Below are 144,179 nucleotides of genomic sequence, written 5' to 3'. Positions count from 1 at the left end.
CAGAATCTGACCCATGCATTCCTGACTCTAGGCACAAAAGTGACATATTGATCCCATGCATTCCTGACTCTAGGCACAAATGTGACGTTAGGTCTGCCTACGTCACAATCTGACCCATGTATTCCTGACTCTAGGCACAAATGTGACGTTAGGTCTGCATACGTCAGAATCTTACCCATGCATTTCTGACTCTAGGCACAAAAGTGACGTTAGGTCTGCGTACGTCAGAATCTGACCTATGCATTCCTGACTCTAGGCACAAAAGTGACGTATTGATCCCATGCATTCCTGACTCTAGGCACAAATGTGACGTTAGGTCTTCATATGTCAGAATCTGACCCATGCATTCCTGACTCTAGGCACAAAAGTGACGTTAGGTCTGCATACGTCAGAATCTGACCCATGCATTCCTGACTCTAGGCACAAAAGTGACGTATTGATCCCATGCATTCCTGACTCTAGGCACAAATGTGACGTTAGGTCTGCATACGTCAGAATCTGACACATGTATTCCCGACTCTAGGCACAAATGTGACGTTAGGTCTGTATACGTCAGAATCTGACCCATGCATTCCTGACTCTAGGCACAAAAGTGACATATTACTCCCATGCATTCCTGACTCTAGGCACAAATGTGATGTTAGGTCTGCATACGTCAGAATCTGACCCATGCATTCCTGACTCTAGGCACAAAAGTGACGTATTGATCCCATGCATTCCTGACTCTAGGCACAAATGTAACGTTAGGTCTGCATACGTTAGAATCTGACCCATGTATTCCTGACTCTAGGCACAAATGTGACGTTAGGTCTGCATACGTCAGAATCTGACCCATGCATTCCTGACTCTAGGCACAAAAGTGACGTATTGATCCCATGCATTCCTGACTCTAGGCACAAATGTGACGTTAGGTCTGCATACGTCAGAATCTGACCCATGTATTCCTGACTCTAGGCACAAATGTGACGTTAGGTCAGCATACGTCAGAATCTGACCCATGCATTCCTAACTCTAGGCACAAAAGTGACGTTAGGTCTGCATACGTCAGAATCTGACCTATGCATTCCTGACTCTAGGCACAAAAGTGACGTATTGATCCCATGCATTCCTGACTCTAGGCACAAATGTGACGTTAGGTCTGCATACGTCACAATCTGACCCATGTATTCCTGACTCTAGGCACAAATGTAACGTTAGGTCTGCATACGTCCGAATCTGACCCATGCATTCCTGACTCTAGGCACAAAAGTGACATATTGATCCCATGCATTGCTGACTCTAGGCACAAATGTGACGTTAGGTCTGCATACGTCAGAATCTGAACCATGCATTCCTGACTCTAGGCACAAAAGTGACGTTAGGTCTGCATACGTCAGAATCTGACCCATGCATTCCTGACTCTAGGCACAAAAGTGACGTATTGATCCCATGCATTGCTGACTCTAGGCACAAATGTGACGTTAGGTCTGCATACGTCAGAATCTGACCCATGCATTCCTGACTCTAGGCACAAAAGTGACGTTAGGTCTGCATGCGTCAGAATCTGAACCATGCATTCCTGACTCTAGGCACAAAAGTGACGTTAGGTCTGCATACGTCACAATCTGACCCATGCATTCCTGACTCTAGGCACAAAAGTGACGTATTGATCCCATGCATTCCTGACTCTAGGCACAAATGTAACGTTAGGTCTGCATACGTCAGAATCTGACCAATGTATTCCTGACTCTAGGCACAAATGTGACGTTAGGTCTGCATACGTCAGAATCTGACCCATGCATTCCTGACTCTAGACACAAAAGTGACATATTGATCCCATGCATTCCTGACTCTAGGCCCAAATGTGACGTTAGGTCTGCATACGTCAGTATCTGACCCATGTATTCCTGACTCTAGGCACAAATGTGACGTTAGGTCTGCATACGTCAGAATCTGACCCATGCATTCCTGACTCTAGGCACAAAAGTGACGTATTGATCCCATACATTCCTGACTCTAGGCCCAAATGTGACGTTAGGTTTGCATACGTCAGAATCTGACCCATGTATTCCTGACTCTTGGCCCAAAAGTTACGTTAGGTCTGCATACGTCAGAATCTGACCCATGCATTCCTGACTCTAGGCACAAAAGTGAGGTATTGATCCCATGCATTCCTGACTCTAGGCACAAAAGTGACGTTAGGTCTGCATACGTCAGAATCTGACCCATACATTCCTGACTCTAGGCACAAAAGTGATGTATTGATCCCATGCATTCCTGACTCGAGGCACAAATGTAACGTTAGGTCTGCATACGTCAGAATCTGACCCATGTATTCCTGACTCTAGGCACAAATGTGACGTTAGGTCTGCATACGTCAGAATCTGACCCATGCATTCTTGACTCTAGGCACAAAAGTGACGTATTGATCCCATGCATTTCTGACTCTAGGCACAAATGTGACGTTAGGTCTGCATACGTCAGAATCTGACCGAGGTATTCCTGACTCTAGGCACAAATGTGACCTTAGGTCTGCATACATCAGAATCTGATCCATGCATTCCTGACTCTAGGCACAAAAATGACGTATTGATCCCATGCATTCCTGACTCTAGGCACAAATGTAACGTTAGGTCTGCATACGTCAGAATCTGACCCATGTATTCCTGACTCTAGGCACAAATGTGACTTTAGGTCTGCATGCGTCAGAATCTGACCATGCATTCCCGACTCTAGGCACAAAAGTGACGTTAGGTCTGCATACATCAGAATCTGACCCATGCATTCTTGACTCTAGGCACAAAAGTGACGTATTGATCCCATGCATTCCTGACTCTAGGCACAAATGTGACGTTAGGTCTGCATACGTCAGAATCTGACCCATGTATTCCTGACTCTAGGCACAAATGTGACGTTAGGTCTGCATACGTCAGAATCTGACCCATGCATTCCTGTCTCTAGGCACAAAAATGACGTATTGATCCCATGCATTCCTGACTCTAGGCACAAATGTGACGTTAGGTCTGCATACGTCAGAATCTGACCCATGTATTCCTGACTCTAGGCACAAATGTGACTTTAGGTCTGCATACGTCAGAATCTGACCATGCATTCCTGACTCTAGGCACAAATGTGACGTTAGGTCTGCATACGTCAGAATCTGAACCATGCATTCCCGACTCTAGGCACAAAAGTGACGTTAGGTCTGCATACGTCAGAATCTGACCCATGCATTCCTGACTCTAGGCACAAAAGTGACATATTGATCCCATGCATTCCTGACTCTAGGCACAAATGTGACGTTAGGTCTGCCTACGTCACAATCTGACCCATGTATTCCTGACTCTAGGCACAAATGTGACGTTAGGTCTGCATACGTCAGAATCTTACCCATGCATTTCTGACTCTAGGCACAAAAGTGACGTTAGGTCTGCGTACGTCAGAATCTGACCTATGCATTCCTGACTCTAGGCACAAAAGTGACGTATTGATCCCATGCATTCCTGACTCTAGGCACAAATGTGACGTTAGGTCTTCATACGTCAGAATCTGACCCATGCATTCCTGACTCTAGGCACAAAAGTGACGTTAGGTCTGCATACGTCTTAATCTGACCCATGCATTTCTGACTCTAGGCACAAAAGTGACGTATTGATCCCATGCATTCCTGACTCTAGGCACAAATGTGACGTTAGGTCTGCATACGTCAGAATCTGACCCATGTATTCCCGACTCTAGGCACAAATGTGACGTTAGGTCGGTATACGTCAGAATCTGACCCATGCATTCCTGACTCTAGGCACAAAAGTGACATATTACTCCCATGCATTCCTGACTCTAGGCACAAATGTGATGTTAGGTCTGCATACGTCAGAATCTGACCCATGCATTCCTGACTCTAGGCACAAAAGTGACGTATTGATCCCATGCATTCCTGACTCTAGGCACAAATGTAACGTTAGGTCTGCATACGTTAGAATCTGACCCATATATTCCTGACTCTAGGCACAAATGTGACGTTAGGTCTGCATACGTCAGAATCTGACCCATGCATTCCTGACTCTAGGCACAAAAGTGACGTATTGATCCCATGCATTCCTGACTCTAGGCACACATGTGACGTTAGGTCTGCATACGTCAGAATCTGACCCATGTATTCCTGACTCTAGGCACAAATGTGACGTTAGGTCAGCATACGTCAGAATCTGACCCATGCATTCCTGACTCTAGGCACAAAAGTGACGTTAGGTCTGCATACGTCAGAATCTGACCTATGCATTCCTGACTCTAGGCACAAAAGTGACGTATTGATCCCATGCATTCCTGACCCTAGGCACAAATGTGACGTTAGGTCTGCATACGTCACAATCTGACCCATGTATTCCTGACTCTAGGCACAAATGTAACGTTAGGTCTGCATACGTCCGAATCTGACCCATGCATTCCTGACTCTAGGCACAAAAGTGACATATTGATCCCATGCATTGCTGACTCTAGGCACAAATGTGACGTTAGGTCTGCATACGTCAGAATCTGACCCATGCATTCCTGACTCTAGGCACAAAAGTGACGTTAGGTCTGCATACGTCAGAATCTGACCCATGCATTCCTGACTCTAGGCACAAAAGTGACGTATTGATCCCATGCATTGCTGACTCTAGGCACAAATGTGACGTTAGGTCTGCATACGTCAGAATCTGACCCATGCATTCCTGACTCTAGGCACAAAAGTGACGTTAGGTCTGCATGCGTCAGAATCTGACCCATGCTTTCCTGACTCTAGGCACAAAAGTGACGTTATGTCTGCATACGTCAGAATCTGACCCATGCATTCCTGACTCTAGGCACAAAAGTGACGTATTGATCCCATGCATTCCTGACTCTAGGCACAAATGTAACGTTAGGTCTGCATACGTCAGAATCTGACCAATGTATTCCTGACTCTAGGCACAAATGTGACGTTAGGTCTGCATACGTCAGAATCTGACCCATGCATTCCTGACTCTTGACACAAAAGTGACATATTGATCCCATGCATTCCTGACTCTAGGCACAAATGTGACGTTAGGTCTGCATACGTCAGAATCTGACCCATGTATTCCCGACTCTAGGCACAAATGTGACGTTAGGTCTGTATACGTCAGAATCTGACCCATGCATTCCTGACTCTAGGCACAAAAGTGACATATTACTCCCATGCATTCCTGACTCTAGGCACAAATGTGATGTTAGGTCTGCATACGTCAGAATCTGACCCATGTATTCCTGACTCTAGGCACAAATGTGACGTTAGGTCTGCATACGTCAGAATCTGACCCATGCATTCTTGACTCTAGGCACAAAAGTGACGTATTGATCCCATGCATTTCTGACTCTAGGCACAAATGTGACGTTTGGTCTGCATACGTCAGAATCTGACCGAGGTATTCCTGACTCTAGGCACAAATGTGACGTTAGGTCTGCATACATCAGAATCTGACCCATGCATTCCTGACTCTAGGCACAAAAATGACGTATTGATCCCATGCATTCCTGACTCTAGGCACAAATGTGACGTTAGGTCTGCATACATCAGAATCTGACCCATGTATTCCTGACTCTAGGCACAAATGTGACTTTAGGTCTGCATACGTCAGAATCTGACCATGCATTCCTGACTCTAGGCACAAATGTGACGTTAGGTCTGCATACGTCAGAATCTGACCCATGCATTCCCGACTCTAGGCACAAAAGTGACGTTAGGTCTGCTTACGTCAGAATCTGACCCATGCATTCCTGACTCTAGGCACAAAAGTGACGTATTGATCCCATGCATTCCTGACTCTAGGCACAAATGTGACGTTAGGTCTGCCTACGTCACAATCTGACCCATGTATTCCTGACTCTAGGCACAAATGCGACGTTAGGTCTGCATACGTCAGAATCTTACCCATGCATTCCTGACTCTAGGCACAAAAGTGATGTTAGGTTTGCGTACGTCAGAATCTGACCTATGCATTCCTGACTCTAGGCACAAAAGTGACGTATTGATCCCATGCATTCCTGACTCTAGGCACAAATGTGACGTTAGGTCTGCATACGTCACAATCTGACCCATGTATTCCTGACTCTAGGCACAAATGTAACGTTAGGTCTGCATACGTCAGAATCTGACCCATGCATTCCTGACTCTAGGCACAAAAGTGACGTATTGATCCCATGCATTGCTGACTCTAGGCACAAAAGTGACGCTAGGTCTGCATACGTCAGAATCTGACCCATGCATTCCTGACTCTAGGCACAAAAGTGACGTATTGATCCCATGCATTCCTGACTCTAGGCACAATTGTGACGTTAGGTCTGCATACGTCAGAATCTGACCCATGTATTCCTGACTCTAGGCACAAATGTGACGTTAGGTCTGCATACGTCAGAATCTGACCCATGCATTCCTGACTCTAGGCACAAAAATGACGTATTGATCCCATGCATTCCTGACTCTAGGCACAAATGTGACGTTAGGTCTGCATACGTCAGAATCTGACCCATGTATTCCTGACTCTAGGCACAAATGTGACTTTAGGTCTGCATACGTCAGAATCTGACCATGCATTCCTGACTCTAGGCACAAATGTGATGTTAGGTCTGCATACGTCAGAATCTGACCCATGCATTCCCGACTCTAGGCACAAAAGTGATGTTAGGTCTGCATACGTCAGAATCTGACCCATGCATTCCTGACTCTAGGCACAAAAGTGACATATTGATCCCATGCATTCCTGACTCTAGGCACAAATGTGACGTTAGGTCTGCCTACGTCACAATCTGACCCATGTATTCCTGACTCTAGGCACAAATGTGACGTTAGGTCTGCATACGTCAGAATCTTACCCATGCATTTCTGACTCTAGGCACAAAAGTGACGTTAGGTCTGCGTACGTCAGAATCTGACCTATGCATTCCTGACTCTAGGCACAAAAGTGACGTATTGATCCCATGCATTCCTGACTCTAGGCACAAATGTGACGTTAGGTCTTCATACGTCAGAATCTGACCCATGCATTCCTGACTCTAGGCACAAAAGTGACGTTAGGTCTGCATACGTCAGAATCTGACCCATGCATTCCTGACTCTAGGCACAAAAGTGACGTATTGATCCCATGCATTCCTGACTCTAGGCACAAATGTGACGTTAGGTCTGCATACGTCAGAATCTGACCCATGTATTCCCGACTCTAGGCACAAATGTGACGTTAGGTCTGTATACGTCAGAATCTGACCCATGCATTCCTGACTCTAGGCACAAAAGTGACATATTACTCCCATGCATTCCTGACTCTAGGCACAAATGTGATGTTAGGTCTGCATACGTCAGAATCTGACCCATGCATTCCTGACTCTAGGCACAAAAGTGACGTATTGATCCCATGCATTCCTGACTCTAGGCACAAATGTAACGTTAGGTCTGCATACGTTAGAATCTGACCCATGTATTCCTGACTCTAGGCACAAATGTGACGTTAGGTCTGCATACGTCAGAATCTGACCCATGCATTCCTGACTCTAGGCACAAAAGTGACGTATTGATCCCATGCATTCCTGACTCTAGGCACAAATGTGACGTTAGGTCTGCATACGTCAGAATCTGACCCATGTATTCTTGACTCTAGGCACAAATCTGACGTTAGGTCAGCATACGTCAGAATCTGACCCATGCATTCCTAACTCTAGGCACAAAAGTGACGTTAGGTCTGCATATGTCAGAATCTGACCTATGCATTCCTGACTCTAGGCACAAAAATGACGTATTGATCCCATGCATTCCTGACTCTAGGCACAAATGTGACGTTAGGTCTGCATACTTCACAATCTGACCCATGTATTCCTGACTCTAGGCACAAATGTAACGTTAGGTCTGCATACGTCCGAATCTGACCCATGCATTCCTGACTCTAGGCACAAAAGTGACATATTGATCCCATGCATTGCTGACTCTAGGCACAAATGTGACGTTAGGTCTGCATACGTCAGAATCTGAACCATGCATTGCTGACTCTAGGCACAAAAGTGACGTTAGGTCTGCATACGTCAGAATCTGACCCATGCATTCCTGACTCTAGGCACAAAAGTGACGTATTGATCCCATGCATTGCTGACTCTAGGCACAAATGTGACGTTAGGTCTGCATACGTCAGAATCTGACCCATGCATTCCTGACTCTAGGCACAAAAGTGACGTTAGGTCTGCATGGGTCAGAATCTGAACCATGCATTCCTGACTCTAGGCACAAAAGTGACGTTAGGTCTGCATACGTCAGAATCTGACCCATGCATTCCTGACTCTAGGCACAAAAGTGACGTATTGGTCCCATGCATTCCTGACTCTAGGCACAAATGTAACGTTAGGTCTGCATACGTCAGAATCTGACCAATGTATTCCTGACTCTAGGCACAAATGTGACGTTAGGTCTGCATACGTCAGAATCTGACCCATGCATTCCTGACTCTAGACACAAAAGTGACGTATTGATCCCATGCATTCCTGACTCTAGGCCCAAATGTGACGTTAGGTCTGCATACGTCAGAATCTGACCCATGTATTCCTGACTCTAGGCACAAATGAGACGTTAGGTCTGTATACGTCAGAATCTGACCCATGCATTCCTGACTCTAGGCACAAAAGTGACATATTACTCCCATGCATTCCTGACTCTAGGCACAAATGTGATGTTAGGTCTGCATACGTCAGAATCTGACCCATGCATTCCTGACTCTAGGCACAAATGTAACGTTAGGTCTGCATACGTTAGAATCTGACCCATGTATTCCTGACTCTAGGCACAAATGTGACGTTAGGTCTGCATACGTCAGAATCTGACCCATGCATTCCTGACTCTAGGCACAAAAGTGACGTATTGATCCCATGCATTCCTGACTCTAGGCACAAATGTGACGTTAGGTCTGCATACGTCAGAATCTGACCCATGTATTCCTGACTCAAGGCACAAATGTGACGTTAGGTCAGCATACGTCAGAATCTGACCCATGCATTCCTGACTCTAGGCACAAAAGTGACGTTAGGTCTGCATACGTCAGAATCTGACCTATGCATTCCTGACTCTAGGCACAAAAGTGACGTATTGATCCCATGCATTCCTGACTCTAGGCACAAATGTGACGTTAGGTCTGCATACGTCACAATCTGACCCATGTATTCCTGACTCTAGGCACAAATGTAACGTTAGGTCTGCATACGTCCGAATCTGACCCATGCATTCCTGACTCTAGGCACAAAAGTGACATATTGATCCCATGCATTGCTGACTCTAGGCACAAATGTGACGTTAGGTCTGCATACGTCAGAATCTGACCCATGCATTCCTGACTCTAGGCACAAAAGTGACGTTAGGTCTGCATACGTCAGAATCTGACCCATGCATTCTTGACTCTAGGCACAAAAGTGACGTATTGATCCCATGCATTGCTGACTCTAGGCACAAATGTGACGTTAGGTCTGCATACGTCAGAATCTGACCCATGCATTCCTGACTCTAGGCACAAAAGTGACGTTAGGTCTGCATACGTCAGAATCTGACCCATGCATTCCTGACTCTAGGCACAAAAGTGACGTATTGATCCCATGCAAGCTGACTCTAGGCACAAATGTGACGTTAGGTCTGCATACGTCAGAATCTGACCCATGCATTCCTGACTCTAGGCACAAAAGTGACGTTAGGTCTGCATGCGTCAGAATCTGACCCATGCATTCCTGACTCTAGGCACAAAAGTGACGTATTGATCCCATGCATTCCTGACTCTAGGCACAAATGTGATGTTAGGTCTGCATACGTCATAATCTGACCCATGTATTCCTGACTCTAGGCACAAATGTGACATTAGGTCTGTATACGTCAGAATCTGACCCATGCATTCCTGACTCTAGGCACAAAAGTGTGATATTAATCCCATAAATTCCTGACTCTAGGCACAAATGTGACATTAGGTCTGCGTACGTCAGAATCTGACCCATGCATTCCTGACTCTAGGCACAAAAGTGACGTATTGATCCCATGCATTCCTGACTCTAGGCACAAATGTAACGTTAGGTCTGCATACGTCAGAATCTGACCCATGTATTCCTGACTCTAGGCAAAAATGTGACGTTAGGTCTGCATACGTCAGAATCTGACCCATGCATTCCTGACTCTAGGCACAAATGTAACGTTAGGTCTGCATACGTCAGAATCTGACCCATGCATTCCTGACTCTAGGCACAAATGTGACATTAGGTCTGCATACGTCAGAATCTGACCCATGCATTCCTGACTCTAGGCACAAAAGTGACATATTAATCCCATGCATTCCTGACTCTAGGCACAAATGTGACGTTAGGTCTGCATGCGTAAGAATCTGACCCATGTATTCCTGACTCTAGGCACAAATGTGATGTTAGGTCTGCATACGTCAGAATCTGACCCATGCATTCCTGACTCTAGGCACAAAAGTGACGTATTGATCCCATGCATTCCTGACTCTAGGCACAAATGTAACGTTAGGTCTGCATACGTCAGAATCTGACCAATGTATTCCTGACTCTAGGCACAAATGTGACGTTAGGTCTGCATACGTCAGAATCTGACCCATGCATTCCTGACTCTAGACACAAAAGTGACGTATTGATCCCATGCATTCCTGACTCTAGGCCCAAATGTGACGTTAGGTCTGCATACGTCAGAATCTGACCCATGTATTCCTGACTCTAGGCACAAATGTGACGTTAGGTCTGCATACGTCAGAATCTGACCCATGCATTCCTGACTCTAGGCACAAAAGTGACTTATTGATCCCATACATTCCTGACTCTAGGCCCAAATGTGACGTTAGGTTTGCATACGTCAGAATCTGACCCATGTATTCCTGACTCTTGGCCCAAAAGTTACGTTAGGTCTGCATACGTCAGAATCTGACCCATGCATTCCTGACTCTAGGCACAAAAGTGAGGTATTGATCCCATGCATTCCTGACTCTAGGCACAAAAGTGAGGTTAGGTCTGCATACGTCAGAATCTGACCCATACATTCCTGACTCTAGGCACAAAAGTGAGGTATTGATCCCATGCATTCCTGACTCTAGGCACAAATGTAACGTTAGGTCTGCATACCTCAGAATCTGACCCATGTATTCCTGACTCTAGGCACAAATGTGGCGTTAGGTCTGCATACGTCAGAATCTGACCCATGCATTCTTGACTCTAGGCACAAAAGTGACGTATTGATCCCATGCATTTCTGACTCTAGGCACAAATGTGACGTTTGGTCTGCATACGTCAGAATCTGACCGAGGTATTCCTGACTCTAGGCACAAATGTGACGTTAGGTCTGCATACATCAGAATCTGACCCATGCATTCCTGACTCTAGGCACAAAAATGACGTATTGATCCCATGCATTCCTGACTCTAGGCACAAATGTGACGTTAGGTCTGCATACATCAGAATCTGACCCATGTATTCCTGACTCTAGGCACAAATGTGACTTTAGGTCTGCATACGTCAGAATCTGACCATGCATTCCTGACTCTAGGCACAAATGTGACGTTAGGTCTGCATACGTCAGAATCTGACCCATGCATTCCCGACTCTAGGCACAAAAGTGACATTAGGTCTGCTTACGTCAGAATCTGACCCATGCATTCCTGACTCTAGGCACAAAAGTGACGTATTGATCCCATGCATTCCTGACTCTAGGCACAAATGTGACGTTAGGTCTGCCTACGTCACAATCTGACCCATGTATTCCTGACTCTAGGCACAAATGCGACGTTAGGTCTGCATACGTCAGAATCTTACCCATGCATTCCTGACTCTAGGCACAAAAGTGATGTTAGGTTTGCGTACGTCAGAATCTGACCTATGCATTCCTGACTCTAGGCACAAAAGTGACGTATTGATCCCATGCATTCCTGACTCTAGGCACAAATGTGACGTTAGGTCTGCATACGTCACAATCTGACCCATGTATTCCTGACTCTAGGCACAAATGTAACGTTAGGTCTGCATACGTCAGAATCTGACCCATGCATTCCTGACTCTAGGCACAAAAGTGACGTATTGATCCCATGCATTGCTGACTCTAGGCACAAATGTGACGTTAGGTCTTCATACGTCAGAATCTGACCCATGCATTCCTGACTCTAGGCACAAAAGTGACGCTAGGTCTGCATACGTCAGAATCTGACCCATGCATTCCTGACTCTAGGCACAAAAGTGACGTATTGATCCCATGCATTCCTGACTCTAGGCACAAATGTAACGTTAGGTCTGCATACCTCAGAATCTGACCCATGTATTCCTGACTCTAGGCACAAATGTGACGTTAGGTCTGCATACGTCAGAATCTGACCCATGCATTCCTGACTCTAGGCACAAAAATGACGTATTGATCCCATGCATTCCTGACTCTAGGCACAAATGTGACGTTAGGTCTGCATACGTCAGAATCTGACCCATGTATTCCTGACTCTAGGCACAAATGTGACTTTAGGTCTGCATACGTCAGAATCTGACCCATGCATTCCCGACTCTAGGCACAAAAGTGACGTTAGGTCTGCATACGTCAGAATCTGACCCATGCATTCCTGACTCTAGGCACAAAAGTGACATATTGATCCCATGCATTCCTGACTCTAGGCACAAATGTGACGTTAGGTCTGCCTACGTCACAATCTGACCCATGTATTCCTGACTCTAGGCACAAATGTGACGTTAGGTCTGCATACGTCAGAATCTTACCCATGCATTTCTGACTCTAGGCACAAAAGTGACGTTAGGTCTGCGTACGTCAGAATCTGACCTATGCATTCCTGACTCTAGGCACAAAAGTGACGTATTGATCCCATGCATTCCTGACTCTAGGCACAAATGTGACGTTAGGTCTTCATATGTCAGAATCTGACCCATGCATTCCTGACTCTAGGCACAAAAGTGACGTTAGGTCTGCATACGTCAGAATCTGACCCATGCATTCCTGACTCTAGGCACAAAAGTGACGTATTGATCCCATGCATTCCTGACTCTAGGCACAAATGTGACGTTAGGTCTGCATACATCAGAATCTGACACATGTATTCCCGACTCTAGGCACAAATGTGACGTTAGGTCTGTATACGTCAGAATCTGACCCATGCATTCCTGACTCTAGGCACAAAAGTGACATATTACTCCCATGCATTCCTGACTCTAGGCACAAATGTGATGTTAGGTCTGCATACGTCAGAATCTGACCCATGCATTCCTGACTCTAGGCACAAAAGTGACGTATTGATCCCATGCATTCCTGACTCTAGGCACAAATGTAACGTTAGGTCTGCATACGTTAGAATCTGACCCATGTATTCCTGACTCTAGGCACAAATGTGACGTTAGGTCTGCATACGTCAGAATCTGACCCATGCATTCCTGACTCTAGGCACAAAAGTGACGTATTGATCCCATGCATTCCTGACTCTAGGCACAAATGTGACGTTAGGTCTGCATACGTCAGAATCTGACCCATGTATTCCTGACTCTAGGCACAAATGTGACGTTAGGTCAGCATACGTCAGAATCTGACCCATGCATTCCTAACTCTAGGCACAAAAGTGACGTTAGGTCTGCATACGTCAGAATCTGACCTATGCATTCCTGACTCTAGGCACAAAAGTGACGTATTGATCCCATGCATTCCTGACTCTAGGCACAAATGTGACGTTAGGTCTGCATACGTCACAATCTGACCCATGTATTCCTGACTCTAGGCACAAATGTAACGTTAGGTCTGCATACGTCCGAATCTGACCCATGCATTCCTGACTCTAGGCACAAAAGTGACATATTGATCCCATGCATTGCTGACTCTAGGCACAAATGTGACGTTAGGTCTGCATACGTCAGAATCTGAACCATGCATTCCTGACTCTAGGCACAAAAGTGACGTTAGGTCTGCATACGTCAGAATCTGACCCATGCATTCCTGACTCTAGGCACAAAAGTGACGTATTGATCCCATGCATTGCTGACTCTAGGCACAAATGTGACGTTAGGTCTGCATACGTCAGAATCTGACCCATGCATTCCTGACTCTAGGCACAAAAGTGACGTTAGGTCTGCATGCGTCAGAATCTGAACCATGCATTCCTGACTCTAGGCACAAAAGTGACGTTAGGTCTGCATACGTCACAATCTGACCCATGCATTCCTGACTCTAGGCACAAAAGTGACGTATTGATCCCATGCATTCCTGACTCTAGGCACAAATGTAACGTTAGGTCTGCATACGTCAGAATCTGACCAATGTATTCCTGACTCTAGGCACAAATGTGACGTTAGGTCTGCATACGTCAGAATCTGACCCATGCATTCCTGACTCTAGACACAAAAGTGACATATTGATCCCTTGCATTCCTGACTCTAGGCCCAAATGTGACGTTAGGTCTGCATACGTCAGTATCTGACCCATGTATTCCTGACTCTAGGCACAAATGTGACGTTAGGTCTGCATACGTCAGAATCTGACCCATGCATTCCTGACTGTAGGCACAAAAGTGACGTATTGATCCCATACATTCCTGACTCTAGGCCCAAATGTGACGTTAGGTTTGCATACGTCAGAATCTGACCCATGTATTCCTGACTCTTGGCCCAAAAGTTACGTTAGGTCTGCATACGTCAGAATCTGACCCATGCATTCCTGACTCTAGGCACAAAAGTGAGGTATTGATCCCATGCATTCCTGACTCTAGGCACAAAAGTGACGTTAGGTCTGCATACGTCAGAATCTGACCCATACATTCCTGACTCTAGGCACAAAAGTGATGTATTGATCCCATGCATTCCTGACTCGAGGCACAAATGTAACGTTAGGTCTGCATACGTCAGAATCTGACCCATGTATTCCTGACTCTAGGCACAAATGTGACGTTAGGTCTGCATACGTCAGAATCTGACCCATGCATTCTTGACTCTAGGCACAAAAGTGACGTATTGATCCCATGCATTTCTGACTCTAGGCACAAATGTGACGTTAGGTCTGCATACGTCAGAATCTGACCGAGGTATTCCTGACTCTAGGCACAAATGTGACCTTAGGTCTGCATACATCAGAATCTGATCCATGCATTCCTGACTCTAGGCACAAAAATGACGTATTGATCCCATGCATTCCTGACTCTAGGCACAAATGTAACGTTAGGTCTGCATACGTCAGAATCTGACCCATGTATTCCTGACTCTAGGCACAAATGTGACTTTAGGTCTGCATGCGTCAGAATCTGACCATGCATTCCCGACTCTAGGCACAAAAGTGACGTTAGGTCTGCATACATCAGAATCTGACCCATGCATTCTTGACTATAGGCACAAAAGTGACGTATTGATCCCATGCATTCCTGACTCTAGGCACAAATGTGACGTTAGGTCTGCATACGTCAGAATCTGACCCATGTATTCCTGACTCTAGGCACAAATGTGACGTTAGGTCTGCATACGTCAGAATCTGACCCATGCATTCCTGTCTCTAGGCACAAAAATGACGTATTGATCCCATGCATTCCTGACTCTAGGCACAAATGTGACGTTAGGTCTGCATACGTCAGAATCTGACCCATGTATTCCTGACTCTAGGCACAAATGTGACTTTAGGTCTGCATACGTCAGAATCTGACCATGCATTCCTGACTCTAGGCACAAATGTGACGTTAGGTCTGCATACGTCAGAATCTGAACCATGCATTCCCGACTCTAGGCACAAAAGTGACGTTAGGTCTGCATACGTCAGAATCTGACCCATGCATTCCTGACTCTAGGCACAAAAGTGACATATTGATCCCATGCATTCCTGACTCTAGGCACAAATGTGACGTTAGGTCTGCCTACGTCACAATCTGACCCATGTATTCCTGACTCTAGGCACAAATGTGACGTTAGGTCTGCATACGTCAGAATCTTACCCATGCATTTCTGACTCTAGGCACAAAAGTGACGTTAGGTCTGCGTACGTCAGAATCTGACCTATGCATTCCTGACTCTAGGCACAAAAGTGACGTATTGATCCCATGCATTCCTGACTCTAGGCACAAATGTGACGTTAGGTCTTCATACGTCAGAATCTGACCCATGCATTCCTGACTCTAGGCACAAAAGTGACGTTAGGTCTGCATACGTCTTAATCTGACCCATGCATTTCTGACTCTAGGCACAAAAGTGACGTATTGATCCCATGCATTCCTGACTCTAGGCACAAATGTGACGTTAGGTCTGCATACGTCAGAATCTGACCCATGTATTCCCGACTCTAGGCACAAATGTGACGTTAGGTCGGTATACGTCAGAATCTGACCCATGCATTCCTGACTCTAGGCACAAAAGTGACATATTACTCCCATGCATTCCTGACTCTAGGCACAAATGTGATGTTAGGTCTGCATACGTCAGAATCTGACCCATGCATTCCTGACTCTAGGCACAAAAGTGACGTATTGATCCCATGCATTCCTGACTCTAGGCACAAATGTAACGTTAGGTCTGCATACGTTAGAATCTGACCCATATATTCCTGACTCTAGGCACAAATGTGACGTTAGGTCTGCATACGTCAGAATCTGACCCATGCATTCCTGACTCTAGGCACAAAAGTGACGTATTGATCCCATGCATTCCTGACTCTAGGCACACATGTGACGTTAGGTCTGCATACGTCAGAATCTGACCCATGTATTCCTGACTCTAGGCACAAATGTGACGTTAGGTCAGCATACGTCAGAATCTGACCCATGCATTCCTGACTCTAGGCACAAAAGTGACGTTAGGTCTGCATACGTCAGAATCTGACCTATGCATTCCTGACTCTAGGCACAAAAGTGACGTATTGATCCCATGCATTCCTGACCCTAGGCACAAATGTGACGTTAGGTCTGCATACGTCACAATCTGACCCATGTATTCCTGACTCTAGGCACAAATGTAACGTTAGGTCTGCATACGTCCGAATCTGACCCATGCATTCCTGACTCTAGGCACAAAAGTGACATATTGATCCCATGCATTGCTGACTCTAGGCACAAATGTGACGTTAGGTCTGCATACGTCAGAATCTGACCCATGCATTCCTGACTCTAGGCACAAAAGTGACGTTAGGTCTGCATACGTCAGAATCTGACCCATGCATTCCTGACTCTAGGCACAAAAGTGACGTATTGATCCCATGCATTGCTGACTCTAGGCACAAATGTGACGTTAGGTCTGCATACGTCAGAATCTGACCCATGCATTCCTGACTCTAGGCACAAAAGTGACGTTAGGTCTGCATGCGTCAGAATCTGACCCATGCATTCCTGACTCTAGGCACAAAAGTGACGTTATGTCTGCATACGTCAGAATCTGACCCATGCATTCCTGACTCTAGGCACAAAAGTGACGTATTGATCCCATGCATTCCTGACTCTAGGCACAAATGTAACGTTAGGTCTGCATACGTCAGAATCTGACCAATGTATTCCTGACTCTAGGCACAAATGTGACGTTAGGTCTGCATACGTCAGAATCTGACCCATGCATTCCTGACTCTTGACACAAAAGTGACATATTGATCCCATGCATTCCTGACTCTAGGCACAAATGTGACGTTAGGTCTGCATACGTCAGAATCTGACCCATGTATTCCCGACTCTAGGCACAAATGTGACGTTAGGTCTGTATACGTCAGAATCTGACCCATGCATTCCTGACTCTAGGCACAAAAGTGACATATTACTCCCATGCATTCCTGACTCTAGGCACAAATGTGATGTTAGGTCTGCATACGTCAGAATCTGACCCATGTATTCCTGACTCTAGGCACAAATGTGACGTTAGGTCTGCATACGTCAGAATCTGACCCATGCATTCTTGACTCTAGGCACAAAAGTGACGTATTGATCCCATGCATTTCTGACTCTAGGCACAAATGTGACGTTTGGTCTGCATACGTCAGAATCTGACCGAGGTATTCCTGACTCTAGGCACAAATGTGACGTTAGGTCTGCATACATCAGAATCTGACCCATGCATTCCTGACTCTAGGCACAAAAATGACGTATTGATCCCATGCATTCCTGACTCTAGGCACAAATGTGACGTTAGGTCTGCATACATCAGAATCTGACCCATGTATTCCTGACTCTAGGCACAAATGTGACTTTAGGTCTGCATACGTCAGAATCTGACCATGCATTCCTGACTCTAGGCACAAATGTGACGTTAGGTCTGCATACGTCAGAATCTGACCCATGCATTCCCGACTCTAGGCACAAAAGTGACGTTAGGTCTGCTTACGTCAGAATCTGACCCATGCATTCCTGACTCTAGGCACAAAAGTGACGTATTGATCCCATGCATTCCTGACTCTAGGCACAAATGTGACGTTAGGTCTGCCTACGTCACAATCTGACCCATGTATTCCTGACTCTAGGCACAAATGCGACGTTAGGTCTGCATACGTCAGAATCTTACCCATGCATTCCTGACTCTAGGCACAAAAGTGATGTTAGGTTTGCGTACGTCAGAATCTGACCTATGCATTCCTGACTCTAGGCACAAAAGTGACGTATTGATCCCATGCATTCCTGACTCTAGGCACAAATGTGACGTTAGGTCTGCATACGTCACAATCTGACCCATGTATTCCTGACTCTAGGCACAAATGTAACGTTAGGTCTGCATACGTCAGAATCTGACCCATGCATTCCTGACTCTAGGCACAAAAGTGACGTATTGATCCCATGCATTGCTGACTCTAGGCACAAATGTGACGTTAGGTCTTCATACGTCAGAATCTGACCCATGCATTCCTGACTCTAGGCACAAAAGTGACGCTAGGTCTGCATACGTCAGAATCTGACCCATGCATTCCTGACTCTAGGCACAAAAGTGACGTATTGATCCCATGCATTCCTGACTCTAGGCACAAATGTGACGTTAGGTCTGCATACGTCAGAATCTGACCCATGTATTCCTGACTCTAGGCACAAATGTGACGTTAGGTCTGCATACGTCAGAATCTGACCCATGCATTCCTGACTCTAGGCACAAAAATGACGTATTGATCCCATGCATTCCTGACTCTAGGCACAAATGTGACGTTAGGTCTGCATACGTCAGAATCTGACCCATGTATTCCTGACTCTAGGCACAAATGTGACTTTAGGTCTGCATACGTCAGAATCTGACCATGCATTCCTGACTCTAGGCACAAATGTGATGTTAGGTCTGCATACGTCAGAATCTGACCCATGCATTCCCGACTCTAGGCACAAAAGTGACGTTAGGTCTGCATACGTCAGAATCTGACCCATGCATTCCTGACTCTAGGCACAAAAGTGACATATTGATCCCATGCATTCCTGACTCTAGGCACAAATGTGACGTTAGGTCTGCCTACGTCACAATCTGACCCAAGTATTCCTGACTCTAGGCACAAATGTGACGTTAGGTCTGCATACGTCAGAATCTTACCCATGCATTTCTGACTCTAGGCACAAAAGTGACGTTAGGTCTGCGTACGTCAGAATCTGACCTATGCATTCCTGACTCTAGGCACAAAAGTGACGTATTGATCCCATGCATTCCTGACTCTAGGCACAAATGTGACGTTAGGTCTTCATACGTCAGAATCTGACCCATGCATTCCTGACTCTAGGCACAAAAGTGACGTTAGGTCTGCATACGTCAGAATCTGACCCATGCATTCCTGACTCTAGGCACAAAAGTGACGTATTGATCCCATGCATTCCTGACTCTAGGCACAAATGTGACGTTAGGTCTGCATACGTCAGAATCTGACCCATGTATTCCCGACTCTAGGCACAAATGTGACGTTAGGTCTGTATACGTCAGAATCTGACCCATGCATTCCTGACTCTAGGCACAAAAGTGACATATTACTCCCATGCATTCCTGACTCTAGGCACAAATGTGATGTTAGGTCTGCATACGTCAGAATCTGACCCATGCATTCCTGACTCTAGGCACAAAAGTGACGTATTGATCCCATGCATTCCTGACTCTAGGCACAAATGTAACGTTAGGTCTGCATACGTTAGAATCTGACCCATGTATTCCTGACTCTAGGCACAAATGTGACGTTAGGTCTGCATACGTCAGAATCTGACCCATGCATTCCTGACTCTAGGCACAAAAGTGACGTATTGATCCCATGCATTCCTGACTCTAGGCACAAATGTGACGTTAGGTCTGCATACGTCAGAATCTGACCCATGTATTCTTGACTCTAGGCACAAATCTGACGTTAGGTCAGCATACGTCAGAATCTGACCCATGCATTCCTAACTCTAGGCACAAAAGTGACGTTAGGTCTGCATATGTCAGAATCTGACCTATGCATTCCTGACTCTAGGCACAAAAATGACGTATTGATCCCATGCATTCCTGACTCTAGGCACAAATGTGACGTTAGGTCTGCATACTTCACAATCTGACCCATGTATTCCTGACTCTAGGCACAAATGTAACGTTAGGTCTGCATACGTCCGAATCTGACCCATGCATTCCTGACTCTAGGCACAAAAGTGACATATTGATCCCATGCATTGCTGACTCTAGGCACAAATGTGACGTTAGGTCTGCATACGTCAGAATCTGAACCATGCATTGCTGACTCTAGGCACAAAAGTGACGTTAGGTCTGCATACGTCAGAATCTGACCCATGCATTCCTGACTCTAGGCACAAAAGTGACGTATTGATCCCATGCATTGCTGACTCTAGGCACAAATGTGACGTTAGGTCTGCATACGTCAGAATCTGACCCATGCATTCCTGACTCTAGGCACAAAAGTGACGTTAGGTCTGCATGGGTCAGAATCTGAACCATGCATTCCTGACTCTAGGCACAAAAGTGACGTTAGGTCTGCATACGTCAGAATCTGACCCATGCATTCCTGACTCTAGGCACAAAAGTGACGTATTGGTCCCATGCATTCCTGACTCTAGGCACAAATGTAACGTTAGGTCTGCATACGTCAGAATCTGACCAATGTATTCCTGACTCTAGGCACAAATGTGACGTTAGGTCTGCATACGTCAGAATCTGACCCATGCATTCCTGACTCTAGACACAAAAGTGACGTATTGATCCCATGCATTCCTGACTCTAGGCCCAAATGTGACGTTAGGTCTGCATACGTCAGAATCTGACCCATGTATTCCTGACTCTAGGCACAAATGAGACGTTAGGTCTGCATACGTCAGAATCTGACCCATGCATTCCTGACTCTAGGCACAAAAGTGACGTATTGATCCCATACATTCCTGACTCTAGGCCCAAATGTGACGTTAGGTTTGCATACGTCAGAATCTGACCCATGTATTCCTGACTCTTGGCCCAAAAGTTACGTTAGGTCTGCATACGTCAGAATCTGACCCATGCATTCCTGACTCTAGGCACAAAAGTGAGGTATTGATCCCATGCATTCCTGACTCTAGGCACAAAAGTGACGTTAGGTCTGCATACGTCAGAATCTGACCCATACATTCCTGACTCTAGGCAAAAAAGTGATGTATTGATCCCATGCATTCCTGACTCTAGGCACAAATGTAACGTTAGGTCTGCATACGTCAGAATCTGACCCATGTATTCCTGACTCTAGGCACAAATGTGATGTTAGGTCTGCATACGTCAGAATCTGACCCATGTATTCCTGACTCTAGGCACAAATGTGACTTTAGGTCTGCATACGTCAGAATCTGACCATGCATTCCTGACTCTAGGCACAAATGTGACGTTAGGTCTGCATACGTCAGAATCTGACCCATGCATTCCTGACTCTAGGCACAAAAGTGACATATTGATCCCATGCATTCCTGACTCTAGGCACAAATGTGACGTTAGGTCTGCCTACGTCACAATCTGACCCATGTATTCCTGACTCTAGGCACAAATGTGACGTTAGGTCTGCATACGTCAGAATCTTACCCATGCATTTCTGACTCTAGGCACAAAAGTGACGTTAGGTCTGCGTACGTTAGAATCTGACCTATGCATTCCTGACTCTAGGCACAAAAGTGACGTATTGATCCCATGCATTCCTGACTCTAGGCACAAATGTGACGTTAGGTCTTCATACGTCAGAATCTGACCCATGCATTCCGGACTCTAGGCACAAAAGTGACGTTAGGTCTGCATACGTCTTAATCTGACCCATGCATTTCTGACTCTAGGCACAAAAGTGACGTATTGATCCCATGCATTCCTGACTCTAGGCACAAATGTGACGTTAGGTCTGCATACGTCAGAATCTGACCCATGTATTCCCGACTCTAGGCACAAATGTGACGTTAGGTCGGTATACGTCAGAATCTGACCCATGCATTCCTGACTCTAGGCACAAAAGTGACATATTACTCCCATGCATTCCTGACTCTAGGCACAAATGTGACGTTAGGTCTTCATACGTCAGAATCTGACCCATGCATTCCGGACTCTAGGCACAAAAGTGACGTTAGGTCTGCATACGTCTTAATCTGACCCATGCATTCCTGACTCTAGGCACAAAAGTGACGTATTGTTCCCATGCATTCCGGACTCTAGGCACAAATGTGACGTTAGGTCTGCATACGTCAAAATCTGACCCATGTATTCCTGACTCTAGGCACAAATGTGACGTTAGGTCAGCATACGTCAGAATCTGACCCATGCATTCCTGACTCTAGGCACAAAAGTGACGTTAGGTCTGCATACGTCAGAATCTGACCTATGCATTCCTGACTCTAGGCACAAAAGTGACGTATTGATCCCATGCATTCCTGACTCTAGGCACAAATGTGACGTTAGGTCTGCATACGTCACAATCTGACCCATGTATTCCTGACTCTAGGCACAAATGTAACGTTAGGTCTGCATACGTCCGAATCTGACCCATGCATTCCTGACTCTAGGCACAAAAGTGACATATTGATCCCATGCATTGCTGACTCTAGGCACAAATGTGACGTTAGGTCTGCATACGTCAGAATCTGACCCATGCATTCCTGACTCTAGGCACAAAAGTGACGTTAGGTCTGCATACGTCAGAATCTGACCCATGTATTCCTGACTCTAGGCACAAAAGTGACATATTGATCCCATGCATTGCTGACTCTAGGCACAAATGTGACGTTAGGTCTGCATACGTCAGAATCTGACCCATGCATTCCTGACTCTAGGCACAAAAGTGACGTTAGGTCTGCATGCGTCAGAATCTGACCCATGCATTCCTGACTCTAGGCACAAAAGTGACGTTATGTCTGCATACGTCAGAATCTGACCCATGCATTCCTGACTCTAGGCACAAAAGTGACGTATTGATCCCATGCATTCCTGACTCTAGGCACAAATGTAACGTTAGGTCTGCATACGTCAGAATCTGACCAATGTATTCCTGACTCTAGGCACAAATGTGACGTTAGGTCTGCATACGTCAGAATCTGACCCATGCATTCCTGACTCTTGACACAAAAGTGACATATTGATCCCATGCATTCCTGACTCTAGGCACAAAAGTGACGTATTGATCCCATGCATTCCTGACTCTAGGCACAAATGTAACGTTAGGTCTGCATACGTTAGAATCTGACCCATGTATTCCTGACTCTAGGCACAAATGTGACGTTAGGTCTGCATACGTCAGAATCTGACCCATGCATTCCTGACTCTAGGCACAAAAGTGACGTATGGATCCCATGCATTCCTGACTCTAGGCACAAATGTGACGTTAGGTCTGCATACGTCAGAATCTGACCCATGTATTCCTGACTCTAGGCACAAATGTGACGTTAGGTCAGCATACGTCAGAATCTGACCCATGCATTCCTGACTCTAGGCACAAAAGTGACGTTAGGTCTGCATACGTCAGAATCTGACCTATGCATTCCTGACTCTAGGCACAAAAGTGACGTATTGATCCCATGCATTCCTGACTCTAGGCACAAATGTGACGTTAGGTCTGCATACGTCACAATCTGACCCATGTATTCCTGACTCTAGGCACAAATGTAACGTTAGGTCTGCATACGTCCGAATCTGACCCATGCATTCCTGACTCTAGGCACAAAAGTGACATATTGATCCCATGCATTGCTGACTCTAGGCACAAATGTGACGTTAGGTCTGCATACGTCAGAATCTGACCCATGCATTCCTGACTCCAGGCACAAAAGTGACGTTAGGTCTGCATACGTCAGAATCTGACCCATGCATTTCTGACTCTAGGCACAAAAGTGACGTATTGATCCCATGCATTGCTGACTCTAGGCACAAATGTGACGTTAGGTCTGCATACGTCAGAATCTGACCCATGCATTCCTGACTCTAGGCACAAAAATGACGTATTGATCCCATGCATTCCTGACTCTAGGCACAAATGTGACGTTAGGTCTGCATACGTCAGAATCTGACCCATGTATTCCTGACTCTAGGCACAAATGTGACTTTAGGTCTGCATACGTCAGAATCTGACCATGCATTCCCGACTCTAGGCACAAAAGTGACGTTAGGTCTGCATACGTCAGAATCTGACCCATGCATTCTTGACTCTAGGCACAAAAGTGACGTATTGATCCCATGCATTCCTGACTCTAGGCACAAATGTGACGTTAGGTCTGCATACGTCAGAATCTGACCCATGTATTCCTGACTCTAGGCACAAATGTGACGTTAGGTCTGCATACGTCAGAATCTGACCCATGCATTCCTGACTCTAGGCACAAAAATGACGTATTGATCCCATGCATTCCTGACTCTAGGCACAAATGTGACGTTAGGTCTGCATACGTCAGAATCTGACCCATGTATTCCTGACTCTAGGCACAAATGTGACTTTAGGTCTGCATACGTCAGAATCTGACCATGCATTCCTGACTCTAGGCACAAATGTGACGTTAGGTCTGCATATGTCAGAATCTGAACCATGCATTCCCGACTCTAGGCACAAAAGTGACGTTAGGTCTGCATACGTCAGAATCTGACCCATGCATTCCTGACTCTAGGCACAAAAGTGACATATTGATCCCATGCATTCCTGACTCTAGGCACAAATGTGACGTTAGGTCTGCCTACGTCACAATCTGACCCATGTATTCCTGACTCTAGGCACAAATGTGACGTTAGGTCTGCATACGTCAGAATCTTACCCATGCATTTCTGACTCTAGGCACAAAAGTGACGTTAGGTCTGCGTACGTCAGAATCTGACCTATGCATTCCTGACTCTAGGCACAAAAGTGACGTATTGATCCCATGCATTCCTGACTCTAGGCACAAATGTGACGTTAGGTCTTCATACGTCAGAATCTGACCCATGCATTCCTGACTCTAGGCACAAAAGTGACGTTAGGTCTGCATACGTCTTAATCTGACCCATGCATTTCTGACTCTAGGCACAAAAGTGACGTATTGATCCCATGCATTCCTGACTCTAGGCACAAATGTGACGTTAGGTCTGCATACGTCAGAATCTGACCCATGTATTCCCGACTCTAGGCACAAATGTGACGTTAGGTCGGTATACGTCAGAATCTGACCCATGCATTCCTGACTCTAGGCACAAAAGTGACATATTACTCCCATGCATTCCTGACTCTAGGCACAAATGTGATGTTAGGTCTGCATACGTCAGAATCTGACCCATGCATTCCTGACTCTAGGCACAAAAGTGACGTATTGATCCCATGCATTCCTGACTCTAGGCACAAATGTAACGTTAGGTCTGCATACGTTAGAATCTGACCCATATATTCCTGACTCTAGGCACAAATGTGACGTTAGGTCTGCATACGTCAGAATCTGACCCATGCATTCCTGACTCTAGGCACAAAAGTGACGTATTGATCCCATGCATTCCTGACTCTAGGCACAAATGTGACGTTAGGTCTGCATACGTCAGAATCTGACCCATGTATTCCTGACTCTAGGCACAAATGTGACGTTAGGTCAGCATACGTCAGAATCTGACCCATGCATTCCTGACTCTAGGCACAAAAGTGACGTTAGGTCTGCATACGTCAGAATCTGACCTATGCATTCCTGACTCTAGGCACAAAAGTGACGTATTGATCCCATGCATTCCTGACTCTAGGCACAAATGTGACGTTAGGTCTGCATACGTCACAATCTGACCCATGTATTCCTGACTCTAGGCACAAATGTAACGTTAGGTCTGCATACGTCCGAATCTGACCCATGCATTCCTGACTCTAGGCACAAAAGTGACATATTGATCCCATGCATTGCTGACTCTAGGCACAAATGTGACGTTAGGTCTGCATACGTCAGAATCTGACCCATGCATTCCTGACTCTAGGCACAAAAGTGACGTTAGGTCTGCATACGTCAGAATCTGACCCATGCATTCCTGACTCTAGGCACAAAAGTGACGTATTGATCCCATGCATTGCTGACTCTAGGCACAAATGTGACGTTAGGTCTGCATACGTCAGAATCTGACCCATGCATTCCTGACTCTAGGCACAAAAGTGACGTTAGGTCTGCATGCGTCAGAATCTGACCCATGCATTCCTGACTCTAGGCACAAAAGTGACGTTATGTCTGCATACGTCAGAATCTGACCCATGCATTCCTGACTCTAGGCACAAAAGTGACGTATTGATCCCATGCATTCCTGACTCTAGGCACAAATGTAACGTTAGGTCTGCATACGTCAGAATCTGACCAATGTATTCCTGACTCTAGGCACAAATGTGACGTTAGGTCTGCATACGTCAGAATCTGACCCATGCATTCCTGACTCTTGACACAAAAGTGACATATTGATCCCATGCATTCCTGACTCTAGGCACAAATGTGACGTTAGGTCTGCATACGTCAGAATCTGACCCATGTATTCCCGACTCTAGGCACAAATGTGACGTTAGGTCTGTATACGTCAGAATCTGACCCATGCATTCCTGACTCTAGGCACAAAAGTGACATATTACTCCCATGCATTCCTGACTCTAGGCACAAATGTGATGTTAGGTCTGCATACGTCAGAATCTGACCCATGCATTCCTGACTCTAGGCACAAAAGTGACGTATTGATCCCATGCATTCCTGACTCTAGGCACAAATGTAACGTTAGGTCTGCATACGTTAGAATCTGACCCATGTATTCCTGACTCTAGGCACAAATGTGACGTTAGGTCTGCATACGTCAGAATCTGACCCATGCATTCCTGACTCTAGGCACAAAAGTGACGTATTGATCCCATGCATTCCTGACTCTAGGCACAAATGTGACGTTAGGTCTGCATACGTCAGAATCTGACCCATGTATTCCTGACTCTAGGCACAAATGTGACGTTAGGTCAGCATACGTCAGAATCTGACCCATGCATTCCTGACTCTAGGCACAAAAGTGACGTTAGGTCTGCATACGTCAGAATCTGACCTATGCATTCCTGACTCTAGGCACAAAAGTGACGTATTGATCCCATGCATTCCTGACTCTAGGCACAAATGTGACGTTAGGTCTGCATACGTCACAATCTGACCAATGTATTCCTGACTCTAGGCACAAATGTAACGTTAGGTCTGCATACGTCCGAATCTGACCCATGCATTCCTGACTCTAGGCACAAAAGTGACATATTGATCCCATGCATTGCTGACTCTAGGCACAAATGTGACGTTAGGTCTGCATACGTCAGAATCTGACCCATGCATTCCTGACTCCAGGCACAAAAGTGACGTTAGGTCTGCATACGTCAGAATCTGACCCATGTATTCCTGACTCTAGGCACAAATGTGACGTTAGGTCAGCATACGTCAGAATCTGACCCATGCATTCCTGACTCTAGGCACAAAAGTGACGTTAGGTCTGCATACGTCAGAATCTGACCTATGCATTCCTGACTCTAGGCACAAAAGTGACGTATTGATCCCATGCATTCCTGACTCTAGGCACAAATGTGACGTTAGGTCTGCATACGTCACAATCTGACCCATGTATTCCTGACTCTAGGCACAAATGTAACGTTAGGTCTGCATACGTCCGAATCTGACCCATGCATTCCTGACTCTAGGCACAAAAGTGACATATTGATCCCATGCATTGCTGACTCTAGGCACAAATGTGACGTTAGGTCTGCATACGTCAGAATCTGACCCATGCATTCCTGACTCTAGGCACAAAAGTGACGTTAGGTCTGCATACGTCAGAATCTGACCCATGCATTCCTGACTCTAGGCACAAAAGTGACGTATTGATCCCATGCATTGCTGACTCTAGGCACAAATGTGACGTTAGGTCTGCATACGTCAGAATCTGACCCATGCATTCCTGACTCTAGGCACAAAAGTGACGTTAGGTCTGCATGCGTCAGAATCTGACCCATGCATTCCTGACTCTAGGCACAAAAGTGACGTTATGTCTGCATACGTCAGAATCTGACCCATGCATTCCTGACTCTAGGCACAAAAGTGACGTATTGATCCCATGCATTCCTGACTCTAGGCACAAATGTAACGTTAGGTCTGCATACGTCAGAATCTGACCAATGTATTCCTGACTCTAGGCACAAATGTGACGTTAGGTCTGCATACGTCAGAATCTGACCCATGCATTCCTGACTCTTGACACAAAAGTGACATATTGATCCCATGCATTCCTGACTCTAGGCACAAATGTGACGTTAGGTCTGCATACGTCAGAATCTGACCCATGTATTCCCGACTCTAGGCACAAATGTGACGTTAGGTCTGTATACGTCAGAATCTGACCCATGCATTCCTGACTCTAGGCACAAAAGTGACATATTACTCCCATGCATTCCTGACTCTAGGCACAAATGTGATGTTAGGTCTGCATACGTCAGAATCTGACCCATGCATTCCTGACTCTAGGCACAAAAGTGACGTATTGATCCCATGCATTCCTGACTCTAGGCACAAATGTAACGTTAGGTCTGCATACGTTAGAATCTGACCCATGTATTCCTGACTCTAGGCACAAATGTGACGTTAGGTCTGCATACGTCAGAATCTGACCCATGCATTCCTGACTCTAGGCACAAAAGTGACGTATTGATCCCATGCATTCCTGACTCTAGGCACAAATGTGACGTTAGGTCTGCATACGTCAGAATCTGACCCATGTATTCCTGACTCTAGGCACAAATGTGACGTTAGGTCAGCATACGTCAGAATCTGACCCATGCATTCCTGACTCTAGGCACAAAAGTGACGTTAGGTCTGCATACGTCAGAATCTGACCTATGCATTCCTGACTCTAGGCACAAAAGTGACGTATTGATCCCATGCATTCCTGACTCTAGGCACAAATGTGACGTTAGGTCTGCATACGTCACAATCTGACCCATGTATTCCTGACTCTAGGCACAAATGTAACGTTAGGTCTGCATACGTCCGAATCTGACCCATGCATTCCTGACTCTAGGCACAAAAGTGACATATTGATCCCATGCATTGCTGACTCTAGGCACAAATGTGACGTTAGGTCTGCATACGTCAGAATCTGACCCATGCATTCCTGACTCCAGGCACAAAAGTGACGTTAGGTCTGCATACGTCAGAATCTGACCCATGCATTCCTGACTCTAGGCACAAAAGTGACGTATTGATCCCATGCATTGCTGACTCTAGGCACAAATGTGACGTTAGGTCTGCATACGTCAGAATCTGACCCATGCATTCCTGACTCTAGGCACAAAAGTGACGATAGGTCTGCATGCGTCAGAATCTGACCCATGCATTCCTGACTCTAGGCACAAAAGTGACGTATTGATCCCATGCAAGCTGACTCTAGGCACAAATGTGACGTTAGGTCTGCATACGTCAGAATCTGACCCATGCATTCCTGACTCTAGGCACAAAAGTGACGTTAGGTGTGCATGCGTCAGAATCTGACCCATGCATTCCTGACTCTAGGCACAAAAGTGACGTATTGATCCCATGCATTCCTGACTCTAGGCACAAATGTGACGTTAGGTCTGCATACGTCAGAATCTGACCCATGTATTCCTGACTCTAGGCACAAATGTGACATTAGGTCTGTATACGTCAGAATCTGACCCATGCATTCCTGACTCTAGGCATAAAAGTGTGATATTAATCCCATGCATTCCTGACTCTAGGCACAAATGTGACGTTAGGTCTGCATACGTCAGAATCTGACCCATGCATTCCTGACTCTAGGCACAAAAGTGACGTATTGATCCCATGCATTCCTGACTCTAGGCACAAATGTAACGTTAGGTCTGCATACGTCAGAATCTGACCCATATATTCCTGACTCTAGGCAAAAATGTGACGTTAGGTCTGCATACGTCAGAATCTGACCCATGCATTCCTGATTCTAGGCACAAATGTAACGTTAGGTCTGCATACGTCAGAATCTGACCCATGCATTCCTGACTCTAGGCACAAATGTGACGTTAGGTCTGCATACATCAGAATCTGACCCATGCATTCCTGACTCTAGGCACAAAAGTGACATATTAATCCCATGCATTCCTGACTCTAGGCACAAATGTGACGTTAGGTCTGCATACGTCAGAATCTGACCCATGTATTCCTGACTGTAGGCACAAATGTGACGTTAGGTCTGCATACGTTAGAATCTGACCCATGCATTCCTGACTCTATGCACAAAAGTGACGTATTGATCCCATGCATTCCTGACTCTAGGCACAAATGTAACGTTAGGTCTGCATACGTCAGAATCTGACCAATGTATTCCTGACTCTAGGCACAAATGTGACGTTAGGTCTGCATACGTCAGAATCTGACCCATGCATTCCTGACTCTAGACACAAAAGTGACGTATTGATCCCATGCATTCCTGACTCTAGGCCCAAATGTGACGTTAGGTCTGCATACGTCAGAATCTGACCCATGTATTCCTGACTCTAGGCACAAATGTGACGTTAGGTCTGCATACGTCAGAATCTGACCCATGCATTCCTGACTCTAGGCACAAAAGTGACGTATTGATCCCATACATTCCTGACTCTAGGCCCAAATGTGACGTTAGGTTTGCATACGTCAGAATCTGACCCATGTATTCCTGACTCTTGGCCCAAAAGTTACGTTAGGTCTGCATACGTCAGAATCTGACCCATGCATTCCTGACTCTCGGCACAAAAGTGAGGTATTGATCCCATGCATTCCTGACTCTAGGCACGAAAGTGACGTTAGATCTGCATACGTCAGAATCTGACCCATGCATTCCTGTCTCTAGGCACAAAAGTGACGTATTGATCCCATGCATTCCTGACTCTAGGCACAAATGTGACGTTAGGTCTGCATACGTCAGAATCTGACCCATGTATTCCTGACTCTAGGCACAAATGTGACGTTAGGTCTGCATACGTCAAAATCTGACCCATGCATTCCTGACTCTAGGCACAAAAGTGACATACTAATCCCATGCATTCCTGACTGTAGGCACAAATGTGACGTTAGGTCTGCATACGTCAGAATCTGACCCATGCATTCCTGACTCTAGGCACAAAAGTGACGTTAGGTCTGCATACGTCAGAATCTGACCCATGCATTCCTGACTCTAGGCACAAAAGTGACGTATTGATCCCATGCAAGCTAACTCTAGGCACAAATGTGACGTTAGGTCTGCATACGTCAGAATCTGACCCATGCATTCCTGACTCTAGGCACAAAAGTGACGTTAGGTCTGCATACGTCAGAATCTGACCAATGCATTCCTGACTCTAGGCACAAAAGTGACGTATTGATCCCATGCATTCGTGACTCTAGGCACAAATGTGACGTTAGGTCTGCATACATCAGAATCTGACCCATGTATTCCTGACTCTAGGCACAAATGTGACGTTAGGTCTGTATACGTCAGAATCTGACCCATGCATTCCTGACTCTTGGCACAAAAGTGACATATTAATCCCATGCATTCCTGACTCTAGGCACAAATGTGACGTTAGGTCTGCATACGTCAGAATCTGACCCATGCATTCCTGACTCTAGGCACAAAAGTGACGTATTGATCCCATGCATTCCTGACTCTAGGCACGAATGTAACGTTAGGTCTGCATACGTCAGAATCTGACCCATGTATTCCTGACTCTAGGCACAAATGTGATGTTAGGTCTGCATACGTCAGAATCTGACCCATGCATTCCTGACTCTAGGCACAAATGTAACGTTAGGTCTGCATACGTCAGAATCTGACCCATGCATTCCTGACTCCAGGCACAAAAGTGACGTTAGGTCTGCATACGTCAGAATCTGACCCATGTATTCCTGACTCTAGGCACAAATGTGACGTTAGGTCAGCATACGTCAGAATCTGACCCATGCATTCCTGACTCTAGGCACAAAAGTGACGTTAGGTCTGCATACGTCAGAATCTGACCTATGCATTCCTGACTCTAGGCACAAAAGTGACGTATTGATCCCATGCATTCCTGACTCTAGGCACAAATGTGACGTTAGGTCTGCATACGTCACAATCTGACCCATGTATTCCTGACTCTAGGCACAAATGTAACGTTAGGTCTGCATACGTCCGAATCTGACCCATGCATTCCTGACTCTAGGCACAAAAGTGACATATTGATCCCATGCATTGCTGACTCTAGGCACAAATGTGACGTTAGGTCTGCATACGTCAGAATCTGACCCATGCATTCCTGACTCTAGGCACAAAAGTGACGTTAGGTCTGCATACGTCAGAATCTGACCCATGCATTCCTGACTCTAGGCACAAAAGTGACGTATTGATCCCATGCATTGCTGACTCTAGGCACAAATGTGACGTTAGGTCTGCATACGTCAGAATCTGACCCATGCATTCCTGACTCTAGGCACAAAAGTGACGTTAGGTCTGCATGCGTCAGAATCTGACCCATGCATTCCTGACTCTAGGCACAAAAGTGACGTTATGTCTGCATACGTCAGAATCTGACCCATGCATTCCTGACTCTAGGCACAAAAGTGACGTATTGATCCCATGCATTCCTGACTCTAGGCACAAATGTAACGTTAGGTCTGCATACGTCAGAATCTGACCAATGTATTCCTGACTCTAGGCACAAATGTGACGTTAGGTCTGCATACGTCAGAATCTGACCCATGCATTCCTGACTCTTGACACAAAAGTGACATATTGATCCCATGCATTCCTGACTCTAGGCACAAATGTGACGTTAGGTCTGCATACGTCAGAATCTGACCCATGTATTCCCGACTCTAGGCACAAATGTGACGTTAGGTCTGTATACGTCAGAATCTGACCCATGCATTCCTGACTCTAGGCACAAAAGTGACATATTACTCCCATGCATTCCTGACTCTAGGCACAAATGTGATGTTAGGTCTGCATACGTCAGAATCTGACCCATGCATTCCTGACTCTAGGCACAAAAGTGACGTATTGATCCCATGCATTCCTGACTCTAGGCACAAATGTAACGTTAGGTCTGCATACGTTAGAATCTGACCCATGTATTCCTGACTCTAGGCACAAATGTGACGTTAGGTCTGCATACGTCAGAATCTGACCCATGCATTCCTGACTCTAGGCACAAAAGTGACGTATTGATCCCATGCATTCCTGACTCTAGGCACAAATGTGACGTTAGGTCTGCATACGTCAGAATCTGACCCATGTATTCCTGACTCTAGGCACAAATGTGACGTTAGGTCAGCATACGTCAGAATCTGACCCATGCATTCCTGACTCTAGGCACAAAAGTGACGTTAGGTCTGCATACGTCAGAATCTGACCCATGTATTCCCGACTCTAGGCACAAATGTGACGTTAGGTCTGTATACGTCAGAATCTGACCCATGCATTCCTGACTCTAGGCACAAAAGTGACATATTACTCCCATGCATTCCTGACTCTAGGCACAAATGTGATGTTAGGTCTGCATACGTCAGAATCTGACCCATGCATTCCTGACTCTAGGCACAAAAGTGACGTATTGATCCCATGCATTCCTGACTCTAGGCACAAATGTAACGTTAGGTCTGCATACGTTAGAATCTGACCCATGTATTCCTGACTCTAGGCACAAATGTGACGTTAGGTCTGCATACGTCAGAATCTGACCCATGCATTCCTGACTCTAGGCACAAAAGTGACGTATTGATCCCATGCATTCCTGACTCTAGGCACAAATGTGACGTTAGGTCTGCATACGTCAGAATCTGACCCATGTATTCCTGACTCTAGGCACAAATGTGACGTTAGGTCAGCATACGTCAGAATCTGACCCATGCATTCCTGACTCTAGGCACAAAAGTGACGTTAGGTCTGCATACGTCAGAATCTGACCTATGCATTCCTGACTCTAGGCACAAAAGTGACGTATTGATCCCATGCATTCCTGACTCTAGGCACAAATGTGACGTTAGGTCTGCATACGTCACAATCTGACCCATGTATTCCTGACTCTAGGCACAAATGTAACGTTAGGTCTGCATACGTCCGAATCTGACCCATGCATTCCTGACTCTAGGCACAAAAGTGACATATTGATCCCATGCATTGCTGACTCTAGGCACAAATGTGACGTTAGGTCTGCATACGTCAGAATCTGACCCATGCATTCCTGACTCCAGGCACAAAAGTGACGTTAGGTCTGCATACGTCAGAATCTGACCCATGTATTCCTGACTCTAGGCACAAATGTGACGTTAGGTCAGCATACGTCAGAATCTGACCCATGCATTCCTGACTCTAGGCACAAAAGTGACGTTAGGTCTGCATACGTCAGAATCTGACCTATGCATTCCTGACTCTAGGCACAAAAGTGACGTATTGATCCCATGCATTCCTGACTCTAGGCACAAATGTGACGTTAGGTCTGCATACGTCACAATCTGACCCATGTATTCCTGACTCTAGGCACAAATGTAACGTTAGGTCTGCATACGTCCGAATCTGACCCATGCATTCCTGACTCTAGGCACAAAAGTGACATATTGATCCCATGCATTGCTGACTCTAGGCACAAATGTGACGTTAGGTCTGCATACGTCAGAATCTGACCCATGCATTCCTGACTCTAGGCACAAAAGTGACGTTAGGTCTGCATACGTCAGAATCTGACCCATGCATTCCTGACTCTAGGCACAAAAGTGACGTATTGATCCCATGAATTGCTGACTCTAGGCACAAATGTGACGTTAGGTCTGCATACGTCAGAATCTGACCCATGCATTCCTGACTCTAGGCACAAAAGTGACGTTAGGTCTGCATGCGTCAGAATCTGACCCATGCATTCCTGACTCTAGGCACAAAATTGACGTTATGTCTGCATACGTCAGAATCTGACCCATGCATTCCTGACTCTAGGCACAAAAGTGACGTATTGATCCCATGCATTCCTGACTCTAGGCACAAATGTAACGTTAGGTCTGCATACGTCAGAATCTGACCAATGTATTCCTGACTCTAGGCACAAATGTGACGTTAGGTCTGCATACGTCAGAATCTGACCCATGCATTCCTGACTCTTGACACAAAAGTGACATATTGATCCCATGCATTCCTGACTCTAGGCACAAATGTGACGTTAGGTCTGCATACGTCAGAATCTGACCCATGTATTCCCGACTCTAGGCACAAATGTGACGTTAGGTCTGTATACGTCAGAATCTGACCCATGCATTCCTGACTCTAGGCACAAAAGTGACATATTACTCCCATGCATTCCTGACTCTAGGCACAAATGTGATGTTAGGTCTGCATACGTCAGAATCTGACCCATGCATTCCTGACTCTAGGCACAAAAGTGACGTATTGATCCCATGCATTCCTGACTCTAGGCACAAATGTAACGTTAGGTCTGCATACGTTAGAATCTGACCCATGTATTCCTGACTCTAGGCACAAATGTGACGTTAGGTCTGCATACGTCAGAATCTGACCCATGCATTCCTGACTCTAGGCACAAAAGTGACGTATTGATCCCATGCATTCCTGACTCTAGGCACAAATGTGACGTTAGGTCTGCATACGTCAGAATCTGACCCATGTATTCCTGACTCTAGGCACAAATGTGACGTTAGGTCAGCATACGTCAGAATCTGACCCATGCATTCCTGACTCTAGGCACAAAAGTGACGTTAGGTCTGCATACGTCAGAATCTGACCTATGCATTCCTGACTCTAGGCACAAAAGTGACGTATTGATCCCATGCATTCCTGACTCTAGGCACAAATGTGACGTTAGGTCTGCATACGTCACAATCTGACCCATGTATTCCTGACTCTAGGCACAAATGTAACGTTAGGTCTGCATACGTCCGAATCTGACCCATGCATTCCTGACTCTAGGCACAAAAGTGACATATTGATCCCATGCATTGCTGACTCTAGGCACAAATGTGACGTTAGGTCTGCATACGTCAGAATCTGACCCATGCATTCCTGACTCCAGGCACAAAAGTGACGTTAGGTCTGCATACGTCAGAATCTGACCCATGCATTCCTGACTCTAGGCACAAAAGTGACGTATTGATCCCATGCATTGCTGACTCTAGGCACAAATGTGACGTTAGGTCTGCATACGTCAGAATCTGACCCATGCATTCCTGACTCTAGGCACAAAAGTGACGATAGGTCTGCATGCGTCAGAATCTGACCCATGCATTCCTGACTCTAGGCACAAAAGTGACGTATTGATCCCATGCAAGCTGACTCTAGGCACAAATGTGACGTTAGGTCTGCATACGTCAGAATCTGACCCATGCATTCCTGACTCTAGGCACAAAAGTGACGTTAGGTGTGCATGCGTCAGAATCTGACCCATGCATTCCTGACTCTAGGCACAAAAGTGACGTATTGATCCCATGCATTCCTGACTCTAGGCACAAATGTGACGTTAGGTCTGCATACGTCAGAATCTGACCCATGTATTCCTGACTCTAGGCACAAATGTGACATTAGGTCTGTATACGTCAGAATCTGACCCATGCATTCCTGACTCTAGGCACAAAAGTGTGATATTAATCCCATGCATTCCTGACTCTAGGCACAAATGTGACGTTAGGTCTGCATACGTCAGAATCTGACCCATGCATTCCTGACTCTAGGCACAAAAGTGACGTATTGATCCCATGCATTCCTGACTCTAGGCACAAATGTAACGTTAGGTCTGCATACGTCAGAATCTGACCCATATATTCCTGACTCTAGGCAAAAATGTGACGTTAGGTCTGCATACGTCAGAATCTGACCCATGCATTCCTGATTCTAGGCACAAATGTAACGTTAGGTCTGCATACGTCAGAATCTGACCCATGCATTCCTGACTCTAGGCACAAATGTGACGTTAGGTCTGCATACATCAAAGTCTGACCCATGCATTCCTGACTCTAGGCACAAAAGTGACATATTAATCCCATGCATTCCTGACTCTAGGCACAAATGTGACGTTAGGTCTGCATACGTCAGAATCTGACCCATGTATTCCTGACTGTAGGCACAAATGTGACGTTAGGTCTGCATACGTTAGAATCTGACCCATGCATTCCTGACTCTATGCACAAAAGTGACGTATTGATCCCATGCATTCCTGACTCTAGGCACAAATGTAACGTTAGGTCTGCATACGTCAGAATCTGACCAATGTATTCCTGACTCTAGGCACAAATGTGACGTTAGGTCTGCATACGTCAGAATCTGACCCATGCATTCATGACTCTAGACACAAAAGTGACGTATTGATCCCATGCATTCCTGACTCTAGGCCCAAATGTGACGTTAGGTCTGCATACGTCAGAATCTGACCCATGTATTCCTGACTCTAGGCACAAATGTGACGTTAGGTCTGCATACGTTAGAATCTGACCCATGCATTCCTGACTCTAGGCACAAAAGTGACGTATTGATCCCATACATTCCTGACTCTAGGCCCAAATGTGACGTTAGGTTTGCATACGTCAGAATCTGACCCATGTATTCCTGACTCTTGGCCCAAAAGTTACGTTAGGTCTGCATACGTCAGAATCTGACCCATGCATTCCTGACTCTCGGCACAAAAGTGAGGTATTGATCCCATGCATTCCTGACTCTAGGCACGAAAGTGACGTTAGATCTGCATACGTCAGAATCTGACCCATGCATTCCTGTCTCTAGGCACAAAAGTGACGTATTGATCCCATGCATTCCTGACTCTAGGCACAAATGTGACGTTAGGTCTGCATACGTCAGAATCTGACCCATGTATTCCTGACTCTAGGCACAAATGTGACGTTAGGTCTGCATACGTCAAAATCTGACCCATGCATTCCTGACTCTAGGCACAAAAGTGACATACTAATCCCATGCATTCCTGACTGTAGGCACAAATGTGACGTTAGGTCTGCATACGTCAGAATCTGACCCATGCATTCCTGACTCTAGGCACAAAAGTGACGTTAGGTCTGCATACGTCAGAATCTGACCCATGCATTCCTGACTCTAGGCACAAAAGTGACGTATTGATCCCATGCAAGCTAACTCTAGGCACAAATGTGACGTTAGGTCTGCATACGTCAGAATCTGACCCATGCATTCCTGACTCTAGGCACAAAAGTGACGTTAGGTCTGCATACGTCAGAATCTGACCAATGCATTCCTGACTCTAGGCACAAAAGTGACGTATTGATCCCATGCATTCGTGACTCTAGGCACAAATGTGACGTTAGGTCTGCATACATCAGAATCTGACCCATGTATTCCTGACTCTAGGCACAAATGTGACGTTAGGTCTGTATACGTCAGAATCTGACCCATGCATTCCTGACTCTTGGCACAAAAGTGACATATTAATCCCATGCATTCCTGACTCTAGGCACAAATGTGACGTTAGGTCTGCATACGTCAGAATCTGACCCATGCATTCCTGACTCTAGGCACAAAAGTGACGTATTGATCCCATGCATTCCTGACTCTAGGCACAAATGTAACGTTAGGTCTGCATACGTCAGAATCTGACCCATGTATTCCTGACTCTAGGCACAAATGTGATGTTAGGTCTGCATACGTCAGAATCTGACCCATGCATTCCTGACTCTAGGCACAAATGTAACGTTAGGTCTGCATACGTCAGAATCTGACCCATGCATTCCTGACTCCAGGCACAAAAGTGACGTTAGGTCTGCATACGTCAGAATCTGACCCATGTATTCCTGACTCTAGGCACAAATGTGACGTTAGGTCAGCATACGTCAGAATCTGACCCATGCATTCCTGACTCTAGGCACAAAAGTGACGTTAGGTCTGCATACGTCAGAATCTGACCTATGCATTCCTGACTCTAGGCACAAAAGTGACGTATTGATCCCATGCATTCCTGACTCTAGGCACAAATGTGACGTTAGGTCTGCATACGTCACAATCTGACCCATGTATTCCTGACTCTAGGCACAAATGTAACGTTAGGTCTGCATACGTCCGAATCTGACCCATGCATTCCTGACTCTAGGCACAAAAGTGACATATTGATCCCATGCATTGCTGACTCTAGGCACAAATGTGACGTTAGGTCTGCATACGTTAGAATCTGACCCATGTATTCCTGACTCTAGGCACAAATGTGACGTTAGGTCTGCATACGTCAGAATCTGACCCATGCATTCCTGACTCTAGGCACAAAAGTGACGTATTGATCCCATGCATTCCTGACTCTAGGCACAAATGTGACGTTAGGTCTGCATACGTCAGAATCTGACCCATGTATTCCTGACTCTAGGCACAAATGTGACGTTAGGTCAGCATACGTCAGAATCTGACCCATGCATTCCTGACTCTAGGCACAAAAGTGACGTTAGGTCTGCATACGTCAGAATCTGACCTATGCATTCCTGACTCTAGGCACAAAAGTGACGTATTGATCCCATGCATTCCTGACTCTAGGCACAAATGTGACGTTAGGTCTGCATACGTCACAATCTGACCCATGTATTCCTGACTCTAGGCACAAATGTAACGTTAGGTCTGCATACGTCCGAATCTGACCCATGCATTCCTGACTCTAGGCACAAAAGTGACATATTGATCCCATGCATTGCTGACTCTAGGCACAAATGTGACGTTAGGTCTGCATACGTCAGAATCTGACCCATGCATTCCTGACTCCAGGCACAAAAGTGACGTTAGGTCTGCATACGTCAGAATCTGACCCATGTATTCCTGACTCTAGGCACAAATGTGACGTTAGGTCAGCATACGTCAGAATCTGACCCATGCATTCCTGACTCTAGGCACAAAAGTGACGTTAGGTCTGCATACGTCAGAATCTGACCTATGCATTCCTGACTCTAGGCACAAAAGTGACGTATTGATCCCATGCATTCCTGACTCTAGGCACAAATGTGACGTTAGGTCTGCATACGTCACAATCTGACCCATGTATTCCTGACTCTAGGCACAAATGTAACGTTAGGTCTGCATACGTCCGAATCTGACCCATGCATTCCTGACTCTAGGCACAAAAGTGACATATTGATCCCATGCATTGCTGACTCTAGGCACAAATGTGACGTTAGGTCTGCATACGTCAGAATCTGACCCATGCATTCCTGACTCTAGGCACAAAAGTGACGTTAGGTCTGCATACGTCAGAATCTGACCCATGCATTCCTGACTCTAGGCACAAAAGTGACGTATTGATCCCATGCATTGCTGACTCTAGGCACAAATGTGACGTTAGGTCTGCATACGTCAGAATCTGACCCATGCATTCCTGACTCTAGGCACAAAAGTGACGTTAGGTCTGCATGCGTCAGAATCTGACCCATGCATTCCTGACTCTAGGCACAAAAGTGACGTTATGTCTGCATACGTCAGAATCTGACCCATGCATTCCTGACTCTAGGCACAAAAGTGACGTATTGATCCCATGCATTCCTGACTCTAGGCACAAATGTAACGTTAGGTCTGCATACGTCAGAATCTGACCAATGTATTCCTGACTCTAGGCACAAATGTGACGTTAGGTCTGCATACGTCAGAATCTGACCCATGCATTCCTGACTCTTGACACAAAAGTGACATATTGATCCCATGCATTCCTGACTCTAGGCACAAATGTGACGTTAGGTCTGCATACGTCAGAATCTGACCCATGTATTCCCGACTCTAGGCACAAATGTGACGTTAGGTCTGTATACGTCAGAATCTGACCCATGCATTCCTGACTCTAGGCACAAAAGTGACATATTACTCCCATGCATTCCTGACTCTAGGCACAAATGTGATGTTAGGTCTGCATACGTCAGAATCTGACCCATGCATTCCTGACTCTAGGCACAAAAGTGACGTATTGATCCCATGCATTCCTGACTCTAGGCACAAATGTAACGTTAGGTCTGCATACGTTAGAATCTGACCCATGTATTCCTGACTCTAGGCACAAATGTGACGTTAGGTCTGCATACGTCAGAATCTGACCCATGCATTCCTGACTCTAGGCACAAAAGTGACGTATTGATCCCATGCATTCCTGACTCTAGGCACAAATGTGACGTTAGGTCTGCATACGTCAGAATCTGACCCATGTATTCCTGACTCTAGGCACAAATGTGACGTTAGGTCAGCATACGTCAGAATCTGACCCATGCATTCCTGACTCTAGGCACAAAAGTGACGTTAGGTCTGCATACGTCAGAATCTGACCTATGCATTCCTGACTCTAGGCACAAAAGTGACGTATTGATCCCATGCATTCCTGACTCTAGGCACAAATGTGACGTTAGGTCTGCATACGTCACAATCTGACCCATGTATTCCTGACTCTAGGCACAAATGTAACGTTAGGTCTGCATACGTCCGAATCTGACCCATGCATTCCTGACTCTAGGCACAAAAGTGACATATTGATCCCATGCATTGCTGACTCTAGGCACAAATGTGACGTTAGGTCTGCATACGTCAGAATCTGACCCATGCATTCCTGACTCCAGGCACAAAAGTGACGTTAGGTCTGCATACGTCAGAATCTGACCCATGCATTCCTGACTCTAGGCACAAAAGTGACGTATTGATCCCATGCATTGCTGACTCTAGGCACAAATGTGACGTTAGGTCTGCATACGTCAGAATCTGACCCATGCATTCCTGACTCTAGGCACAAAAGTGACGATAGGTCTGCATGCGTCAGAATCTGACCCATGCATTCCTGACTCTAGGCACAAAAGTGACGTATTGATCCCATGCAAGCTGACTCTAGGCACAAATGTGACGTTAGGTCTGCATACGTCAGAATCTGACCCATGCATTCCTGACTCTAGGCACAAAAGTGACGTTAGGTGTGCATGCGTCAGAATCTGACCCATGCATTCCTGACTCTAGGCACAAAAGTGACGTATTGATCCCATGCATTCCTGACTCTAGGCACAAATGTGACGTTAGGTCTGCATACGTCAGAATCTGACCCATGTATTCCTGACTCTAGGCACAAATGTGACATTAGGTCTGTATACGTCAGAATCTGACCCATGCATTCCTGACTCTAGGCACAAAAGTGTGATATTAATCCCATGCATTCCTGACTCTAGGCACAAATGTGACGTTAGGTCTGCATACGTCAGAATCTGACCCATGCATTCCTGACTCTAGGCACAAAAGTGACGTATTGATCCCATGCATTCCTGACTCTAGGCACAAATGTAACGTTAGGTCTGCATACGTCAGAATCTGACCCATATATTCCTGACTCTAGGCAAAAATGTGACGTTAGGTCTGCATACGTCAGAATCTGACCCATGCATTCCTGATTCTAGGCACAAATGTAACGTTAGGTCTGCATACGTCAGAATCTGACCCATGCATTCCTGACTCTAGGCACAAATGTGACGTTAGGTCTGCATACATCAGAATCTGACCCATGCATTCCTGACTCTAGGCACAAAAGTGACATATTAATCCCATGCATTCCTGACTCTAGGCACAAATGTGACGTTAGGTCTGCATACGTCAGAATCTGACCCATGTATTCCTGACTGTAGGCACAAATGTGACGTTAGGTCTGCATACGTTAGAATCTGACCCATGCATTCCTGACTCTATGCACAAAAGTGACGTATTGATCCCATGCATTCCTGACTCTAGGCACAAATGTAACGTTAGGTCTGCATACGTCAGAATCTGACCAATGTATTCCTGACTCTAGGCACAAATGTGACGTTAGGTCTGCATACGTCAGAATCTGACCCATGCATTCCTGACTCTAGACACAAAAGTGACGTATTGATCCCATGCATTCCTGACTCTAGGCCCAAATGTGACGTTAGGTCTGCATACGTCAGAATCTGACCCATGTATTCCTGACTCTAGGCACAAATGTGACGTTAGGTCTGCATACGTCAGAATCTGACCCATGCATTCCTGACTCTAGGCACAAAAGTGACGTATTGATCCCATACATTCCTGACTCTAGGCCCAAATGTGACGTTAGGTTTGCATACGTCAGAATCTGACCCATGTATTCCTGACTCTTGGCCCAAAAGTTACGTTAGGTCTGCATACGTCAGAATCTGACCCATGCATTCCTGACTCTCGGCACAAAAGTGAGGTATTGATCCCATGCATTCCTGACTCTAGGCACGAAAGTGACGTTAGATCTGCATACGTCAGAATCTGACCCATGCATTCCTGTCTCTAGGCACAAAAGTGACGTATTGATCCCATGCATTCCTGACTCTAGGCACAAATGTGACGTTAGGTCTGCATACGTCAGAATCTGACCCATGTATTCCTGACTCTAGGCACAAATGTGACGTTAGGTCTGCATACGTCAAAATCTGACCCATGCATTCCTGACTCTAGGCACAAAAGTGACATACTAATCCCATGCATTCCTGACTGTAGGCACAAATGTGACGTTAGGTCTGCATACGTCAGAATCTGACCCATGCATTCCTGACTCTAGGCACAAAAGTGACGTTAGGTCTGCATACGTCAGAATCTGACCCATGCATTCCTGACTCTAGGCACAAAAGTGACGTATTGATCCCATGCAAGCTAACTCTAGGCACAAATGTGACGTTAGGTCTGCATACGTCAGAATCTGACCCATGCATTCCTGACTCTAGGCACAAAAGTGACGTTAGGTCTGCATACGTCAGAATCTGACCAATGCATTCCTGACTCTAGGCACAAAAGTGACGTATTGATCCCATGCATTCGTGACTCTAGGCACAAATGTGACGTTAGGTCTGCATACATCAGAATCTGACCCATGTATTCCTGACTCTAGGCACAAATGTGACGTTAGGTCTGTATACGTCAGAATCTGACCCATGCATTCCTGACTCTTGGCACAAAAGTGACATATTAATCCCATGCATTCCTGACTCTAGGCACAAATGTGACGTTAGGTCTGCATACGTCAGAATCTGACCCATGCATTCCTGACTCTAGGCACAAAAGTGACGTATTGATCCCATGCATTCCTGACTCTAGGCACAAATGTAACGTTAGGTCTGCATACGTCAGAATCTGACCCATGTATTCCTGACTCTAGGCACAAATGTGATGTTAGGTCTGCATACGTCAGAATCTGACCCATGCATTCCTGACTCTAGGCACAAATGTAACGTTAGGTCTGCATACGTCAGAATCTGACCCATGCATTCCTGACTCCAGGCACAAAAGTGACGTTAGGTCTGCATACGTCAGAATCTGACCCATGTATTCCTGACTCTAGGCACACATGTGACGTTAGGTCAGCATACGTCAGAATCTGACCCATGCATTCCTGACTCTAGGCACAAAAGTGACGTTAGGTCTGCATACGTCAGAATCTGACCTATGCATTCCTGACTCTAGGCACAAAAGTGACGTATTGATCCCATGCATTCCTGACTCTAGGCACAAATGTGACGTTAGGTCTGCATACGTCACAATCTGACCCATGTATTCCTGACTCTAGGCACAAATGTAACGTTAGGTCTGCATACGTCCGAATCTGACCCATGCATTCCTGACTCTAGGCACAAAAGTGACATATTGATCCCATGCATTGCTGACTCTAGGCACAAATGTGACGTTAGGTCTGCATACGTCAGAATCTGACCCATGCATTCCTGACTCTAGGCACAAAAGTGACGTTAGGTCTGCATACGTCAGAATCTGACCCATGCATTCCTGACTCTAGGCACAAAAGTGACGTATTGATCCCATGCATTGCTGACTCTAGGCACAAATGTGACGTTAGGTCTGCATACGTCAGAATCTGACCCATGCATTCCTGACTCTAGGCACAAAAGTGACGTTAGGTCTGCATGCGTCAGAATCTGACCCATGCATTCCTGACTCTAGGCACAAAAGTGACGTTATGTCTGCATACGTCAGAATCTGACCCATGCATTCCTGACTCTAGGCACAAAAGTGACGTATTGATCCCATGCATTCCTGACTCTAGGCACAAATGTAACGTTAGGTCTGCATACGTCAGAATCTGACCAATGTATTCCTGACTCTAGGCACAAATGTGACGTTAGGTCTGCATACGTCAGAATCTGACCCATGCATTCCTGACTCTTGACACAAAAGTGACATATTGATCCCATGCATTCCTGACTCTAGGCACAAATGTGACGTTAGGTCTGCATACGTCAGAATCTGACCCATGTATTCCCGACTCTAGGCACAAATGTGACGTTAGGTCTGTATACGTCAGAATCTGACCCATGCATTCCTGACTCTAGGCACAAAAGTGACATATTACTCCCATGCATTCCTGACTCTAGGCACAAATGTGATGTTAGGTCTGCATACGTCAGAATCTGATCCATGCATTCCTGACTCTAGGCACAAAAGTGACGTATTGATCCCATGCATTCCTGACTCTAGGCACAAATGTAACGTTAGGTCTGCATACGTTAGAATCTGACCCATGTATTCCTGACTCTAGGCACAAATGTGACGTTAGGTCTGCATACGTCAGAATCTGACCCATGCATTCCTGACTCTAGGCACAAAAGTGACGTATTGATCCCATGCATTCCTGACTCTAGGCACAAATGTGACGTTAGGTCTGCATACGTCAGAATCTGACCCATGTATTCCTGACTCTAGGCACAAATGTGACGTTAGGTCAGCATACGTCAGAATCTGACCCATGCATTCCTGACTCTAGGCACAAAAGTGACGTTAGGTCTGCATACGTCAGAATCTGACCTATGCATTCCTGACTCTAGGCACAAAAGTGACGTATTGATCCCATGCATTCCTGACTCTAGGCACAAATGTGACGTTAGGTCTGCATACGTCACAATCTGACCCATGTATTCCTGACTCTAGGCACAAATGTAACGTTAGGTCTGCATACGTCCGAATCTGACCCATGCATTCCTGACTCTAGGCACAAAAGTGACATATTGATCCCATGCATTGCTGACTCTAGGCACAAATGTGACGTTAGGTCTGCATACGTCAGAATCTGACCCATGCATTCCTGACTCCAGGCACAAAAGTGACGTTAGGTCTGCATACGTCAGAATCTGACCCATGCATTCCTGACTCTAGGCACAAAAGTGACGTATTGATCCCATGCATTGCTGACTCTAGGCACAAATGTGACGTTAGGTCTGCATACGTCAGAATCTGACCCATGCATTCCTGACTCTAGGCACAAAAGTGACGATAGGTCTGCATGCGTCAGAATCTGACCCATGCATTCCTGACTCTAGGCACAAAAGTGACGTATTGATCCCATGCAAGCTGACTCTAGGCACAAATGTGACGTTAGGTCTGCATACGTCAGAATCTGACCCATGCATTCCTGACTCTAGGCACAAAAGTGACGTTAGGTGTGCATGCGTCAGAATCTGACCCATGCATTCCTGACTCTAGGCACAAAAGTGACGTATTGATCCCATGCATTCCTGACTCTAGGCACAAATGTGACGTTAGGTCTGCATACGTCAGAATCTGACCCATGTATTCCTGACTCTAGGCACAAATGTGACATTAGGTCTGTATACGTCAGAATCTGACCCATGCATTCCTGACTCTAGGCACAAAAGTGTGATATTAATCCCATGCATTCCTGACTCTAGGCACAAATGTGACGTTAGGTCTGCATACGTCAGAATCTGACCCATGCATTCCTGACTCTAGGCACAAAAGTGACGTATTGATCCCATGCATTCCTGACTCTAGGCACAAATGTAACGTTAGGTCTGCATACGTCAGAATCTGACCCATATATTCCTGACTCTAGGCAAAAATGTGACGTTAGGTCTGCATACGTCAGAATCTGACCCATGCATTCCTGATTCTAGGCACAAATGTAACGTTAGGTCTGCATACGTCAGAATCTGACCCATGCATTCCTGACTCTAGGCACAAATGTGACGTTAGGTCTGCATACATCAGAATCTGACCCATGCATTCCTGACTCTAGGCACAAAAGTGACATATTAATCCCATGCATTCCTGACTCTAGGCACAAATGTGACGTTAGGTCTGCATACGTCAGAATCTGACCCATGTATTCCTGACTGTAGGCACAAATGTGACGTTAGGTCTGCATACGTTAGAATCTGACCCATGCATTCCTGACTCTATGCACAAAAGTGACGTATTGATCCCATGCATTCCTGACTCTAGGCACAAATGTAACGTTAGGTCTGCATACGTCAGAATCTGACCAATGTATTCCTGACTCTAGGCACAAATGTGACGTTAGGTCTGCATACGTCAGAATCTGACCCATGCATTCCTGACTCTAGACACAAAAGTGACGTATTGATCCCATGCATTCCTGACTCTAGGCCCAAATGTGACGTTAGGTCTGCATACGTCAGAATCTGACCCATGTATTCCTGACTCTAGGCACAAATGTGACGTTAGGTCTGCATACGTCAGAATCTGACCCATGCATTCCTGACTCTAGGCACAAAAGTGACGTATTGATCCCATACATTCCTGACTCTAGGCCCAAATGTGACGTTAGGTTTGCATACGTCAGAATCTGACCCATGTATTCCTGACTCTTGGCCCAAAAGTTACGTTAGGTCTGCATACGTCAGAATCTGACCCATGCATTCCTGACTCTCGGCACAAAAGTGAGGTATTGATCCCATGCATTCCTGACTCTAGGCACGAAAGTGACGTTAGATCTGCATACGTCAGAATCTGACCCATGCATTCCTGTCTCTAGGCACAAAAGTGACGTATTGATCCCATGCATTCCTGACTCTAGGCACAAATGTGACGTTAGGTCTGCATACGTCAGAATCTGACCCATGTATTCCTGACTCTAGGCACAAATGTGACGTTAGGTCTGCATACGTCAAAATCTGACCCATGCATTCCTGACTCTAGGCACAAAAGTGACATACTAATCCCATGCATTCCTGACTGTAGGCACAAATGTGACGTTAGGTCTGCATACGTCAGAATCTGACCCATGCATTCCTGACTCTAGGCACAAAAGTGACGTTAGGTCTGCATACGTCAGAATCTGACCCATGCATTCCTGACTCTAGGCACAAAAGTGACGTATTGATCCCATGCAAGCTAACTCTAGGCACAAATGTGACGTTAGGTCTGCATACGTCAGAATCTGACCCATGCATTCCTGACTCTAGGCACAAAAGTGACATTAGGTCTGTATACGTCAGAATCTGACCCATGCATTCCTGACTCTAGGCACAAAAGTGTGATATTAATCCCATGCATTCCTGACTCTAGGCACAAATGTGACGTTAGGTCTGCATACGTCAGAATCTGACCCATGCATTCCTGACTCTAGGCACAAAAGTGACGTATTGATCCCATGCATTCCTGACTCTAGGCACAAATGTAACGTTAGGTCTGCATACGTCAGAATCTGACCCATATATTCCTGACTCTAGGCAAAAATGTGACGTTAGGTCTGCATACGTCAGAATCTGACCCATGCATTCCTGATTCTAGGCACAAATGTAACGTTAGGTCTGCATACGTCAGAATCTGACCCATGCATTCCTGACTCTATTCACAAATGTGACGTTAGGTCTGCATACATCAGAATCTGACCCATGCATTCCTGACTCTAGGCACAAAAGTGACATATTAATCCCATGCATTCCTGACTCTAGGCACAAATGTGACGTTAGGTCTGCATACGTCAGAATCTGACCCATGTATTCCTGACTGTAGGCACAAATGTGACGTTAGGTCTGCATACGTTAGAATCTGACCCATGCATTCCTGACTCTATGCACAAAAGTGACGTATTGATCCCATGCATTCCTGACTCTAGGCACAAATGTAACGTTAGGTCTGCATACGTCAGAATCTGACCAATGTATTCCTGACTCTAGGCACAAATGTGACGTTAGGTCTGCATACGTCAGAATCTGACCCATGCATTCCTGACTCTAGACACAAAAGTGACGTATTGATCCCATGCATTCCTGACTCTAGGCCCAAATGTGACGTTAGGTCTGCATACGTCAGAATCTGACCCATGTATTCCTGACTCTAGGCACAAATGTGACGTTAGGTCTGCATACGTCAGAATCTGACCCATGCATTCCTGACTCTAGGCACAAAAGTGACGTATTGATCCCATACATTCCTGACTCTAGGCCCAAATGTGACGTTAGGTTTGCATACGTCAGAATCTGACCCATGTATTCCTGACTCTTGGCCCAAAAGTTACGTTAGGTCTGCATACGTCAGAATCTGACCCATGCATTCCTGACTCTCGGCACAAAAGTGAGGTATTGATCCCATGCATTCCTGACTCTAGGCACGAAAGTGACGTTAGATCTGCATACGTCAGAATCTGACCCATGCATTCCTGTCTCTAGGCACAAAAGTGACGTATTGATCCCATGCATTCCTGACTCTAGGCACAAATGTGACGTTAGGTCTGCATACGTCAGAATCTGACCCATGTATTCCTGACTCTAGGCACAAATGTGACGTTAGGTCTGCATACGTCAAAATCTGACCCATGCATTCCTGACTCTAGGCACAAAAGTGACATACTAATCCCATGCATTCCTGACTGTAGGCACAAATGTGACGTTAGGTCTGCATACGTCAGAATCTGACCCATGCATTCCTGACTCTAGGCACAAAAGTGACGTTAGGTCTGCATACGTCAGAATCTGACCCATGCATTCCTGACTCTAGGCACAAAAGTGACGTATTGATCCCATGCAAGCTAACTCTAGGCACAAATGTGACGTTAGGTCTGCATACGTCAGAATCTGACCCATGCATTCCTGACTCTAGGCACAAAAGTGACGTTAGGTCTGCATACGTCAGAATCTGACCAATGCATTCCTGACTCTAGGCACAAAAGTGACGTATTGATCCCATGCATTCGTGACTCTAGGCACAAATGTGACGTTAGGTCTGCATACATCAGAATCTGACCCATGTATTCCTGACTCTAGGCACAAATGTGACGTTAGGTCTGTATACGTCAGAATCTGACCCATGCATTCCTGACTCTTGGCACAAAAGTGACATATTAATCCCATGCATTCCTGACTCTAGGCACAAATGTGACGTTAGGTCTGCATACGTCAGAATCTGACCCATGCATTCCTGACTCTAGGCACAAAAGTGACGTATTGATCCCATGCATTCCTGACTCTAGGCACAAATGTAACGTTAGGTCTGCATACGTCAGAATCTGACCCATGTATTCCTGACTCTAGGCACAAATGTGATGTTAGGTCTGCATACGTCAGAATCTGACCCATGCATTCCTGACTCTAGGCACAAATGTAACGTTAGGTCTGCATACGTCAGAATCTGACCCATGCATTCCTGACTCTAGGCACAAATGTGACGTTAGGTCTGCATACGTCAGAATCTGACCCACGCATTCCTGACTCTAGGCACAAAAGTGACATATTAATCCCATGCATTCCTGACTCTAGGCACAAATGTGATGTTAGGTCTGCATACGTCAGAATCTGACCCATGTATTCCTGACTCTAGGCACAAATGCGACGTTAGGTCTGCATACGTCAGAATCTGACCCATGCATTCCTGACTCTAGGCACAAAAGTGACGTATTGATCCCATGCATTCCTGACTCTAGGCACAAATGTAACGTTAGGTCTGCATACGTCAGAATCTGACCGATGTATTCCTGACTCTAGGCACAAATGTGACGCTAGGTCTGCATACGTCAGAATCTGACCCATGCATTCCTGACTCTAGGCACAAAAGTGACATAGTAATCCCATGCATTCCTGACTGTAGGCACAAATGTGACGTTAGGGCTGCATACGTCAGAATCTGACCCATGTATTCCTGAATCTAGGCACAAATGTGACGTTTGGTCTGCCTAAGTCACAATCTGACCCATGTATTCCTGACTCTAGGCACAAATGTGACGTTACGTCTGCATACGTCAGAATCTGACCCATGCATTCCTGACTCTAGGCACAAAAGTGACGTTAGGTCTGCATACGTCAGAATCTGACCTATGCATTCCTGACTCTAGGCACAAAAGTGACGTATTGATCCCATGCATTCCTGACTCTAGGCACAAATGTGACGTTAGGTCTGCATGAGTCACAATCTGACCCATATATTCCTGACTCTAGGCACAAATGTAACATTAGGTCTGCATACGTCAGAATCTGACCCATGCATTCCTGACTCTAGGCACAAAAGTGACGTATTGATCCCATGCAAGCTGACTCTAGGCACAAATGTGACGTTAGGTCTGCATACGTCAGAATCTGACCCATGCATTCCTGACTCTAGGCACAAAAGTGACGTTAGGTCTGCATACGTCAGAATCTGACCCATGCATTCCTGACTCTAGGCACAAATGTGACGTTAGGTCTGCATACGTCAGAATCTGACCCATGTATTCCTGACTCTAGGCACAAATGTGACGTTAGGTCTGTATACGTCAGAATCTGACCCATGCATTCCTGACTCTTGGCACAAAAGTGACATATTAATCCCATGCATTCCTGACTCTAGGCACAAATGTGACGTTAGGTCTGCATACGTCAGAATCTGACCCATGTATTCCTGACTCTTGGCCCAAAAGTTACGTTAGGTCTGCATACGTCAGAATCTGACCCATGCATTCCTGACTCTCGGCACAAAAGTGAGGTATTGATCCCATGCATTCCTGACTCTAGGCACGAAAGTGACGTTAGATCTGCATATGTCAGAATCTGACCCATGCATTCCTGTCTCTAGGCACAAAAGTGACGTATTGATCCCATGCATTCCTGACTCTAGGCACAAATGTGACGTTAGGTCTGCATACGTCAGAATCTGACCCATGTATTCCTGACTCTAGGCACAAATGTGACGTTAGGTCTGCATACGTCAGAATCTTACCCATGCATTTCTGACTCTAGGCACAAAAGTGACGTTAGGTCTGCGTACGTCAGAATCTGACCTATGCATTCCTGACTCTAGGCACAAAAGTGACGTATTGATCCCATGCATTCCTGACGCTAGGCACAAATGTGACGTTAGGTCTTCATACGTCAGAATCTGACCCATGCATTCCTGACTCTAGGCACAAAAGTGACGTTAGGTCTGCATACGTCTTAATCTGACCCATGCATTTCTGACTCTAGGCACAAAAGTGACGTATTGATCCCATGCATTCCTGACTCTAGGCACAAATGTGACGTTAGGTCTGCATACGTCAGAATCTGACCCATGTATTCCCGACTCTAGGCACAAATGTGACGTTAGGTCGGTATACGTCAGAATCTGACCCATGCATTCCTGACTCTAGGCACAAAAGTGACATATTACTCCCATGCATTCCTGACTCTAGGCACAAATGTGATGTTAGGTCTGCATACGTCAGAATCTGACCCATGCATTCCTGACTCTAGGCACAAAAGTGACGTATTGATCCCATGCATTCCTGACTCTAGGCACAAATGTAACGTTAGGTCTGCATACGTTAGAATCTGACCCATATATTCCTGACTCTAGGCACAAATGTGACGTTAGGTCTGCATACGTCAGAATCTGACCCATGCATTCCTGACTCTAGGCACAAAAGTGACGTATTGATCCCATGCATTCCTGACTCTAGGCACAAATGTGACGTTAGGTCTGCATACGTCAGAATCTGACCCATGTATTCCTGACTCTAGGCACAAATGTGACGTTAGGTCAGCATACGTCAGAATCTGACCCATGCATTCCTGACTCTAGGCACAAAAGTGACGTTAGGTCTGCATACGTCAGAATCTGACCTATGCATTCCTGACTCTAGGCACAAAAGTGACGTATTGATCCCATGCATTCCTGACTCTAGGCACAAATGTGACGTTAGGTCTGCATACGTCACAATCTGACCCATGTATTCCTGACTCTAGGCACAAATGTAACGTTAGGTCTGCATACGTCCGAATCTGACCCATGCATTCCTGACTCTAGGCACAAAAGTGACATATTGATCCCATGCATTGCTGACTCTAGGCACAAATGTGACGTTAGGTCTGCATACGTCAGAATCTGACCCATGCATTCCTGACTCTAGGCACAAAAGTGACGTTAGGTCTGCATACGTCAGAATCTGACCCATGCATTCCTGACTCTAGGCACAAAAGTGACGTATTGATCCCATGCATTGCTGACTCTAGGCACAAATGTGACGTTAGGTCTGCATACGTCAGAATCTGACCCATGCATTCCTGACTCTAGGCACAAAAGTGACGTTAGGTCTGCATGCGTCAGAATCTGACCCATGCATTCCTGACTCTAGGCACAAAAGTGACGTTATGTCTGCATACGTCAGAATCTGACCCATGCATTCCTGACTCTAGGCACAAAAGTGACGTATTGATCCCATGCATTCCTGACTCTAGGCACAAATGTGATGTTAGGTCTGCATACGTCAGAATCTGACCCATGCATTCCTGACTCTAGGCACAAAAGTGACATATTGATCCCATGCATTCCCGACTCTAGGCACAAATGTGACGTTAGGTCTGTATACGTCAGAATCTGACCCATGCATTCCTGACTCTAGGCACAAAAGTGACATATTACTCCCATGCATTCCTGACTCTAGGCACAAATGTAACGTTAGGTCTGCATACGTTAGAATCTGACCCATGTATTCCTGACTCTAGGCACAAATGTGACGTTAGGTCTGCATACGTCAGAATCTGACCCATGCATTCCTGACTCTAGGCACAAAAGTGACGTATTGATCCCATGCATTCCTGACTCTAGGCACAAATGTGACGTTAGGTCTGCATACGTCAGAATCTGACCCATGTATTCCTGACTCTAGGCACAAATGTGACGTTAGGTCAGCATACGTCAGAATCTGACCCATGCATTCCTGACTCTAGCACAAAAGTGACGTTAGGTCTGCATACGTCAGAATCTGACCTATGCATTCCTGACTCTAGGCACAAAAGTGACGTATTGATCCCATGCATTCCTGACTCTAGGCACAAATGTGACGTTAGGTCTGCATACGTCACAATCTGACCCATGTATTCCTGACTCTAGGCACAAATGTAACGTTAGGTCTGCATACGTCCGAATCTGACCCATGCATTCCTGACTCTAGGCACAAAAGTGACATATTGATCCCATGCATTGCTGACTCTAGGCACAAATGTGACGTTAGGTCTGCATACGTCAGAATCTGACCCATGCATTCCTGACTCCAGGCACAAAAGTGACGTTAGGTCTGCATACGTCAGAATCTGACCCATGCATTCCTGACTCTAGGCACAAAAGTGACGTATTGATCCCATGCATTGCTGACTCTAGGCACAAATGTGACGTTAGGTCTGCATACGTCAGAATCTGACCCATGCATTCCTGACTCTAGGCACAAAAGTGACGATAGGTCTGCATGCGTCAGAATCTGACCCATGCATTCCTGACTCTAGGCACAAAAGTGACGTATTGATCCCATGCAAGCTGACTCTAGGCACAAATGTGACGTTAGGTCTGCATACGTCAGAATCTGACCCATGCATTCCTGACTCTAGGCACAAAAGTGACGTTAGGTGTGCATGCGTCAGAATCTGACCCATGCATTCCTGACTCTAGGCACAAAAGTGACGTATTGATCCCATGCATTCCTGACTCTAGGCACAAATGTGACGTTAGGTCTGCATACGTCAGAATCTGACCCATGTATTCCTGACTCTAGGCACAAATGTGACATTAGGTCTGTATACGTCAGAATCTGACCCATGCATTCCTGACTCTAGGCACAAAAGTGTGATATTAATCCCATGCATTCCTGACTCTAGGCACAAATGTGACGTTAGGTCTGCATACGTCAGAATCTGACCCATGCATTCCTGACTCTAGGCACAAAAGTGACGTATTGATCCCATGCATTCCTGACTCTAGGCACAAATGTAACGTTAGGTCTGCATACGTCAGAATCTGACCCATATATTCCTGACTCTAGGCAAAAATGTGACGTTAGGTCTGCATACGTCAGAATCTGACCCATGCATTCCTGATTCTAGGCACAAATGTAACGTTAGGTCTGCATACGTCAGAATCTGACCCATGCATTCCTGACTCTAGGCACAAATGTGACGTTAGGTCTGCATACGTCAGAATCTGATCCATGCATTCCTGACTCTAGGCACAAAAGTGACATATTAATCCCATGCATTCCTGACTCTAGGCACAAATGTGACGTTAGGTCTGCATACGTCAGAATCTGACCCATGTATTCCTGACTGTAGGCACAAATGTGACGTTAGGTCTGCATACGTTAGAATCTGACCCATGCATTCCTGACTCTATGCACAAAAGTGACGTATTGTTCCCATGCATTCCTGACTCTAGGCACAAATGTAACGTTAGGTCTGCATACGTCAGAATCTGACCAATGTATTCCTGACTCTAGGCACAAATGTGACGTTAGGTCTGCATACGTCAGAATCTGACCCATGCATTCCTGACTCTAGACACAAAAGTGACGTATTGATCCCATGCATTCCTGACTCTAGGCCCAAATGTGACGTTAGGTCTGCATACGTCAGAATCTGACCCATGTATTCCTGACTCTAGGCACAAATGTGACGTTAGGTCTGCATACGTCAGAATCTGACCCATGCATTCCTGACTCTAGGCACAAAAGTGACGTATTGATCCCATACATTCCTGACTCTAGGCCCAAATGTGACGTTAGGTTTGCATACGTCAGAATCTGACCCATGTATTCCTGACTCTTGGCCCAAAAGTTACGTTAGGTCTGCATACGTCAGAATCTGACCCATGCATTCCTGACTCTCGGCACAAAAGTGAGGTATTGATCCCATGCATTCCTGACTCTAGGCACGAAAGTGACGTTAGATCTGCATACGTCAGAATCTGACCCATGCATTCCTGACTCTAGGCACAAATGTGACGTTAGGTCTGCATACGTCAGAATCTGACCCATGCATTCCTGACTCTAGGCACAAAAGTGACGTATTGATCCCATGCATTCCTGACTCTAGGCACAAATGTGACGTTAGGTCTGCATACGTCAGAATCTGACCCATGTATTCCTGACTCTAGGCACAAATGTGACGTTAGGTCAGCATACGTCAGAATCTGACCCATGCATTCCTGACTCTAGGCACAAAAGTGACGTTAGGTCTGCATACGTCAGAATCTGACCTATGCATTCCTGACTCTAGGCACAAAAGTGACGTATTGATCCCATGCATTCCTGACTCTAGGCACAAATGTGACGTTAGGTCTGCATACGTCACAATCTGACCCATGTATTCCTGACTCTAGGCACAAATGTAACGTTAGGTCTGCATACGTCCGAATCTGACCCATGCATTCCTGACTCTAGGCACAAAAGTGACATATTGATCCCATGCATTGCTGACTCTAGGCACAAATGTGACGTTAGGTCTGCATACGTCAGAATCTGACCCATGCATTCCTGACTCTAGGCACAAAAGTGACGTTAGGTCTGCATACGTCAGAATCTGACCCATGCATTCCTGACTCTAGGCACAAAAGTGACGTATTGATCCCATGCATTGCTGACTCTAGGCACAAATGTGACGTTAGGTCTGCATACGTCAGAATCTGACCCATGCATTCCTGACTCTAGGCACAAAAGTGACGTTAGGTCTGCATGCGTCAGAATCTGACCCATGCATTCCTGACTCTAGGCACAAAAGTGACGTTATGTCTGCATACGTCAGAATCTGACCCATGCATTCCTGACTCTAGGCACAAAAGTGACGTATTGATCCCATGCATTCCTGACTCTAGGCACAAATGTGATGTTAGGTCTGCATACGTCAGAATCTGACCCATGCATTCCTGACTCTAGGCACAAAAGTGACATATTGATCCCATGCATTCCCGACTCTAGGCACAAATGTGACGTTAGGTCTGTATACGTCAGAATCTGACCCATGCATTCCTGACTCTAGGCACAAAAGTGACATATTACTCCCATGCATTCCTGACTCTAGGCACAAATGTAACGTTAGGTCTGCATACGTTAGAATCTGACCCATGTATTCCTGACTCTAGGCACAAATGTGACGTTAGGTCTGCATACGTCAGAATCTGACCCATGCATTCCTGACTCTAGGCACAAAAGTGACGTATTGATCCCATGCATTCCTGACTCTAGGCACAAATGTGACGTTAGGTCTGCATACGTCAGAATCTGACCCATGTATTCCTGACTCTAGGCACAAATGTGACGTTAGGTCAGCATACGTCAGAATCTGACCCATGCATTCCTGACTCTAGCACAAAAGTGACGTTAGGTCTGCATACGTCAGAATCTGACCTATGCATTCCTGACTCTAGGCACAAAAGTGACGTATTGATCCCATGCATTCCTGACTCTAGGCACAAATGTGACGTTAGGTCTGCATACGTCACAATCTGACCCATGTATTCCTGACTCTAGGCACAAATGTAACGTTAGGTCTGCATACGTCCGAATCTGACCCATGCATTCCTGACTCTAGGCACAAAAGTGACATATTGATCCCATGCATTGCTGACTCTAGGCACAAATGTGACGTTAGGTCTGCATACGTCAGAATCTGACCCATGCATTCCTGACTCCAGGCACAAAAGTGACGTTAGGTCTGCATACGTCAGAATCTGACCCATGCATTCCTGACTCTAGGCACAAAAGTGACGTATTGATCCCATGCATTGCTGACTCTAGGCACAAATGTGACGTTAGGTCTGCATACGTCAGAATCTGACCCATGCATTCCTGACTCTAGGCACAAAAGTGACGATAGGTCTGCATGCGTCAGAATCTGACCCATGCATTCCTGACTCTAGGCACAAAAGTGACGTATTGATCCCATGCAAGCTGACTCTAGGCACAAATGTGACGTTAGGTCTGCATACGTCAGAATCTGACCCATGCATTCCTGACTCTAGGCACAAAAGTGACGTTAGGTGTGCATGCGTCAGAATCTGACCCATGCATTCCTGACTCTAGGCACAAAAGTGACGTATTGATCCCATGCATTCCTGACTCTAGGCACAAATGTGACGTTAGGTCTGCATACGTCAGAATCTGACCCATGTATTCCTGACTCTAGGCACAAATGTGACATTAGGTCTGTATACGTCAGAATCTGACCCATGCATTCCTGACTCTAGGCACAAAAGTGTGATATTAATCCCATGCATTCCTGACTCTAGGCACAAATGTGACGTTAGGTCTGCATACGTCAGAATCTGACCCATGCATTCCTGACTCTAGGCACAAAAGTGACGTATTGATCCCATGCATTCCTGACTCTAGGCACAAATGTAACGTTAGGTCTGCATATGTCAGAATCTGACCCATATATTCCTGACTCTAGGCAAAAATGTGACGTTAGGTCTGCATACGTCAGAATCTGACCCATGCATTCCTGATTCTAGGCACAAATGTAACGTTAGGTCTGCATACGTCATAATCTGACCCATGCATTCCTGACTCTAGGCACAAATGTGACGTTAGGTCTGCATACGTCAGAATCTGATCCATGCATTCCTGACTCTAGGCACAAAAGTGACATATTAATCCCATGCATTCCTGACTCTAGGCACAAATGTGACGTTAGGTCTGCATACGTCAGAATCTGACCCATGTATTCCTGACTGTAGGCACAAATGTGACGTTAGGTCTGCATACGTTAGAATCTGACCCATGCATTCCTGACTCTATGCACAAAAGTGACGTATTGTTCCCATGCATTCCTGACTCTAGGCACAAATGTAACGTTAGGTCTGCATACGTCAGAATCTGACCAATGTATTCCTGACTCTAGGCACAAATGTGACGTTAGGTCTGCATACGTCAGAATCTGACCCATGCATTCCTGACTCTAGACACAAAAGTGACGTATTGATCCCATGCATTCCTGACTCTAGGCCCAAATGTGACGTTAGGTCTGCATACGTCAGAATCTGACCCATGTATTCCTGACTCTAGGCACAAATGTGACGTTAGGTCTGCATACGTCAGAATCTGACCCATGCATTCCTGACTCTAGGCACAAAAGTGACGTATTGATCCCATACATTCCTGACTCTAGGCCCAAATGTGACGTTAGGTTTGCATACGTCAGAATCTGACCCATGTATTCCTGACTCTTGGCCCAAAAGTTACGTTAGGTCTGCATACGTCAGAATCTGACCCATGCATTCCTGACTCTCGGCACAAAAGTGAGGTATTGATCCCATGCATTCCTGACTCTAGGCACGAAAGTGACGTTAGATCTGCATACGTCAGAATCTGACCCATGCATTCCTGTCTCTAGGCACAAAAGTGACGTATTGATCCCATGCATTCCTGACTCTAGGCACAAATGTGACGTTAGGTCTGCATACGTCAGTATCTGACCCATGTATTCCTGACTCTAGGCACAAATGTGACGTTAGGTCTGCATACGTCAAAATCTGACCCATGCATTCCTGACTCTAGGCACAAAAGTGACATACTAATCCCATGCATTCCTGACTGTAGGCACAAATGTGACGTTAGGTCTGCATACGTCAGAATCTGACCCATGCATTCCTGACTCTAGGCACAAAAGTGACGTTAGGTCTGCATACGTCAGAATCTGACCCATGCATTCCTGACTCTAGGCACAAAAGTGACGTATTGATCCCATGCAAGCTAACTCTAGGCACAAATGTGACGTTAGGTCTGCATACGTCAGAATCTGACCCATGCATTCCTGACTCTAGGCACAAAAGTGACGTTAGGTCTGCATACGTCAGAATCTGAGCAATGCATTCCTGACTCTAGGCACAAAAGTGACGTATTGATCCCATGCATTCGTGACTCTAGGCACAAATGTGACGTTAGGTCTGCATACATCAGAATCTGACCCATGTATTCCTGACTCTAGGCACAAATGTGACGTTAGGTCTGTATACGTCAGAATCTGACCCATGCATTCCTGACTCTTGGCACAAAAGTGACATATTAATCCCATGCATTCCTGACTCTAGGCACAAATGTGACGTTAGGTCTGCATACGTCAGAATCTGACCCATGCATTCCTGACTCTAGGCACAAAAGTGACGTATTGATCCCATGCATTCCTGACTCTAGGCACAAATGTAACGTTAGGTCTGCATACGTCAGAATCTGACCCATGTATTCCTGACTCTAGGCACAAATGTGATGTTAGGTCTGCATACGTCAGAATCTGACCCATGCATTCCTGACTCTAGGCACAAATGTAACGTTAGGTCTGCATACGTCAGAATCTGACCCATGCATTCCTGACTCTAGGCACAAATGTGACGTTAGGTCTGCATACGTCAGAATCTGACCCATGCATTCCTGACTCTAGGCACAAAAGTGACATATTAATCCCATGCATTCCTGACTCTAGGCACAAATGTGATGTTAGGTCTGCATACGTCAGAATCTGACCCATGTATTCCTGACTCTAGGCACAAATGCGACGTTAGGTCTGCATACGTCAGAATCTGACCCATGCATTCCTGACTCTAGGCAAAAAAGTGACGTATTGATCCCATGCATTCCTGACTCTAGGCACAAATGTAACGTTAGGTCTGCATACGTCAGAATCTGACCCATGTATTCCTGACTCTAGGCACAAATGTGACGCTAGGTCTGCATACGTCAGAATCTGACCCATGCATTCCTGACTCTAGGCACAAAAGTGACATAGTAATCCCATGCATTCCTGACTGTAGGCACAAATGTGACGTTAGGTCTGCATACGTCAGAATCTGACCCATGTATTCCTGAATCTAGGCACAAATGTGACGTTAGGTCTGCCTACGTCACAATCTGACCCATGTATTCCTGACTCTAGGCACAAATGTGACGTTACGTCTGCATACGTCAGAATCTGACCCATGCATTCCTGACTCTAGGCACAAAAGTGACGTTAGGTCTGCATACGTCAGAATCTGACCTATGCATTCCTGACTCTAGGCACAAAAGTGACGTATTGATCCCATGCATTCCTGACTCTAGGCACAAATGTGACGTTAGGTCTGCATGAGTCACAATCTGACCCATATATTCCTGACTCTAGGCACAAATGTAACATTAGGTCTGCATACGTCAGAATCTGACCCATGCATTCCTGACTCTAGGCACAAAAGTGACGTATTGATCCCATGCAAGCTGACTCTAGGCACAAATGTGACGTTAGGTCTGCATACGTCAGAATCTGACCCATGCATTCCTGACTCTAGGCACAAAAGTGACGTTAGGTCTGCATACGTCAGAATCTGACCCATGCATTCCTGACTCTAGGCACAAATGTGACGTTAGGTCTGCATACGTCAGAATCTGACCCATGTATTCCTGACTCTAGGCACAAATGTGACGTTAGGTCTGTATACGTCAGAATCTGACCCATGCATTCCTGACTCTTGGCACAAAAGTGACATATTAATCCCATGCATTCCTGACTCTAGGCACAAATGTGACGTTAGGTCTGCATACGTCAGAATCTGACCCATGTATTCCTGACTCTAGGCACAAATGTGACGTTAGGTCTGCATACGTCAGAATCTGACCCATGCATTCCTGACTCTAGGCACAAAAGTAACGTATTGATCCCATGCATTCCTGACTCTAGGCACAAATGTAACGTTAAGTCTGCATACGTCAGAATCTGACCCATGTATTCCTGACTCTAGGCACAAATGTGACGTTAGGTCTGCATACGTCAGAATCTGACCCATGCATTCCTGACTCTAGACACAAAAGTGACGTATTGATCCCATGCATTCCTGACTCTAGGCACAAATGTGACGTTAGGTCTGCCTACGTCACAATCTGACCCATGTATTCCTGACTCTAGGCACAAATGTGACGTTAGGTCTGCATACGTCAGAATCTGACCCATGCATTCCGGACTCTAGGCACAAAAGTGACGTTAGGTCTGCATACGTCAGAATCTGACCTATGCATTCCTGACTCTAGGCACAAAAGTGACGTATTGATCCCATGCATTCCTGACTCTAGGCCCAAATGTGACGTTAGGTCAGCATACGTCAGAATCTGACCCATGTATTCCTGACTCTAGGCACAAATGTGACGTTAGGTCTGCATACGTCAGAATCTGACCCATGCATTCCTGACTCTAGGCACAAAAGTGACGTATTGATCCCATACATTCCTGACTCTAGGCCCAAATGTGACGTTAGGTCTGCCTACGTCAGAATCTGAACCATGTATTCCTGACTCTAGGCACAAAAGTTATGTTAGGTCTGCATACGTCAGAATCTGACCCATGCATTCCTGACTCTAGGCACAAAAGTGAGGTATTGATCCCATGCATTCCTGACTCTAGGCACAAAAGTGACGTTAGGTCTGCATACGTCAGAATCTGACCCATGCATTCCTGACTCTAGGCACAAAAGTGACGTATTGATCCCATGCATTCCTGACTCTAGGCACAAATGTGACGTTAGGTCTGCATACGTCAGAATCTGACCCATGTATTCCTGACTCTAGGCACAAATGTGACGTTAGGTCTGCATACGTCAAAATCTGACCCATGAATTCCTGATTCTAGGCACAAAAGTGACATACTAATCCCATGCATTCCTGACTGTAGGCACAAATGTGACGTTAGGTCTGCATATGTCAGAATCTGACCCATGCATTCCTGACTCTAGGCACAAAAGTGACGTTAGGTCTGCATACGTCAGAATCTGACCCATGCATTCCTGACTCTAGGCACAAAAGTGACGTATTGATCCCATGCATTCCTGACTCTAGGCACAAATGTGACGTTAGGTCTGCATACGTCACAATCTGACCCATGTATTCCTGACTCTAGGCACAAATGTAACGTTAGGTCTGCATACGTCAGAATCTGACCCATGCATTCCTGACTCTAGGCACAAAAGTGACGTATTGATCCCATGCATTGCTGACTCTAGGCACAAATGTGACGTTAGGTCTGCATACGTCAGAATCTGACCCATGCATTCCTGACTCTAGGCACAAAAGTGATGTTAGGTCTGCATACGTCAGAATCTGACCCATGCATTCCTGACTCTAGGCACAAAAGTGACGTATTGATCCCATGCATTGCTGACTCTAGGCACAAATGTGACGTTAGGTCTGCATACGTCAGAATCTGACCCATGCATTCCTGACTCTAGGCACAAAAGTGACGTTAGGTCTGCATACGTCAGAATCTGACCAATGCATTCCTGACTCTAGGCACAAAAGTGACGTATTGATCCCATGCATTCCTGACTCTAGGCACAAATGTGACGTTAGGTCTGCATGCGTCACAATCTGACCCATGTATTCCTGACTCTAGGCACAAATGTAACGTTAGGTCTGCATACGTCAGAATCTGACCCATGCATTCCTGACTCTAGGCCCAAAAGTGACGTATTGATCCCATGCAAGCTGACTCTAGGCACAAATGTGACGTTAGGTCTGCATACGTCAGAATCTGACCCATGCATTCCTGACTCTAGGCACAAAAGTGACGTTAGGTCTGCATACGTCAGAATCTGACCAATGCATTCCTGACTCTAGGCACAAAAGTGACGTATTGATCCCATGCATTCGTGACTCTAGGCACAAATGTGACGTTAGGTCTGCATACATCAGAATCTGACCCATGTATTCCTGACTCTAGGCACAAATGTGACGTTAGGTCTGTATACGTCAGAATCTGACCCATGCATTCCTGACTCTTGGCACAAAAGTGACATATTAATCCCATGCATTCCTGACTCTAGGCACAAATGTGACGTTAGGTCTGCATACGTCAGAATCTGACCCATGCATTCCTGACTCTAGGCACAAAAGTGACGTATTGATCCCATGCATTCCTGACTCTAGGCACAAATGTAACGTTAGGTCTGCATACGTCAGAATCTGACCCATGTATTCCTGACTCTAGGCACAAATGTGATGTTAGGTCTGCATACGTCAGAATCTGACCCATGCATTCCTGACTCTAGGCACAAATGTAACGTTAGGTCTGCATACGTCAGAATCTTACCCATGCATTTCTGACTCTAGGCACAAAAGTGACGTTAGGTCTGCGTACGTCAGAATCTGACCTATGCATTCCTGACTCTAGGCACAAAAGTGACATATTGATCCCATGCATTCCTGACTCTAGGCACAAATGTGACGTTAGGTCTTCATACGTCAGAATCTGACCCATGCATTCCTGACTCTAGGCACAAAAGTGACGTTAGGTCTGCATACGTCAGAATCTGACCCATGCATTCCTGACTCTAGGCACAAAAGTGACGTATTGATCCCATGCATTCCTGACTCTAGGCACAAATGTGACGTTAGGTCTGCATACGTCAGAATCTGACCCATGCATTCCTGACTCTAGGCACAAAAGTGACGTGTTGATCCCATGCATTCCTGACTCTAGGCACAAATGTAACGTTAGGTCTGCATACGTTAGAATCTGACCCATGTATTCCTGACTCTAGGCACAAATGTGACGTTAGGTCTGCATACGTCAGAATCTGACCCATGCATTCCTGACTCTAGGCACAAAAGTGACGTATTGATCCCATGCATTCCTGACTATAGGAACAAATGTGACGTTAGGTCTGCATACGTCAGAATCTGACCCATGCATTCCTGACTCTAGGCACAAATGTAACGTTAGGTCTGCATACGTCAGAATCTTACCCATGCATTTCTGACTCTAGGCACAAAAGTGACGTTAGGTCTGCGTACGTCAGAATCTGACCTATGCATTCCTGACTCTAGGCACAAAAGTGACATATTGATCCCATGCATTCCTGACTCTAGGCACAAATGTGACGTTAGGTCTTCATACGTCAGAATCTGACCCATGCATTCCTGACTCTAGGCACAAAAGTGACGTTAGGTCTGCATACGTCAGAATCTGACCCATGCATTCCTGACTCTAGGCACAAAAGTGACGTATTGATCCCATGCATTCCTGACTCTAGGCACAAATGTGACGTTAGGTCTGCATACGTCAGAATCTGACCCATGCATTCCTGACTCTAGGCACAAAAGTGACGTATTGATCCCATGCATTCCTGACTCTAGGCACAAATGTAACGTTAGGTCTGCATACGTTAGAATCTGAACCATGTATTCCTGACTCTAGGCACAAATGTGACGTTAGGTCTGCATACGTCAGAATCTGACCCATGCATTCCTGACTCTAGGCACAAAAGTGACGTATTGATCCCATGCATTCCTGACTATAGGCACAAATGTGACGTTAGGTCTGCATACGTCAGAATCTGACCCATGTATTCCTGACTCTAGGCACAAATGTGACGTTAGGTCAGCATACGTCAGAATCTGACCCATGCATTCCTGACTCTAGGCACAAAAGTGACGTTAGGTCTGCATACGTCAGAATCTGACCTATGCATTCCTGACTCTAGGCATAAAAGTGACGTATTGATCCCATGCATTCCTGACTCTAGGCACAAATGTGACGTTAGGTCTGCATACGTCACAATCTGACCCATGTATTCCTGACTCTAGGCACAAATGTAACGTTAGGTCTGCATACGTCCGAATCTGACCCATGCATTCCTGACTCTAGGCACAAAAGTGACATATTGATCCCATGCATTGCTGACTCTAGGCACAAATGTGACGTTAGGTCTGCATACGTCAGAATCTGACCCATGCATTCCTGACTCTAGGCACAAAAGTGACGTTAGGTCTGCATACGTCAGAATCTGACCCATGCATTCCTGACTCTAGGCACAAAAGTGACGTATTGATCCCATGCATTGCTGACTCTAGGCACAAATGTGACGTTAGGTCTGCATACGTCAGAATCTGACCCATGCATTCCTGACTCTAGGCACAAAAGTGACGTTAGGTCTGCATGCGTCAGAATCTGACCCATGCATTCCTGACTCTAGGCACAAAAGTGACGTATTGGTCCCATGCAAGCTGACTCTAGGCACAAATGTGACGTTAGGTCTGCATACGTCAGAATCTGACCCATGCATTCCTGACTCTAGGCACAAAAGTGACGTTAGGTCTGCATGCGTCAGAATCTGACCCATGCATTCCTGACTCTAGGCACAAAAGTGACGTATTGATCCCATGCATTCCTGACTCTAGGCACAAATGTGATGTTAGGTCTGCATACGTCAGAATCTGACCCATGTATTCCTGACTCTAGGCACAAATGTGACATTAGGTCTGTATACGTCAGAATCTGACCCATGCATTCCTGACTCTAGGCACAAAAGTGTGATATTAATCCCATGCATTCCTGACTCTAGGCACAAATGTGACGTTAGGTCTGCATACGTCAGAATCTGACCCATGCATTCCTGACTCTAGGCACAAAAGTGACGTATTGATCCCATGCATTCCTGACTCTAGGCACAAATGTAACGTTAGGTCTGCATACGTCAGAATCTGACCCATGTATTCCTGACTCTAGGCAAAAATGTGACGTTAGGTCTGCATACGTCAGAATCTGACCCATGCATTCCTGACTCTAGGCACAAATGTAACGTTAGGTCTGCATACGTCAGAATCTGACCCATCCATTCCTGACTCTAGGCACAAATGTGACGTTAGGTCTGCATACGTCAGAATCTGACCCATGCATTCCTGACTCTAGGCACAAAAGTGACATATTAATCCCATGCATTCCTGACTCTAGGCACAAATGTGACGTTAGGTCTGCATACGTCAGAATCTGACCCATGTATTCCTGACTCTAGGCACAAATGTGACGTTAGGTCTGCATACGTCAGAATCTGACCCATGCATTCCTGACTCTAGGCACAAAAGTGACGTATTGATCCCATGCATTCCTGACTCTAGGCACAAATGTAACGTTAGGTCTGCAGACGTCAGAATCTGACCAATGTATTCCTGACTCTAGGCACAAATGTGACGTTAGGTCTGCATACGTCAGAATCTGACCCATGCATTCCTGACTCTAGACACAAAAGTGACGTATTGATCCCATGCATTCCTGACTCTAGGCCCAAATGTGACGTTAGGTCTGCATATGTCAGAATCTGACCCATGTATTCCTGACTCTAGGCACAAATGTGACGTTAGGTCTGCATACGTCAGAATTTGACCCATGCATTCCTGACTCTAGGCACAAAAGTGACGTATTGATCCCATACATTCCTGACTCTAGGCCCAAATGTGACGTTAGGTTTGCATACGTCAGAATCTGACCCATGTATTCCTGACTCTTGGCCTAAAAGTTACGTTAGGTCTGCATACGTCAGAATCTGACCCATGCATTCCTGACTCTAGGCACAAAAGTGAGGTATTGATCCCATGCATTCCTGACTCTAGGCACAAAAGTGACGTTAGGTCTGCATACGTCAGAATCTGACCCATGCATTCCTGACTCTAGGCACAAAAGTGACGTATTGATCCCATGCATTCCTGACTCTAGGCACAAATGTGACGTTAGGTCTGCATACGTCAGAATCTGACCCATGTATTCCTGACTCTAGGCACAAATGTGACGTTAGGTCTGCATACGTCAAAATCTGACCCATGCATTCCTGACTCTAGGCACAAAAGTGACATACTAATCCCATTCATTCCTGACTGTAGGCACAAATGTGACGTTAGGTCTGCATACATCAGAATCTGACCCATGTATTCCTGAATCTAGGCACAAATGTGACGTTAGGTCTGCCTACGTCACAATCTGACCCATGTATTCCTGACTCTAGGCACAAATGTGACGTTAGGTCTGCATACGTCAGAATCTGACCCATGCATTCCTGACTCTAGGCACAAAAGTGACGTTAGGTCTGCATACGTCAGAATCTGACCAATGCATTCCTGACTCTAGGCACAAAAGTGACGTATTGATTCCTTGCATTCGTGACTCTAGGCACAAATGTGACGTTAGGTCTGCATACATCAGAATCTGACCCATGTATTCCTGACTCTAGGCACAAATGTGACGTTAGGTCTGTATACGTCAGAATCTGACCCATGCATTCCTGACTCTTGGCACAAAAGTGACATATTAATCCCATGCATTCCTGACTCTAGGCACAAATGTGACGTTAGGTCTGCATACGTCAGAATCTGACCCATGCATTCCTGACTCTAGGCACAAAAGTGACGTATTGATCCCATGCATTCCTGACTCTAGGCACAAATGTAACGTTAGGTCTGCATACGTCAGAATCTGACCCATGTATTCCTGACTCTAGGCACAAATGTGATGTTAGGTCTGCATACGTCAGAATCTGACCCATGCATTCCTGACTCTAGGCACAAATGTAACGTTAGGTCTGCATACGTCAGAATCTTACCCATGCATTTCTGACTCTAGGCACAAAAGTGACGTTAGGTCTGCGTATGTCAGAATCTGACCTATGCATTCCTGACTCTAGGCACAAAAGTGACATATTGATCCCATGCATTCCTGACTCTAGGCACAAATGTGACGTTAGGTCTTCATACGTCAGAATCTGACCCATGCATTCCTGACTCTAGGCACAAAAGTGACGTTAGGTCTGCATACGTCAGAATCTGACCCATGCATTCCTGACTCTAGGCACAAAAGTGACGTATTGATCCCATGCATTCCTGACTCTAGGCACAAATGTGACGTTAGGTCTGCATACGTCAGAATCTGACCCATGTATTCCCGACTCTAGGCACAAATGTGACGTTAGGTCTGTATACGTCAGAATCTGACCCATGCATTCCTGACTCTAGGCACAAAAGTGACATATTACTCCCATGCATTCCTGACTCTAGGCACAAATGTGATGTTAGGTCTGCATACGTCAGAATCTGACCCATGCATTCCTGACTCTAGGCACAAAAGTGACGTATTGATCCCATGCATTCCTGACTCTAGGCACAAATGTAACGTTAGGTCTGCATACGTTAGAATCTGACCCATGTATTCCTGACTCTAGGCACAAATGTGACGTTAGGTCTGCATACGTCAGAATCTGACCCATGCATTCCTGACTCTAGGCACAAAAGTGACGTATTGATCCCATGCATTCCTGACTATAGGCACAAATGTGACGTTAGGTCTGCATACGTCAGAATCTGACCCATGTATTCCTGACTCTAGGCACAAAAGTGACGTTAGGTCTGCATACGTCAGAATCTGACCTATGCATTCCTGACTCTAGGCACAAAAGTGATGTATTGATCCCATGCATTCCTGACTCTAGGCACAAATGTGACATTAGGTCTGCATACGTCACAATCTGACCCATGTATTCCTGACTCTAGGCACAAATGTAACGTTAGGTCTGCATACGTCCGAATCTGACCCATGCATTCCTGACTCTAGGCACAAAAGTGATGTATTGATCCCATGCATTGCTGACTCTAGGCACAAATGTGACGTTAGGTCTGCATACGTCAGAATCTGACCCATGCATTCCTGACTCTAGGCACAAAAGTGACGTTAGGTCTGCATGCGTCAGAATCTGACCCATGCATTCCTGACTCTAGGCACAAAAGTGACGTATTGGTCCCATGCAAGCTGACTCTAGGCACAAATGTGACGTTAGGTCTGCATACGTCAGAATCTGACCCATGCATTCCTGACTCTAGGCACAAAAGTGACGTTAGGTCTGCATGCGTCAGAATCTGACCCATGCATTCCCGACTCTAGGCACAAAAGTGACGTATTGATCCCATGCATTCCTGACTCTAGGCACAAATGTGACGTTAGGTCTGCATACGTCAGAATCTGACCTATGTATTCCTGACTCTAGGCACAAATGTGACATTAGGTCTGTATACGTCAGAATCTGACCCATGCATTCCTGACTCTAGGCACAAAAGTGTGATATTAATCCCATGCATTCCTGACTCTAGGCACAAATGTGACGTTAGGTCTGCATACGTCAGAATCTGACCCATGCATTCCTGACTCTAGGCACAAAAGTGACGTATTGATCCCATGCATTCCTGACTCTAGGCACAAATGTAACGTTAGGTCTGCATACGTCAGAATCTGACCCATGTATTCCTGACTCTAGGCAAAAATGTGACGTTAGGTCTGCATACGTCAGAATCTGACCCATGCATTCCTGACTCTAGGCACAAATGTAACGTTAGGTCTGCATACGTCAGAATCTGACCCATGCATTCCTGACTCTAGGCACAAATGTGACGTTAGGTCTGCATACGTCAGAATCTGACCCATGCATTCCTGACTCTAGGCACAAAAGTGACATATTAATCCCATGCATTCCTGACTCTAGGCACAAAAGTGACGTTAGGTCTGCATACGTCAGAATCTGACCCATGTATTCCTGACTCTAGGCACAAATGTGACGTTAGGTCTGCATACGTCAGAATCTGACCCATGCATTCCTGACTCTAGGCACAAAAGTGACGTATTGATCCCATGCATTCCTGACTCTAGGCACAAATGTAACGTTAGGTCTGCATACGTCAGAATCTGACCAATGTATTCCTGACTCTAGGCACAAATGTGACGTTAGGTCTGCATACGTCAGAATCTGACCCATGCATTCCTGACTCTAGACACAAAAGTGACGTATTGATCCCATGCATTCCTGACTCTAGGCCCAAATGTGACGTTAGGTCTGCATATGTCAGAATCTGACCCATGTATTCCTGACTCTAGGCACAAATGTGACGTTAGGTCTGCATACGTCAGAATTTGACCCATGCATTCCTGACTCTAGGCACAAAAGTGACGTATTGATCCCATACATTCCTGACTCTAGGCCCAAATGTGACGTTAGGTTTGCATACGTCAGAATCTGACCCATGTATTCCTGAGTCTTGGCCCAAAAGTTACGTTAGGTCTGCATACGTCAGAATCTGACCCATGCATTCCTGACTCTAGGCACAAAAGTGAGGTATTGATCCCATGCATTCCTGACTCTAGGCACAAAAGTGACGTTAGGTCTGCATACGTCAGAATCTGACCCATGCATTCCTGACTCTAGGCACAAAAGTGACGTATTGATCCCATGCATTCCTGACTCTAGGCACAAATGTGACGTTAGGTCTGCATACGTCAGAATCTGACCCATGTATTCCTGACTCTAGGCACAAATGTGACGTTAGGTCTGCATACGTCAAAATCTGACCCATGCATTACTGACTCTAGGCACAAAAGTGACATACTAATCCCATGCATTCCTGACTGTAGGCACAAATGTGACGTTAGGTCTGCATACATCAGAATCTGACCCATGTATTCCTGAATCTAGGCACAAATGTGACGTTAGGTCTGCCTACGTCACAATCTGACCCATGTATTCCTGACTCTAGGCACAAATGTGACGTTAGGTCTGCATACGTCAGAATCTGACCCATGCATTCCTGACTCTAGGCACAAAAGTGACGTATTGATCCCATGCATTCCTGACTATAGGCACAAATGTGACGTTAGGTCTGCATACGTCAGAATCTGACCCATGCATTCCTGACTCTAGGCACAAAAGTGACATATTACTCCCATGCATTCCTGACTCTAGGCACAAATGTGATGTTAGGTCTGCATACGTCAGAATCTGACCCATGCATTCCTGACTCTAGGCACAAAAGTGACGTATTGATCCCATGCATTCCTGACTCTAGGCACAAATGTAACGTTAGGTCTGCATACGTTAGAATCTGACCCATGTATTCCTGACTCTAGGCACAAATGTGACGTTAGGTCTGCATACGTCAGAATCTGACCCATGCATTCCTGACTGTAGGAAGGTTGACCCCTGACTATGGTTGCCCCCAACTTTTTGCCTGGTGTTTTGCTGGTTTTCTGACTTAGTTGACCTGGGACCCTGCTATTCAGGGCCCCAGGCCTACTGCTCTCTCTGTAAAATGGATTCCATGTACCTTAGGTACATATCTAAATTGGATACTGAGTCCCCTTATCAGTCCCTGTACAGTGTACCTTAGGTACCCAGGGCATAGGTGTACCCAGGGCCTACCAGGGGCTGCAGCATGTATTATGCCACCCCTGGCTGGCCATCCAAATCTGACACAACTGGCTGCTTGACAGCTGGGGCAAGGTGGTGTAATCACCCTTTGCTTTAGATATAGTATACCTATATCTAACCCTAAAATGGACACACAGATCTCCTATCAGTCACTCCTATAGCAGGCCTTAACAATCCTGAAGGCAGAGTGCTTGGAATCGTGTGAGATGGTGCTCTAGCATGAGCTGAGCCTGTCTGCGGCTTTCGGGATCCATCCCTTAGCCGTTTCCATGATATCGCATACCATATACTCTTAAGTGCATTATAATCCTCGCGGTTATGTGCCAACTCTGGTATCGCTTTATCAAAACATGTCGAGTAAGGTGTCATACGAATTGGAATACTAACCCCTCGCCAATTCTGGCGACGGGGTTAGCATTCCACCCTTCTAGAGGGACACGACATGCCTGTAACCTATAACCCGGTTAAAAGTCAGACAGAGCCTTAGCATCCACAAAATGGATGCTGCCACCGAGACACAAGTCTGCCCTCCTGCTGCTGGGAGTCCTCCCAGAGCAGGAGATAAGGACAAAGGGTTTCCTGCCAGGGGCGGTGCCAGCACCGTCCCAGACAGGGTTTTGTGTATTGTAGGTAGGCAGGGCTTTAGAGGAAGGTGACTGCAAGTAGCACCCCGGTGCTCACTATGCATAGGCCGGCTTGAACCAGTTCCAGGGTCACTCCAGACCCTGTGCTGGGGAAAAGCCCGCCAAGGAAGTGGGTGTAACCACCCCCCTCCTAGTCCCACCCATAGGGCAGGACTTAGTCGCGTGCCAGCCCCTTTTTACAGGATAAAGGTAGAGACTGGCCCCCTTCCAAATCAGATCATCTTTGAATCCTGAAACTACTTTCTGCGAAAGGAACTCAAGACTTCTTCCTAAGATTTCTCCCTTGTGACTAAGGAGTAGTCACCCTGCACCCGCAGGCACCATCTACAGAACACTGCGGTCTGCTGCACGTCCTTCCTCCGGAATCCGACTGCCCAGCTCGACGAGACCCGGCTTCCCTGGCACCTCTGACCTCTACCCACCTCTACAGCACAGCTGAGAACCGTGGGTGCGACGAGACCTCGAGGGACCGGCCATCGCCAAGACTGCACGACTTCTGCACAGCAAGCCCGCCGAGTATTCCACTGGTGAGTGCTTTGGGGTCCGAGAAGCCCCGACTCTGAGCAGCTCCAGCTCCGAAGTGCAGCCCCCCAGCATCTCCACGATCTGCGTGGGGCCCTTCTGCTTTCCGCTGCTCACCGCGTTGTTTGGCTACTAGCCCGTTGGCTTGTGGCCTTCCTGACGACGCCCGACGACATTTCTGCTGCTGGTCTGGTTGCTCCAGACTGGCCCTTGCTCCCTTCCAGAAGAGGAGCACCCCGGACCCTCCTGGTCCACTCAAGACGCCATTTTGAGTCCACCGCGTGGGCTTGAATTAGCCAAGGCTTGTTGCCCAACCCTGGGTAACTTCGACGCCAAAGACTTCATCCTTCGTGGGACAGCTCGCACCTCCATCCTGGTCGCCGACAACGCCTCCTGGTCCGAGAGACTGCAGAGCCCAGCAGCGCCCACTCACCTGACTGCGGTGACTTCGCCCGGTGCCATCCTGGTGCCCACTTAATCACTGGCTAGTGATTCAAGAACTTGGTCCCCTCTGCTTTCAGGTTTTCTTCTTCCTTGATCCAGGCTTGGATCCATCGAACTTTCCTTCACTGGTCGCCTGCCAGCAACTTCTTCCTTCCAGGCTCCTGGTCCGGCAACGAGATCCCCGACGTCTTTTCAGACCTATGCAGCTGCAGCCCCTGGGCTAGGTAACTTCGGCACTTCGGTGTCCCAGCATAGCCTCACTATCCTAGGGTCAGGATCCACTGTCGTTTTCTTCCCACCAGGTCGGGTTCGCCCGTGAACACTAACTTTGTGAATTCTAGCTTCCATAGACTTTGTCCCGCATCCCGCGTGAGAGTGCACACTCTGCACCCGAGTTCCCTAGGCCTCCTGCTAGTAATCTAAAGGTTCAGTAGTCCAGTCCTAGCGATCCCAAAGCCTCTGAGAATCGTTACTTACCTGCTAGTAATTCGCATTCCACTTTTAGCGTATATGGTTTTTCGTGCCCCTCGGGCATTTGTGTAACGTGCTAACTTAAAAGTATTTTCGTAAGAGTTTTGTTGTGTGCTTAGCACCCTGTCCTCATAAAGAGTACAGGGTTGTTGTGATTCTAATAAATACATTGTTTATTTTCATAACACTTGTGTGGTGTCCTTTCACTGGGTGTTCAAGGGGTAATGTGATGGTAAAACAGCTGGCTTAACACGCCCTCTAGAGTCTTAGCCTTAGACTGCTCGTATCCATGCTACTAGGATAGCTGGTCTATAAGGTTGACTTACAACCAATCATCAATAAGGGTTGTTTGGACTGATATATAGTGATCACTAGAATAGTGAACACTGCACATCAGGCCAACTTCTCACATTGGTGGGCAGCGGTTGGGATTTGAGCTTGCTGTTGTTTTACCACACATGCCCTAAGAATATCTTGTGAAAGATCACATAAGTACTAAAGGTACATATAACTTAGCTTAGAATACTCTGAGTTCTACTGAACCAGCTGTTGTAGCTCCTAGGGCCTAGCACACCCTAAACTACAACTCTAGCAAGGGATCAGTAGGCAAACATATAGTGTAGGTAAGTGCACCACTTACACCTCACTAGAAAAGCATGTCGACTCAGGGGGACTCTACTGAGACTCCCCTGGTCAGTGTTGACCCTCCACAGGTCACTTCAAGATATGCAGCTCTCAGCTTTCAGGAGATGAGACAAATCTGTGTCTCCAGGAAACTGAAGCAGGGGTCTAACCCCACCATTCCCTTTCTGATAGGTCTCTTAGAGACATATGATGCCAGAAAGCTCTCTCAGTTACATGAGAGCATGCCAGCCTTAGAGGGAACCTCTGGGGATCCAGATCTCCACAACACTGATTCAGCAGTTGAGGAGGAGGATCAGGAGGTACTCTCTGGGGATGAGGTAGACAAAGGTCTTGAGGTAGTCAGAAGGCTAACTAGGACCAACTTAGACTTACTTGGGCTAGGATCTGGGGGCCCCCCAGTACTAACCCGAAGTGGGCCTAACCTTGGAGTTAGGAGAGATAGATCTCTTTCTAGGGACTCCAATAGATCTCTGCACTCTAATGCCTCTTCTCAAGGGAGAAGGAATCCTCCACAGAGGAGATTTACTTCCCCTCAGAGAAAGGAGCATGAAGCTAGGATGAGGCAAGCTGAACTGAGGATTGAAAGGGAAGAAATTGCCCTGGCCAAAGAGAAGCTTGCCCTGGCAAGAGAGCAGCAGATGAGTGGGCTAGCTCCCACTGGTGGCAGCAATCTCCCAAGAGATAGAGAGAAGGGTTTAGATACTAAACACCTGACTAAAATAGTGCCCCCCTTTAAGCAAGGGGATGACATCCAGAAATGGATGGCTGCTCTGGAGAGGGCCTGCACTGTGCAGTGCATTCCCCAGAGTCAGTGGGCAGCTATACTGTGGCTCTCCTTTGATGGTAAAGGTAGAGATAAGCTCCTCACTACAAGAGTGGAGGATGCTAACAATTACCAGGTCCTGAAAAATGCACTGGTTGATGGGTTTGGCTTAACCACTGAGCAGTACAGGTTGCTGTTCAGAGACACCCAGAAAACTCAGTCTCAGGACTGGTCTGACTTTGTTGATTGTGCCACTAAGGCTTTGGAAGGCTGGCTACTGGGTAGTAAGGTTACTGATTTCAAGGGATTGTATAATCTAATTATGAGAGAGCAAGTCTTAAATAATTGTCAGAACCAGTTATTACACCAGCACCTGGTAGACTCTGATCTGACCTCTCCACAAGAATTGGGTAAGAGGGCAGACAAATGGGTCAGAACCAGGATTAGGCCCAAGAACCAAGGTGGTGACCAGAAAAAGGAATCAACCAAGCCTCAAGAGAAGGGTGGGAATAAATCTCCAGATCAAACCACATCAGGGCCCCAAAAATCCTCTGAGGGGGGTGGGTCCCAGAATCCTTCCAACAACCAGAAGAAACCTTATTGTTATCCCTGTAAACAGGTGGGTCATTTAAAAACTGACAGCAGTTGCCCAAAGAATAACAATAAGGAAAACATACCCCCAAGTAACATTCCCAAACCTCCTGTTACTACTAGTAGTAATCCCCCAGGTGGTGGGAGTGCCCCCAAGAATTTGGGTGCATTTACTTTGGGAGTTCCTGGGGACTCTGGCCTAACCAGGTCCCCAAACTTAGATACTCTTGTCTGTGAGACTGGCATGGGGTTTGCCAACTTCACCACTTGTCCCAACACTTTGGGTAAGTACAGACAGGAGCCCCTCATCAATGGTATAAAAGTTGAGGCCTATAGAGATACAGGGGCTAGCATCACTATGGTGACTGAGAGTCTAGTCCCCTCAAGGCAACTTTTACCTGGTGCCACATACCAGGTGACCAATATTGATGGGGTACAGAGAACTCATCCCATGGCGGTGGTCAATCTCAGCTGGGGAGGTGTCACTGGCCACAAGAGAGTGGCAGTGTCACCAAACTTGCCTGTAGATTGCCTACTGGGGAATGATTTAGAGCTCTCAGCCTGGGCTGAAGTAGAGCAAGAGACCCATTCTAGAATGGTGAACATCCATGGTAAGGTTAGTGGGGCAGTGGTAGCCACAGCCCCAGTCCAAGATATCCTCCCTGAACAGGTCAGGAGGGTTGTGCCAGTCACAACCCAATCTCAGACAACTTCCTTCCCAGAACAGGTTGTCAAGGCTGTGATGGTCACAGCCCACACCCAAACTGAGCCCCCTCCTGAAAAGGTTGGGAGAGTTGTGATGGCCACAGCTCAAACTCAGACAGATGACAGTGTTGTGAAGCCTGAAACTATGGATCACTCCACTCAGACAGAGAGTATTGAGGAGGAAGAGAAATCTCCCTCCCACCAGACTTTAGGAAAGGATCAGCCTCCTCAGGGAACTGATCTGACCCCTTGTGAAGAAACTGCCACAGAGGTAGTCAGGCCTAGCCTGGCAGAACCCCTGATGTCAGTGGACCCTTCCAAGGGGGGACCCAGTCTGGAGCAGGTAACCTGCCCCTCTCTACCCTGCCTCAGTCAGCCCAGGGCTGTAGAGGTCAGGGAGGCCAGTGTTGGACCCCAAAGGGCCCCCTGTCCAAAAGAATTTCCCAATCAGCAGATTAAGGGCACTGAAGCTAGTAGTCCTAGCCAAGTGAAAATAAAACATACTCCTGAGGGATCCCCCTTAAAATTAGTTAGGGACCTCCCACAGATGGACACTGTTGGGCACAGCCAAACTTGGGACCTGAGGGCCCCAGACCTGACCTGTCCCTCCAGTAAGCCAAACAGAGGGACCCAACCTCCAGCTGTAGGTAGCCAGAGGTTGACCCTGAGAGCCCAAAACAACTCAGTCTTGGAAAGAAAGGCCTATATGGTGGAAAATGATTGGAGGAAGCTGAGCCCAAAATTAGTGGAGCCTCACTTCAGTACTCCATTTCAGCACCAGCCTTTTTCTTTGACAAAACACACCACAGGTAGAGATTCCCTATGGTGGAGACCCTCAGACACCCTTAGGGTGAGGGATTGCTTAGTGGACCATGACATAGGGGGTAACCATGCCAGTGCTGGTACTTCCTTAAATGGCCACTTAGGCAATATAGGCTTACCTGGACAAGGATAGCCTTATCTCCTTTCGTTTGGGGGGGGGGTTATGTAGGAAGGTTGACCCCTGACTATGGTTGCCCCCAACTTTTTGCCTGGTGTTTTGCTGGTTTTCTGACTTAGTTGACCTGGGACCCTGCTATTCAGGGCCCCAGGCCTACTGCTCTCTCTGTAAAATGGATTCCATGTACCTTAGGTACATATCTAAATTGGATACTGAGTCCCCTTATCAGTCCCTGTACAGTGTACCTTAGGTACCCAGGGCATAGGTGTACCCAGGGCCTACCAGGGGCTGCAGCATGTATTATGCCACCCCTGGCTGGCCATCCAAATCTGACACAACTGGCTGCTTGACAGCTGGGGCAAGGTGGTGTAATCACCCTTTGCTTTAGATATAGTATACCTATATCTAACCCTAAAATGGACACACAGATCTCCTATCAGTCACTCCTATAGCAGGCCTTAACAATCCTGAAGGCAGAGTGCTTGGAATCGTGTGAGATGGTGCTCTAGCATGAGCTGAGCCTGTCTGCGGCTTTCGGGATCCATCCCTTAGCCGTTTCCATGATATCGCATACCATATACTCTTAAGTGCATTATAATCCTCGCGGTTATGTGCCAACTCTGGTATCGCTTTATCAAAACATGTCGAGTAAGGTGTCATACGAATTGGAATACTAACCCCTCGCCAATTCTGGCGACGGGGTTAGCATTCCACCCTTCTAGAGGGACACGACATGCCTGTAACCTATAACCCGGTTAAAAGTCAGACAGAGCCTTAGCATCCACAAAATGGATGCTGCCACCGAGACACAAGTCTGCCCTCCTGCTGCTGGGAGTCCTCCCAGAGCAGGAGATAAGGACAAAGGGTTTCCTGCCAGGGGCGGTGCCAGCACCGTCCCAGACAGGGTTTTGTGTATTGTAGGTAGGCAGGGCTTTAGAGGAAGGTGACTGCAAGTAGCACCCCGGTGCTCACTATGCATAGGCCGGCTTGAACCAGTTCCAGGGTCACTCCAGACCCTGTGCTGGGGAAAAGCCCGCCAAGGAAGTGGGTGTAACCACCCCCCTCCTAGTCCCACCCATAGGGCAGGACTTAGTCGCGTGCCAGCCCCTTTTTACAGGATAAAGGTAGAGACTGGCCCCCTTCCAAATCAGATCATCTTTGAATCCTGAAACTACTTTCTGCGAAAGGAACTCAAGACTTCTTCCTAAGATTTCTCCCTTGTGACTAAGGAGTAGTCACCCTGCACCCGCAGGCACCATCTACAGAACACTGCGGTCTGCTGCACGTCCTTCCTCCGGAATCCGACTGCCCAGCTCGACGAGACCCGGCTTCCCTGGCACCTCTGACCTCTACCCACCTCTACAGCACAGCTGAGAACCGTGGGTGCGACGAGACCTCGAGGGACCGGCCATCGCCAAGACTGCACGACTTCTGCACAGCAAGCCCGCCGAGTATTCCACTGGTGAGTGCTTTGGGGTCCGAGAAGCCCCGACTCTGAGCAGCTCCAGCTCCGAAGTGCAGCCCCCCAGCATCTCCACGATCTGCGTGGGGCCCTTCTGCTTTCCGCTGCTCACCGCGTTGTTTGGCTACTAGCCCGTTGGCTTGTGGCCTTCCTGACGACGCCCGACGACATTTCTGCTGCTGGTCTGGTTGCTCCAGACTGGCCCTTGCTCCCTTCCAGAAGAGGAGCACCCCGGACCCTCCTGGTCCACTCAAGACGCCATTTTGAGTCCACCGCGTGGGCTTGAATTAGCCAAGGCTTGTTGCCCAACCCTGGGTAACTTCGACGCCAAAGACTTCATCCTTCGTGGGACAGCTCGCACCTCCATCCTGGTCGCCGACAACGCCTCCTGGTCCGAGAGACTGCAGAGCCCAGCAGCGCCCACTCACCTGACTGCGGTGACTTCGCCCGGTGCCATCCTGGTGCCCACTTAATCACTGGCTAGTGATTCAAGAACTTGGTCCCCTCTGCTTTCAGGTTTTCTTCTTCCTTGATCCAGGCTTGGATCCATCGAACTTTCCTTCACTGGTCGCCTGCCAGCAACTTCTTCCTTCCAGGCTCCTGGTCCGGCAACGAGATCCCCGACGTCTTTTCAGACCTATGCAGCTGCAGCCCCTGGGCTAGGTAACTTCGGCACTTCGGTGTCCCAGCATAGCCTCACTATCCTAGGGTCAGGATCCACTGTCGTTTTCTTCCCACCAGGTCGGGTTCGCCCGTGAACACTAACTTTGTGAATTCTAGCTTCCATAGACTTTGTCCCGCATCCCGCGTGAGAGTGCACACTCTGCACCCGAGTTCCCTAGGCCTCCTGCTAGTAATCTAAAGGTTCAGTAGTCCAGTCCTAGCGATCCCAAAGCCTCTGAGAATCGTTACTTACCTGCTAGTAATTCGCATTCCACTTTTAGCGTATATGGTTTTTCGTGCCCCTCGGGCATTTGTGTAACGTGCTAACTTAAAAGTATTTTCGTAAGAGTTTTGTTGTGTGCTTAGCACCCTGTCCTCATAAAGAGTACAGGGTTGTTGTGATTCTAATAAATACATTGTTTATTTTCATAACACTTGTGTGGTGTCCTTTCACTGGGTGTTCAAGGGGTAATGTGATGGTAAAACAGCTGGCTTAACACGCCCTCTAGAGTCTTAGCCTTAGACTGCTCGTATCCATGCTACTAGGATAGCTGGTCTATAAGGTTGACTTACAACCAATCATCAATAAGGGTTGTTTGGACTGATATATAGTGATCACTAGAATAGTGAACACTGCACATCAGGCCAACTTCTCACACTGACTCTAGGCACAAAAGTGACGTATTGATCCCATGCATTCCTGACTATAGGCACAAATGTGACGTTAGGTCTGCATACGTCAGAATCTGACCCATGTATTCCTGACTCTAGGCACAAATGTGACGTTAGGTCAGCATACGTCAGAATCTGACCCATGCATTCCTGACTCTAGGCACAAAAGTGACGTTAGGTCTGCATACGTCAGAATCTGACCTATGCATTCCTGACTCTAGGCATAAAAGTGACGTATTGATCCCATGCATTCCTGACTCTAGGCACAAATGTGACGTTAGGTCTGCATACGTCACAATCTGACCCATGTATTCCTGACTCTAGGCACAAATGTAACGTTAGGTCTGCATACGTCCGAATCTGACCCATGCATTCCTGACTCTAGGCACAAAAGTGACATATTGATCCCATGCATTGCTGACTCTAGGCACAAATGTGACGTTAGGTCTGCATACGTCAGAATCTGACCCATGCATTCCTGACTCTAGGCACAAAAGTGACGTTAGGTCTGCATACGTCAGAATCTGACCCATGCATTCCTGACTCTAGGCACAAAAGTGACGTATTGATCCCATGCATTGCTGACTCTAGGCACAAATGTGACGTTAGGTCTGCATACGTCAGAATCTGACCCATGCATTCCTGACTCTAGGCACAAAAGTGACGTTAGGTCTGCATGCGTCAGAATCTGACCCATGCATTCCTGACTCTAGGCACAAAAGTGACGTATTGGTCCCATGCAAGCTGACTCTAGGCACAAATGTGACGTTAGGTCTGCATACGTCAGAATCTGACCCATGCATTCCTGACTCTAGGCACAAAAGTGACGTTAGGTCTGCATGCGTCAGAATCTGACCCATGCATTCCTGACTCTAGGCACAAAAGTGACGTATTGATCCCATGCATTCCTGACTCTAGGCACAAATGTGATGTTAGGTCTGCATACGTCAGAATCTGACCCATGTATTCCTGACTCTAGGCACAAATGTGACATTAGGTCTGTATACGTCAGAATCTGACCCATGCATTCCTGACTCTAGGCACAAAAGTGTGATATTAATCCCATGCATTCCTGACTCTAGGCACAAATGTGACGTTAGGTCTGCATACGTCAGAATCTGACCCATGCATTCCTGACTCTAGGCACAAAAGTGACGTATTGATCCCATGCATTCCTGACTCTAGGCACAAATGTAACGTTAGGTCTGCATACGTCAGAATCTGACCCATGTATTCCTGACTCTAGGCAAAAATGTGCCGTTAGGTCTGCATACGTCAGAATCTGACCCATGCATTCCTGACTCTAGGCACAAATGTAACGTTAGGTCTGCATACGTCAGAATCTGACCCATCCATTCCTGACTCTAGGCACAAATGTGACGTTAGGTCTGCATACGTCAGAATCTGACCCATGCATTCCTGACTCTAGGCACAAAAGTGACATATTAATCCCATGCATTCCTGACTCTAGGCACAAATGTGACGTTAGGTCTGCATACGTCAGAATCTGACCCATGTATTCCTGACTCTAGGCACAAATGTGACGTTAGGTCTGCATACGTCAGAATCTGACCCATGCATTCCTGACTCTAGGCACAAAAGTGACGTATTGATCCCATGCATTCCTGACTCTAGGCACAAATGTAACGTTAGGTCTGCAGACGTCAGAATCTGACCAATGTATTCCTGACTCTAGGCACAAATGTGACGTTAGGTCTGCATACGTCAGAATCTGACCCATGCATTCCTGACTCTAGACACAAAAGTGACGTATTGATCCCATGCATTCCTGACTCTAGGCCCAAATGTGACGTTAGGTCTGCATATGTCAGAATCTGACCCATGTATTCCTGACTCTAGGCACAAATGTGACGTTAGGTCTGCATACGTCAGAATTTGACCCATGCATTCCTGACTCTAGGCACAAAAGTGACGTATTGATCCCATACATTCCTGACTCTAGGCCCAAATGTGACGTTAGGTTTGCATACGTCAGAATCTGACCCATGTATTCCTGACTCTTGGCCTAAAAGTTACGTTAGGTCTGCATACGTCAGAATCTGACCCATGCATTCCTGACTCTAGGCACAAAAGTGAGGTATTGATCCCATGCATTCCTGACTCTAGGCACAAAAGTGACGTTAGGTCTGCATACGTCAGAATCTGACCCATGCATTCCTGACTCTAGGCACAAAAGTGACTATTGATCCCATGCATTCCTGACTCTAGGCACAAATGTGACGTTAGGTCTGCATACGTCAGAATCTGACCCATGTATTCCTGACTCTAGGCACAAATGTGACGTTAGGTCTGCATACGTCAAAATCTGACCCATGCATTCCTGACTCTAGGCACAAAAGTGACATACTAATCCCATGCATTCCTGACTGTAGGCACAAATGTGACGTTAGGTCTGCATACATCAGAATCTGACCCATGTATTCCTGAATCTAGGCACAAATGTGACGTTAGGTCTGCCTACGTCACAATCTGACCCATGTATTCCTGACTCTAGGCACAAATGTGACGTTAGGTCTGCATACGTCAGAATCTGACCCATGCATTCCTGACTCTAGGCACAAAAGTGACGTTAGGTCTGCATACGTCAGAATCTGACCAATGCATTCCTGACTCTAGGCACAAAAGTGACGTATTGATTCCTTGCATTCGTGACTCTAGGCACAAATGTGACGTTAGGTCTGCATACATCAGAATCTGACCCATGTATTCCTGACTCTAGGCACAAATGTGACGTTAGGTCTGTATACGTCAGAATCTGACCCATGCATTCCTGACTCTTGGCACAAAAGTGACATATTAATCCCATGCATTCCTGACTCTAGGCACAAATGTGACGTTAGGTCTGCATACGTCAGAATCTGACCCATGCATTCCTGACTCTAGGCACAAAAGTGACGTATTGATCCCATGCATTCCTGACTCTAGGCACAAATGTAACGTTAGGTCTGCATACGTCAGAATCTGACCCATGTATTCCTGACTCTAGGCACAAATGTGATGTTAGGTCTGCATACGTCAGAATCTGACCCATGCATTCCTGACTCTAGGCACAAATGTAACGTTAGGTCTGCATACGTCAGAATCTTACCCATGCATTTCTGACTCTAGGCACAAAAGTGACGTTAGGTCTGCGTATGTCAGAATCTGACCTATGCATTCCTGACTCTAGGCACAAAAGTGACATATTGATCCCATGCATTCCTGACTCTAGGCACAAATGTGACGTTAGGTCTTCATACGTCAGAATCTGACCCATGCATTCCTGACTCTAGGCACAAAAGTGACGTTAGGTCTGCATACGTCAGAATCTGACCCATGCATTCCTGACTCTAGGCACAAAAGTGACGTATTGATCCCATGCATCCCCGACTCTAGGCACAAATGTGACGTTAGGTCTGCATACGTCAGAATCTGACCCATGTATTCCCGACTCTAGGCACAAATGTGACGTTAGGTCTGTATACGTCAGAATCTGACCCATGCATTCCTGACTCTAGGCACAAAAGTGACATATTACTCCCATGCATTCCTGACTCTAGGCACAAATGTGATGTTAGGTCTGCATACGTCAGAATCTGACCCATGCATTCCTGACTCTAGGCACAAAAGTGACGTATTGATCCCATGCATTCCTGACTCTAGGCACAAATGTAACGTTAGGTCTGCATACGTTAGAATCTGACCCATGTATTCCTGACTCTAGGCACAAATGTGACGTTAGGTCTGCATACGTCAGAATCTGACCCATGCATTCCTGACTCTAGGCACAAAAGTGACGTATTGATCCCATGCATTCCTGACTATAGGCACAAATGTGACGTTAGGTCTGCATACGTCAGAATCTGACCCATGTATTCCTGACTCTAGGCACAAAAGTGACGTTAGGTCTGCATACGTCAGAATCTGACCTATGCATTCCTGACTCTAGGCACAAAAGTGATATATTGATCCCATGCATTCCTGACTCTAGGCACAAATGTGACATTAGGTCTGCATACGTCACAATCTGACCCATGTATTCCTGACTCTAGGCACAAATGTAACGTTAGGTCTGCATACGTCCGAATCTGACCCATGCATTCCTGACTCTAGGCACAAAAGTGACATATTGATCCCATGCATTGCTGACTCTAGGCACAAATGTGACGTTAGGTCTGCATACGTCAGAATCTGACCCATGCATTCCTGACTCTAGGCACAAAAGTGACGTTAGGTCTGCATACGTCAGAATCTGACCCATGCATTCCTGACTCTAGGCACAAAAGTGACGTATTGATCCCATGCATTGCTGACTCTAGGCACAAATGTGACGTTAGGTCTGCATACGTCAGAATCTGACCCATGCATTCCTGACTCTAGGCACAAAAGTGACGTTAGGTCTGCATGCGTCAGAATCTGACCCATGCATTCCTGACTCTAGGCACAAAAGTCACGTATTGGTCCCATGCAAGCTGACTCTAGGCACAAATGTGACGTTAGGTCTGCATACGTCAGAATCTGACCCATGCATGCCTGACTCTAGGCACAAAAGTGACGTTAGGTCTGCATGCGTCAGAATCTGACCCATGCATTCCCGACTCTAGGCACAAAAGTGACGTATTGATCCCATGCATTCCTGACTCTAGGCACAAATGTGACGTTAGGTCTGCATACGTCAGAATCTGACCTATGTATTCCTGACTCTAGGCACAAATGTGACATTAGGTCTGTATACGTCAGAATCTGACCCATGCATTCCTGACTCTAGGCACAAAAGTGTGATATTAATCCCATGCATTCCTGACTCTAGGCACAAATGTGACGTTAGGTCTGCATACGTCAGAATCTGACCCATGCATTCCTGACTCTAGGCACAAAAGTGACGTATTGATCCCATGCATTCCTGACTCTAGGCACAAATGTAACGTTAGGTCTGCATACGTCAGAATCTGACCCATGTATTCCTGACTCTAGGCAAAAATGTGACGTTAGGTCTGCATACGTCAGAATCTGACCCATGCATTCCTGACTCTAGGCACAAATGTAACGTTAGGTCTGCATACGTCAGAATCTGACCCATGCATTCCTGACTCTAGGCACAAATGTGACGTTAGGTCTGCATACGTCAGAATCTGACCCATGCATTCCTGACTCTAGGCACAAAAGTGACATATTAATCCCATGCATTCCTGACTCTAGGCACAAAAGTGACGTTAGGTCTGCATACGTCAGAATCTGACCCATGTATTCCTGACTCTAGGCACAAATGTGACGTTAGGTCTGCATACGTCAGAATCTGACCCATGCATTCCTGACTCTAGGCACAAAAGTGACGTATTGATCCCATGCATTCCTGACTCTAGGCACAAATGTAACGTTAGGTCTGCATACGTCAGAATCTGACCAATGTATTCCTGACTCTAGGCACAAATGTGACGTTAGGTCTGCATACGTCAGAATCTGACCCATGCATTCCTGACTCTAGACACAAAAGTGACGTATTGATCCCATGCATTCCTGACTCTAGGCCCAAATGTGACGTTAGGTCTGCATATGTCAGAATCTGACCCATGTATTCCTGACTCTAGGCACAAATGTGACGTTAGGTCTGCATACGTCAGAATTTGACCCATGCATTCCTGACTCTAGGCACAAAAGTGACGTATTGATCCCATACATTCCTGACTCTAGGCCCAAATGTGACGTTAGGTTTGCATACGTCAGAATCTGACCCATGTATTCCTGAGTCTTGGCCCAAAAGTTACGTTAGGTCTGCATACGTCAGAATCTGACCCATGCATTCCTGACTCTAGGCACAAAAGTGAGGTATTGATCCCATGCATTCCTGACTCTAGGCACAAAAGTGACGTTAGGTCTGCATACGTCAGAATCTGACCCATGCATTCCTGACTCTAGGCACAAATGTGACGTTAGGTCTGCATACGTCAAAATCTGACCCATGCATTACTGACTCTAGGCACAAAAGTGACATACTAATCCCATGCATTCCTGACTGTAGGCACAAATGTGACGTTAGGTCTGCATACATCAGAATCTGACCCATGTATTCCTGAATCTAGGCACAAATGTGACGTTAGGTCTGCCTACGTCACAATCTGACCCATGTATTCCTGACTCTAGGCACAAATGTGACGTTAGGTCTGCATACGTCAGAATCTGACCCATGCATTCCTGACTCTAGGCACAAAAGTGACGTTAGGTCTGCATACGTCAGAATCTGACCTATGCATTCCTGACTCTAGGCACAAAAGTGACGTATTGATCCCATGCATTCCTGACTTTAGGCACAAATGTGACGTTAGGTCTGCATGCGTCACAATCTGACCCATGTATTCCTGACTCTAGGCACAAATGTAACGTTAGGTCTGCATACGTCAGAATCTGACCCATGCATTCCTGACTCTAGGCACAAAAGTGACGTATTGATCCCATGCAAGCTGACTCTAGGCACAAATGTGACGTTAGGTCTGCATACGTCAGAATCTGACCCATGCATTCCTGACTCTAGGCACAAAAGTGACGTTAGGTCTGCATACGTCAGAATCTGACCAATGCATTCCTGACTCTAGGCACAAAAGTGACGTATTGATCCCATGCATTCCTGACTCTAGGCACAAATGTGACGTTAGGTCTGCATACATCAGAATCTGACCCATGTATTCCTGACTCTAGGCACAAATGTGACGTTAGGTCTGTATACGTCAGAATCTGACCCATGCATTCCTGACTCTTGGCACAAAGGTGACATATTAATCCCATGCATTCCTGACTCTAGGCACAAATGTGACGTTAGGTCTGCATACGTCAGAATCTGACCCATGCATTCCTGACTCTAGGCACAAAAGTGACGTATTGATCCCATGCATTCCTGACTCTAGGCACAAATGTAACGTTAGGTCTGCATACGTCAGAATCTGACCCATGTATTCCTGACTCTAGGCACAAATGTGACGTTAGGTCTGCATACGTCAGAATCTGACCCATGCATTCCTGACTCTAGGCACAAAAGTTACGTTAGGTCTGCATACGTCAGAATCTGACCCATGCATTCCTGACTCTAGGCACAAAAGTGAGGTATTGATCCCATGCATTCCTGACTCTAGGCACAAAAGTGACGTTAGGTCTGCATACGTCAGAATCTGACCCATGCATTCCTGACTCTAGGCACAAAAGTGACGTATTGATCCCATGCATTCCTGACTCTAGGCACAAATGTGACGTTAGGTCTGCATACGTCAGAATCTGACCCATGTATTCCTGACTCTAGGCACAAATGTGACGTTAGGTCTGCATACGTCAAAATCTGACCCATGCATTACTGACTCTAGGCACAAAAGTGACATACTAATCCCATGCATTCCTGACTGTAGGCACAAATGTGACGTTAGGTCTGCATACATCAGAATCTGACCCATGTATTCCTGAATCTAGGCACAAATGTGACGTTAGGTCTGCCTACGTCACAATCTGACCCATGTATTCCTGACTCTAGGCACAAATGTGACGTTAGGTCTGCATACGTCAGAATCTGACCCATGCATTCCTGACTCTAGGCACAAAAGTGACGTATTGATCCCATGCATTCCTGACTATAGGCACAAATGTGACGTTAGGTCTGCATACGTCAGAATCTGACCCATGCATTCCTGACTCTAGGCACAAAAGTGACATATTACTCCCATGCATTCCTGACTCTAGGCACAAATGTGATGTTAGGTCTGCATACGTCAGAATCTGACCCATGCATTCCTGACTCTAGGCACAAAAGTGACGTATTGATCCCATGCATTCCTGACTCTAGGCACAAATGTAACGTTAGGTCTGCATACGTTAGAATCTGACCCATGTATTCCTGACTCTAGGCACAAATGTGACGTTAGGTCTGCATACGTCAGAATCTGACCCATGCATTCCTGACTCTAGGCACAAAAGTGACGTATTGATCCCATGCATTCCTGACTATAGGCACAAATGTGACGTTAGGTCTGCATACGTCAGAATCTGACCCATGTATTCCTGACTCTAGGCACAAATGTGACGTTAGGTCAGCATACGTCAGAATCTGACCCATGCATTCCTGACTCTAGGCACAAAAGTGACGTTAGGTCTGCATACGTCAGAATCTGACCTATGCATTCCTGACTCTAGGCATAAAAGTGACGTATTGATCCCATGCATTCCTGACTCTAGGCACAAATGTGACGTTAGGTCTGCATACGTCACAATCTGACCCATGTATTCCTGACTCTAGGCACAAATGTAACGTTAGGTCTGCATACGTCCGAATCTGACCCATGCATTCCTGACTCTAGGCACAAAAGTGACATATTGATCCCATGCATTGCTGACTCTAGGCACAAATGTGACGTTAGGTCTGCATACGTCAGAATCTGACCCATGCATTCCTGACTCTAGGCACAAAAGTGACGTTAGGTCTGCATACGTCAGAATCTGACCCATGCATTCCTGACTCTAGGCACAAAAGTGACGTATTGATCCCATGCATTGCTGACTCTAGGCACAAATGTGACGTTAGGTCTGCATACGTCAGAATCTGACCCATGCATTCCTGACTCTAGGCACAAAAGTGACGTTAGGTCTGCATGCGTCAGAATCTGACCCATGCATTCCTGACTCTAGGCACAAAAGTGACGTATTGGTCCCATGCAAGCTGACTCTAGGCACAAATGTGACGTTAGGTCTGCATACGTCAGAATCTGACCCATGCATTCCTGACTCTAGGCACAAAAGTGACGTTAGGTCTGCATGCGTCAGAATCTGACCCATGCATTCCTGACTCTAGGCACAAAAGTGACGTATTGATCCCATGCATTCCTGACTCTAGGCACAAATGTGATGTTAGGTCTGCATACGTCAGAATCTGACCCATGTATTCCTGACTCTAGGCACAAATGTGACATTAGGTCTGTATACGTCAGAATCTGACCCATGCATTCCTGACTCTAGGCACAAAAGTGTGATATTAATCCCATGCATTCCTGACTCTAGGCACAAATGTGACGTTAGGTCTGCATACGTCAGAATCTGACCCATGCATTCCTGACTCTAGGCACAAAAGTGACGTATTGATCCCATGCATTCCTGACTCTAGGCACAAATGTAACGTTAGGTCTGCATACGTCAGAATCTGACCCATGTATTCCTGACTCTAGGCAAAAATGTGCCGTTAGGTCTGCATACGTCAGAATCTGACCCATGCATTCCTGACTCTAGGCACAAATGTAACGTTAGGTCTGCATACGTCAGAATCTGACCCATCCATTCCTGACTCTAGGCACAAATGTGACGTTAGGTCTGCATACGTCAGAATCTGACCCATGCATTCCTGACTCTAGGCACAAAAGTGACATATTAATCCCATGCATTCCTGACTCTAGGCACAAATGTGACGTTAGGTCTGCATACGTCAGAATCTGACCCATGTATTCCTGACTCTAGGCACAAATGTGACGTTAGGTCTGCATACGTCAGAATCTGACCCATGCATTCCTGACTCTAGGCACAAAAGTGACGTATTGATCCCATGCATTCCTGACTCTAGGCACAAATGTAACGTTAGGTCTGCAGACGTCAGAATCTGACCAATGTATTCCTGACTCTAGGCACAAATGTGACGTTAGGTCTGCATACGTCAGAATCTGACCCATGCATTCCTGACTCTAGACACAAAAGTGACGTATTGATCCCATGCATTCCTGACTCTAGGCCCAAATGTGACGTTAGGTCTGCATATGTCAGAATCTGACCCATGTATTCCTGACTCTAGGCACAAATGTGACGTTAGGTCTGCATACGTCAGAATTTGACCCATGCATTCCTGACTCTAGGCACAAAAGTGACGTATTGATCCCATACATTCCTGACTCTAGGCCCAAATGTGACGTTAGGTTTGCATACGTCAGAATCTGACCCATGTATTCCTGACTCTTGGCCTAAAAGTTACGTTAGGTCTGCATACGTCAGAATCTGACCCATGCATTCCTGACTCTAGGCACAAAAGTGAGGTATTGATCCCATGCATTCCTGACTCTAGGCACAAAAGTGACGTTAGGTCTGCATACGTCAGAATCTGACCCATGCATTCCTGACTCTAGGCACAAAAGTGACTATTGATCCCATGCATTCCTGACTCTAGGCACAAATGTGACGTTAGGTCTGCATACGTCAGAATCTGACCCATGTATTCCTGACTCTAGGCACAAATGTGACGTTAGGTCTGCATACGTCAAAATCTGACCCATGCATTCCTGACTCTAGGCACAAAAGTGACATACTAATCCCATGCATTCCTGACTGTAGGCACAAATGTGACGTTAGGTCTGCATACATCAGAATCTGACCCATGTATTCCTGAATCTAGGCACAAATGTGACGTTAGGTCTGCCTACGTCACAATCTGACCCATGTATTCCTGACTCTAGGCACAAATGTGACGTTAGGTCTGCATACGTCAGAATCTGACCCATGCATTCCTGACTCTAGGCACAAAAGTGACGTTAGGTCTGCATACGTCAGAATCTGACCAATGCATTCCTGACTCTAGGCACAAAAGTGACGTATTGATTCCTTGCATTCGTGACTCTAGGCACAAATGTGACGTTAGGTCTGCATACATCAGAATCTGACCCATGTATTCCTGACTCTAGGCACAAATGTGACGTTAGGTCTGTATACGTCAGAATCTGACCCATGCATTCCTGACTCTTGGCACAAAAGTGACATATTAATCCCATGCATTCCTGACTCTAGGCACAAATGTGACGTTAGGTCTGCATACGTCAGAATCTGACCCATGCATTCCTGACTCTAGGCACAAAAGTGACGTATTGATCCCATGCATTCCTGACTCTAGGCACAAATGTAACGTTAGGTCTGCATACGTCAGAATCTGACCCATGTATTCCTGACTCTAGGCACAAATGTGATGTTAGGTCTGCATACGTCAGAATCTGACCCATGCATTCCTGACTCTAGGCACAAATGTAACGTTAGGTCTGCATACGTCAGAATCTTACCCATGCATTTCTGACTCTAGGCACAAAAGTGACGTTAGGTCTGCGTATGTCAGAATCTGACCTATGCATTCCTGACTCTAGGCACAAAAGTGACATATTGATCCCATGCATTCCTGACTCTAGGCACAAATGTGACGTTAGGTCTTCATACGTCAGAATCTGACCCATGCATTCCTGACTCTAGGCACAAAAGTGACGTTAGGTCTGCATACGTCAGAATCTGACCCATGCATTCCTGACTCTAGGCACAAAAGTGACGTATTGATCCCATGCATCCCCGACTCTAGGCACAAATGTGACGTTAGGTCTGCATACGTCAGAATCTGACCCATGTATTCCCGACTCTAGGCACAAATGTGACGTTAGGTCTGTATACGTCAGAATCTGACCCATGCATTCCTGACTCTAGGCACAAAAGTGACATATTACTCCCATGCATTCCTGACTCTAGGCACAAATGTGATGTTAGGTCTGCATACGTCAGAATCTGACCCATGCATTCCTGACTCTAGGCACAAAAGTGACGTATTGATCCCATGCATTCCTGACTCTAGGCACAAATGTAACGTTAGGTCTGCATACGTTAGAATCTGACCCATGTATTCCTGACTCTAGGCACAAATGTGACGTTAGGTCTGCATACGTCAGAATCTGACCCATGCATTCCTGACTCTAGGCACAAAAGTGACGTATTGATCCCATGCATTCCTGACTATAGGCACAAATGTGACGTTAGGTCTGCATACGTCAGAATCTGACCCATGTATTCCTGACTCTAGGCACAAAAGTGACGTTAGGTCTGCATACGTCAGAATCTGACCTATGCATTCCTGACTCTAGGCACAAAAGTGATATATTGATCCCATGCATTCCTGACTCTAGGCACAAATGTGACATTAGGTCTGCATACGTCACAATCTGACCCATGTATTCCTGACTCTAGGCACAAATGTAACGTTAGGTCTGCATACGTCCGAATCTGACCCATGCATTCCTGACTCTAGGCACAAAAGTGACATATTGATCCCATGCATTGCTGACTCTAGGCACAAATGTGACGTTAGGTCTGCATACGTCAGAATCTGACCCATGCATTCCTGACTCTAGGCACAAAAGTGACGTTAGGTCTGCATACGTCAGAATCTGACCCATGCATTCCTGACTCTAGGCACAAAAGTGACGTATTGATCCCATGCATTGCTGACTCTAGGCACAAATGTGACGTTAGGTCTGCATACGTCAGAATCTGACCCATGCATTCCTGACTCTAGGCACAAAAGTGACGTTAGGTCTGCATGCGTCAGAATCTGACCCATGCATTCCTGACTCTAGGCACAAAAGTCACGTATTGGTCCCATGCAAGCTGACTCTAGGCACAAATGTGACGTTAGGTCTGCATACGTCAGAATCTGACCCATGCATGCCTGACTCTAGGCACAAAAGTGACGTTAGGTCTGCATGCGTCAGAATCTGACCCATGCATTCCCGACTCTAGGCACAAAAGTGACGTATTGATCCCATGCATTCCTGACTCTAGGCACAAATGTGACGTTAGGTCTGCATACGTCAGAATCTGACCTATGTATTCCTGACTCTAGGCACAAATGTGACATTAGGTCTGTATACGTCAGAATCTGACCCATGCATTCCTGACTCTAGGCACAAAAGTGTGATATTAATCCCATGCATTCCTGACTCTAGGCACAAATGTGACGTTAGGTCTGCATACGTCAGAATCTGACCCATGCATTCCTGACTCTAGGCACAAAAGTGACGTATTGATCCCATGCATTCCTGACTCTAGGCACAAATGTAACGTTAGGTCTGCATACGTCAGAATCTGACCCATGTATTCCTGACTCTAGGCAAAAATGTGACGTTAGGTCTGCATACGTCAGAATCTGACCCATGCATTCCTGACTCTAGGCACAAATGTAACGTTAGGTCTGCATACGTCAGAATCTGACCCATGCATTCCTGACTCTAGGCACAAATGTGACGTTAGGTCTGCATACGTCAGAATCTGACCCATGCATTCCTGACTCTAGGCACAAAAGTGACATATTAATCCCATGCATTCCTGACTCTAGGCACAAAAGTGACGTTAGGTCTGCATACGTCAGAATCTGACCCATGTATTCCTGACTCTAGGCACAAATGTGACGTTAGGTCTGCATACGTCAGAATCTGACCCATGCATTCCTGACTCTAGGCACAAAAGTGACGTATTGATCCCATGCATTCCTGACTCTAGGCACAAATGTAACGTTAGGTCTGCATACGTCAGAATCTGACCAATGTATTCCTGACTCTAGGCACAAATGTGACGTTAGGTCTGCATACGTCAGAATCTGACCCATGCATTCCTGACTCTAGACACAAAAGTGACGTATTGATCCCATGCATTCCTGACTCTAGGCCCAAATGTGACGTTAGGTCTGCATATGTCAGAATCTGACCCATGTATTCCTGACTCTAGGCACAAATGTGACGTTAGGTCTGCATACGTCAGAATTTGACCCATGCATTCCTGACTCTAGGCACAAAAGTGACGTATTGATCCCATACATTCCTGACTCTAGGCCCAAATGTGACGTTAGGTTTGCATACGTCAGAATCTGACCCATGTATTCCTGAGTCTTGGCCCAAAAGTTACGTTAGGTCTGCATACGTCAGAATCTGACCCATGCATTCCTGACTCTAGGCACAAAAGTGAGGTATTGATCCCATGCATTCCTGACTCTAGGCACAAAAGTGACGTTAGGTCTGCATACGTCAGAATCTGACCCATGCATTCCTGACTCTAGGCACAAATGTGACGTTAGGTCTGCATACGTCAAAATCTGACCCATGCATTACTGACTCTAGGCACAAAAGTGACATACTAATCCCATGCATTCCTGACTGTAGGCACAAATGTGACGTTAGGTCTGCATACATCAGAATCTGACCCATGTATTCCTGAATCTAGGCACAAATGTGACGTTAGGTCTGCCTACGTCACAATCTGACCCATGTATTCCTGACTCTAGGCACAAATGTGACGTTAGGTCTGCATACGTCAGAATCTGACCCATGCATTCCTGACTCTAGGCACAAAAGTGACGTTAGGTCTGCATACGTCAGAATCTGACCTATGCATTCCTGACTCTAGGCACAAAAGTGACGTATTGATCCCATGCATTCCTGACTTTAGGCACAAATGTGACGTTAGGTCTGCATGCGTCACAATCTGACCCATGTATTCCTGACTCTAGGCACAAATGTAACGTTAGGTCTGCATACGTCAGAATCTGACCCATGCATTCCTGACTCTAGGCACAAAAGTGACGTATTGATCCCATGCAAGCTGACTCTAGGCACAAATGTGACGTTAGGTCTGCATACGTCAGAATCTGACCCATGCATTCCTGACTCTAGGCACAAAAGTGACGTTAGGTCTGCATACGTCAGAATCTGACCAATGCATTCCTGACTCTAGGCACAAAAGTGACGTATTGATCCCATGCATTCCTGACTCTAGGCACAAATGTGACGTTAGGTCTGCATACATCAGAATCTGACCCATGTATTCCTGACTCTAGGCACAAATGTGACGTTAGGTCTGTATACGTCAGAATCTGACCCATGCATTCCTGACTCTTGGCACAAAGGTGACATATTAATCCCATGCATTCCTGACTCTAGGCACAAATGTGACGTTAGGTCTGCATACGTCAGAATCTGACCCATGCATTCCTGACTCTAGGCACAAAAGTGACGTATTGATCCCATGCATTCCTGACTCTAGGCACAAATGTAACGTTAGGTCTGCATACGTCAGAATCTGACCCATGTATTCCTGACTCTAGGCACAAATGTGACGTTAGGTCTGCATACGTCAGAATCTGACCCATGCATTCCTGACTCTAGGCACAAATGTAACGTTAGGTCTGCATACGTCAGAATCTGACCCATGCATTCCTGACTCTAGGCACAAATGTGACGTTAGGTCTGCATACGTCAGAATCTGACCCATGCATTCCTGACTCTAGGCACAAAAGTGACATATTAATCCCATGCATTCCTGACTCTAGGCACAAATGTGACGTTAGGTCTGCATACGTCAGAATCTGACCCATGTATTCCTGACTCTAGGCACAAATGCGACGTTAGGTCTGCATACGTCAGAATCTGACCCATGCATTCCTGACTCTAGGCACAAAAGTGACGTATTGATCCCATGCATTCCTGACTCTAGGCACAAATGTAACGTTAGGTCTGCATACGTCAGAATCTGACCCATGTATTCCTGACTCTAGGCACAAATGTGACGCTAGGTCTGCATACGTCAGAATCTGACCCATGCATTCCTAACTCTAGGCACAAAAGTGACATACTAATCCCATGCATTCCTGACTGTAGGCACAAATGTGACGTTAGGTCTGCCTACGTCACAATCTGACCCATGTATTCCTGACTCTAGGCACAAATGTGACGTTACGTCTGCATACGTCAGAATCTGACCCATGGATTCCTGACTCTAGGCACAAAAGTGACGTTAGGTCTGCATACGTCAGAATCTGACCTATGCATTCCTGACTCTAGGCACAAAAGTGACGTATTGATCCCATGCATTCCTGACTCTAGGCACAAATGTGACGTTAGGTCTGCATACGTCAGAATCTGACCCATGCATTCCTGACTCTAGGCACAAAAGTGACGTTAGGTCTGCATACGTCAGAATCTGACCCATGCATTCCTGACTCTAGGCACAAATGTGACGTTAGGTCTGCATACGTCAGAATCTGACCCATGTATTCCTGACTCTAGGCACAAATGTGAAGTTAGGTCTGTATACGTCAGAATCTGACCCATGCGTTCCTGACTCTTGGCACAAAAGTGACATATTAATCCCATGCATTCCTGACTCTAGGCACAAATGTGACGTTAGGTCTGCATACGTCAGAATCTGACCCATGCATTCCTGACTCTAGGCACAAAAGTGACGTATTGATCCCATGCATTCCTGACTCTAGGCACAAATGTAACGTTAGGTCTGCATACGTCAGAATCTGACCCATGTATTCCTGACTCTAGGCACAAATGTGAAGTTAGGTCTGCATACGTCAGAATCTGACCCATGCATTCCTGACTCTAGGCACAAAAGTGACATATTGATCCCATGCATTCCTGACTCTACGCACAAATGTGACGTTAGGTCTGCATACGTCAGAATCTGACCCATGTATTCCTGACTCTAGGCACAAATGTGACGTTAGGTCTGCATACGTCAGAATCTGACCCATGCATTCCTGACTCTAGGCACAAAAGTGACGTTAGGTCTGCATACATGAGAATCTGACCCATGCATTCCTGACTCTAGGCACAAAAGTGACGTATTGATCCCATGCATTCCTGACTCTAGGCACAAATGTGACGTTAGGTCTGCATACGTCACAATCTGACCCATGTATTCCTGACTCTAGGCACAAATGTAACGTTAGGTCTGCATACGTCAGAATCTGACCCATGCATTCCTGACTCTAGGCACAAAAGTGACGTATTGATCCCATGCATTGCTGACTCTAGGCACAAATGTGACGTTAGGTCTGCATACGTCAGAATCTGACCCATGCATTCCTGACTCTAGGCACAAAAGTGACGTTAGGTCTGCATACGTCAGAATCTGACCCATGCATTCCTGACTCTAGGCACAAATGTAACGTTAGGTCTGCATACGTCAGAATCTGACCCATGCATTCCTGACTCTAGGCACAAATGTGACGTTAGGTCTGCATACGTCAGAATCTGACCCATGCATTCCTGACTCTAGGCACAAAAGTGACATATTAATCCCATGCATTCCTGACTCTAGGCACAAATGTGACGTTAGGTCTGCATACGTCAGAATCTGACCCATGTATTCCTGACTCTAGGCACAAATGTGACGTTAGGTCTGCATACGTCAGAATCTGACCCATGCATTCCTGACTCTAGGCACAAAAGTGACGTATTGATCCCATGCATTCCTGACTCTAGGCACAAATGTAACGTTAGGTCTGCATACGTCAGAATCTGACCAATGTATTCCTGACTCTAGGCACAAATGTGACGTTAGGTCTGCATACGTCAGAATCTGACCCATGCATTCCTGACTCTAGACACAAAAGTGACGTATTGATCCCATGCATTCCTGACTCTAGGCCCAAATGTGACGTTAGGTTTGCATACGTCAGAATCTGACCCATGTATTCCTGACTCTTGGCCCAAAAGTTACGTTAGGTCTGCATACGTCAGAATCTGACCCATGCATTCCTGACTCTAGGCACAAAAGTGAGGTATTGATCCCATGCATTCCTGACTCTAGGCACAAAAGTGACGTTAGGTCTGCATACGTCAGAATCTGACCCATGCATTCCTGACTCTAGGCACAAAAGTGACGTATTGATCCCATGCATTCCTGACTCTAGGCACAAATGTGGCGTTAGGTCTGCATACGTCAGAATCTGACCCATGTATTCCTGACTCTAGGCACAAATGTGACGTTAGGTCTGCATACGTCAAAATCTGACCCATGCATTCCTGACTCTAGGCACAAAAGTGACGTTAGGTCTGCATACGTCAGAATCTGACCCATGCATTCCTGACTCTAGGCACAAAAGTGACGTTAGGTCTGCATACGTCAGAATCTGACCTATGCATTCCTGACTCTAGGCACAAAAGTGACGTATTGATCCCATGCATTCCTGACATTAGGCACAAATGTGACGTTAGGTCTGCATGCGTCACAATCTGACCCATGTATTCCTGACTCTAGGCACAAATGTAATGTTAGGTCTGCATACGTCAGAATAAGACCCATGCATTCCTGACTCTAGGCACAAAAGTGACGTATTGATCCCATGCAAGCTGACTCTAGGCACAAATGTGACGTTAGGTCTGCATACGTCAGAATCTGACCCATGCATTACTGACTCTAGGCACAAAAGTGACGTTAGGTCTGCATACGTCAGAATCTGACCAATGCATTCCTGACTCTAGGCACAAAAGTGACGTATTGATCCCATGCATTCCTGACTCTAGGCACAAATGTGACGTTAGGTCTGCATACATCAGAATCTGACCCATGTATTCCTGACTCTAGGCACAAATGTGACGTTAGGTCTGTATACGTCAGAATCTGACCCATGCATTCCTGACTCTTGGCACAAAAGTGACATATTAATCCCATGCATTCCTGACTCTAGGCACAAATGTGACGTTAGGTCTGCATACGTCAGAATCTGACCCATGCATTCCTGACTCTAGGCACAAAAGTGACGTATTGATCCCATGCATTCCTGACTCTAGGCACAAATGTAACGTTAGGTCTGCATACGTCAGAATCTGACCCATGTATTCCTGACTCTAGGCACAAATGTGACGTTAGGTCTGCATACGTCAGAATCTGACCCATGTACTCCTGACTCTAGGCACAAATGTGACGTTAGGTCTGCATACGTCAGAATCTGACCCATGCATTCCTGACTCTAGGCACAAAAGTGACGTATTGATCCCATGCATTCCTGACTCTAGGCACAAATGTAACGTTAGGTCTGCATATGTCAGAATCTGACCCATGTATTCCTGACTCTAGGCAAAAATGTGACGTTAGGTCTGCATACGTCAGAATCTGACCCATGCATTCCTGACTCTAGGCACAAATGTAACGTTAGGTCTGCATACGTGAGAATCTGACCCCTGCATTCCTGACTCTAGGCACAAATGTGACGTTAGGTCTGCATACGTCAGAATCTGACCCATGCATTCCTGACTCTAGGCACAAAAGTGACATATTAATCCCATGCATTCCTGACTCTAGGCACAAATGTGACGTTAGGTCTGCATACGTCAGAATCTGACCCATGTATTCCTGACTCTAGGCACAAATGGGACGTTAGGTCTGCATACGTCAGAATCTGACCCATGCATTCCTGACTCTAGGCACAAAAGTGACGTATTGATCCCATGCATTCCTGACTCTAGGCACAAATGTAACGTTAGGTCTGCATACGTCAGAATCTGACCCATGTATTCCTGACTCTAGGCACAAATGTGACGCTAGGTCTGCATACGTCAGAATCTGACCCATGCATTCCTGACTCTAGGCACAAAAGTGACATACTAATCCCATGCATTCCTGACTGTAGGCACAAATGTGACGTTAGGTCTGCATACGTCAGAATCTGACCCATGTATTCCTGAATCTAGGCACAAATGTGACGTTAGGTCTGCCTACGTCACAATCTGACCCATGTATTCCTGACTCTAGGCACAAATGTGACGTTACGTCTGCATACGTCAGATTCTGACCCATGCATTCCTGACTCTAGGCACAAAAGTGACGTTAGGTCTGCATACGTCAGAATCTGACCTATGCATTCCTGACTCTAGGCACAAAAGTGACGTATTGATCCCATGCATTCCTGACTCTAGGCACAAATGTGACGTTAGGTCTGCATGCGTCACAATCTGACCCATGTATTCCTGACTCTAGGCACAAATGTAACATTAGGTCTGCATACGTCAGAATCTGACCCATGCATTCCTGACTCTAGGCACAAAAGTGACGTATTGATCCCATGCATTCCTGACTCTAGGCACAAATGTAACGTTAGGTCTGCATACGTCAGAATCTGACCCATGCATTCCTGACTCTAGGCACAAAAGTGACGTATTGATCCCATGCATTCCTGACTCTAGGCACAAATGTAACGTTAGGTCTGCATACGTCAGAATCTGACCCATGTATTCCTGACTCTAGGCACAAATGTGACGTTAGGTCTGCATACGTCAGAATCTGACCCATGCATTCCTGACTCTAGGCACAAATGTAACGTTAGGTCTGCATACGTCAGAATCTGACCCATGCATTCCTGACTCTAGGCACAAAAGTGACGTTAGGTCTGCATACGTCAGAATCTGACCCATGCATTCCTGACTCTAGGCACAAAAGTGACGTATTGATCCCATGCATTCCTGACTCTAGGCACAAATGTGACGTTAGGTCTGCATACGTCACAATCTGACCCATGTATTCCTGACTCTAGGCACAAATGTAACGTTAGGTCTGCATACGTCAGAATCTGACCCATGCATTCCTGACTCTAGGCACAAAAGTGACGTATTGATCCCATGCATTGCTGACTCTAGGCACAAATGTGACGTTAGGTCTGCATACGTCAGAATCTGACCCATGCATTCCTGACTCTAGGCACAAAAGTGATGTTAGGTCTGCATACGTCAGAATCTGACCCATGCATTCCTGACTCTAGGCACAAAAGTGACGTATTGATCCCAGCGCATTGCTGACTCTAGGCACAAATGTGACGTTAGGTCTGCATACATCAGAATCTGACCCATGCATTCCTGACTCTAGGCACAAAAGTGACGTTAGGTCTGCATACGTCAGAATCTGACCAATGCATTCCTGACTCTAGGCACAAAAGTGACGTATTGATCCCATGCATTCCTGACTCTAGGCACAAATGTGACGTTAGGTCTGCATACATCAGAATCTGACCCATGTATTCCTGACTCTAGGCACAAATGTGACGTTAGGTCTGTATACGTCAGAATCTGACCCATGCATTCCTGACTCTTGGCACAAAAGTGACATATTAATCCCATGCATTCCTGACTCTAGGCACAAATGTGACGTTAGGTCTGCATACGTCAGAATCTGAACCATGCATTCCTGACTCTAGGCACAAAAGTGACGTATTGATCCCATGCATTCCTGACTCTAGGCACAAATGTAACGTTAGGTCTGCATACGTCAGAATCGGACCCATGTATTCCTGACTCTAGGCACAAATGTGACGTTAGGTCTGCATACGTCAGAATCTGACCCATGCATTCCTGACTCTAGGCACAAATGTAACGTTAGGTCTGCATACGTCAGAATCTGACCCATGCATTCCTGACTCTAGGCACAAATGTGACGTTAGGTCTGCATACGTCAGAATCTGACCCATGCATTCCTGACTCTAGGCACAATAGTGACATATTAATCCCATGCATTCCTGACTCTAGGCACAAATGTGACGTTAGGTCTGCATACGTCAGAATCTGACCCATGTATTCCTGACTCTAGGCACAAATGCGACGTTAGGTCTGCATACGTCAGAATCTGACCCATGCATTCCTGACTCTAGGCACAAAAGTGACGTATTGATCTCATGCATTCCTGACTCTAGGCACAAATGTAACGTTAGGTCTGCATACGTCAGAATCTGACCCATGTATTCCTGACTCTAGGCACAAATGTGACATACTAATCCCATGCATTCCTGACTGTAGGCACAAATGTGACGTTAGGTCTGCATACGTCAGAATCTGACCCATGTATTCCTGACTCTAGGCACAAATGTGACGTTAGGTCTGCATACGTCAGAATCTGACCCATGCATTCCTGACTCTAGGCACAAAAGTGACATACTAATCCCATGCATTCCTGACTGTAGGCACAAATGTGACGTTAGGTCTGCATACGTCAGAATCTGACCCATGTATTCCTGAATCTAGGCACAAATGTGACGTTAGGTCTGCCTACGTCACAATCTGACCCATGTATTCCTGACTCTAGGCACAAATGTGACGTTACGTCTGCATACGTCAGAATCTAAACCATGCATACCTGACTCTAGGCACAAAAGTGACGTTAGGTCTGCATATGTCAGAATCTGACCTATGCATTCCTGACTCTAGGCACAAAAGTGACGTATTGATCCCATGCATTCCTGACTCTAGGCACAAATGTGACGTTAGGTCTGCATGCGTCACAATCTGACCCATGTATTCCTGACTCTAGGCACAAATGTAACGTTAGGTCTGTATACGTCAGAATCTGACCCATGCATTCCTGACTCTAGGCACAAAAGTGACGTATTGATCCCATGCAAGCTGACTCTAGGCACAAATGTGACGTTAGGTCTGCATACGTCAGAATCTGACCCATGTATTCCTTACTCTAGGCACAAATGTGACGTTAGGTCTGTATACGTCAGAATCTGACCCATGCATTCCTGACTCTTGGCACAAAAGTGACATATTAATCCCATGCATTCCTGACTCTAGGCACAAATGTGACGTTAGGTCTGCATACGTCAGAATCTGACCCATGCATTCCTGACTCTAGGCACAAAAGTGACGTATTGATCCCATGCATTCCTGACTCTAGGCACAAATGTAACGTTAGGTCTGCATACGTCAGAATCTGACCCATGTATTCCTGACTCTAGGCACAAATGTGACGTTAGGTCTGCATACGTCAGAATCTGACCCATGCATTCCTGACTCTAGGCACAAATGTAACGTTAGGTCTGCATACGTCAGAATCTGACCCATGCATTCCTGACTCTAGGCACAAATGTGACGTTAGGTCTGCATACGTCAGAATCTGACCCATGCATTCCTGACTCTAGGTACAAAAGTGACATATTAATCCCATGCATTCCTGACTCTAGGCACAAATGTGACGTTAGGTCTGCATACGTCAGAATCTGACCCATGTATTCCTGACTCTAGGCACAAATGTGACGTTAGGTCTGCATACGTCAGAATCTGACCCATGCATTCCTGACTCTAGGCACAAAAGTGACGTATTGATCCCATGAATTCCTGACTCTAGGCACAAATGTAACGTTAAGTCTGCATACGTCAGAATCTGACCCATGTATTCCTGACTCTAGGCACAAATGTGACGTTAGGTCTGCATACGTCAGAATCTGACCCATGCATTCCTGACTCTAGACACAAAAGTGACGTATTGATCCCATGCATTCCTGACTCTAGGCACAAATGTGACGTTAGGTCTGCCTACGTCACAATCTGACCCATGTATTCCTGACTCTAGGCACAAATGTGACGTTAGGTCTGCATATGTCAGAATCTGACCCATGCATTCCTGACTCTAGGCAAAAAAGTGACGTTAGGTCTGCATACGTCAGAATCTGACCTATGCATTCCTGACTCTAGGCACAAAAGTGACGTATTGATCCCATACATTCCTGACTCTAGGCCCAAATGTGACGTTAGGTCTGCATACGTCAGAATCTGACCCATGTATTCCTGACTCTAGGCACAAATGTGACGTTAGGTCTGCATACGTCAGAATCTGACCCATGCATTCCTGACTCTAGGCACAAAAGTGACATATTGATCCCATACATTCCTAACTCTAGGCCCAAATGTGGCGTTAGGTCTGCCTACGTCAGAATCTGAACCATGTATTCCTGACTCTAGGCACAAAAGTTACGTTAGGTCTGCATATGTCAGAATCTGACCCATGCATTCCTGACCCTAGGCACAAAAGTGAGGTATTGATCCCATGCATTCCTGACTCTAGGCACAAAAGTGACGTTAGGTCTGCATACGTCAGAATCTGACCCATGCATTCCTGACTCTAGGCACAAAAGTGACGTATTGATCCCATGCATTCCTGACTCTAGGCACAAATGTGACGTTAGGTCTGCATACGTCAGAATCTGACCCATGTATTCCTGACTCTAGGCACAAATGTGATGTTAGGTCTGCATACGTCAAAATCTGACCCATGCATTCCTGATTCTAGGCACAAAAGTGACATACTAATCCCATGCATTCCTGACTGTAGGCACAAATGTGACGTTAGGTCTGCATACGTCAGAATCTGACCCATGTATTCCTGAATCTAGGCACAAATGTGACGTTAGGTCTGCATACGTCAGAATCTGACCCATGCATTCCTGACTCTAGGCACAAAAGTGTTGTATTGATCCCATGCATTCCTGACTCTAGGCACAAATGTAACGTTAGGTCTGCATACGTCAGAATCTGACCCATGTATTCCTGACTCTAGGCACAAATGTGAAGTTAGGTCTGCATACGTCAGAATCTGACCCATGCATTCCTGACTCTAGGCACAAAAGTGACGTATTGATCCGATGCATTCCTGACTCTACACACAAATGTGACGTTAGGTCTGCATACGTCAGAATCTGACCCATGTATTCCTGACTCTAGGCACAAATGTGACGTTAGGTCTGCATACGTCAGAATCTGACCCATGCATTCCTGACTCTAGGCACAAAAGTGACGTTAGGTCTGCATACATCAGAATCTGACCCATGCATTCCTGACTCTAGGCACAAAAGTGACGTATTGATCCCATGCATTCCTGACTCTAGGGACAAATGTGACGTTAGGTCTGCATACGTCACAATCTGACCCATGTATTCCTGACTCTAGGCACAAATGTAACGTTAGGTCTGCATACGTCAGAATCAGACCCATGCATTCCTGACTCTAGGCACAAAAGTGACGTATTGATCCCATGCATTGCTGACTCTAGGCACAAATGTGACGTTAGGTCTGCATACGTCAGAATCTGACCCATGCATTCCTGACTCTAGGCACAAAAGTGACGTTAGGTCTGCATACGTCAGAATCTGACCCATGCATTCCTGACTCTAGGCACAAAAGTGACGTATTGATCCCATGCATTGCTGACTCTAGGCACAAATGTGACGTTAGGTCTACATACGTCAGAATCTGACACATGCATTCCTGACTCTAGGCACAAATGTGACGTTAGGTCTGCATACGTCAGAATCTGACCCATGCATTCCTGACTCTAGGCACAAAAGTGACGTTAGGTCTGCATACGTCAGAATCTGACCCATGTATTCCTGACTCTAGGCACAAATGTGACGTTAGGTCTGCATACGTCAGAATCTGACGCATGCATTCCGGACTCCAGGCACAAAAGTGACGTTAGGTCTGCATACGTCAGAATCTGACCCATGCATTTCTGACTCTAGGCACAAAAGTGACGTATTGATCCCATGCATTCCTGACTCTAGGCACAAATTTGACGTTAGGTCTGCCTACGTCACAATCTGACCCATGTATTCCTGACTCTAGGCAAAAATGTGACGTTAGGTCTGCATAAGTCAGAATCTGACCCATGCATTCCTGACTCTAGGCACAAAAGTGACGTTAGGTCTGCATACGTCAGAATCTGACCTATGCATTCCTGACTCTAGGCACAAAAGTGACGTATTGATCCCATGCATTCCTGACTCTAGGCACAAATGTGACGTTAGGTCTGCATACGTCACAATCTGACCCATGTGTTCCTGACTCTAGGCACAAATGTAACGTTAGGTCTGCATACGTCAGAATCTGACCCATGCATTCCTGACTCTAGGCACAAAAGTGACATATAAATCCCATGCATTCCTGACTCTAGGCACAAATGTGACGTTAGGTCTGCATACGTCAGAATCTGACCCATGTATTCCTGACTCTAGGCACAAATGTGACGTTAGGTCTGCATACGTCAGAATCTGACCCATGCATTCCTGACTCTAGGCACAAATGTGACGTTAGGTCTGCATACGTCAGAATCTGACCCCTGCATTCCTGACTCTAGGCATAAAAGTGACATATTAATCCCATGCATTCCTGACTCTAGGCACAAATGTGACGTTAGGTCTGCATACGTCAGAATCTGACCCATGTATTCCTGACTCTAGGCACAAATGTGACGTTAGGTCTGCATAAGTCAGAATCTGACCCATGCATTCCTGACTCTAGGCACAAAAGTGACGTTAGGTCTGCATACGTCAGAATCTGACCTATGCATTCCTGACTCTAGGCACAAAAGTGACGTATTGATCCCATGCATTCCTGACTCTAGGCACAAATGTGACGTTAGGTCTGCATACGTCACAATCTGACCCATGTGTTCCTGACTCTAGGCACAAATGTAACGTTAGGTCTGCATACGTCAGAATCTGACCCATGCATTCCTGACTCTAGGCACAAAAGTGACATATAAATCCCATGCATTCCTGACTCTAGGCACAAATGTGACGTTAGGTCTGCATACGTCAGAATCTGACCCATGTATTCCTGACTCTAGGCACAAATGTGACGTTAGGTCTGCATACGTCAGAATCTGACCCATGCATTCCTGACTCTAGGCACAAATGTGACGTTAGGTCTGCATACGTCAGAATCTGACCCCTGCATTCCTGACTCTAGGCATAAAAGTGACATATTAATCCCATGCATTCCTGACTCTAGGCACAAATGTGACGTTAGGTCTGCATACGTCAGAATCTGACCCATGTATTCCTGACTCTAGGCACAAATGTGACGTATTGATCCCATGCAAGCTGACTCTAGGCACAAATGTGACGTTAGGTCTGCATACGTCAGAATCTGACCCATGCATTCCTGACTCTAAGCACAAAAGTGACATATTGATCCCATGCATTCCTGACTCTAGGCACAAATGTGACGTTAGGTCTGCATACGTCAGAATCTGACCCATGTATTCCTGACTCTAGGCACAAATGTGACGTTAGGTCTGTATACGTCAGAATCTGACCCATGCATTCCTGACTCTAGGCACAAAAGTGACATATAAATCCCATGCATTCCTGACTCTAGGCACAAATGTGACGTTAGGTCTGCATACGTCAGAATCTGACCCATGTATTCCTGACTCTAGGCACAAATGTGACGTTAGGTCTGCATACGTCAGAATCTGACCCATGCATTCCTGACTCTAGGCACAAATGTGACGTTAGGTCTGCATACGTCAGAATCTGACACCTGCATTCCTGACTCTAGGCATAAAAGTGACATATTAATCCCATGCATTCCTGACTCTAGGCACAAATGTGACGTTAGGTCTGCATACGTCAGAATCTGACCCATGTATTCCTGACTCTAGGCACAAATGTGACGTTAGGTCTGCATACATCAGAATCTAACCCATGCATTCCTGACTCTAGGCACAAAAGTGACGTTAGGTCTGCATACGTCAGAATCTGACCAATGCATTCCTGACTCTAGGCACAAAAGTGACGTATTGATCCCATGCATTCCTGACTCTAGGCACAAATGTGACGTTAGGTCTGCATACATCAGAATCTGACCCATGTATTCCTGACTCTAGGCACAAATGTGACGTTAGGTCTGTATACGTCAGAATCTGACCCATGCATTCCTGACTCTTGGCACAAAAGTGACATATTAATCCCATGCATTCCTGACTCTAGGCACAAATGTGACGTTAGGTCTGCATACGTCAGAATCTGACCCATGCATTCCTGACTCTAGGCACAAATGTAACGTTAGGTCTGCATACGTCAGAATCTGACCCATGTATTCCTGACTCTAGGCACAAATGTGACGTTAGGTCTGCATACGTCAGAATCTGACCCATGCATTCCTGACTCTAGGCACAAATGTAACGTTAGGTCTGCATACGTCAGAATCTGACCCATGCATTCCTGACTCTAGGCACAAATGTGACGTTAGGTCTGCATACGTCAGAATCTGACCCATGCATTCCTGACTCTAGGCACAAAAGTGACATATTAATCCCATGCATTCCTGACTCTAGGCACAAATGTGACGTTAGGTCTGCATACGTCAGAATCTGACCCATGTATTCCTGACTCTAGGCACAAATGCGACGTTAGGTCTGCATACGTCAGAATCTGACCCATGCATTCCTGACTCTAGGCACAAAAGTGACATACTAATCCCATGCATTCCTGACTGTAGGCACAAATGTGACGTTAGGTCTGCATACGTCAGAATCTGACCCATGTATTCCTGAATCTAGGCACAAATGTGACGTTAGGTCTGCCTACGTCAAAATCTGACCCATGTATTCCTGACTCTAGGCACAAATGTGACGTTACGTCTGCATACGTCAGAATCTAAACCATGCATTCCTGACTCTAGGCACAAAAGTGACGTTAGGTCTGCATACGTCAGAATCTGACCTATGCATTCCTGAATCTAGGCACAAAAGTGACGTATTGATCCCATGCATTCCTGACTCTAGGCACAAATGTGACGTTAGGTCTGCATGCGTCACAATCTGACCCATGTATTCCTGACTCTAGGCACAAATGTAACGTTAGGTCTGCATACGTCAGAATCTGACCCATGTATTCCTTACTCTAGGCACAAATGTGACGTTAGGTCTGTATACGTCAGAATCTGACCCATGCATTCCTGACTCTTGGCACAAAAGTGACATATTAATCCCATGCATTCCTGACTCTAGGCACAAATGTGACGTTAGGTCTGCATACGTCAGAATCTGACCCATGCATTCCTGACTCTAGGCACAAAAGTGACGTATTGATCCCATGCATTCCTGACTCTAGGCACAAATGTAACGTTAGGTCTGCATACGTCAGAATCTGACCCATGTATTCCTGACTCTAGGCACAAATGTGACGTTAGGTCTGCATACGTCAGAATCTGACCCATGTATTCCTGACTCTAGGCACAAATGTGACGTTAGGTCTGCATACGTCAGAATCTGACCCATGCATTCCTGACTCTAGACACAAAAGTGACGTATTGATCCCATGCATTCCTGACTCTAGGCACAAATGTGACGTTAGGTCTGCCTACGTCACAATCTGACCCATGTATTCCTGACTCTAGGCACAAATGTGACGTTAGGTCTGCATATGTCAGAATCTGACCCATGCATTCCTGACTCTAGGCAAAAAAGTGACGTTAGGTCTGCATACGTCAGAATCTGACCTATGCATTCCTGACTCTAGGCACAAAAGTGACGTATTGATCCCATACATTCCTGACTCTAGGCCCAAATGTGACGTTAGGTCTGCATACGTCAGAATCTGACCCATGTATTCCTGACTCTAGGCACAAATGTGACGTTAGGTCTGCATACGTCAGAATCTGACCCATGCATTCCTGACTCTAGGCACAAAAGTGACATATTGATCCCATACATTCCTAACTCTAGGCCCAAATGTGGCGTTAGGTCTGCCTACGTCAGAATCTGAACCATGTATTCCTGACTCTAGGCACAAAAGTTACGTTAGGTCTGCATATGTCAGAATCTGACCCATGCATTCCTGACCCTAGGCACAAAAGTGAGGTATTGATCCCATGCATTCCTGACTCTAGGCACAAAAGTGACGTTAGGTCTGCATACGTCAGAATCTGACCCATGCATTCCTGACTCTAGGCACAAAAGTGACGTATTGATCCCATGCATTCCTGACTCTAGGCACAAATGTGACGTTAGGTCTGCATACGTCAGAATCTGACCCATGTATTCCTGACTCTAGGCACAAATGTGATGTTAGGTCTGCATACGTCAAAATCTGACCCATGCATTCCTGATTCTAGGCACAAAAGTGACATACTAATCCCATGCATTCCTGACTGTAGGCACAAATGTGACGTTAGGTCTGCATACGTCAGAATCTGACCCATGTATTCCTGAATCTAGGCACAAATGTGACGTTAGGTCTGCATACGTCAGAATCTGACCCATGCATTCCTGACTCTAGGCACAAAAGTGTTGTATTGATCCCATGCATTCCTGACTCTAGGCACAAATGTAACGTTAGGTCTGCATACGTCAGAATCTGACCCATGTATTCCTGACTCTAGGCACAAATGTGAAGTTAGGTCTGCATACGTCAGAATCTGACCCATGCATTCCTGACTCTAGGCACAAAAGTGACGTATTGATCCGATGCATTCCTGACTCTACACACAAATGTGACGTTAGGTCTGCATACGTCAGAATCTGACCCATGTATTCCTGACTCTAGGCACAAATGTGACGTTAGGTCTGCATACGTCAGAATCTGACCCATGCATTCCTGACTCTAGGCACAAAAGTGACGTTAGGTCTGCATACATCAGAATCTGACCCATGCATTCCTGACTCTAGGCACAAAAGTGACGTATTGATCCCATGCATTCCTGACTCTAGGGACAAATGTGACGTTAGGTCTGCATACGTCACAATCTGACCCATGTATTCCTGACTCTAGGCACAAATGTAACGTTAGGTCTGCATACGTCAGAATCAGACCCATGCATTCCTGACTCTAGGCACAAAAGTGACGTATTGATCCCATGCATTGCTGACTCTAGGCACAAATGTGACGTTAGGTCTGCATACGTCAGAATCTGACCCATGCATTCCTGACTCTAGGCACAAAAGTGACGTTAGGTCTGCATACGTCAGAATCTGACCCATGCATTCCTGACTCTAGGCACAAAAGTGACGTATTGATCCCATGCATTGCTGACTCTAGGCACAAATGTGACGTTAGGTCTACATACGTCAGAATCTGACACATGCATTCCTGACTCTAGGCACAAATGTGACGTTAGGTCTGCATACGTCAGAATCTGACCCATGCATTCCTGACTCTAGGCACAAAAGTGACGTTAGGTCTGCATACGTCAGAATCTGACCCATGTATTCCTGACTCTAGGCACAAATGTGACGTTAGGTCTGCATACGTCAGAATCTGACGCATGCATTCCGGACTCCAGGCACAAAAGTGACGTTAGGTCTGCATACGTCAGAATCTGACCCATGCATTTCTGACTCTAGGCACAAAAGTGACGTATTGATCCCATGCATTCCTGACTCTAGGCACAAATTTGACGTTAGGTCTGCCTACGTCACAATCTGACCCATGTATTCCTGACTCTAGGCAAAAATGTGACGTTAGGTCTGCATAAGTCAGAATCTGACCCATGCATTCCTGACTCTAGGCACAAAAGTGACGTTAGGTCTGCATACGTCAGAATCTGACCTATGCATTCCTGACTCTAGGCACAAAAGTGACGTATTGATCCCATGCATTCCTGACTCTAGGCACAAATGTGACGTTAGGTCTGCATACGTCACAATCTGACCCATGTGTTCCTGACTCTAGGCACAAATGTAACGTTAGGTCTGCATACGTCAGAATCTGACCCATGCATTCCTGACTCTAGGCACAAAAGTGACATATAAATCCCATGCATTCCTGACTCTAGGCACAAATGTGACGTTAGGTCTGCATACGTCAGAATCTGACCCATGTATTCCTGACTCTAGGCACAAATGTGACGTTAGGTCTGCATACGTCAGAATCTGACCCATGCATTCCTGACTCTAGGCACAAATGTGACGTTAGGTCTGCATACGTCAGAATCTGACCCCTGCATTCCTGACTCTAGGCATAAAAGTGACATATTAATCCCATGCATTCCTGACTCTAGGCACAAATGTGACGTTAGGTCTGCATACGTCAGAATCTGACCCATGTATTCCTGACTCTAGGCACAAATGTGACGTTAGGTCTGCATAAGTCAGAATCTGACCCATGCATTCCTGACTCTAGGCACAAAAGTGACGTTAGGTCTGCATACGTCAGAATCTGACCTATGCATTCCTGACTCTAGGCACAAAAGTGACGTATTGATCCCATGCATTCCTGACTCTAGGCACAAATGTGACGTTAGGTCTGCATACGTCACAATCTGACCCATGTGTTCCTGACTCTAGGCACAAATGTAACGTTAGGTCTGCATACGTCAGAATCTGACCCATGCATTCCTGACTCTAGGCACAAAAGTGACATATAAATCCCATGCATTCCTGACTCTAGGCACAAATGTGACGTTAGGTCTGCATACGTCAGAATCTGACCCATGTATTCCTGACTCTAGGCACAAATGTGACGTTAGGTCTGCATACGTCAGAATCTGACCCATGCATTCCTGACTCTAGGCACAAATGTGACGTTAGGTCTGCATACGTCAGAATCTGACCCCTGCATTCCTGACTCTAGGCATAAAAGTGACATATTAATCCCATGCATTCCTGACTCTAGGCACAAATGTGACGTTAGGTCTGCATACGTCAGAATCTGACCCATGTATTCCTGACTCTAGGCACAAATGTGACGTATTGATCCCATGCAAGCTGACTCTAGGCACAAATGTGACGTTAGGTCTGCATACGTCAGAATCTGACCCATGCATTCCTGACTCTAAGCACAAAAGTGACATATTGATCCCATGCATTCCTGACTCTAGGCACAAATGTGACGTTAGGTCTGCATACGTCAGAATCTGACCCATGTATTCCTGACTCTAGGCACAAATGTGACGTTAGGTCTGTATACGTCAGAATCTGACCCATGCATTCCTGACTCTAGGCACAAAAGTGACATATAAATCCCATGCATTCCTGACTCTAGGCACAAATGTGACGTTAGGTCTGCATACGTCAGAATCTGACCCATGTATTCCTGACTCTAGGCACAAATGTGACGTTAGGTCTGCATACGTCAGAATCTGACCCATGCATTCCTGACTCTAGGCACAAATGTGACGTTAGGTCTGCATACGTCAGAATCTGACACCTGCATTCCTGACTCTAGGCATAAAAGTGACATATTAATCCCATGCATTCCTGACTCTAGGCACAAATGTGACGTTAGGTCTGCATACGTCAGAATCTGACCCATGTATTCCTGACTCTAGGCACAAATGTGACGTTAGGTCTGCATACATCAGAATCTAACCCATGCATTCCTGACTCTAGGCACAAAAGTGACGTTAGGTCTGCATACGTCAGAATCTGACCAATGCATTCCTGACTCTAGGCACAAAAGTGACGTATTGATCCCATGCATTCCTGACTCTAGGCACAAATGTGACGTTAGGTCTGCATACATCAGAATCTGACCCATGTATTCCTGACTCTAGGCACAAATGTGACGTTAGGTCTGTATACGTCAGAATCTGACCCATGCATTCCTGACTCTTGGCACAAAAGTGACATATTAATCCCATGCATTCCTGACTCTAGGCACAAATGTGACGTTAGGTCTGCATACGTCAGAATCTGACCCATGCATTCCTGACTCTAGGCACAAATGTAACGTTAGGTCTGCATACGTCAGAATCTGACCCATGTATTCCTGACTCTAGGCACAAATGTGACGTTAGGTCTGCATACGTCAGAATCTGACCCATGCATTCCTGACTCTAGGCACAAATGTAACGTTAGGTCTGCATACGTCAGAATCTGACCCATGCATTCCTGACTCTAGGCACAAATGTGACGTTAGGTCTGCATACGTCAGAATCTGACCCATGCATTCCTGACTCTAGGCACAAAAGTGACATATTAATCCCATGCATTCCTGACTCTAGGCACAAATGTGACGTTAGGTCTGCATACGTCAGAATCTGACCCATGTATTCCTGACTCTAGGCACAAATGCGACGTTAGGTCTGCATACGTCAGAATCTGACCCATGCATTCCTGACTCTAGGCACAAAAGTGACATACTAATCCCATGCATTCCTGACTGTAGGCACAAATGTGACGTTAGGTCTGCATACGTCAGAATCTGACCCATGTATTCCTGAATCTAGGCACAAATGTGACGTTAGGTCTGCCTACGTCAAAATCTGACCCATGTATTCCTGACTCTAGGCACAAATGTGACGTTACGTCTGCATACGTCAGAATCTAAACCATGCATTCCTGACTCTAGGCACAAAAGTGACGTTAGGTCTGCATACGTCAGAATCTGACCTATGCATTCCTGAATCTAGGCACAAAAGTGACGTATTGATCCCATGCATTCCTGACTCTAGGCACAAATGTGACGTTAGGTCTGCATGCGTCACAATCTGACCCATGTATTCCTGACTCTAGGCACAAATGTAACGTTAGGTCTGCATACGTCAGAATCTGACCCATGTATTCCTTACTCTAGGCACAAATGTGACGTTAGGTCTGTATACGTCAGAATCTGACCCATGCATTCCTGACTCTTGGCACAAAAGTGACATATTAATCCCATGCATTCCTGACTCTAGGCACAAATGTGACGTTAGGTCTGCATACGTCAGAATCTGACCCATGCATTCCTGACTCTAGGCACAAAAGTGACGTATTGATCCCATGCATTCCTGACTCTAGGCACAAATGTAACGTTAGGTCTGCATACGTCAGAATCTGACCCATGTATTCCTGACTCTAGGCACAAATGTGACGTTAGGTCTGCATACGTCAGAATCTGACCCATGCATTCCTGACTCTAGGCACAAATGTAACGTTAGGTCTGCATACGTCAGAATCTGACCCATGCATTCCTGACTCTAGGCACAAATGTGACGTTAGGTCTGCATATGTCAGAATCTGACCCATGCATTCCTGACTCTAGGCACAAAAGTGACATATTAATCCCATGCATTCCTGACTCTAGGCACAAATGTGACGTTAGGTCTGCATACGTCAGAATGTGACCCATGTATTCCTGACTCTAGGCACAAATGTGACGTTAGGTCTGCATACGTCAGAATCTGACCCATGCATTCCTGACTCTAGGCACAAAAGTGACGTATTGATCCCATGCATTCCTGACTCTAGGCACAAATGTAACGTTAAGTCTGCATACGTCAGAATCTGACCCATGTATTCCTGACTCTAGGCACAAATGTGACGTTAGGTCTGCATACGTCAGAATCTGACCCATGCATTCCTGACTCTAGACACAAAAGTGACGTATTGATCCCATGCATTCCTGACTCTAGGCACAAATGTGACGTTAGGTCTGCCTACGTCACAATCTGACCCATGTATTCCTGACTCTAGGCACAAATGTGACGTTAGGTCTGCATATGTCAGAATCTGACCCATGCATTCCTGACTCTAGGCAAAAAAGTGACGTTAGGTCTGCATACGTCAGAATCTGACCTATGCATTCCTGACTCTAGGCACAAAAGTGACGTATTGATCCCATACATTCCTGACTCTAGGCCCAAATGTGACGTTAGGTCTGCATACGTCAGAATCTGACCCATGTATTCCTGACTCTAGGCACAAATGTGACGTTAGGTCTGCATACGTCAGAATCTGACCCATGCATTCCTGACTCTAGGCACAAAAGTGACATATTGATCCCATACATTCCTAACTCTAGGCCCAAATGTGGCGTTAGGTCTGCCTACGTCAGAATCTGAACCATGTATTCCTGACTCTAGGCACAAAAGTTACGTTAGGTCTGCATATGTCAGAATCTGACCCTTGCATTCCTGACTCTAGGCACAAAAGTGAGGTATTGATCCCATGCATTCCTGACTCTAGGCACAAAAGTGACGTTAGGTCTGCATACGTCAGAATCTGACCCATGCATTCCTGACTCTAGGCACAAAAGTGACGTATTGATCCCATGCATTCCTGACTCTAGGCACAAATGTGACGTTAGGTCTGCATACGTCAGAATCTGACCCATGTATTCCTGACTCTAGGCACAAATGTGATGTTAGGTCTGCATACGTCAAAATCTGACCCATGCATTCCTGATTCTAGGCACAAAAGTGACATACTAATCCCATGCATTCCTGACTGTAGGCACAAATGTGACGTTAGGTCTGCATACGTCAGAATCTGACCCATGTATTCCTGAATCTAGGCACAAATGTGACGTTAGGTCTGCATACGTCAGAATCTGACCCATGCATTCCTGACTCTAGGCACAAAAGTGTTGTATTGATCCCATGCATTCCTGACTCTAGGCACAAATGTAACGTTAGGTCTGCATACGTCAGAATCTGACCCATGTATTCCTGACTCTAGGCACAAATGTGAAGTTAGGTCTGCATACGTCAGAATCTGACCCATGCATTCCTGACTCTAGGCACAAAAGTGACGTATTGATCCCATGCATTCCTGACTCTACGCACAAATGTGACGTTAGGTCTGCATACGTCAGAATCTGACCCATGTATTCCTGACTCTAGGCACAAATGTGACGTTAGGTCTGCATACGTCAGAATCTGACCCATGCATTCCTGACTCTAGGCACAAAAGTGACGTTAGGTCTGCATACATCAGAATCTGACCCATGCATTCCTGACTCTAGGCACAAAAGTGACGTATTGATCCCATGCATTCCTGACTCTAGGCACAAATGTGACGTTAGGTCTGCATACGTCACAATCTGACCCATGTATTCCTGACTCTAGGCACAAATGTAATGTTAGGTCTGCATACGTCAGAATCTGACCCATGCATTCCTGACTCTAGGCACAAAAGTGACATATTGATCCCATGCATTGCTGACTCTAGGCACAAATGTGACGTTAGGTCTGCATACGTCAGAATCTGACCCATGCATTCCTGACTCTAGGCACAAAAGTGACGTTAGGTCTGCATACGTCAGAATCTGACCCATGCATTCCTGACTCTAGGCACAAAAGTGACGTATTGATCCCATGCATTGCTGACTCTAGGCACAAATGTGACGTTAGGTCTACATACGTCAGAATCTGACCCATGCATTCCTGACTCTAGGCACAAATGTGACGTTAGGTCTGCATACGTCAGAATCTGACCCATGCATTCCTGACTCTAGGCACAAAAGTGACGTTAGGTCTGTATACGTCAGAATCTGACCCATGTATTCCTGACTCTAGGCACAAATGTGACGTTAGGTCTGAATACGTCAGAATCTGACGCATGCATTCCGGACTCCAGGCACAAAAGTGACGTTAGGTCTGCATACGTCAGAATCTGACCCATGCATTCCTGACTCTAGGCACAAAAGTGACGTATTGATCCCATGCATTCCTGACTCTAGGCACAAATTTGACGTTAGGTCTGCCTACGTCACAATCTGACCCATGTATTCCTGACTCTAGGTAAAAATGTGACGTTAGGTCTGCATAAGTCAGAATCTGACCCATGCATTCCTGACTCTAGGCACAAAAGTGACGTTAGGTCTGCATACGTCAGAATCTGACCTATGCATTCCTGACTCTAGGCACAAAAGTGACGTATTGATCCCATGCATTCCTGACTCTAGGCACAAATGTGACGTTAGGTCTGCATACGTCACAATCTGACCCATGTATTCCTGACTCTAGGCACAAATGTAACGTTAGGTCTGCATACGTCAGAATCTGACCCATGCATTCCTGACTCTAGGCACAAAAGTGACGTATTGATCCCATGCAAGCTGACTCTAGGCACAAATGTGACGTTAGGTCTGCATACGTCAGAATCTGACCCATGCATTCCTGACTCTAAGCACAAAAGTGACGTATTGATCCCATGCATTCCTGACTCTAGGCACAAATGTGACGTTAGGTCTGCATACGTCAGAATCTGACCCATGTATTCCTGACTCTAGGCACAAATGTGACGTTAGGTCTGTATACGTCAGAATCTGACCCATGCATTCCGGACTCTAGGCACAAAAGTGACATATAAATCCCATGCATTCCTGACTCTAGGCACAAATGTGACGTTAGGTCTGCATACGTCAGAATCTGACCCATGTATTCCTGACTCTAGGCACAAATGTGACGTTAGGTCTGCATACGTCAGAATCTGACCCATGCATTCCTGACTCTAGGCACAAATGTGACGTTAGGTCTGCATACGTCAGAATCTGACCCCTGCATTCCTGACTCTAGGCATAAAAGTGACATATTAATCCCATGCATTCCTGACTCTAGGCACAAATGTGACGTTAGGTCTGCATACGTCAGAATCTGACCCATGTATTCCTGACTCTAGGCACAAATGTGACGTTAGGTCTGCATACGTCAGAATCTGACCCATGCATTCCTGACTCTAGGCACAAAAGTGACGTATTGATCCCATGCATTCCTGACTCTAGGCACAAATGTAAGGTTAGGTCTGCATACGTCAGAATCTGACCCATATATTCCTGACTCTAGGCACAAATGTGACGTTAGGTCTGCATACGTCAGAATCTGACCCATGCATTCCTGACTCTAGACACAAAAGTGACGTATTGATCCCATGCATTCCTGACTCTAGGCCCAAATGTGACGTTAGGTCTGCATACGTCAGAATCTGACCCATGTATTCCTGACTCTAGGCACAAATGTGACGTTAGGTCTGCATACGTCAGAATCTGACCCATGCATTCCTGACTCTAGGCACAAAAGTGACGTATTGATCCCATACATTCCTGACTCTAGGCCCAATTGTGACGTTAGGTCTGCATACGTCAGAATCTGACCCATGTATTCCTGACTCTAGGCACAAAAGTTACGTTAGGTCTGCATACGTCAGAATCTGACCCATGCATTACTGACTCTAGGCACAAAAGTGAGGTATTGATCCCATGCATTCCTGACTCTAGGCACAAAAGTGACGTTAGGTCTGCATACGTCAGAATCTGACCCATGCATTCCTGACTCTAGGCACAAAAGTGACGTATTGATCCCATGCATTCCTGACTCTAGGCACAAATGTGGCGTTAGGTCTGCATACGTCAGAATCTGACCCATGTATTCCTGACTCTAGGCACAAATGTGACGTTAGGTTTGCATACGTCAAAATCTGACCCATGCATTCCTGACTCTAGGCACAAAAGTGATGTATTGATCCCATGCATTCCTGACTCTAGGCACAAATGTAACGTTAGGTCTGCATACGTCAGAATCTGACCCATGTATTCCTGACTCTAGGCACAAATGTGACGTTAGGTCTGCATACGTCAGAATCTGACCCATGCATTCCTGACTCTAGGCACAATAGTGACGTATTGATCCCATGCATTCCTGACTCTAGGCACAAATGTGACGTTAGGTCTACATACGTCAGAATCTGACCCATGTATTCCTGACTCTAGGCACAAATGTGACGTTAGGTCTGCATACGTCAGAATCTGACCCATGCATTCCTGACTCTAGGCACAAAAGTGACGTTAGGTCTGCATACGTCAGAATCTGACCCATGCATTCCTGACTCTAGGCACAAAAGTGACGTATTGATCCCATGCATTCCTGACTCTAGGCACAAATGTCACGTTAGGTCTGCCTACGTCACAATCTGACCCATGTATTCCTGACACTAGACAAAAATATGACGTTAGGTCTGCATACGTCAGAATCTGACCCATGCATTCCTGACTCTAGGCACAAAAGTGACGTTAGGTCTGCATACGTCAGAATCTGACCTATGCATTCCTGACTCTAGGCACAAAAGTGACGTATTGATCCCATGCATTCCTAACTCTAGGCACAAATGTGACGTTAGGTCTGCATACGTCAGAATCTGACCCATGTATTCCTGACTTTAGGCACAAATGTGACGTTAGGTCTGCATACGTCAGAATCTGACCCATGCATTCCTGACTCTAGGCACAAATGTGACGTTAGGTCTGCATACGTCAGAATCTGACCCCTGCATTCCTGACTCTAGGCATAAAAGTGACATATTAATCCCATGCATTCCTGACTCTAGGCACAAATGTGACGTTAGGTCTGCATACGTCAGAATCTGACCGATGTATTCCTGACTCTAGGCACAAATGTGACATTAGGTCTGCATACGTCAGAATCTGACCCATGCATTCCTGACTCTAGGCACAAAAGTGACGTATTGATCCCATGCATTCCTGACTCTAGGCACAAATGTGACGTTAGGTCTGCATACGTCAGAATCTGACCCATGTATTCCTGACTCTAGGCACAAATGTGACGTTAGGTCTGCATACGTCAGAATCTGACCCATGCATTCCTGACTCTAGGCACAAATGTAACGTTAGGTCTGCATACGTCAGAATCTGACCCATGCATTCCTGACTCTAGGCACAAATGTGACGTTAGGTCTGCATACGTCAGAATCTGACCCATGCATTCCTGACTCTAGGCACAAATGTGAAGTTAGGTCTGCATACGTCAGAATCTGACCCATGCATTCCTGACTCTAGGCACAAAAGTGACGTATTGATCCCATGCATTCCTGACTCTACGCACAAATGTGACATTAGGTCTGCATACGTCAGAATCTGACCCATGTATTCCTGACTCTAGGCACAAATGTGACGTTAGGTCTGCATACGTCAGAATCTGACCCATGCATTCCTGACTCTAGGCACAAAAGTGACGTTAGGTCTGCATACATCAGAATCTGACCCATGCATTCCTGACTCTAGGCACAAAAGTGACGTATTGATCCCATGCATTCCTGACTCTAGGCACAAATGTGACGTTAGGTCTGCATACGTCACAATCTGACCCATGTATTCCTGACTCTAGGCACAAATGTAACGTTAGGTCTGCATACGTCAGAATCTGACCCATGCATTCCTGACTCTAGGCACAAAAGTGACGTATTGATCCCATGCATTGCTGACTCTAGGCACAAATGTGACGTTAGGTCTGCATACGTCAGAATCTGACCCATGCATTCCTGACTCTAGGCACAAAAGTGACGTTAGGTCTGCATACGTCAGAATCTGACCCATGCATTCCTGACTCTAGGCACAAAAGTGACGTATTGATCCCATGCATTGCTGACTCTAGGCACAAATGTGACGTTAGGTCTACATACGTCAGAATCTGACCCATGCATTCCTGACTCTAGGCACAAATGTGACGTTAGGTCTGCATACGTCAGAATCTGACCCATGCATTCCTGACTCTAGGCACAAAAGTGACGTTAGGTCTGCATACGTCAGAATCTGACCCATGTATTCCTGACTCTAGGCACAAATGTGACGTTAGGTCTGCATACGTCAGAATCTGACGCATGCATTCCGGACTCCAGGCACAAAAGTGACGTTAGGTCTGCATACGTCAGAATCTGACCCATGCATTCCTGACTCTAGGCACAAAAGTGACATATTGATCCCATGCATTCCTGACTCTAGGCACAAATTTGACGTTAGGTCTGCCTACGTCACAATCTGACCCATGTATTCCTGACTCTAGGCAAAAATGTGACGTTAGGTCTGCATAAGTCAGAATCTGACCCATGCATTCCTGACTCTAGGCACAAAAGTGACGTTAGGTCTGCAAACGTCAGAATCTGACCTATGCATTCCTGACTCTAGGCACAAAAGTGACGTATTGATCCCATGCATTCCTGACTCTAGGCACAAATGTGACGTTAGGTCTGCATACGTCACAATCTGACCCATGTATTCCTGACTCTAGGCACAAATGTAACGTTAGGTCTGCATACGTCAGAATCTGACCCATGCATTCCTGACTCTAGGCACAAAAGTGACGTTAGGTCTGCATACGTCAGAATCTGACCCATGCATTCCTGACTCTAGGCACAAAAGTGACGTATTGATCCCATGCATTCCTGACTCTAGGCACAAATGTGACGTTAGGTCTGCATACGTCAGAATCTGACCCATGTATTCCTGACTCTAGGCACAAATGTGACGTTAGGTTTGCATACGTCAAAATCTGACCCATGCATTCCTGACTCTAGGCACAAAAGTGATGTATTGATCCCATGCATTCCTGACTCTAGGCACAAATGTAACGTTAGGTCTGCATACGTCAGAATCTGACCCATGTATTCCTGACTCTAGGCACAAATGTGACGTTAGGTCTGCATACGTCAGAATCTGACCCATGCATTCCTGACTCTAGGCACAATAGTGACGTATTGATCCCATGCATTCCTGACTCTAGGCACAAATGTGACGTTAGGTCTACATACGTCAGAATCTGACCCATGTATTCCTGACTCTAGGCACAAATGTGACGTTAGGTCTGCATACGTCAGAATCTGACCCATGCATTCCTGACTCTAGGCACAAAAGTGACGTTAGGTCTGCATACGTCAGAATCTGACCCATGCATTCCTGACTCTAGGCACAAAAGTGACGTATTGATCCCATGCATTCCTGACTCTAGGCACAAATGTGACGTTAGGTCTGCCTACGTCACAATCTGACCCATGTATTCCTGACACTAGACAAAAATATGACGTTAGGTCTGCATACGTCAGAATCTGACCCATGCATTCCTGACTCTAGGCACAAAAGTGACGTTAGGTCTGCATACGTCAGAATCTGACCCATGCATTCCTGACTCTAGGCACAAAAGTGACGTTAGGTCTGCATACGTCAGAATCTGACCCATGCATTCCTGACTCTAGGCACAATAGTGACGTATTGATCCCATGCATTCCTGACTCTAGGCACAAATGTGACGTTAGGTCTGCATACGTCAGAATCTGACCCATGTATTCCTGACTCTAGGCACAAATGTGACGTTAGGTCTGCATACGTCAGAATCTGACCCATGCATTCCTGACTCTAGGCACAAATGTGACGTTAGGTCTGCATACGTCAGAATCTGACCCCTGCATTCCTGACTCTAGGCATGAAAGTGACATATTAATCCCATGCATTCCTGACTCTAGGCACAAATGTGACGTTAGGTCTGCATACGTCAGAATCTGACCGATGTATTCCTGACTCTAGGCACAAATGTGACATTAGGTCTGCATACGTCAGAATCTGACCCATGCATTCCTGACTCTAGGCACAAAAGTGACGTATTGATCCCATGCATTCCTGACTCTAGGCACAAATGTGACGTTAGGTCTGCATACGTCAGAATCTGACCCATGTATTCCTGACTCTAGGCACAAATGTGACGTTAGGTCTGCATACGTCAGAATCTGACCCATGCATTCCTGACTCTAGGCACAAATGTAACGTTAGGTCTGCATACGTCAGAATCTGACCCATGCATTCCTGACTCTAGGCACAAATGTGACGTTAGGTCTGCATACGTCAGAATCTGACCCATGCATTCCTGACTCTAGGCACAAAAGTGAGGTATTGATCCCATGCATTCCTGACTCTAGGCACAAAAGTGACGTTAGGTCTGCATACGTCAGAATCTGACCCATGCATTCCTGACTCTAGGCACAAAAGTGACGTATTGATCCCATGCATTCCTGACTCTAGGCACAAATGTGACGTTAGGTCTGCATACGTCAGAATCTGACCCATGTATTCCTGACTCTAGGCACAAATGTGACGTTAGGTTTGCATACGTCAAAATCTGACCCATGCATTCCTGACTCTAGGCACAAAAGTGATGTATTGATCCCATGCATTCCTGACTCTAGGCACAAATGTAACGTTAGGTCTGCATACGTCAGAATCTGACCCATGTATTGCTGACTCTAGGCACAAATGTGACGTTAGGTCTGCATACGTCAGAATCTGACCCATGCATTCCTGACTCTAGGCACAATAGTGACGTATTGATCCCATGCATTCCTGACTCTAGGCACAAATGTGACGTTAGGTCTACATACGTCAGAATCTGACCCATGTATTCCTGACTCTAGGCACAAATGTGACGTTAGGTCTGCATACGTCAGAATCTGACCCATGCATTCCTGACTCTAGGCACAAAAGTGACGTTAGGTCTGCATACGTCAGAATCTGACCCATGCATTCCTGACTCTAGGCACAAAAGTGACGTATTGATCCCATGCATTCCTGACTCTAGGCACAAATGTGACGTTAGGTCTGCCTACGTCACAATCTGACCCATGTATTCCTGACACTAGACAAAAATATGACGTTAGGTCTGCATACGTCAGAATCTGACCCATGCATTCCTGACTCTAGGCACAAAAGTGACGTTAGGTCTGCATACGTCAGAATCTGACCTATGCATTCCTGACTCTAGGCACAAAAGTGACGTATTGATCCCATGCATTCCTAACTCTAGGCACAAATGTGACGTTAGGTCTGCATACGTCAGAATCTGACCCATGTATTCCTGACTCTAGGCACAAATGTGACGTTAGGTCTGCATACGTCAGAATCTGACCCATGCATTCCTGACTCTAGGCACAAATGTGACGTTAGGTCTGCATACGTCAGAATCTGACCCCTGCATTCCTGACTCTAGGCATAAAAGTGACATATTAATCCCATGCATTCCTGACTCTAGGCACAAATGTGACGTTAGGTCTGCATACGTCAGAATCTGACCGATGTATTCCTGACTCTAGGCACAAATGTGACATTAGGTCTGCATACGTCAGAATCTGACCCATGCATTCCTGACTCTAGGCACAAAAGTGACGTATTGATCCCATGCATTCCTGACTCTAGGCACAAATGTGACGTTAGGTCTGCATACGTCAGAATCTGACCCATGCATTCCTGACTCTAGGCACAAATGTGACGTTAGGTCTGCATACGTCAGAATCTGACCCATGTATTCCTGACTCTAGGCACAAATGTGACGTTAGGTTTGCATACGTCAAAATCTGACCCATGCATTCCTGACTCTAGGCACAAAAGTGATGTATTGATCCCATGCATTCCTGACTCTAGGCACAAATGTAACGTTAGGTCTGCATACGTCAGAATCTGACCCATGTATTCCTGACTCTAGGCACAAATGTGACGTTAGGTCTGCATACGTCAGAATCTGACCCATGCATTCCTGACTCTAGGCACAATAGTGACGTATTGATCCCATGCATTCCTGACTCTAGGCACAAATGTGACGTTAGGTCTACATACGTCAGAATCTGACCCATGTATTCCTGACTCTAGGCACAAATGTGACGTTAGGTCTGCATACGTCAGAATCTGACCCATGCATTCCTGACTCTAGGCACAAAAGTGACGTTAGGTCTGCATACGTCAGAATCTGACCCATGCATTCCTGACTCTAGGCACAAAAGTGACGTATTGATCCCATGCATTCCTGACTCTAGGCACAAATGTGACGTTAGGTCTGCCTACGTCACAATCTGACCCATGTATTCCTGACACTAGACAAAAATATGACGTTAGGTCTGCATACGTCAGAATCTGACCCATGCATTCCTGACTCTAGGCACAAAAGTGACGTTAGGTCTGCATACGTCAGAATCTGACCCATGCATTCCTGACTCTAGGCACAAAAGTGACGTTAGGTCTGCATACGTCAGAATCTGACCCATGCATTCCTGACTCTAGGCACAATAGTGACGTATTGATCCCATGCATTCCTGACTCTAGGCACAAATGTGACGTTAGGTCTGCATACGTCAGAATCTGACCCATGTATTCCTGACTCTAGGCACAAATGTGACGTTAGGTCTGCATACGTCAGAATCTGACCCATGCATTCCTGACTCTAGGCACAAATGTGACGTTAGGTCTGCATACGTCAGAATCTGACCCCTGCATTCCTGACTCTAGGCATGAAAGTGACATATTAATCCCATGCATTCCTGACTCTAGGCACAAATGTGACGTTAGGTCTGCATACGTCAGAATCTGACCGATGTATTCCTGACTCTAGGCACAAATGTGACATTAGGTCTGCATACGTCAGAATCTGACCCATGCATTCCTGACTCTAGGCACAAAAGTGACGTATTGATCCCATGCATTCCTGACTCTAGGCACAAATGTGACGTTAGGTCTGCATACGTCTGAATCTGACCCATGTATTCCTGACTCTAGGCACAAATGTGACGTTAGGTCTGCATACGTCAGAATCTGACCCATGCATTCCTGACTCTAGGCACAAATGTAACGTTAGGTCTGCATACGTCAGAATCTGACCCATGCATTCCTGACTCTAGGCACAAATGTGACGTTAGGTCTGCATACGTCAGAATCTGACCCATGCATTCCTGACTCTAGGCACAAAAGTGAGGTATTGATCCCATGCATTCCTGACTCTAGGCACAAAAGTGACGTTAGGTCTGCATACGTCAGAATCTGACCCATGCATTCCTGACTCTAGGCACAAAAGTGACGTATTGATCCCATGCATTCCTGACTCTAGGCACAAATGTGACGTTAGGTCTGCATACGTCAGAATCTGACCCATGTATTCCTGACTCTAGGCACAAATGTGACGTTAGGTTTGCATACGTCAAAATCTGACCCATGCATTCCTGACTCTAGGCACAAAAGTGATGTATTGATCCCATGCATTCCTGACTCTAGGCACAAATGTAACGTTAGGTCTGCATACGTCAGAATCTGACCCATGTATTGCTGACTCTAGGCACAAATGTGACGTTAGGTCTGCATACGTCAGAATCTGACCCATGCATTCCTGACTCTAGGCACAATAGTGACGTATTGATCCCATGCATTCCTGACTCTAGGCACAAATGTGACGTTAGGTCTACATACGTCAGAATCTGACCCATGTATTCCTGACTCTAGGCACAAATGTGACGTTAGGTCTGCATACGTCAGAATCTGACCCATGCATTCCTGACTCTAGGCACAAAAGTGACGTTAGGTCTGCATACGTCAGAATCTGACCCATGCATTCCTGACTCTAGGCACAAAAGTGACGTATTGATCCCATGCATTCCTGACTCTAGGCACAAATGTGACGTTAGGTCTGCCTACGTCACAATCTGACCCATGTATTCCTGACACTAGACAAAAATATGACGTTAGGTCTGCATACGTCAGAATCTGACCCATGCATTCCTGACTCTAGGCACAAAAGTGACGTTAGGTCTGCATACGTCAGAATCTGACCTATGCATTCCTGACTCTAGGCACAAAAGTGACGTATTGATCCCATGCATTCCTAACTCTAGGCACAAATGTGACGTTAGGTCTGCATACGTCAGAATCTGACCCATGTATTCCTGACTCTAGGCACAAATGTGACGTTAGGTCTGCATACGTCAGAATCTGACCCATGCATTCCTGACTCTAGGCACAAATGTGACGTTAGGTCTGCATACGTCAGAATCTGACCCCTGCATTCCTGACTCTAGGCATAAAAGTGACATATTAATCCCATGCATTCCTGACTCTAGGCACAAATGTGACGTTAGGTCTGCATACGTCAGAATCTGACCGATGTATTCCTGACTCTAGGCACAAATGTGACATTAGGTCTGCATACGTCAGAATCTGACCCATGCATTCCTGACTCTAGGCACAAAAGTGACGTATTGATCCCATGCATTCCTGACTCTAGGCACAAATGTGACGTTAGGTCTGCATACGTCAGAATCTGACCCATGTATTCCTGACTCTAGGCACAAATGTGACGTTAGGTCTGCATACGTCAGAATCTGACCCATGCATTCCTGACTCTAGGCACAAATGTAACGTTAGGTCTGCATACGTCAGAATCTGACCCATGCATTCCTGACTCTAGGCACAAATGTGACGTTAGGTCTGCATACGTCAGAATCTGACCCATGCATTCCTGACTCTAGGCACAAATGTGAAGTTAGGTCTGCATACGTCAGAATCTGACCCATGCATTCCTGACTCTAGGCACAAAAGTGACGTATTGATCCCATGCATTCCTGACTCTACGCACAAATGTGACATTAGGTCTGCATACGTCAGAATCTGACCCATGTATTCCTGACTCTAGGCACAAATGTGACGTTAGGTCTGCATACGTCAGAATCTGACCCATGCATTCCTGACTCTAGGCACAAAAGTGACGTTAGGTCTGCATACATCAGAATCTGACCCATGCATTCCTGACTCTAGGCACAAAAGTGACGTATTGATCCCATGCATTCCTGACTCTAGGCACAAATGTGACGTTAGGTCTGCATACGTCACAATCTGACCCATGTATTCCTGACTCTAGGCACAAATGTAACGTTAGGTCTGCATACGTCAGAATCTGACCCATGCATTCCTGACTCTAGGCACAAAAGTGACGTATTGATCCCATGCATTGCTGACTCTAGGCACAAATGTGACGTTAGGTCTGCATACGTCAGAATCTGACCCATGCATTCCTGACTCTAGGCACAAAAGTGACGTTAGGTCTGCATACGTCAGAATCTGACCCATGCATTCCTGACTCTAGGCACAAAAGTGACGTATTGATCCCATGCATTGCTGACTCTAGGCAAAAATGTGACGTTAGGTCTGCATAAGTCAGAATCTGACCCATGCATTCCTGACTCTAGGCACAAAAGTGACGTTAGGTCTGCAAACGTCAGAATCTGACCTATGCATTCCTGACTCTAGGCACAAAAGTGACGTATTGATCCCATGCATTCCTGACTCTAGGCACAAATGTGACGTTAGGTCTGCATACGTCACAATCTGACCCATGTATTCCTGACTCTAGGCACAAATGTAACGTTAGGTCTGCATACGTCAGAATCTGACCCATGCATTCCTGACTCTAGGCACAAAAGTGACGTATTGATCCCATGCAAACTGACTCTAGGCACAAATGTGACGTTAGGTCTGCATACGTCAGAATCTGACCCATGCATTCCTGACTCTAATCACAAAAGTGACGTATTGATCCCATGCATTCCTGACTCTAGGCACAAATGTGACGTTAGGTCTGCATACGTCAGAATCTGACCCATGCATTCCTGACTCTAGGCACAAAAGTGACGTATTGATCCCATGCATTCCTGACTCTAGGCACAAATGTAAGGTTAGGTCTGCATACGTCAGAATCTGACCCATATATTCCTGACTCTAGGCACAAATGTGACGTTAGGTCTGCATACGTCAGAATCTGACCCATGCATTCCTGACTCTAGACACAAAAGTGACGTATTGATCCCATGCATTCCTGACTCTAGGCCCAAATGTGACGTTAGGTCTGCATACGTCAGAATCTGACCCATGTATTCCTGACTCTAGGCACAAATGTGACGTTAGGTCTGCATACGTCAGAATCTGACCCATGCATTCCTGACTCTAGGCACAAAAGTGACGTATTGATCCCATACATTCCTGACTCTAGGCCCAATTGTGACGTTAGGTCTGCATACGTCAGAATCTGACCCATGTATTCCTGACTCTAGGCACAAAAGTTACGTTAGGTCTGCATACGTCAGAATCTGACCCATGCATTACTGACTCTAGGCACAAAAGTGAGGTATTGATCCCATGCATTCCTGACTCTAGGCACAAAAGTGACGTTAGGTCTGCATACGTCAGAATCTGACCCATGCATTCCTGACTCTAGGCACAAAAGTGACGTATTGATCCCATGCATTCCTGACTCTAGGCACAAATGTGACGTTAGGTCTGCATACGTCAGAATCTGACCCATGTATTCCTGACTCTAGGCACAAATGTGACGTTAGGTTTGCATACGTCAAAATCTGACCCATGCATTCCTGACTCTAGGCACAAAAGTGATGTATTGATCCCATGCATTCCTGACTCTAGGCACAAATGTAACGTTAGGTCTGCATACGTCAGAATCTGACCCATGTATTCCTGACTCTAGGCACAAATGTGACGTTAGGTCTGCATACGTCAGAATCTGACCCATGCATTCCTGACTCTAGGCACAATAGTGACGTATTGATCCCATGCATTCCTGACTCTAGGCACAAATGTGACGTTAGGTCTACATACGTCAGAATCTGACCCATGTATTCCTGACTCTAGGCACAAATGTGACGTTAGGTCTGCATACGTCAGAATCTGACCCATGCATTCCTGACTCTAGGCACAAAAGTGACGTTAGGTCTGCATACGTCAGAATCTGACCCATGCATTCCTGACTCTAGGCACAAAAGTGACGTATTGATCCCATGCATTCCTGACTCTAGGCACAAATGTGACGTTAGGTCTGCCTACGTCACAATCTGACCCATGTATTCCTGACACTAGACAAAAATATGACGTTAGGTCTGCATACGTCAGAATCTGACCCATGCATTCCTGACTCTAGGCACAAAAGTGACGTTAGGTCTGCATACGTCAGAATCTGACCTATGCATTCCTGACTCTAGGCACAAAAGTGACGTATTGATCCCATGCATTCCTAACTCTAGGCACAAATGTGACGTTAGGTCTGCATACGTCAGAATCTGACCCATGTATTCCTGACTCTAGGCACAAATGTGACGTTAGGTCTGCATACGTCAGAATCTGACCCATGCATTCCTGACTCTAGGCACAAATGTGACGTTAGGTCTGCATACGTCAGAATCTGACCCCTGCATTCCTGACTCTAGGCATAAAAGTGACATATTAATCCCATGCATTCCTGACTCTAGGCACAAATGTGACGTTAGGTCTGCATACGTCAGAATCTGACCGATGTATTCCTGACTCTAGGCACAAATGTGACATTAGGTCTGCATACGTCAGAATCTGACCCATGCATTCCTGACTCTAGGCACAAAAGTGACGTATTGATCCCATGCATTCCTGACTCTAGGCACAAATGTGACGTTAGGTCTGCATACGTCAGAATCTGACCCATGTATTCCTGACTCTAGGCACAAATGTGACGTTAGGTCTGCATACGTCAGAATCTGACCCATGCATTCCTGACTCTAGGCACAAATGTAACGTTAGGTCTGCATACGTCAGAATCTGACCCATGCATTCCTGACTCTAGGCACAAATGTGACGTTAGGTCTGCATACGTCAGAATCTGACCCATGCATTCCTGACTCTAGGCACAAATGTGAAGTTAGGTCTGCATACGTCAGAATCTGACCCATGCATTCCTGACTCTAGGCACAAAAGTGACGTATTGATCCCATGCATTCCTGACTCTACGCACAAATGTGACATTAGGTCTGCATACGTCAGAATCTGACCCATGTATTCCTGACTCTAGGCACAAATGTGACGTTAGGTCTGCATACGTCAGAATCTGACCCATGCATTCCTGACTCTAGGCACAAAAGTGACGTTAGGTCTGCATACATCAGAATCTGACCCATGCATTCCTGACTCTAGGCACAAAAGTGACGTATTGATCCCATGCATTCCTGACTCTAGGCACAAATGTGACGTTAGGTCTGCATACGTCACAATCTGACCCATGTATTCCTGACTCTAGGCACAAATGTAACGTTAGGTCTGCATACGTCAGAATCTGACCCATGCATTCCTGACTCTAGGCACAAAAGTGACGTATTGATCCCATGCATAGCTGACTCTAGGCACAAATGTGACGTTAGGTCTGCATACGTCAGAATCTGACCCATGCATTCCTGACTCTAGGCACAAAAGTGACGTTAGGTCTGCATACGTCAGAATCTGACCCATGCATTCCTGACTCTAGGCACAAAAGTGACGTATTGATCCCATGCATTGCTGACTCTAGGCACAAATGTGACGTTAGGTCTACATACGTCAGAATCTGACCCATGCATTCCTGACTCTAGGCACAAATGTGACGTTAGGTCTGCATACGTCAGAATCTGACCCATGCATTCCTGACTCTAGGCACAAAAGTGACGTTAGGTCTGCATACGTCAGAATCTGACCCATGTATTCCTGACTCTAGGCACAAATGTGACGTTAGGTCTGCATACGTCAGAATCTGACGCATGCATTCCGGACTCCAGGCACAAAAGTGACGTTAGGTCTGCATACGTCAGAATCTGACCCATGCATTCCTGACTCTAGGCACAAAAGTGACGTATTGATCCCATGCATTCCTGACTCTAGGCACAAATTTGACGTTAGGTCTGCCTACGTCACAATCTGACCCATGTATTCCTGACTCTAGGCAAAAATGTGACGTTAGGTCTGCATAAGTCAGAATCTGACCCATGCATTCCTGACTCTAGGCACAAAAGTGACGTTAGGTCTGCAAACGTCAGAATCTGACCTATGCATTCCTGACTCTAGGCACAAAAGTGACGTATTGATCCCATGCATTCCTGACTCTAGGCACAAATGTGACGTTAGGTCTGCATACGTCACAATCTGACCCATGTATTCCTGACTCTAGGCACAAATGTAACGTTAGGTCTGCATACGTCAGAATCTGACCCATGCATTCCTGACTCTAGGCACAAAAGTGACGTTAGGTCTGCATACGTCAGAATCTGACCCATGCATTCCTGACTCTAGGCACAAAAGTGACGTATTGATCCCATGCATTCCTGACTCTAGGCACAAATGTGACGTTAGGTCTGCATACGTCAGAATCTGACCCATGTATTCCTGACTCTAGGCACAAATGTGACGTTAGGTTTGCATACGTCAAAATCTGACCCATGCATTCCTGACTCTAGGCACAAAAGTGATGTATTGATCCCATGCATTCCTGACTCTAGGCACAAATGTAACGTTAGGTCTGCATACGTCAGAATCTGACCCATGCATTCCTGACTCTAGGCACAAATGTGACGTTAGGTCTGCATACGTCAGAATCTGACCCATGCATTCCTGACTCTAGGCACAATAGTGACGTATTGATCCCATGCATTCCTGACTCTAGGCACAAATGTGACGTTAGGTCTACATACGTCAGAATCTGACCCATGTATTCCTGACTCTAGGCACAAATGTGACGTTAGGTCTGCATACGTCAGAATCTGACCCATGCATTCCTGACTCTAGGCACAAAAGTGACGTTAGGTCTGCATACGTCAGAATCTGACCCATGCATTCCTGACTCTAGGCACAAAAGTGACGTATTGATCCCATGCATTCCTGACTCTAGGCACAAATGTGACGTTAGGTCTGCCTACGTCACAATCTGACCCATGTATTCCTGACACTAGACAAAAATATGACGTTAGGTCTGCATACGTCAGAATCTGACCCATGTATTCCTGACTCTAGGCACAAATGTGACGTTAGGTCTGCATACGTCAGAATCTGACCTATGCATTCCTGACTCTAGGCACAAATGTGACGTTAGGTCTGCATACGTCAGAATCTGACCCCTGCATTCCTGACTCTAGGCATAAAAGTGACATATTAATCCCATGCATTCCTGACTCTAGGCACAAATGTGACGTTAGGTCTGCATACGTCAGAATCTGACCGATGTATTCCTGACTCTAGGCACAAATGTGACATTAGGTCTGCATACGTCAGAATCTGACCCATGCATTCCTGACTCTAGGCACAAAAGTGACGTATTGATCCCATGCATTCCTGACTCTAGGCACAAATGTGACGTTAGGTCTGCATACGTCAGAATCTGACCCATGTATTCCTGACTCTAGGCACAAATGTGACGTTAGGTCTGCATACGTCAGAATCTGACCCATGCATTCCTGACTCTAGGCACAAATGTAACGTTAGGTCTGCATACGTCAGAATCTGACCCATGCATTCCTGACTCTAGGCACAAATGTGACGTTAGGTCTGCATACGTCAGAATCTGACCCATGCATTCCTGACTCTAGGCACAAAAGTGAGGTATTGATCCCATGCATTCCTGACTCTAGGCACAAAAGTGACGTTAGGTCTGCATACGTCAGAATCTGACCCATGCATTCCTGACTCTAGGCACAAAAGTGACGTATTGATCCCATGCATTCCTGACTCTAGGCACAAATGTGACGTTAGGTCTGCATACGTCAGAATCTGACCCATGTATTCCTGACTCTAGGCACAAATGTGACGTTAGGTTTGCATACGTCAAAATCTGACCCATGCATTCCTGACTCTAGGCACAAAAGTGATGTATTGATCCCATGCATTCCTGACTCTAGGCACAAATGTAACGTTAGGTCTGCATACGTCAGAATCTGACCCATGTATTCCTGACTCTAGGCACAAATGTGACGTTAGGTCTGCATACGTCAGAATCTGACCCATGCATTCCTGACTCTAGGCACAATAGTGACGTATTGATCCCATGCATTCCTGACTCTAGGCACAAATGTGACGTTAGGTCTACATACGTCAGAATCTGACCCATGTATTCCTGACTCTAGGCACAAATGTGACGTTAGGTCTGCATACGTCAGAATCTGACCCATGCATTCCTGACTCTAGGCACAAAAGTGACGTTAGGTCTGCATACGTCAGAATCTGACCCATGCATTCCTGACTCTAGGCACAAAAGTGACGTATTGATCCCATGCATTCCTGACTCTAGGCACAAATGTGACGTTAGGTCTGCCTACGTCACAATCTGACCCATGTATTCCTGACACTAGACAAAAATATGACGTTAGGTCTGCATACGTCAGAATCTGACCCATGCATTCCTGACTCTAGGCACAAAAGTGACGTTAGGTCTGCATACGTCAGAATCTGACCTATGCATTCCTGACTCTAGGCACAAAAGTGACGTATTGATCCCATGCATTCCTAACTCTAGGCACAAATGTGACGTTAGGTCTGCATACGTCAGAATCTGACCCATGTATTCCTGACTCTAGGCACAAATGTGACGTTAGGTCTGCATACGTCAGAATCTGACCCATGCATTCCTGACTCTAGGCACAAATGTGACGTTAGGTCTGCATACGTCAGAATCTGACCCCTGCATTCCTGACTCTAGGCATAAAAGTGACATATTAATCCCATGCATTCCTGACTCTAGGCACAAATGTGACGTTAGGTCTGCATACGTCAGAATCTGACCGATGTATTCCTGACTCTAGGCACAAATGTGACATTAGGTCTGCATACGTCAGAATCTGACCCATGCATTCCTGACTCTAGGCACAAAAGTGACGTATTGATCCCATGCATTCCTGACTCTAGGCACAAATGTGACGTTAGGTCTGCATACGTCAGAATCTGACCCATGTATTCCTGACTCTAGGCACAAATGTGACGTTAGGTCTGCATACGTCAGAATCTGACCCATGCATTCCTGACTCTAGGCACAAATGTAACGTTAGGTCTGCATACGTCAGAATCTGACCCATGCATTCCTGACTCTAGGCACAAATGTGTCGTTAGGTCTGCATACGTCAGAATCTGACCCATGCATTCCTGACTCTAGGCACAAATGTGAAGTTAGGTCTGCATACGTCAGAATCTGACCCATGCATTCCTGACTCTAGGCACAAAAGTGACGTATTGATCCCATGCATTCCTGACTCTACGCACAAATGTGACATTAGGTCTGCATACGTCAGAATCTGACCCATGTATTCCTGACTCTAGGCACAAATGTGACGTTAGGTCTGCATACGTCAGAATCTGACCCATGCATTCCTGACTCTAGGCACAAAAGTGACGTTAGGTCTGCATACATCAGAATCTGACCCATGCATTCCTGACTCTAGGCACAAAAGTGACGTATTGATCCCATGCATTCCTGACTCTAGGCACAAATGTGACGTTAGGTCTGCATACGTCACAATCTGACCCATGTATTCCTGACTCTAGGCACAAATGTAACGTTAGGTCTGCATACGTCAGAATCTGACCCATGCATTCCTGACTCTAGGCACAAAAGTGACGTATTGATCCCATGCATTGCTGACTCTAGGCACAAATGTGACGTTAGGTCTGCATACGTCAGAATCTGACCCATGCATTCCTGACTCTAGGCACAAAAGTGACGTTAGGTCTGCATACGTCAGAATCTGACCCATGCATTCCTGACTCTAGGCACAAAAGTGACGTATTGATCCCATGCATTGCTGACTCTAGGCAAAAATGTGACGTTAGGTCTGCATAAGTCAGAATCTGACCCATGCATTCCTGACTCTAGGCACAAAAGTGACGTTAGGTCTGCAAACGTCAGAATCTGACCTATGCATTCCTGACTCTAGGCACAAAAGTGACGTATTGATCCCATGCATTCCTGACTCTAGGCACAAATGTGACGTTAGGTCTGCATACGTCACAATCTGACCCATGTATTCCTGACTCTAGGCACAAATGTAACGTTAGGTCTGCATACGTCAGAATCTGACCCATGCATTCCTGACTCTAGGCACAAAAGTGACGTATTGATCCCATGCAAACTGACTCTAGGCACAAATGTGACGTTAGGTCTGCATACGTCAGAATCTGACCCATGCATTCCTGACTCTAAGCACAAAAGTGACGTATTGATCCCATGCATTCCTGACTCTAGGCACAAATGTGACGTTAGGTCTGCATACGTCAGAATCTGACCCATGTATTCCTGACTCTAGGCACAAATGTGACGTTAGGTCTGTATACGTCAGAATCTGACCCATGCATTCCTGACTCTAGGCACAAAAGTGACATATAAATCCCATGCATTCCTGACTCTAGGCACAAATGTGACGTTAGGTCTGCATACGTCAGAATCTGACCCATGAATTCCTGACTCTAGGCACAAATGTGACGTTAGGTCTGCATACATCAGAATCTGACCCATGCATTCCTGACTCTAGGCACAAAAGTGACGTATTGATCCCATGCATTCCTGACTCTAGGCACAAATGTGACGTTAGGTCTGCATACGTCACAATCTGACCCATGTATTCCTGACTCTAGGCACAAATGTAACGTTAGGTCTGCATACGTCAGAATCTGACCCATGCATTCCTGACTCTAGGCACAAAAGTGACGTATTGATCCCATGCATTGCTGACTCTAGGCACAAATGTGACGTTAGGTCTGCATACGTCAGAATCTGACCCATGCATTCCTGACTCTAGGCACAAAAGTGACGTTAGGTCTGCATACGTCAGAATCTGACCCATGCATTCCTGACTCTAGGCACAAAAGTGACGTATTGATCCCATGCATTGCTGACTCTAGGCACAAATGTGACGTTAGGTCTACATACGTCAGAATCTGACCCATGCATTCCTGACTCTAGGCACAAATGTGACGTTAGGTCTGCATACGTCAGAATCTGACCCATGCATTCCTGACTCTAGGCACAAAAGTGACGTTAGGTCTGCATACGTCAGAATCTGACCCATGTATTCCTGACTCTAGGCACAAATGTGACGTTAGGTCTGCATACGTCAGAATCTGACGCATGCATTCCGGACTCCTGGCACAAAAGTGACGTTAGGTCTGCATACGTCAGAATCTGACCCATGCATTCCTGACTCTAGGCACAAAAGTGACGTATTGATCCCATGCATTCCTGACTCTAGGCACAAATTTGACGTTAGGTCTGCCTACGTCACAATCTGACCCATGTATTCCTGACTCTAGGCAAAAATGTGACGTTAGGTCTGCATAAGTCAGAATCTGACCCATGCATTCCTGACTATAGGCACAAAAGTGACGTTAGGTCTGCAAACGTCAGAATCTGACCTCTGCATTCCTGACTCTAGGCACAAAAGTGACGTATTGATCCCATGCATTCCTGACTCTAGGCACAAATGTGACGTTAGGTCTGCATACGTCACAATCTGACCCATGTATTCCTGACTCTAGGCACAAATGTAACGTTAGGTCTGCATACGTCAGAATCTGACCCATGCATTCCTGACTCTAGGCACAAAAGTGACGTTAGGTCTGCATACGTCAGAATCTGACCCATGCATTCCTGACTCTAGGCACAAAAGTGACGTATTGATCCCATGCATTCCTGACTCTAGGCACAAATGTGACGTTAGGTCTGCATACGTCAGAATCTGACCCATGTATTCCTGACTCTAGGCACAAATGTGACGTTAGGTTTGCATACGTCAAAATCTGACCCATGCATTCCTGACTCTAGGCACAAAAGTGATGTATTGATCCCATGCATTCCTGACTCTAGGCACAAATGTAACGTTAGGTCTGCATACGTCAGAATCTGACCCATGTATTCCTGACTCTAGGCACAAATGTGACGTTAGGTCTGCATACGTCAGAATCTGACCCATGCATTCCTGACTCTAGGCACAATAGTGACGTATTGATCCCATGCATTCCTGACTCTAGGCACAAATGTGACGTTAGGTCTACATACGTCAGAATCTGACCCATGTATTCCTGACTCTAGGCACAAATGTGACGTTAGGTCTGCATACGTCAGAATCTGACCCATGCATTCCTGACTCTAGGCACAAAAGTGACGTTAGGTCTGCATACGTCAGAATCTGACCCATGCATTCCTGACTCTAGGCACAAAAGTGACGTATTGATCCCATGCATTCCTGACTCTAGGCACAAATGTGACGTTAGGTCTGCCTACGTCACAATCTGACCCATGTATTCCTGACACTAGACAAAAATATGACGTTAGGTCTGCATACGTCAGAATCTGACCCATGCATTCCTGACTCTAGGCACAAAAGTGACGTTAGGTCTGCATACGTCAGAATCTGACCTATGCATTCCTGACTCTAGGCACAAAAGTGACGTATTGATCCCATGCATTCCTAACTCTAGGCACAAATGTGACGTTAGGTCTGCATACGTCAGAATCTGACCCATGTATTCCTGACTCTAGGCACAAATGTGACGTTAGGTCTGCATACGTCAGAATCTGACCCATGCATTCCTGACTCTAGGCACAAATGTGACGTTAGGTCTGCATACGTCAGAATCTGACCCCTGCATTCCTGACTCTAGGCATAAAAGTGACATATTAATCCCATGCATTCCTGACTCTAGGCACAAATGTGACGTTAGGTCTGCATACGTCAGAATCTGACCGATGTATTCCTGACTCTAGGCACAAATGTGACATTAGGTCTGCATACGTCAGAATCTGACCCATGCATTCCTGACTCTAGGCACAAAAGTGACGTATTGATCCCATGCATTCCTGACTCTAGGCACAAATGTGACGTTAGGTCTGCATACGTCAGAATCTGACCCATGTATTCCTGACTCTAGGCACAAATGTGACGTTAGGTCTGCATACGTCAGAATCTGACCCATGCATTCCTGACTCTAGGCACAAATGTAACGTTAGGTCTGCATACGTCAGAATCTGACCCATGCATTCCTGACTCTAGGCACAAATGTGACGTTAGGTCTGCATACGTCAGAATCTGACCCATGCATTCCTGACTCTAGGCACAAAAGTGAGGTATTGATCCCATGCATTCCTGACTCTAGGCACAAAAGTGACGTTAGGTCTGCATACGTCAGAATCTGACCCATGCATTCCTGACTCTAGGCACAAAAGTGACGTATTGATCCCATGCATTCCTGACTCTAGGCACAAATGTGACGTTAGGTCTGCATACGTCAGAATCTGACCCATGTATTCCTGACTCTAGGCACAAATGTGACGTTAGGTTTGCATACGTCAAAATCTGACCCATGCATTCCTGACTCTAGGCACAAAAGTGATGTATTGATCCCATGCATTCCTGACTCTAGGCACAAATGTAACGTTAGGTCTGCATACGTCAGAATCTGACCCATGTATTCCTGACTCTAGGCACAAATGTGACGTTAGGTCTGCATACGTCAGAATCTGACCCATGCATTCCTGACTCTAGGCACAATAGTGACGTATTGATCCCATGCATTCCTGACTCTAGGCACAAATGTGACGTTAGGTCTACATACGTCAGAATCTGACCCATGTATTCCTGACTCTAGGCACAAATGTGACGTTAGGTCTGCATACGTCAGAATCTGACCCATGCATTCCTGACTCTAGGCACAAAAGTGACGTTAGGTCTGCATACGTCAGAATCTGACCCATGCATTCCTGACTCTAGGCACAAAAGTGACGTATTGATCCCATGCATTCCTGACTCTAGGCACAAATGTGACGTTAGGTCTGCCTACGTCACAATCTGACCCATGTATTCCTGACACTAGACAAAAATATGACGTTAGGTCTGCATACGTCAGAATCTGACCCATGCATTCCTGACTCTAGGCACAAAAGTGACGTTAGGTCTGCATACGTCAGAATCTGACCTATGCATTCCTGACTCTAGGCACAAAAGTGACGTATTGATCCCATGCATTCCTAACTCTAGGCACAAATGTGACGTTAGGTCTGCATACGTCAGAATCTGACCCATGTATTCCTGACTCTAGGCACAAATGTGACGTTAGGTCTGCATACGTCAGAATCTGACCCATGCATTCCTGACTCTAGGCACAAATGTGACGTTAGGTCTGCATACGTCAGAATCTGACCCCTGCATTCCTGACTCTAGGCATAAAAGTGACATATTAATCCCATGCATTCCTGACTCTAGGCACAAATGTGACGTTAGGTCTGCATACGTCAGAATCTGACCGATGTATTCCTGACTCTAGGCACAAATGTGACATTAGGTCTGCATACGTCAGAATCTGACCCATGCATTCCTGACTCTAGGCACAAAAGTGACGTATTGATCCCATGCATTCCTGACTCTAGGCACAAATGTGACGTTAGGTCTGCATACGTCAGAATCTGACCCATGTATTCCTGACTCTAGGCACAAATGTGACGTTAGGTCTGCATACGTCAGAATCTGACCCATGCATTCCTGACTCTAGGCACAAATGTAACGTTAGGTCTGCATACGTCAGAATCTGACCCATGCATTCCTGACTCTAGGCACAAATGTGACGTTAGGTCTGCATACGTCAGAATCTGACCCATGCATTCCTGACTCTAGGCACAAATGTGAAGTTAGGTCTGCATACGTCAGAATCTGACCCATGCATTCCTGACTCTAGGCACAAAAGTGACGTATTGATCCCATGCATTCCTGACTCTACGCACAAATGTGACATTAGGTCTGCATACGTCAGAATCTGACCCATGTATTCCTGACTCTAGGCACAAATGTGACGTTAGGTCTGCATACGTCAGAATCTGACCCATGCATTCCTGACTCTAGGCACAAAAGTGACGTTAGGTCTGCATACATCAGAATCTGACCCATGCATTCCTGACTCTAGGCACAAAAGTGATGTATTGATCCCATGCATTCCTGACTCTAGGCACAAATGTGACGTTAGGTCTGCATACGTCACAATCTGACCCATGTATTCCTGACTCTAGGCACAAATGTAACGTTAGGTCTGCATACGTCAGAATCTGACCCATGCATTCCTGACTCTAGGCACAAAAGTGACGTATTGATCCCATGCATTGCTGACTCTAGGCACAAATGTGACGTTAGGTCTGCATACGTCAGAATCTGACCCATGCATTCCTGACTCTAGGCACAAAAGTGACGTTAGGTCTGCATACGTCAGAATCTGACCCATGCATTCCTGACTCTAGGCACAAAAGTGACGTATTGATCCCATGCATTGCTGACTCTAGGCACAAATGTGACGTTAGGTCTACATACGTCAGAATCTGACCCATGCATTCCTGACTCTAGGCACAAATGTGACGTTAGGTCTGCATACGTCAGAATCTGACCCATGCATTCCTGACTCTAGGCACAAAAGTGACGTTAGGTCTGCATACGTCAGAATCTGACCCATGTATTCCTGACTCTAGGCACAAATGTGACGTTAGGTCTGCATACGTCAGAATCTGACGCATGCATTCCGGACTCCAGGCACAAAAGTGACGTTAGGTCTGCATACGTCAGAATCTGACCCATGCATTCCTGACTCTAGGCACAAAAGTGACGTATTGATCCCATGCATTCCTGACTCTAGGCACAAATTTGACGTTAGGTCTGCCTACGTCACAATCTGACCCATGTATTCCTGACTCTAGGCAAAAATGTGACGTTAGGTCTGCATAAGTCAGAATCTGACCCATGCATTCCTGACTATAGGCACAAAAGTGACGTTAGGTCTGCAAACGTCAGAATCTGACCTCTGCATTCCTGACTCTAGGCACAAAAGTGACGTATTGATCCCATGCATTCCTGACTCTAGGCACAAATGTGACGTTAGGTCTGCATACGTCACAATCTGACCCATGTATTCCTGACTCTAGGCACAAATGTAACGTTAGGTCTGCATACGTCAGAATCTGACCCATGCATTCCTGACTCTAGGCACAAAAGTGACGTTAGGTCTGCATACGTCAGAATCTGACCCATGCATTCCTGACTCTAGGCACAAAAGTGACGTATTGATCCCATGCATTCCTGACTCTAGGCACAAATGTGACGTTAGGTCTGCATACGTCAGAATCTGACCCATGTATTCCTGACTCTAGGCACAAATGTGACGTTAGGTTTGCATACGTCAAAATCTGACCCATGCATTCCTGACTCTAGGCACAAAAGTGATGTATTGATCCCATGCATTCCTGACTCTAGGCACAAATGTAACGTTAGGTCTGCATACGTCAGAATCTGACCCATGTATTCCTGACTCTAGGCACAAATGTGACGTTAGGTCTGCATACGTCAGAATCTGACCCATGCATTCCTGACTCTAGGCACAATAGTGACGTATTGATCCCATGCATTCCTGACTCTAGGCACAAATGTGACGTTAGGTCTACATACGTCAGAATCTGACCCATGTATTCCTGACTCTAGGCACAAATGTGACGTTAGGTCTGCATACGTCAGAATCTGACCCATGCATTCCTGACTCTAGGCACAAAAGTGACGTTAGGTCTGCATACGTCAGAATCTGACCCATGCATTCCTGACTCTAGGCACAAAAGTGACGTATTGATCCCATGCATTCCTGACTCTAGGCACAAATGTGACGTTAGGTCTGCCTACGTCACAATCTGACCCATGTATTCCTGACACTAGACAAAAATATGACGTTAGGTCTGCATACGTCAGAATCTGACCCATGCATTCCTGACTCTAGGCACAAAAGTGACGTTAGGTCTGCATACGTCAGAATCTGACCTATGCATTCCTGACTCTAGGCACAAAAGTGACGTATTGATCCCATGCATTCCTAACTCTAGGCACAAATGTGACGTTAGGTCTGCATACGTCAGAATCTGACCCATGTATTCCTGACTCTAGGCACAAATGTGACGTTAGGTCTGCATACGTCAGAATCTGACCCATGCATTCCTGACTCTAGGCACAAATGTGACGTTAGGTCTGCATACGTCAGAATCTGACCCCTGCATTCCTGACTCTAGGCATAAAAGTGACATATTAATCCCATGCATTCCTGACTCTAGGCACAAATGTGACGTTAGGTCTGCATACGTCAGAATCTGACCGATGTATTCCTGACTCTAGGCACAAATGTGACATTAGGTCTGCATACGTCAGAATCTGACCCATGCATTCCTGACTCTAGGCACAAAAGTGACGTATTGATCCCATGCATTCCTGACTCTAGGCACAAATGTGACGTTAGGTCTGCATACGTCAGAATCTGACCCATGTATTCCTGACTCTAGGCACAAATGTGACGTTAGGTCTGCATACGTCAGAATCTGACCCATGCATTCCTGACTCTAGGCACAAATGTAACGTTAGGTCTGCATACGTCAGAATCTGACCCATGCATTCCTGACTCTAGGCACAAATGTGACGTTAGGTCTGCATACGTCAGAATCTGACCCATGCATTCCTGACTCTAGGCACAAAAGTGAGGTATTGATCCCATGCATTCCTGACTCTAGGCACAAAAGTGACGTTAGGTCTGCATACGTCAGAATCTGACCCATGCATTCCTGACTCTAGGCACAAAAGTGACGTATTGATCCCATGCATTCCTGACTCTAGGCACAAATGTGACGTTAGGTCTGCATACGTCAGAATCTGACCCATGTATTCCTGACTCTAGGCACAAATGTGACGTTAGGTTTGCATACGTCAAAATCTGACCCATGCATTCCTGACTCTAGGCACAAAAGTGATGTATTGATCCCATGCATTCCTGACTCTAGGCACAAATGTAACGTTAGGTCTGCATACGTCAGAATCTGACCCATGTATTCCTGACTCTAGGCACAAATGTGACGTTAGGTCTGCATACGTCAGAATCTGACCCATGCATTCCTGACTCTAGGCACAATAGTGACGTATTGATCCCATGCATTCCTGACTCTAGGCACAAATGTGACGTTAGGTCTACATACGTCAGAATCTGACCCATGTATTCCTGACTCTAGGCACAAATGTGACGTTAGGTCTGCATACGTCAGAATCTGACCCATGCATTCCTGACTCTAGGCACAAAAGTGACGT

This window comes from Lissotriton helveticus, chromosome 7 (genome assembly GCF_964261635.1).
Source record: "Lissotriton helveticus chromosome 7, aLisHel1.1, whole genome shotgun sequence".
Taxonomy (NCBI): domain Eukaryota; kingdom Metazoa; phylum Chordata; class Amphibia; order Caudata; family Salamandridae; genus Lissotriton; species Lissotriton helveticus.
This window is presented reverse-complemented; position numbering follows the sequence as displayed.